Below are 121,896 nucleotides of genomic sequence, written 5' to 3'. Positions count from 1 at the left end.
CACTTGGATGTCACAGCGCCCTGAGTAAAACGTCCCCAGCTCCTACATGAGGACAGGGATGACCCTGGGAGGCTGCTGGGCATTTTCACGTGCCCTCATTTCTGGTGTGAGCTCGGTGCTGAGCTCAGTGCGTGGATGGCTGGTCTCCCACGCTGCCTGGTGGGACCAGGCTGGGAGAACCACTCCGGGTCTGGCCCTCAATGGGAAGAGGCTCAACCCCCTCTTTCCAGAGCCACCGTGTCACCTTGGACAGCTGGCCACCTGCCTGGAGCCGCAGCAATGTGGGAAACCCATTTGCTCCTCAGCGGAGCCGCAGGCGACGGCCCCAGAGCAGGGGGGGTGTCACTTGTGGCCCATTTGTCTGTGCAATAAAGATCTGAGATTTCTGACCTCCGAGATGTTTTGGGATTCATAAATTACCGGTGACGCCGAGGGCAGGGTCAGGGGTCTGACCCCTCGGCAGTTTGCAGGACCTTTTGCCTGTATTTTTCTCCCTGGAAGTGTTTTGCTGCCTCATTTCCCCTCCTCCTCCAGCTTTCCATCCTGTGGGTGCCACCAGCCCTGGCCTGGGCTCGGGGGCAGCAGCAGCACTGGCCCCAGTGATGCCCCATGGGCGATGGGTGGTGCAGCTGATGCAGAGGATGGGCAGGAAGGGACAGTGCTGGGGAGCAGCCTGTGCTTCTGGGACAGAAATAGGTGTGGAGTGGGGTTGGCAGCTCCTCTGAGCCCAGACTCTGGCTCTGTCCTGTCCCCTCACCTGTGCCCCAACTCTCTGTGGGGTCCCACAGGTTTTGGCAGGCCCTGGCTCTGTCCCTCTGCAGGGATCAGTCTCCTCTGGCAGCAGAGGTGCTGGGAGGGGCCCCCCATCCCACCACCCCCTCCCCATGGTGACCCCACTGTCCCCAAGGGTGGGGAGCAGTGCCAGGGAGATATTTGGGGGACGTGTGGCTGGGACTGACAGAAATAGCTGTGCCACCTCAACCCTGCCAAGGGGACATTGGCAGACCTAGGGAGGCAGAGGGGACACCGTCACTTCCCTGTCCCTTGCCAGCCTGAGGGGTGGGAGGAAGCAGAGATGCACGGAGATTTTTACAGTTTACAAGAGTTTATTCAACTGGTTTCTGACTTTAGTTCTACCGAGTGGGTGCTGAACAGTTACAAGCTCCTTCAGGTAAATTACAGCCAATCTAACGAACAAACAAACAAAGAGGGAGGGAAAAATAAAAACAAAAGAAAAAAAAATAAAAGGAAACAACTGGGAAAAACAATAAGAAAATCCACAACTTTTCCACGTGTCATTAAATATATTCATATATAATAACCATAATATATTAGTATGCATTGTAAAGAAACATCGCCCAAAGCAGTCTGCCATGGTCATAACTAAACAACATTTACAGTTCAAGATATTAACAGAAATAACAACAAAAAAAAAAATCAACAGAAACAATTGAACCCCAAAACAACACAGGTTTTGTGAGGGGACGAGGGGGGTGTGCGGGGAGAGGGCACGGACACGACGAGACGAACAGAAACGAGACGAAGCGACTTGTGTCGGGTGCTACCGTCAGTGATGATTGTTTTGGCATTTCAGCTGCTCTCCAAAGCCCTGCTGGAGGCACCACAGCCCCTTCCCTGGTCGCCCCCCCTGCCCCCCGGGACCCCCGTGCTGTCCCCAGGGCCATGGGGGGTGTCTGGGTTCTTTGCTGGTTCCCCACAGAGCTGCACCCCCGGCCATCCAGGGGCTGTTTAGGGGGGCATCTTGTCCCTCTCTGGGTGACTGGACAGAGGTGTCCCCCTAGGAGATGTCCTGGAGCAGGGGATGGCTGCAGGGAAGCGCTGCACCCCTGGACACCCCAAAAATGGGTGTGGGGGAGGCTGTGCACCAGTTCCACCAGCAGCTCCTGCAGGTCAAGGTTACTGGGAGCACAGGAAGGGCACTGGGGGGCCGTGCATGGAGGGAAGGGGTTTCCCTGCTCTGCTTGGAAATGCAAAACTCCAACAGGGATGATGGGACCGGGTCCTGGTGGGACAGGGATGGGAACTTCACTCCTGTGTGAGCTGAGCTGTTTCATGCCTTGTGCAAACTCCTTTCCTTCAGATTTCCCAGGTTGTGTTGGTGCCTGGAGGGGTCTGGCCATGGCATGGAGTGGGTGGTGGTTCTTCTGCAGCCTCTGAGAGCAGTGGGACCAGGGAAGGGGCTGGGGCGTGTCCCTGGGTGGGTTTGGGGTGCCAAGGCTGCACTGGGGAGGGCGGCTGTGCTTGACAAGGTTGGAAAACAGGAGAGAGCGCTGGGTGTGCTCAGGGGGCAGTTCCCAAGCCCTCATGTCCCCTGGCCTTGCCTTCCTGCACTCCAAGTGAACTGGCTCTGGGTTGGATCCCGTTGGTTTTAGGCCATTTGAAGGTCTCCTGTGGCTCAGGGCATCCCAACTAACCAAGGACATGCTGTCTCCCGCTGGTGGGGTGTCCCTGGCATCAGCTGACATTGGCTGCAGGAGAGCATCCAACCCCCATCTGGGGGTTTTAAGTCTCCATTTAGACACTTGAGGTCAGATTGTAGCCCTCAAAACTTGGTGGCTTGGGTTCCCTGCGTTGCAAAACCGTCACCCCTCCTTGAGCTCTGAGATGAGAAAAACCAAGTCCACTCTGGGAAAGGGGGGAAAACACAGACTTGAGGGGGATTTGCTTGATGTCCAGGGTGGGATTTTTGTCCTAATACCCAGACTAATTTTGGAGGGCCTTGTGGTGGCGGGGGGAGGCTGAGCAGAGCTTGCTTCCTCCGGGTGGTGTCTCCAGCAGCCCGGTGCTGGCTGGAGCTTCCCTGGGAGCCTCCACTTTGCACCTATTTACATGGCTGCCTCGCTTTATGGTGGTTTATGTCATTATATAAATATTGTCAATTGCTATAAAACAAGGCAAAACCACTGGAAAATGTCATAAAATAGATGTTTCCAAGTTTCCTAAAAGGAAAAATATCAGGGAGGTTTTGCTTTTCATAGCGACTAATGTTTACTTCTCCTCCAGGTACCCGTCCTGCTCTCCCTGCCTTTCCTGTCTCCCTGGATGAGGTGAACTCGGATATCCCCGTTCCTCATGGGCTGCTGTGGCAGGGGAGCAGCCTGGCATGGGGGTGCAGTGCCTGGGTGACAGCTCAGCAGCCAGTCCTGCCCTCGGGATGCAGGTTGGAGGTGAGGCAGCCCCTGCCTCGCTTAGTGTGTTTGTGATTTGGAATGGGGAAATTTGAATTTGGGGTTTTCACCCCCAAGCAGAAGGAGAACAGTCTGGGGAGCTCCAGGTGGGTCACACCTTGTTCATCCAGTCCCTTCCCATCCGGTCCCTGCCCTGCACGGGCTCTGCCTCAGCCAAGCCTTAGAGCTCTACACTGGCCCCACGGGGACAGTCCCTGGCACTCGCTGGGTCCAGGGAGGTGGCCACCTTATGCAGGGATGCCAGGGAGCTCCAGCTCCAGAGGGAGTGAGGGCAGAGCTGGTGTGGATTTGGGAGAGCTGCCTGAGTTTGGGAGTGAAACCAGCGGCCAGCCAGGAGCTGGGTGTCACCTGCACAGATTTTCTGTCATCTGAGGGTTCACGATCTGCTGACAGCACCAGAGAGGACAAAACCTGTGAAGGAGACATTGGGGGTGGCCGCAGTGGAGACTCGGGGATCTTCTGGAGCACTTCTGGGGAGTGGATGCCAGCTTTTAGCCAAGTCTGGGTGTTTCCTTGGGGAACCTGGTTATCAACTCCTTGACTGTGAATCGGTGGCTGGGAGGGCTCATGCTCCTTCGGCATGGTGGGGACAGCACTCCTCAGGGCGTGGGGGCTGCAGCGAGGAGTCACTCCCCGAGTTATGCCCACCAACAAGGTCCCCTCTTGGCTGTGCCTAAATGGGCTCAGAGCATCATCACGGCTGGAGACCTCGGCCTCCCCAGGGGCCACACGTGGGTGGTGGTTACAGCTCTGGGGTACCAAAGTCTTCAGACAACCCGTCAGTCGATCTCGGATCTGTCCTCAGTGAAAAGTCTCTGTTTAGTTTCCTCTACAATAACTGTCTCGGTCAACCTAAGCTGCGAATACGTATTTTGGGGGTGGGGAGTTAATTTCCAGCGTTGCTGTTGATTAGTTTCTTACAGGTTTGATGTTCCCGTGCCGTGCTTTGGACGCAGCAGATGTTGGCAGCTGGAAGGCAGTTTGGTGTCTCTGAGTTCTTCGGCAATGGGGGGGCAGGAAGAAGCCTTAGGGGGGGTGGGGCCCTGGGTGCCGCACCCACACTCCTCTTGGTTTGTGTCCATGTGCACGACTGTTTTCGTTGGGTTTAGTTTTGTTTTCCCCCCGGAATACGAGGTGCAATCCTGACAGCCCCACCCACGGCCGTGATCCCCCTCCCGTCCCCCCAGCCTGCCCCGGCGCCGGTCCCTGCCCGCCCCAGCTCTACACAAAGCAGCATGCACAGTCAGTCTCTCCCTCCCGCGTCCTCCGTGGCCTTCTCCTCCTTTTAGGCTTTCTTACACTTCCCCTTCTTCTCCCGCTGCTGGAACTTCCTGAGCCGCCGGGCCCACGTATCCCGCCACTGGATCACCAGGCTGGTTTTGTCCGCAATGATGCCGCTCTGGTCGGGAGAGTCCTCGTTGTTGCCCAGCAGCAAATACTTCTTCATGGGCTTGATTTTGGGGCACTTGCACGCTATGTCCTTGGAGTGGATCCACAGGGTCTGGTCTCCGCGCCGTATCCGGTTGCTGCCTTGTTTGTAGACGGAGATGATGTTGACCGTGAACTTCCACCAGTCGGCATTTTTTTCCGCTTTCAGGATGTGGATCTGGACAGCTGGAAAAAAAACAAGACACCAGGCAAGAGGGGAAAAGATGTTACTGTTTGAGCTGGCGAGAAGAAAATGAATTTCAAGTCTTGCCCAATGGGCTGTGTGAGGAAGAAGAGTTTTGTCTCCCATCTGCTGTGGGTGGCAGCAGATAGGGGTGGTGGGTGTCCCAAAACTGACCCTGTCCCCAGGCCACCCACCATGAGCAATAGCAGCCAGTTCTGGTGTCTGAGGGTCTCAGCAAAGGTTCTAAGACCACCACAGACTAGGGAGATGCTCTCCAGCTCTGCTGCCACACACAGCCCTGGCTCCCCAGGGAGCATGGACGTGATGACCCAAGGCCCACGGGGGCTGCAGGAGTGGCTGTAACAGCAAGAACCACGGCTCTCCCTGTGCTGGGAGCCCTGGGAATGACACAGGGCTACCCCGAGCAGTGGCAGGGAGCAGGTTGCTCATCTTCCTCTTTGTGTCCTAGGGAGGACCAGCATCTCCCAGGACGTGGTTGGAAAACAAGCACAGACAGAGCAGTTCCCAGGGCTGTTGGTGCAGCAACATCTGTCCTGTGAACTCTTAAAGTGATCAGAGGAACCAGGTGGATTCGTGTACACTGGACCTGTCTTCTCCCTTGAAGCCACAAGCACAGAGAGAATTACCAAACCCTGGGACAGCTGGTGCCTCCAGGCTTGGGGGTCCCCTGAGCACAGGACACAGCCCCATGCACGAGGTGTTGTAGGGGAACTGCCTGTTCCCAAACAGTGCCAAAGCCCCAGGCTGTGTCCTAGGACCTGGGATGAATATTCTTTCCAATCCACATGTCCAGAGAGCAGCTCACACTTCAGCCAGAGGATGTGTTTCTACGGGAACCCTCCAGCCCCTCTGCTCTCCCTTCCTCACTGGGTGGGCAACTTGGTGCTTCTGCACCAGGACCCTCAGGCAGCCCCAGGTTTTAAGAGAAGATGAACCCAAATCTGAAGCAAAACACTGGGACTGGTCCTTATCTCCAAGCACTTGAAATGTGGAGGTAGGAAAGACCTGTGTGGGGCTCCATCTGCTCAGGGGCAGTGCAAGGAGGGAGCTCCTCATGAGACCTTGGCCTTGGAGCAGGACACTGAGCAGGTTCAGACCTATGGGGACTTGTGTCAGATGTCTCCAGGTGTTCCTCAGTCAGAGTTGTCCATGTCTTGCTGTGGAAGAAGCCATTGCTGGTAAAAGCATGGATGAAGGGCTGAGGGTGGGGCTCAGTGATCATAAGGAGAGGTCAGTGGCAGTGTCCAACTTTACTCCTGGCAGTCACTGGAGCATCTCTGCAGGTGCTGAATAGCAGCACTGGGCTTCGAGGGGATCCCTTGGTGTGCAGCAGCCTGGCAGAGAACCGGGAGATCACAAACTCCCCAAGCAAGACTGACATGGGAGCACAGCTGTGATCCATAAGCAAGATGATGATGTTTTCCAAGCCTGTGGCTGATGCTGTGTAAAGCACTGCACCTCTTGCCAGGCTTCTGCCAGCTTTCCTTCTTGTCTTCCTCCTCCTTCTTGGACACCCCACCCCTGCTGAATCACATCCATGTCCCCTGCCATCCCTACAGGCGCTGCTGTGCCCTCCTCAGGTGACATCCTTGGGTTTAAACCTGACTTGGGTTTAAACCAAAGGGAAGGAAAGGGAGCGTTTGGCCCCACAGCACGGTGAGGAAGAGGAGATACAAGCCTGGAGGCAGCTCCTGCTGCCCCAGTGGGCTTCCTCCTGACAGCAGTTCCTCACAGTGCAGGGGTGGCAGAGAAGAATGGGAGCTGCCGTCAGCTGGGATTGCATCCTCCAGGGAGTCTGAACACATTCCTGCTCATGGAAACTCACCTTCCAGGAAAGTATCCTCACCAGGCAGTGACTACCCAGCCCTCCTAGGGTTGCTGACTGTTGCTGACTGTCCCCACCAGCAGAGACAGAGGGAAAATCCCGGGTGGTGACGACAGCCCTGGCTGGGAGAGCAGGCAGGGGCTCCGTGCAGGCTGGTGCAGCCCAACTGTAAAGTGCTTTTTGACTAAATCTTTGAGCTTTTCCCTTTTTCCCCCACTCTTCCCTCATGCCCTGGGAGCTATAACCCCCTGCCCATCCACCTGCCTGTCTCAGCTGTCTGGCCAGGCCCAAGCAGGGCCAATCCTGCTTCTATAAATTAACAGCAGGAGAAGAATCTCCCCCCACAAAAAAAAAAAAAAAAAAAAAAAACCAGGCAAAACTCTCTCATTTACCTTTTAACAACCCAGTTTCCCCCCACTGGGTTAGAGATGGAGGAGAATCACCCCCTCTATAAAAGCACACCGTGCCAACTGATCCCAGGCTCTGGGAGGAAGCAGAGCCCTGCAGCCCCAGCATGGCTTTTTAACACGTTGCAAAATATATGGGGTATTTTCTTTTTCAGAGCATGTCATGGAGGCCAGATGCTTTCATTAAAAAAAAAAAAAAAAAAAAAAAAAAAAAAGGAAAAAAGGAAAAAAAACAACCCTAAGCTCTGACCGTGTATTTCCCCGTCTGGTGTGAAGGTAACAAAATGTGAAGATTAGCCAATTTTTATTTTTTGGAAACAAATCTTTCCAAAAAAGCTTAAACCTTTGACCTGCCTTGGGTCCACACTGACAAAATGGAGAAAATGAATGAAAAGGAACCGGAGAGAGGTGGTTACAGGAAACTCCGCTCTAAAACACACAGTCTGTATTTTTTTTGATGTCAGGGCCCCCGTCTCTTATTTTTTTCCCCTTTTATTAATGAAGTGGAAGGAGTGAAAGCTTTGAGGAAGGCTTGGCTGGCGTGGCTGCAGCTGCCTCCCCCGACAGCCCGTTTTCTGCCCATAACTTCACATCCAGGACAGGCAGTTCCCCCCCAGCCTGGTTTTGGAGTTCAGGTTCAGCAGTGCCTTGCCTGGTATTTCAGTGTGGAGTGGGATCAGCTTCTCCAGCGTCTCCCAAAGGACTCAAGACATGCAGAGATCCAGGAAGGTGCCAGGAGGATGTTTTGAAGCACCTAAGCTGGCTCCCCTGAGTGAATCCCCAGGGATTTAGACTCTCACTTCTCATGCAAGGGAAGGTTTCAGCCCCTTCATGATTTGGAGGGGGCTCAGCTGTGTCCCCCACCCTCCAAAGCTTGTTTTGGTGCTTGGTGCTGTCCTTCAGCTGCCATTTCCCAGGGCAAAGCTTGGCTTTGTTTGTGCCCTGGTGAACTGCTCTCACTTTGCTCTCCTACTGAACCCCTACACCAAAACTGTCCCTGTCACCACATCCCTGGAAAAACATCCCTGAAAGCATCCATGGGGCAGCCAGATGAAAGGATGTAGTAGGGGATGATGGTTATTCACCAGTGGGGAGATGGTGCTCCCCTGTCCATGATCCCCCTGGACTGGGTGGTGACCTGGAGCAGGAGCACAAAACCAAACTGCAGCTTCCACAGGGCTGCTGCTGCTCCAGCTGGGGCTGGGGACACTGGTTTCCAGTGAGGATGGGCCCCAGTCCAGGCTGGTGACACTGGTTTCCAGTGAGGATTGGCCCCAGTCCAGGCTGGTGACACTGGTTTCCAGTGAGGATTGGCCCCAGTCCAGGCTGGTGACACTGGTTTCCAGTGAGGATGGGCCCCAGTCCAGGTCTCAAGCCTGGCAGAGCCTCAGGGTTGCCTGTGGCTTGTCCCTGAGCTTTGCAAACAGGGGGTACCTGAGCCCTGCAGGCAATCTGGGGCTGCTGCACCCCAGACACCCCCACAGCTCCAGGGATTTTTCTCCAGGCTCACCCTTCTGCTCCCTGTCAGCCCCAAAGGAGCCCCCAGTCATCAACGGGCACAGAGTCCCATTGACCACATCCCACCCTACACTGATGCTCCTGCACCACAAATCCTGCCTGGATGGAGCCTCACAAGTCTCACCACCTTACGCTGCTTTGGAAGGAAAAGGTGGCCGAGTGCTCCCTGTGGGAGGGGATGGAGTGTCCCTGGTCCCCCCCTGCATTCCCTGGAGCTCAGCTCAGGGGCTCGGGATGCTGCCTGGCTCCTGGAGGGCTGGCAGGGAGCCTCCAGCCACAAGGAAGACCCAAAGGCTGGATGTTGGAGCTGAAAGCAGAAGGGTGGATGGCTCGATGTTAATAAAAACAAAACCCAACCCAAACCCTCCAAACAACACGTCTGAGGGCAGCTGAACAAGGCTTAAAGCAAAGCAGCTCCTCACAGCATCCAGAGACCATGAGTCAGGGGCCCAAAAATCCTGGGATTGCCACGAAAAGAGCGAGGCTGGGAAAAAAATTAATTATTTAATTTTTTAGGTTCACTTTTGGGGTTTGCGATTAGTGTCCTGCTTTCCAAGTTTCCCCTGCCAAGGCTGACCTAGGGCAGGGCTGCAGGGCCAAACCTGTGCATCCTATTGTGGATACACAGAATATCCTGTTCATCCTGTGCACTGACCTGTCCATAGGAGCTGGAGCTTCCAGAAACTGGGAACATCGCTGTGCTGGGCCCTGACAAAGATTCCATGGGCCCAGAGGGTGGCAGTGGGAGCAGAGCAGTTTGTTGGGACAACAAGAGGGTCTTTCATATGGACTGATGGAAGTAGGTGTTTAATACGGGCTGATGGAAGTGGGTGCTTGGGGTTCAGGTGTCCCAGCCTGAGAGGGGGCTTTCCAAAAGCTTGGCTCCCATCTCACTGCACAAGCAGAGTGGAGCCCATGTGGATTTTATTCCAACCCAGCAGCTAAAGGTGACCCCGACACCACCTGAGTTTGGGAACGTAAAGGGCTGGCTCCTCGCTGGAGCAAAGAGTTAAAAAGGGGATTTTTCTCCCCTTGTTTTTTAATTTTTAATTTATTTGGCTGTGGCTTTGCCTCGCTCCAGTTGCCAATTTCCTACTGGTTTAATATTGGAGATTTATGACCCCTAATCTCTGCTGGCCTGGGTGTGCCCTGGCCAGGCACGGTCCCTCCCCGTGCTGCTGGGGGACCCCTCACTGCCCCGGCTCACTCCCTCAGCACGTGCTTACAGGAGGGATTCCTGCAGCTTCCCCGCTTCAGGAATGGGATTTCTCCACCTTCCTGGGCAGTGGAAGGGTCTGTGAGCACCGGGAATGGTGCTTCCCCTCCCCGTGCCTTGTGTTTTTCCTGTGGATTCAGGGTTTTTTTCTCCCCCCTCCCTCTTTTCAAGCTGCCTTTTGAAAACACGTTTTGCTTTTTTCCAGCAGCCCCTGCCAAGCTCCTCTCGACAAAGGGGGTGACTAAGTGAAAGCTCCACGAAAAGAAGGTGGTTTTTTTCACCTCTTTTTTTTTTTTTTTTTTTTCCAAGAAAGGGCCAAGTGAGCAGATGATCTCACCTTTCAGATGAGGAGCCTGTTCCTCACCCCCATCCTCTCCCCGACACCAGGGCAATGTCTGAGACCAGAGTGCTGGTACCCAGCACAACCCTTCAGGGATCATCTGTGCAGGATCAGGCCCTGGTACAGCACAGGGGACTCAGAATCAGCGGGGGAAATGAGGTTTAAAAGCTCCAGGTTTCCTTTACCACAGCCACAATCACCCAAGTGAGTAAAGGATGCTTCCACATCACCTGGATCAGCATCACCTGCTCTAATCAAATAATCCCTTCTCCTTTTGGGCCACGGGGGAATCTCCACCCTCAGTGGTTTCAGCAGGGATCCCCTCTGCTCCCCCAGGCTAATTTAAGTGACCCCAACGCAGTGAAACCCCTCCTCTACCCCTGGATTTCTGGGAGCTGGGTGACCCTGCGCTCCCCCACGCAACCAAAATAAACCCAGAAGAAGCTTTTCTGCTTCTCTTCTTGCCTTTCCCCCTCTCCGAATCTCCCAGCCCGCCCTCCCCGCGTCCTGTTTCACTCTAAATATTTGCACCAAAACCCATCTCGCAGGGAAAAAGCCCAATTTAAAATAAAAAGAAAAAAAAAAAAAAACCAAACCACCACAAACCCAACAAAAACAAACAGATAAGAAAAATAAATAAGGGAAAATATCCCCTTTGAATGGCTGAATGAAGCGGGGAGCTAAAAAGCCCCATTGAGGAGCGCGGGCGGATGATAGCTGCCGATTGAGCCCGCGGGAGAAGTAACTCTGTTCAAGCTAATTAGGGCCTTTTAGGACATTCAGCACAGCGATGGCAGCAGAACGGTGAGGAAAAGAACCTCCTAATTGGCTTCCTGCTGGGGTGTCAGTCCCAAAGTCTTTATTATCCCTCCCTGCACCTTTTCATCCCTTTCTTCCCTCCCTCGCCCTGGTGAAAGCCTGGGCTGCCCCGGCACGGCACCGCTCACCCTGCGGCCTCGCCAGGCTGTTTTGCCCCTGGAAAAGCAAATTTTCCGTGGCTGTGGGGCTGGTTGGGGCTGTTGGGGACCCCTCCAGATTCAGGAGGGCTCGGGTGGGAGCACCCCAGCTCACCATCCTGCACTCGCTCACCCAAACCAGCAAATGGTTTTGGCTCAGTGGTGAAGCTGCAGAAGTGCTGCTGTGGGATAAAAGAGAAGAGAAAAGCTCCTTCCAGAGCTCTTTCACTGTTCTGGGGGTATCTCTAGCCTCTTCACGGCTCCAGGGGTATCTCCTGCCCAAAAAAGCTCTTGAGCCACTCTCATCTCCCCAGGGTCTGTTGGAGCCCATGAGCCCACGTTACAGCCTCAAACAAAACCAAGTGTGAGCTTTCAGCTGAACCCCCAACACCTCCCTGGTGACACTGGACAAGCCAAGGAGCAAAACCACCCCAGGGCTACCCCTCGAGCAAAGCCCAAGTGCTGCCACCACCAAAACCCCCCAACCCTCGCTCCAAGAGCGCAGGGAAAGGTGACACTGCTTGGCTGCAAGCCTGCCCTGAGGGGGATGCTCTTGCCTTTTTGTCCTCCCTTCCATTCTCCCAAACCCCGGGGCTGACTTGGATCATGACAGGTCCAAGTTTCCTGCAATCAAGCAACTGCTTTCTCCCCTCTTCAGGGAGATGCCCCAGTGTGAGCTCAGCTCTCAAGATACTCTGGAGAAGCCAGGTGGGAAAATGGAGGGATGCACATCCACATGTGGGAAATGTGTTGGTAGCTTGTTAGCCTGCAGAGAATTCACCCACAAGGAAACCCCATGGCTTTAGTGGCCTGGGGCTCAGCCCTGCTCCCCTCCTTAATAATCCCACATAATAACCTTCCAGCCGTGACTTTCCCATGTGCCATTAAACCTTTTTATCCAAGGGAAAAGGCATTCCTTGGACCTTTCCTATGTGTGATGAACCTCTAGCAGCTCCTATGAGAGATCCCAGCACAGCCTTGCTGGTTGGGGACCACAACTGCACCCCAGCCCTGGCAGCTCTCCTTGCCCAGGGATACTCTGTGCTCCACAACCATTTTGCCATGTGGATAAAGGAAGGATAAATGGGAATGCAAATACCCCAAGCCCTTTTTCCCTCCCCTGAGCTCATGGGGAAGTGTCAGAGCACAAAGCCAGTGTGGAGCATCCCTCAGCCAGCCCTGCTGGGAAGCTCCTTGTCCAGGGATGGGCTGTTAAATGGGAATTCGTTCTGCTCTTGCAAACACTTCCCAGACATGCTGAGCTGCTGCTGTGTGTTCAAAGGAGGGAGGAGGTATCTCCACTCCTGGGTGTGTTCATGTGGATGGAATGGGATGCTTTCTCTTGATAGTTTGGTGGAAATATATATACACAGAGAGAGATACATATATACACATGGATATATTTATATATATTAAATGGATATATTTTATGTATTCCTCTACTGTGAGGGGAAGGGCTGATGCTAAACCCTGTCCTGCAGCTCCTCAGAATTCCCTGACTGTTCTCACATGTGAAGGCTCAACTTTGAGCCAGGCTCACCTCTAGAGTTCATGGAGGGGGAAAGATAAATTCTAGCCCCTCCACAAGTTTAGGTGCATTTCTAAGCGTCCCCTGGCACACAGCATCTGTATTTAACCAGATTTTTTTGGGTGAGTCCCATTCCTGACACTCAGCTCATCCCATGGCTGGCAAAGGAGGGGGATCCTCTGGGCAGGTGGGGCAGAGCAGAGCCATCCCTCCCCACCTGCCACTGGGTGATGTCTGAGCCAAGGAGGAGAGAAGCTCCTCCCGGGGTCACCCTGGACATGTCCTGCATGGACCCACATTGGGAATGGACCCAGGAGCAGAGATCCAGGGATGTGCCTGCTCCAAGGCACTGCTCCAGGGCAGAGCTGTGGAAGGACTCTCAGGACCCTGGGTACCAGCAAGGATTCCACAGCATCCCTGGCTTGTCCCAGGGCTGCACCACCTTCTGAACTTGCCTGGGAATTAAAGGGGGGATGGATCTGGGTGACAGGGAACTGCTTTCTGCTCATCCCCATGGCAAAGCACATTTTTTTGAAAGCTGCTGCACCTTATAGCACAGTGAGAAGAGAGGGGACATGGTGTCATTGTCACCAAGAGGACACTGAGAACACCTGGAAAACATGAGTCTCCCTGCAGATAACCCCCAAATTATGGGATTGGTGTCCTCATCCCAATTTCCCAAGAAACACACTGTGTCACTTCCTCCACCAAGCATCGCTGCCCAGGGCTCCCTCTCCAAACCTGGCAAAAATCACTCCCAAAATTGCACACACCCTGGAATCGGCAGAGCTGGGCTGCCCACGGCTGTGGCTGGGACACAGCCAGCAGCCTTTCCCTGGGCTGGGAGGGCCTGGGGACGGCGCGGAGGGGGATGCTCCTCCTCTGCATCCCTTCGCCACCTCTCATCCCTGGGAAGCAGCGCTGAGAGGGAGGACTCACCATAGTCTTTCTTACAGTACTTCTTCATGTTGATCTTCAGTTTCCCCTTGGAGGCTTTGCAGTATGAGTCACAATCTGCACGGAGAGAGGGGGAGGGCAAGAAAACATTAACAAAACAAATTAGCCTTAAAATGAATAAAGGGCTGGGGGAAGGGGGACGGCTCAAAGCTGCAGCCTGCCATGAATAAGCAGCGTGCCTGTGATATCCATCTGCCAGGCCCCGATTGGGTCGTCTAAGGGGGCATTCAGAAAACCCTTCCTTTCTAAAGAAAGCTGCTCACAAAGGAAACCATCCTCCCGCCCGCCTCCCCCAGCCCGGCTTCCCTGGGCCGCCTCTGTCTTCCTGGGAGACCCCGGGGGCCTCCCTTATTGTGCCACCCAGAGCTTTTGAGAGCCACACAAATTCCCCCTGTTCTCCAGCTCCCAACTGGAGCCTGCCCGGAGCCCACAGAGGCCCCATTGTCACCCCTAACCCGGACCAGTGTCAGCCTTTGGCATTCATTGCCGAGAGATTCGGGCTGGGGTCACCCTCCGACAATGCGGGTCAGAGAGGAAATTAGCAGCCCATGAAGCATTAGCAAAGCCTTTTGGTGTCCACTCTACTGAAGTGTGCAAATAAAATGCCCCAGTAGGAACATTTCAGTTCTAATGGGCCCCCACTGCTGGGACACGCCGGCCGTGCCCGGGCGGCGCGGGGGCCGGAGCGGCGGCAGGCGGGAGCGCTGGCACGGCCTCCTGGCAGTGCCACCAGGGCTGGAGCTTGGCCACGGGCACGGGTGGCTGCAGGGATGCTGAGCCCCGCCCCGGGAGCTGCTGCTCCCCAGGGACCTGCTCCAGGTGAGGGATGTGGGATGGGGCTGAAAGGCGTCACGCTTTGGTGCCCTCCAGCCTCTGCTGGGAACATCCCAGTGGCACCACAGCTGGAGGGAGATGTGCCAGCCCATGCCAGCTCCCAGAATGGGGGTGAGCTCATGGATGGGCACATCTCAATGTCTCCTCAGCACCCACAGGTGCTGGAGAGAGGCTCCCAACACACAGAATCCCCTTATTCGGGAAAAAAAATGGGACACTTCTGGTACAGTGACAGTTCTCAGACACCTCCACTGTCCCAGCTGTCCACCATCCCTCCACAGCCACCGATGGTGCCCGGGTGTGAAAACCCACTGAAGTGCCCCAGCAGGGCCCCAGGGCTCTGTGGGCAGTGGGGGATGCAGGGAAGGATGGGAATGCTGCTGGTATCCCATGGCCAGTGCGTGCCAGGTGCCCACATCCTGCCCCAGCCCACGTGAGCAGTGCCAGACCAGAACACACTTGCCCAGGCAACACCCCCCACTCTCTAGCACCACGACAGGAAGAAGCTGTGCAGCATCTGGGGGAGAAGCTGTGCAGCATCTTCCCTGTCCCCTGTTAGCACAGCTGTGCCCCGCTCCAGGGTGGCACATGCCACAGCCTCAGCAGGGCTTGAGGCCCCATTCCTTGTGTGCTGCAAAAGCCCTTGCAAGAAGCAGTTCCTTCCAAGGGACACTGGCACTGAGCAGGCTGGGAGGGGAAACGGAGGCACAGTGCTTGGAAGTGGCTGCACAGCCATAGCAGTGGCAGCGTTTCCTGGCCATAACTCTGTTTGCAGCTCTGCTGTGCACACAGGGGCCGTGGTGTGAAGCCAGCTTTGGGACAGGGCCATGCTGGAGGAGGTGATCTCCAGTGGTGGATGCTCAGAGCCAGCCCAGGCAAGGAGGGCAGACGTGGTACACGGGGTGCTCTGCTCCTTCCCAGCTCACCAGCCCCAGCACAGGAGGTGTCCCTGGAGTGGGAGGTGAGTTCAGAACCATGGTAGCTTCATCAGGTGGAGAGGAGATGCTCCAGGAGGTCTCATGGACCCCAGATCCAACTCTGCCAGCTCCCTCTGGCAACAGAGCCAAACCCAGCCTGAGCCAAGCAGCAGCTGATGAGTTTGAGAGGAGCAACTAACAAGAGAAGGAAACTCGAGGAGCTGGACACTCACACTTGCCATAATCATCAGGTACCAATACCTCAGTACCAACACCTCTGATCCACGTGTGCCCAAGCCCCTCTGAACGTGGCTATGAAGAGTCCCCCACCTCAGCACCATCCTCCTGCCCCATCTCTGCCTGCTGCTCCCGCTCCTCAGGAGAGCATCCACAGGAATACACGGCTTCATCTTTCAGCATAACCCAGTCAGGGCCACAAACAAAAGCCATGATTTGCAGCAAGGCCCCTTCCTCCTCCCAGAGTCCCAGCTGAGGTCTCTGCGCAGCTACAGCCCAGCCAAAGCCCCTCAAAACCCGGGAGCTGAGCTGATGACTGAGGGTTTCCAGCCTCCGACTCTGTTTGCTTTTCTCATCTAACATGACTCTGAACACTGAGTAAAACTTGAAATGCACTGAGAAAGGAGTGGATATTCCATAAAAACTGTAGTTCAGATGATGGAGATTCGCTAGCAAAGTCCCAGCCATGCCTACGTGGCAGGATGCCACCACGCAGCAGGGCGTGACTGCCCCGTGTCCCTGAGCTCAGGGAACAGAATATTCCTGATGCAACACACTGGTAAGATGTTCCTGGCCATAAACATTGCAGGAGAAGTCTATAAGGGAACTAAATGTGCATGCAGTGACCCAACAGCCCAGAGAGGCTTCCCCTCAGCCGCTCAGTGGAGCAGGGGATGGCAAGAGCCATCGCAGGTCCTACAGGTTTCTGGCACCATTCTGCTCAACTGTTGATGGTCTCAGGCCACCAATGTGGTTATGATAAACATGGTGATGGTTCTTCCCTGGCACAGAAATCCTGGAGCTCTGTGGATATTCACTGCTGCTGTTACCCCTCAGCCCCTGGGCAGCAGCTGTTCTGCCACAAGGGGACACAAGGGCAGGTGGAGGGGGAGCAGCTGAGCAGGGACAAGCCTGGGAGCTCTGGCTGCACATCCCTCCTGTCCTGGCCAAGTCAGACAGATGCTGGCAGGCAGCTGGCTCTGAGCACTAGTGGGGTGGACAGCAGCTCCCACCTCCACGGCTCAGCCCCTGGATCTGCAGGGGGGTCTCCACCATCCAGGCTGACAGAGCCCACCTGGAGCAGATCCTCCTCCAGCCCAACTGCACTGCTTTGGGATCCACCCCAAGAAACAGCAATCAGATAGAAACCACTACTGCTCTGCACTTCAGTCCAGACCACTGACAAGAACAGCCCCAAGTCACCTTAGCAACCTCTCCCCACATCCCTAACCACACCTGAGCTTCCCAGTCCTTGCACCACTGCCATAATAATTCCACACTGCCTGAGATTACAGACCTGCTGGAAACCCATCCTGGTGCTGTTTCCCAGACAGGGAGCCTGTGGGGTGATTGGGCTTCACCCAGCTACCCCACACAGGCCATAGGACAGTATCCCATCCCCACACCTCTGCTTACTCCTGGGGTGAAAACCTGGAGCTCAGGACACCCACCTACAGCCAGGTCTGACACAACCCCATCCTGCCTTCTCTTTTCTCTTTCCCCAGCCCCACGGGCTGTGCCAGAGCCTCAGCTGGTTTGAATTGAACTTGCTGTGGCCAGAGCCAGCTGGTGTAAATCACAGTGAATCAGCAGATGCCAGGGCTGGTTTCCGTGGGTGGGGGATTTGCCCCGGTTCATTTCCTTTGTCTCCGATGTGGAGAGCTCTCCTGCCTCCTGGGTGACTTGGAGGTCCTGTGGGGCCTCTTTGGGAGGGCAAATGAGATTTCCCAGAGCCAAGCATTGAGCCAGTTTGGCTGGGAAGCACTGCTGTGTGCACAGGGTAACGCTGAGAGATCACTCTTGCTTGGGGAAAGCGCGTGGAAGAGGTGCTGCAGGATGCTATTTCAGTGCTGCCCAACGCCTGGGACAGACCCTGCTCTCATCCACCAAGGGACACTTCAGCATTTGGGCTCTGGGGAAGGTTTGCTGAGCTGCTGCTCCCTGATGGAAAGTGACAGTGGAGCTGGGGAAGGGATGGGAGGAAGGATCAGCCAGCTGAAAGGGAGGAGAGGATGGATGTGGAGCCCAGGGTGCTCCGACAGCTGTTCCAGCGACTCGTGGGTGTGCACAGGAGGTACAAACCATGTGAGGCTCTTGCAACATTTGTTCCCAAATGTTTCTGTTGCAAACCTCTGGAGTCCCAAGACCTGTTGCTTGGCTATTCCAGAGGCCTGCTATCCTGCAGATCCCTCTTGTCCCTCCCTCTCCAGGAGGCTGCAGAGGATCAGCCTGGGGTAACCTGCCCACAGAAGGTGATGCCAGAGTCTGGCCAAAAGGTCAGGCTGAAGATTAAAGGAGCTACCTGAAGAGGTGAAGCCTCTTTGAGCTGGAACCTGAAGCATGGGGTGGTTGGTGTCCAGGTCCTACAGGTGGGCTGTGGGGGGCACCAGGAGGGCTGGATGGGGTCAGGCCCAGCTCTCTGCCCACCATGCAGTACAAACATCCCCTGCACACGGGGGTGCAGAACAAGGGTTGGTGCTCACCCTGCTGCTGTCCTGCCCTGCTCCTCCTCCAGGCAGACCTGTCCTCTCAGCCTGCCCGGCCCTGGCAGGGTCTGAGACCTCTCTGAGCCCCTCCTAGCCTTAATCTGACCCAGCCACCCCCCGGCTACAGCACCGCGGTGCAGGAGAAACCAAGTGCTGCTATCCCAGCACCCTCCTCCCCTGCTCCCGGCACTCCCCTGCCCGAGTTTGCTCAGCTGCACAAATATTTCAGAGCAAATCCCCGTTTCAGAGACTCAAACCCAAAGCACAGCCAGACCTTCGTGGTTTTTTTTTTTGTTTTTTTTTTCCCCTTCATCACCGTGGTGACATCCCGCTCCTCCCCGCCGGGTCCCCGGGGCCGGGATTGCCGGCCGCTTCCCTGCGGAAAGCACAAACTTTCTGCTTTTCCCGGATAAACAGAGCGGGAGGGGATCTGGGAAGAGGCGTTTGGCGCTACTTGTTCGCAGAGGGAGCAGGTGGCGGGCGGCTGTTTCGTGTCCGTCGCAGCTTAGTAAAAAGTGTCAGTGCAGCCTTCAGCAGCTTTGCAGCTCAGCCCATCCCCTTGATATAACTAATTCTCTGGCTGAGCAAAGGGTTTTCACAGCTAAACACCTTCTTTGTTTCGCTTAATTTTTTTCTTTTTTCTTTTTTTTTTTTTTTTAAACGCCTTCGTTTTGGGGTCGGTTTGAGCAGGGCTGGAGTTGCTCCCACAGGCCTGGGAGCTGTGGGATGCTGAGCCCCCCGGTCACCCCGGGCTGTGCTAACGCACCACGTTCCTCCCAGAGACCATTCGTGTAAGAGTTGGACTCTCTGATCCTTGTGGGTCCCTTCCAACCCAGAATATTGTGTGACTCTGAGTGCTGATGCTCCCAGGGTTGGGCAGGATGGAGGTGCTGGCAGCAGAGCTGGGGGTGCTGAGTGTTGTTCCTGAGAAGACGCTGCACGAGGCGCCTCTTGCTGTGCTTGCAGTTCCAAAATGAGCTTTAAGCCGCTGCGAAAGCCACATGTCGGTAACGGAAATTAAAGGCCCCTTGATTCTGACATGATAGAACGATTAAAGCCACATTTCTTGGCCTGGGTACCTAACTCGAAATGCAGATATAAGGCTTGGATCCCCAAGGGGATTCGGATTTCTAATCCCAATTTATGCAGCTAAATTCCTATTGATTTCCCCCAGGTAGGGCTCTAAATGCCTCTGCGGGCTGCGATCCAAGGGGGAGGTGCTGTGGCTTAGAGGGGGAGCCCCAGCCTTGATGGTCTGACCTCAGCATTTCGGGGTGAAGGGCATTTTCCTGCCTTCTCTCCCAGGGGGCTGTGCTTCCCCCTGGGGCTCTGGAGGGGAGCCTGGGTGTCCCCCTCTCCTGGTGTCACTGGGTGGGACGTGCAACCAGACTGAGCCACTAAATGAAGCTACAAGGCCAGTTATCAAATCCTACATCCACGTTTCTATAACCAGAGAGAGCAGGACTGAGGAAATGCAGGAGGGCCTGCCTGGGGTCCCAGATACCCCCAGAGTGGGCCAGTGCAGATCAGTGGGGCTGTTTTGGCTTGCTGTAATGCAAGGGGAGTGTGGTGGTGAGCAGCTTTCTCTCTGCCCTTTTCTCTTCGTACCCAGCATTACTGGTCAGAAATCCCCATGCAGGGCTGGTGCATGAGCTGCCCCTTGTGACAGGGGAAACATGGTAGCATCCAGGTCCCCACCAGCTCTGGGCAAATCTGTGCTTGGAAATGCCAGTGCAGAACACCTAGACCTCCCTGCAGGCACCTCCAAACCTGTGCTCCAGCTGTGCTGCTGCTTCTGGTGTTCTAACAGTTGGAGGGGGGGGGTTCTGCCCCCACCTAGGGGATGTGATTTATGTTTCTGTGCTGCAGAATCTGCCCAAGAAGGGGAGGAAGGTGTATTTTTCTGAGCTCTGGTATCACAGCAATGCTGAAGATGGACCTAAGATGGGCTGTATCCATGCCCACATCCTGCAGCTGAACCAGCAGTGCTCTCAACCAAAGCCCTGGTGTGGTTCCATGAGTCTATCCAACAACCACAGAACTATTCCAGGTGCTCCAAAGAACTGCTGCAGCCTTAGTCCTGTGGGACATACAGGACACTGTGTACAGCAGCCTACGGCTCCAGTGTTCTGCAGAGCTTCCTGCTGCCCCTTCCCCATGGAACTGAGGGCTCCTCCAGGCTGTTCAGACTCTGGGAATAAATTTCTAGCCCTTCTTACAGGCAGCAATCCCACATCTTCAGCCTATGGCTGGGGGATGGAGGAACAGCACAAGGAGCAGAAGGGGGGTGTGTGGGGGGAGCCAGTGTTTGTTTGGGAAGGGCAGGGGCAGCAACATCGTGTCTCTGCCCTGTGGTTGAGCTGGGGCTCAGCTGGGTGCTCCAAGTGCTCAAACTGGGCATGAAAACATTTCTGTGAGCTATCTCAAGGCATCCCAAAGGCAGTTTAACTCCCAGGCAACACGGGATAAAATGCAATCCACAACTGCCCAGCACTGGGACAGGAGAGGATGACCCTGTGCCAAGGTTTGGCCTGTAGCAGTTATGGCAGGGATACCTTTGGCTCTCAGGCCTCTGGAGATTTCCCCAGATGACCATGAAATCCTGTTTTGCTTCCCACAGCCCTGAGGCTGTCCCTTGCTTCCATCCCAAAGAATTATTTTAACATCTCCTCCCTCAGTCTCAGTGAACGACTGTTAGAGTCATTTTGGAGAGTGCCAGCTCCGCTTGCTCCAAGCTTCTAGCTCTTGGCCTTTGCTGCCCACACATCCTGAGGGAGGGGATGCTCTGGAGTGGCCCTGTCCTTGTCCAGGGAACGTGGAGGGGATCATCCCTGTGGGATGTGCAGCAGGAACTGCAATGTGTCTGGCTCGCAGAGCACACATTGCCTTCAAGGGATCGATGCTGTGACCTCATTTGGGCCGGACTCCACTGGGAGTCTTTGTCTCAGAGTTGGCTGCTTTAACATAAAGAAGCTTTAATAAAAAAGCAAACTTAGGGCAGAGAATCCTTCCCAGGTTATTCACTTTAGCAGTGGGATCACTTCTCCTGCACCCTTGTCCAGCCATTGGATGGAGCAGGAGGTCTGTTATGACTAAATTGGCTCCTCTCCCCTACCTGGTGATAACCCAGCTGTTGAGCACAATGCCCTTTGCAAATATGATGTGCAAATCAGTGCCCTTCATCCTGGGCCTGCTGCAGGACAGCCAGTGCCTCTGGCTGGTGGCCTTGGCCATCTCTCCAGCACAGCCAGGAGCTGGAATGGGGAGACACATCTTTTCCAAGCCTTGGACCTGGGATGAGCTGGGACTGGGCTGCTCAAGTCACACACTCTGTGTTATCTACAGAATGGTCCCCAGGTGTGAAGCAGTCCCTACCTCAACCTGTGGACAGGGATTCCAAGGGTCTGGATCTGCCCACAGAGGGTCTGTGTAAATCCCTGGTGCACAGCAAGCCTTTGGTACAGCCTTGCATTTAACCACACAGCTGTGAGACTTTGTTGTCTGTCCCTGGTCACCCCCTGAGCTGGCCCAGGGCAGCCTTGGAGCAGCAGTCCCCAGGAGCTGTCCCACCAGCTGAGACCCAGCCTTGGAGAGGGTCTGTGACCAGTCTGCAAAGGCAGAGGCACCTGCTTGGGCACCAGAGCATCTTCTGGCCTCCAAAGCAGGCTGAGGAGCACCTCTGCACCAGCACACGAGTATGGGGGCACTGAGGCCAACCCTGCCCTGTACTGATCACACCCTGGCACTGAGCTGCACCAGCCCCAGCGGGGCAGGAGGAATGGCAGGAATTATTTCCACTATTTTTTTAAATTTGTTTGTTTTGGTGCACTGCAGACCTAACCTTTCCCTGGGACCCTACTGAAACCTCCAGGAACAGATACACAAAACCATTCCTGCAGGACAGATCCAGGACTCCCTGGGACCACCTGGCAGAAGCATCCTGAGCCCTGCCTGCAGTGGATCCTCACAAGACAGCCTCTTCCAAAGATCCCCAGGCATCATCCAGGCTTCCCCGTGCCCAAACTGGGGACTTGCCGCCTGGTGCTGAGGGAGAAGCTGCCTGAACCCCGGGCCGGGCAGCCCCGCAGAGGGAGAGCCAGGACCACAGCATCCCAGTGGATAACTGCCATTAACCTCTCCCTTGGAACAAGAAGGTGCAAATGAGCCCACAGTAGCCTCCTTTCTTCTGGCTGAGCAAGATTGATTGAAAAACAAATTGGCGCAAATAAAGCATGTAATTAGATTAAAGCCTCTCGCCTGGAGCGGGCGGGGAGCAGCAGCGAGGGCTTCGCAGAGCCCGCAGCCCCTTCTCACCTCCCCAGCACCCAGCGCGGCTTGGGAGACACTGGACGCTCCAGCAGGACCCCCAGCACCCGCAGGATGAGGCCAGGGCTGCCCATGACCTCAGGGGAACTGCCCTTGTCGGGCCCCCCATGCTCAGCCGCTCCGATTCCAGCTGTGCTCCAGGTGTGGTTTGGGTGCCTTTGGTGCATCCCCGGGAGCTCTGGTCACGGTGTCCAGAGGGAGAATCACCCCCAGACACCCCCCGAGCCCCACTGGGCCTCGGGGTGAGTTTGCTCCCTGCCCCGAGTTGCCTGCTGCCAGTTTGGGAACAGGAGAGAACGGTCTGAGTGATATCTGGTGTTTTGGGACACGGGTGCCCACGGCAGCCATGGCCTCATCAGCATCCCAATTTTCCCAGATGTAAAGGGAGCGAGTAGGAAGGCTATGGCTGCTGGTGACACAGTGGGGACAGTCCCACTGTAACCCACTGTAAAATAGTGCAATGGAAAACACCACACCAGCACCACATCAGCACCACACCCCCTCCTCTCCACCCTCCTCACTCTCTCCCAGGAGCACACGGGGCTGGCAGCATATTTTCCACCCCCTTCCTGCAGAATCAAACCCAGAACTGAGCCCCAGGACACGTGGGGGTGCCAGCCCTGACAGTGCTTCGTCCACACCCGGCACTTCCCCACTCCCAACATTTCCCGAACCGCTGGTGAGCCCCAGGGGTGCCCTGGGATGCAGAACTGCCAAGAGCCACTGACACCACGATTAAATACATTCATAGGGAACCATCCGTCCTCAGGAGCATCAGCCACCCCCTAAATTCCTGTCCAACAGCAGCTCCCGGCCAAGTGGAACCAGGACAGGGAAAATCAACCTTCCCACTTTGAAACAGAGAGCTGGTGCTGGGGACAAGAGCTTCGTTTCTCCAAGGGGGATCAGCATCTGGAAATGTCCCGGGATGGGGAGAGAATCAGTTCGTTTCACTTCCGAATCATCATTATCGTTTTGCAAATGGCTCTGACGGTGATGCCGAGCTGGGCAGTCCTTGCTCGTGGCTTGGTACAGTGCCCAGGGCTTGTGGGCACCCAGGTACCCCCAGGGTCAGAAGGGCAGTCCCTTAGGCAGTGTCCAGAGCTGGGGATGTGGGGGTGGAGGGAGATGGGGATGAAGAGATGTGGGATGGAGAGATGAGGGATGGAAGGATGTGGGGATGAAGGTTTGCAGGGATGGAAGGATATGGGGATGAAAGAATATGGGGATGGAAGGACAGAGAGATTTGGGGGTGGAGGAATGAAGGGATAAGGAGATGAAGGGATGTGTGGCTGGAGGAATGGAGGGATGTGGGGAGAAAGGATTGCAGGGATGAAGGGATATGGGGATGAAGGAACAAGGGGATGGAGGATTGGAGGGATTTGGTGGTGGAGGGAATCAGATGCAGGGATGTGGGGATGGAGGAATGGAGGCATTTGGAAGTGGAGGGATGCAGGGATGGAGGAATGAATGGATGTGGGGATGCAGGAAGCCCTGCACTGGGGTGATAAGAGCACAGTGCAGTTGTGTGTGAAGCTTATCTGCATTTCAGCAGTTTCAAGGGATTTGTTTTGGTTTCTTTCCCCCAGACTTTCTGAGATATTTTGAAGTGACCAGAAGTTTCCTCTCTGGAAGCCCCTCACCCCTATTGTGCTGGCAGCCATTCACTGCAGATCACCATGAGAAACCTCTTTTCAGGAGGGAGCTGGACGCTGCGGCCGATCAATCAGTCAATCAATCATGCAGTCAATCCATCACCTCGCTTACAGCCCGAGACAGGCCAGAGAATACCCATGCAGGGCTGAATTCATTCCTCATTTGGATGGGTACAAAGCTGGAGACCCCTGGGCTGGGCCCAGATTTACACCAGGGTGACTGAGATGACATTTTCTCCCCCCGACTGTGCCGCAGGCAGCTGGGCAGACCTTTATTCCCAGGCTGTGGGATGTGCCTGGCTCTCCACAGGCAGAGCTGACACTCGCTGTTAGAGCTTCCTCGGAGTGAAGTGCTGTGGCTTTTCTCTCCACAAGGTCCCTCTGGCCATGCCCCATCCCCAGACGAGCAGGCAGCTCCCCCTGGCCCTTCGGGAGCCCTTTGGGAAGGAGGTGAGCAGTGCCGGGCCCTGTGCTGGGATCCGGTGCTGCCGATCCCCTGCAGGACCTGTGGGTGCTGACACGAGTGGCAGCACACATTCATGTGCTCACTGAACACCAGTGCTGGGCGATGGCCCAGGTCACTGCTTCCAATCCGAAGCAAAGCTAAGCCTGGCTGCGCTCCTGTCCCTGCTCATTTTCCGAGCAAGCCTCGCGCCCCTCACAGATGTTGTGGAGGCAGCTGGCGGCTCACATGGTGTTGACTCCTTGTTTCCAGCTGCTGCAGCTCGTTAAAAGGAGCTGTGGTACATTTAATCCTTTCCTACTGTCACTCTTGCCTTGAAGCTGTTGCTGCAGTGATGATCACGGTGTTTACGGGGCGGTGAGCAGGGGGACAGTGATGCATGGGCTCTGCTTGGAGTGGAGCTGTGGAGCCGAAAGGGACATTCCCATGGGGATGCAGGGGTACAAGCTAGCTAGGAGGCTGGGAATAAGGAGATTTCTCCCAGCTGCCCGAGCCATGAAATTCAATCACATCTCCTGTACATGTGGTGAGAGCGAGGGATTTATTTAACTCATCTTCTGCCTGTGCCTGGTGAGGGGTTTTGCTGGGGTGATGCAGGTGCTGGTGGCAGCAGATGCCAGGAACCCTTTTTTCTTCTGTGCCTACCTATGGAGATGGGCTGTGAGCCTCTGACCACCCTCTGAAATCTGCATTTTGCCCTTGTGCTGAGGGATGCAGGAGCCCATTCCTGCTGCTCACCCTGCGATTGTCCCTGGAGTGATGGTGTGTACCTGGGAGCAGGGGACTCTCAGAGGGTGGCCTTGTGTCACCTCAGTTCATCTAGGCATGGGAAGGCAAAGATTAAAGCTTCTGACATTCAGACAAAAGAAACACAACCCTTTTTTAGAGTTTTAATACTCTAGCTACCTGCAAATGCTGCTGAAACAGAGGCATTCCAGGTGATCAGGGAGGCCAATTTTCCCCATTCCTGGTTCTTAGGGGGAAGATTCTGGCTAAATTTGGATATCAAAGCATGTACCCACCTCTGCAGCCTGGGAAAGCTGCAACTTGCAGCCAAGCTGTGCACATTGGGGGAGCCCCAGGAATCACCAAGACTGGGGCTTTCCCCCTTTTCTGCACTTGCTTCCAGCCTCTTCCTCACCAGCCGGGAACAAAAGGGCCCAAATGACATTTGGAAAGTCCAGATCTGGTTTTGAAGCTGCAGAGGCTGGTTTCCAGGGGGAAACCACGTGAAGCTGCATCAATCCCATCACCTGGTTTTATTTAAGCCCACTAGCCGAAATCATCCGCCTCAGATAATCATTCCCAAGCCAATCTGGATTTGATTCAGATAAGACAATGGCTGAGTGGCAGGTTTGTAAACCTTTACTCCCCACTGTGATTTTTGTTTGCCCTTCCACTGTGGGCCCTTCTGCATCTCTGAATGGGACCAGGGAAGGACGGGGTGGTAGCACGAGCTCTTCTTGCCTCAAAAAGGCTGAAAAAGTGAGGAGCAGCCCCTCCTCATCCTCCAGTCTCCCAGAATGGGAGAGCATGAATGCATTTCATCTAAACAATTCAGTTTTGGACTGTTTTCCCAAATTGATTGGGACCTCTGAGAGCTAAGCAGAGCCAGGCAGGACCCCCCACGCCAAAGCTGATGTTGTCCCACCCCTTGTACCGTGGCCAGGTTTGGCCCATGGTGTTCTGCAATGTGCCCCTCGTTGGCTGGGAGGGCAGTGATGCTCACTCAGCTCTTGGCCAGGGTGGTGCTTTGTGTCCTGTGTAGCTTCGAGCAAAGGAAATAAAGCAGCATCTCTCCCAGAACTGGCTGCATCCAAAACCTCCCACTAATTGCTTTCTCCATCTCTGTAACCCCTTTGCTCCCACAGCCTGGGAGCTCTGGCTTGAAGACACATTGATTTAAGGATTTGTTAAAACCCCCCACGAAGTTCAGCAGAATTCTGCAGGGTGGTGTAGGGGGGTGAGGATTGCCAAGACACAGCACTGTCAGATGCTCCCCCTCGAGGGGAAGGGATGAAATATGGAGGGTTCAAGCTCCTTGGACAAAACAGGGCTTAAAAAGTCCAATAAAGTCACTGTGAGTAGAATTAGGATGGGATGCTGGGCCCATCAGATTGCTCAGCTTGGCTCAGCTTTCATGAGGAGGCAGGACAAGTGGCTCCTGGTGAGATGGATTGGTCTTTGGTCATTCCTCTGGGCAGGGAGTGGGGAGATCCAGCCCTCCAGTGGCACAGGGATCCAAGAGGTGCTGTCAAGTCATTGCTCATGGCTCGCAGGCTGTCAGGATGCCCCCATGGATAACCTTTTCCCAGCCTCCAGCAAGGGTTCCTCTGCTGAAGGGAGGTGTCTGTAACCCTGCTGAGATGTTCTCAGTTACTGGCTTTATGGTAACTCCGTTGGGCTTGGGCCACTAAATAACCCCTCTCCCCACAACAAGGATGCAGCTGTGGGACTCAGTCCTTCCCCAGTGGAGCTGTTTGCTCCCAGGGGCTGTGGGGGCTCAGGCCCAGGGGGTGCAGCCCTGACAGCTCAGGGTGGGCATTGACAAGGGCTGTGGCCAATCAGGGTGGCACGTGGGGATTTGGGATGGCCAAATGCAGCTGCCCCAGCTGGCATTTGCTCAGGGCAGTGGGGGAGTTCACGGAAGGAGTTGTTTCCCTGCTGTGTTGGTATCTGCATGGAGCCCACAGGTGGCCAAGGTGGGGACATCCCCATACCAAGTCCCCTTACAGCCAGGACAAGGCAGAGGGGCGAACAGGAGCTTGGGGAGGGACCCTGTGTGGCTGAAAGAAGATGGTGAGCTGCACTATAACATGTGATCAAGCTCCTGAGGATCTGGGGAAGACGATTTCTCCTGATGGAGTTGGGTAACAGAGGCTGGTAATGCCAGGAAACAGTGCTCTAAGAGAAGACTGGCTCCTGCTTGGCTTCAGGTTAAGTGAGATGGTCCCTGTTCCTAATAACCCAACACCTTGCTTTGTATGGACTCCCCAAAGAACACACCTCATGTTGGCACCCAATGCCTAAGGCAGAGCAGCCAGAGGGCTGCTCAGCAGGGCTGGGCTGGAGGGAGGCTGCCTGGGGCAGCCCTTGCTGTATTTTCAGGCTCCTTCCAGCCCTGCAGCTCAGAGGGAACACTTTCAGAAGCACACAGGAGACAACAGGCACAACCCAAGGCTGGGAGATCATTCTTGCCCAGAACAACCTGATACTGAAACACAGAGTTGCTGCTTCTGCATTTACGTGTAGCAGGAGTTGCCCTTTAAATCAGTCCCACAGAACACCCTGGGATTTACCTTGTCGTGACACTGGGGACCTAAGACCTTGTCCCTTTGCTCCCTGGGTTCCCCACCCTGGGAGAGCTCCTGAGCACACAGCAACACACACAGCCTGTGTAACAATCCTTGCCACGGGACGAGCCTCGGCTCAGAGTTCAATCCAAGGTGACGTCCATCACTTTTAGTACAAACTCCTTAATTTATGAACCCTCCTACACTGCTGAGGCAAAAGTAAACAGCCTTTACACCTCGTGTCCTTCACAGCTATGGCACTGTAAAAATGCCCCAGGAACCTGCAGGCAGTGGGACAAGTCACCCTTTCCCGGGACTCTCTGGCTCCTGCCATCATCCCCTGCTCATACCCGGACATGAGACACTGTTGTAACACCCACAGGTCACATCAGCACCTCAGAGTGCTTGGCACAAGGGATGCACAGATCTAGGAATATAAGAGGAATGCTCCTATGCAGCAGTAAGCAGTGTTTAGGTATTTTTTTCCTTTTTGGAGCATTTTTGGTTCTCCAGTCCTTCTCCACCAGAAAAACTCCTTGGAACTGTTCTCAACCTTTTGAGAAGGTAACCACGAAGCTTTATAATCAACCAGTGGTGGTATCGAATCCTTACCTCTTTTCCATCAAGTGTTGGTTCCACATTGAGTGGAGCCACACATTGGGTTCCACCCTGTGTGCTTATGGATTTAGAACGTCCAGAAAAACCTCTCTCCACCTTCCTACACTCCCACATGCTCCGAGGAACACCCGTCTCTCAGGATGCTGCACAGCTGTTTCCAACACTTGGGCGTAAAAGGAACCCACTTGTCCCAGTACAAACACCAGAATTTATGTATTTGATGCAATTTCATTTGAGGGAGGGGGCTGCTTAGAAGACTTTTAGCATTAAAGTGCTTCAAAAGAAGAGAGAACGTACCTGCAGGCTCCTCCGTGCTGCTGGCGGCCGTGGTGGGGGGCGCGGCGGGGATCTCTGTGCAGGACAGCGAGGAGACACGGATAGAAGGGAGATAAAAGAAGGAGGAATTATTCCAAATCCCAAAGAGCCTGGCCCCTGCACACACTGCATGTTCCCTCCCCAGCTGTGTCTACCAGCACGGAGGGTTTCCCAACTGTGTCCTCCAGCAAGGAGCGTTGCAAGAGCCCCAGAGAGCAGCGCACCAGGACCATACCTACTGGGGAGTCAGGCCTCCCTAGAGGGTGTGGGAAAGGGGTTTTGGAACAAAATATCTTGGCTTGTGGCTGCAGGCTGCACTGTGCCCAGGCCCTGCAGGCAGTGGGAGTGCTGCTGCCGCTCCCTGTCCCAGGGTTGTCCCTTCCAGCTGCTGTCTCCACCCGTGTCTGAGGCAGTGTGAGCACTCCTCTCCTGTGAGATAGGCTGCAGGTAAAGCATTGCCTCTCCCTGCAGGGATGCAAGTGTTACCTCACACATTTAATGGAAACACAAACATTTCTGGTCCCTGGTTTTGATTCGGGACCAGCCTTGCAGAGCAAAAACCACATAATGTTTGGGATGTTCATGCCCCAGCCTGGCTGTGTTTGTTGAAGTTAAAATGATGGGCTGTGGATGGAGGGGCGGCCCCAGCTCTGCAGGATGCTCTCCTTTCCCAGAGCACACACATAGCTCTCATCACAGACATCCTTCACACATTCAGGGCATGGTGATGCAATTTCTGTGCATTCCTGGTAATCCTGGTGGGGGAACTCCCTACCAGCCCAGTTTGAAAGTGGAACTTAGGCACGAGCTGGGGGTCAGCATTTGCCTCCTTCTGCTTGTGCTCTTGGGAACACATCTGGCCACGAAGGCAGGGTTTGCTGGGGCCAGTCTGCATTGTGGTGACAGCAGCTCATAGGGGTGCAGCCCAATTAGCATTAGGTGATTTTTTGAAGTCGTTCACCCTCATGCAATTAAACACAGGCATAGTCCATGTGAAAGACATGGTTCATAATCAGGCAGCAAATGGACAGCCATCCCAGCCATCCCAAAAGACTGGATGGGTGCTCCTGCTTGCAGTACAGACAGACAAGGAAAATATAAGCAGTGGTAAATCAGAGAGTAACTGTGCCCTTGCAGGCAAGGTGGCAGCCCCTTGCTAGTGGCAGTGAGCCCGTGCCAGTGGGAGAGCAGTGTGGGCAGGGATGGAGCCCTCTACTACACACGATCCAAATATGTGTGAACTCCATCTCCTCCCACGTGTAGGATATGCTGACTGACATTTTTCAAGGATGAAAATGTGCTGGTTTGGGTTTTTCTGGGATGAGGGAACTGTGAGTTGCTCATATCCTCACTTTAATTGCTTTAGTGTCCTGTGTGCAGACCCAGCTCCAAACGAGGAGCCTGACAGCCAGGCCAGAGCCTGGCTTGGAAAGCATTTTTAGCAGAAGCTTTGGCCCCTGGGCAAGGATGTTGTGCAGTGGCACAGAAGTAAGGGGCTCCCATGGGTGCTGGGTGGTGTCAGGTGGCAGGGCCAGGCAGGGCAGCCCTGCCAGGCTCACACCAGCCTTGAGCACGCCGGGTCGGGAGCTGCGTGAGCACAGCCCGGCTCCAAACCCCTGGATGGGTCATGTTGAAATCCTGTGTCTGTCTTTATTTAGTGCAGCAAATCCCAAGGGAGCTGATGCAAGGAGCAATTTACTCTCTGATTTGCCATGGCCCTGGGGAATGACTAATGATAAACCTTTGTGCATACTTGCTGCAGAGCAGACTGGAGCCACGACTGGAGATCTTGGGGAAACAAGCATCTGGTTTGAGCTCTTGCTGTCCCATTGCAACATGGGGAAAAATGAATCTTAAGTGACCAAAACCCACCCCAGAATGCATGTTTTCTTCAGAAGGAGAAGGTGAAGAAAGGGTTTCTGCCCCATAATTTGGCAATGGCCATGCTGAGAGGGAGATGCTGTGAGGGGACAGTGCAGGAGCAGACTGTGGGTTCCCAGCAAAGACTTGATTCATTCAACCTTCACTTTGCTTGTTGGGCCTTTTCCCCCTTTTAGAAGCAGGGAATGACCCTTGAGGGGAGCAGTACCTTCTTCCCATCCCATTCCATCCCAGGCACCCCAATTTTGATGCTTCCTTTCACCAGGGTGGGGGGGAGATGTCTCACAAAGTGCATGAGCCACTGAATGATCCAACAGCAGCAAACCCAACAGGCAGCAGAGAGGGGCACTGGGCTAAAGCCCACCTTGCCTGGGCAGTGAGAGCTCAGCAGGGGCTTAGTGGGGATCTGGGTGTTTGCAGAGCAAATGCTGCAGTGGAGACACTTTGGGAGCTGTACCTGGTGCTCCCTGCTGTTGTTTTAAGAGCAGAGGAGGAGAGCAGCTTTGGGAAGGCAAATTGAAAAGCAAGCCCAAGGAAGCAAATGGTAAAATAGCCCCTCTTTCTAGGAGGGTTGTGTGAGTGCAAGATCCCCTTTAGCAATCCAGGTGCTATCACTGCCTTACTGTGATGGCAACTCCACCAAACCAGCAGCTCCTCTGATTTGAGCTCTGTGTCAGTGCAGCACAACCTGGTTTGGGAGAGAAAATCCTGTTTGTAGCGATCTGCTGTAGCATCCAGACCTGATGTGGAACCCAAAAATAAATGTGCTCTTGAGGCACCTTTGCTCCATGAAGCAAAATCAAATTACCACCAGACTGGTCTGTAACTGCACTCACATAACCCACCCAATGAGGCAGATGAGCTGTTTGGAAGCTAGTGCTGGATTTTGGACTACTTTCCCTCCTGTAGGCAGTGGGGATGGCAGGGGTATCCAGGCAGCTCCATCCCCCGAGCACTGCCCGCTGGCACGGTCGTGAGAGGGTTAAGCAGCCTCCCAGCATGGGCAGTGGCTCCTGCGGGTTTTTAAGGGTTAATATCTCTAATCTACAGACACCGAAAGAATGATCCACCTACTTATGCAGGGCGCGATGGGGGACCGGCTTTGCTGGTAGCCTTTGGCGCATCGGTTGCAGGTGATGCCGGTGACACCGTCCTTGCAGGGACACTGGCCCGTGGTTTGGTTACAGGTTTGGCCGGCGGCACCCACGGGATGGCAATCGCACTCTGTGGGGGGAACACACAACGAGAGGGTCAGGGGAGAGCAGAGCGGCGTTGTGGAGCGATCCCGGCACGGCTCCACCTTTCCTGCCGCCGGCAAACATCCCACCCAGCCGGCGACCGCACTGCCCTGGAACAGAGGGGCATGAACATGAGTGCTGTGATCAGGAGTTTGCAGGACTGGAAGAGGAGGGGAGCAGGCAAAGCAGCATCCACTGCCCTCACTCCAGCAGCTTCAGACGCCCTCAGGTCCCAGGAGCAGTGGCAGGACTGTAAGGAAGAGGGACAAAACCCAGGAGTGTTTCATTGCCCCTTCAGCACGTGAGATCTCAGGCAGGGAGCGAGTGCTCCCAGAGATGTTGGGAATTCACTTCACGTGCGCTACAAGAAAAACCAAGCCAGCCACCCTCCTCCTTTCAGTGCTTTCGATCGAGCCCTTCCCTGCTGGGCAGCATCCCTGGCAGCTGGCACTGAGGGAGCAGGAAGGAAATGCCCTTGTGGGATGCAGGCAGGCTGGAGGACCTGCTGTTCCCGGCCAGATGGATGGAGGCTTGACGGCAGAGCTGGGCAGATGTGAAGGGTTTGGCAGGGGATGTAAATACTGCACTTGAAAACATTCACCATCTCATTTCCCACAGTGGGACTTACCGGCGCAGCTGTTTGGTTAAAAAAAAAAAAAAAAGAAAAAAAGAAAAAAAAAGAAAAAAGAAAAAAGCCAAAAAGGGGAAAAAAAAGAGGGAAAAAAAAAAGCATCAGGGCTTGTTATCATCACTGCTCCAAAAGGATTACGGCCTCGCACATTTGTTAACAGCCCTGATTTCTAAGAGCTGCAAGCACCGTGCCAGACTGTGGTCTGCCCCTGCTGAGCGGTGGCAGGGAGAGGCAGGAAAGCAGGAAAGCTTTCCTTTTCTTCTGCACCATCCTCGGGAAGGAGCCAGCCAAATCCCTCCCAGGGGAGCACTGATCCTGCTCTCCTTCTACCCCTCAGGGGAGCTGCCTGCTAGAAGGGGGGTTTGGGGGAAAATGTGCCCCACTGCCCAAAACCTGGAGGGGGCTGGTCTGTGGGTCAGGACCAGATGAGTGTCTCCTTGGGCTCCAGTGGCTTAAAACACCCCAAATGCCCAAAACTGGGCTTATCACTCCCATGAGGGTTTGTTCTGGACCCTGCAATGATTCTTGGTTTGTCTGGCAACCCCCTGACTCTGAGACACCCTAAATCTGCCTCATTTGGGGACAACAAATCACATCCCACATTCATTTGTGTTGGGTGTCCAAGCTTTGGTGTTTGGCTGGAGCTTCCCTCCAACCCACCCCAGCATGATCCTGCTCCAGCTTCCCTGTACCAGCAGCTCCCAGTTTGACCCCCCTCCCAGCAGGGTTTGGATAGTGCCTCTGGCCTCCTTGCACTAGGATTTCCCCTTCTCCCTATGTGGGACATCCCATCCCTGGACAGCCCTTCCTGCTGCCATCCCTGACTCCACCAGTCTTGGATGGGAAGAGATGAAGCCTTGCCAAAACCCAATGGTTTTTCACATGGGAGGGAAAAAAAAAAAAACCTTCAAGAAGCCAACAAAGCTTTTGCTTCTTTCCTCTACTTATCCTAACACTTCTGATTTGGTTTTTTTGGTTAAGAGTCCTGCTCTCTCCCCTGCTGTGAGCTGTTCCCTGGGAAATAGCTGCTTGCAAACCTGGCCACAGCAGAAAATTTGCTTTTCTAAACTTAATTTTGATTGAAAAAATTTCAACATGAAATGAGTGTGGCTGGTGATGAGTTCAGAGAGCAGAGGGATGTTTAGGTGGTAAAACCTGCACTCTGCAGCCCCAAGGGAAGGCTTTGACAATGCTGGGGGAGAGGAAATAAAAACACATTAAGTGAAAGAGTGAAGAAGAGCCAGGGCAGAAAAGAGTTAAAGAAGAGCAGAGAGCAGGAGTTAATACAAAAATAAGCAAATCAGGGAAGGGTTACACAAGAAGAGGCAAAGGGCAGGAGGATGGGGAGGAACATGCCTCATGTTTCAGGCGTCCCCTCTGGGGCTGAGCGCTGGTTTCAGGCATGGCCTGCAAACCCCCATCCTGTGAGTAATCCTCCCCCACGTGAATGGATTGCACCGATTTCAGTGGGACTGCTTGGATGAGAGAGGGAAAAGCAGGAAAAAAAGCCTTGGTGATGAGTAAGATTTACAGAATCAAGCTCTTGGAGGCCGGGCTGCAGAGCACAGAGCGCTCTTCTGGACACCACATAAATAAATAGCGATGCTGCTGCTTCCTTCCCTCATGAGGTAATGCCTCGGTGCAGCTTGTCCAGAGCTGCTGGGTTATTTTTACAGCCGTGTCTGTCTGAGGTTGTCTCCTCTCTCCCCAGTCTGGGCTCCTGGGAGGGCTCTGCAGCACAAGTGTCACCTGTGTCCCCACAGGCACATGTGGTGTGCCCAAGGTTGCAGAGTAGACAAGTTGTGGAGGAGCTGGGACTCACCAGCTCGTGGTCCAGGACCTCACCAGGACAAAACCCTGGCTGATCTCTGACAACTCATGCTGTCACAGGGTGGGGTAAAACCCCTCTGGGTGTAGGGATGTGCTTTGTGTCACCAGTGCCCAACTTTTGGTTGGGGCACAGGACCCTGCGTGTCCGTGACCACTGCCCTGGGCAGAGCACTCTGGCTCCTCCAGAGCCTGACCCCAGTCTGACTTGTCTGTCTTCCAGAAAACTCTGATTCAGCAGCAACTCAGCCCTCGTGGTGCAGGGAGGCAGGAGGAGGTCTAGGCAGTGTCTGTAGATGTGTATCTGCTGTCCCTGTCCTAGGGAAACTGAACCAGCGCCAGCAATTAGGAGCAATTAAAGGTAATTTGCAGTTCCCTGGCCATTGCAAACACTTGCAGCCAGCAATTACAGGCTCTTCTCCTTCCCCAGCCATGGAGTGGCTGGGCTGCTGGTGCTTGATGCTGATTTTTCGAGTACAGTTCAAATTCCTTTGGGCTGTAACCCCAAATTGAAAAAGGATGGCAGGAGAGTCGCAGTGGGGGTGTGATTGGTGCAAACACCCCTTGGCCATCCCCTTCCTGGTGGGCACCTTGGGACTCACAAAACAGCTTCTCAGGCCTGAACTTCCCTGAGTGCAAGGATCTATCTGTCCATCACCCACAACCATGCAGAGGGTCAGAGTGCCCTGCACTTGGGGCCCCAGGGCTGAGGGAACCTCACTGATCAGGAAAGGAGGGTGTCTGGGACATGGCTGGGGATAATAAGGGGGATAACAGGTGATTTTTCTACTTATCCTCATGCCTTGCTTGAAAGGATCACCCCACAGAGAAGGGTGCAAGGCTGCAGTGAGATGGGAGAGGAGCAAAGAGGAATTATGTTGGTGCAAGGAAACAGGAGGTCTGCAGTCTGTTGGTCCACAGAGCACTGGGGGAAGGAAATAACCATCAGCATTTAGTTCTTTCAGAAAATCTTAAAGAAATACCTTTTTTTTCCTGGCAGAAATGATCAGGAATTTCTAGGGGAAAATGAAATTATTTGCTACTTGAGGACAAGGCTGTGGAGGAGGAAACAAGGAGCAGGAATCTATGGTGAGGTTTTAATGGGCACTGATGGTGGCAGTGGGGGGTGCCTCTACCCATAAAAGCCAATTTTTCTTATAACTTAATCATGGAGTGGAAAGCAGGGAGCTAAAAGCATTTCTAAGTGACTCCCTGCAACTTGGCTAGTCCAGATGTGTTGGTCTTCTGCGAGACAGACCCAAACTGGCCGAATGGATGAGGGGCTAGCAGCCAAAATCCGGTGCACACAGAAGGCTGCATAATTGGAAGGAGGGAACAGGATGGCTCATACACACTGAAGGGTCCCAATTAACTGCAACCACTCCAGGGAAAGATCTGGGAGTCAATGAAACATCTGGCTGATTGCAACGGAGCTCAGAAGAGCCACAAGATGGGAGGCTGTGTTATGAAAGGGGTAGAGAGTGACAGTGAATGTAATATCATGGCACTATAGAAATCAATAGCACGTCCTCAGCTGGGGAACTGCAGTGAAAGGCAGGGAGAGGCACCCATCTGAGGACGGAAAAGATTAGGAATGCCTTGCCAAGAGACGGTGGAGGGGTGCCAAGGAACGCAGAGCGCCGAGAAGGTCAGACAGGTGCTCCTCTTCACTGCTCCTTAAAACACGGGGACAAAGGGACATTCAAGGCGTTTTAAAAGGCAACCTTTTTCAGTGATAAAAGGAAATGCTTCTTTGCACTGCACGTAATTAACTCGTAGAACTCAAGCTACGAGACACCATGGCAAGGGCCCAACAGGATTAGATAGGGCTGTGAATGAGAACATCTGTAGTTACATTAGCTGGGATTAATATATATACGGATATAAGCACTCCAAGCCAGCTACTAACTGCCTGCAGTTAGGAGGAGATTTCCCCTGGGGCCAAGCTCTTGCAGAACTGGCTGTCTTGGAGTTTTATATCTCTGTCTGGAGCTTCCAAGACAAGCCACTATTATATGTACAAACCTGCTGAGGCAGAGCATCACCCACCCCAGCACGGGCAGGGACACATTTCTGTGCCTCACCTGAGGTTTGGGACTAAAAAAAAAATACCTGCAAGCAAATCTTCAGGGCCTTTCATGGAAGGATGCAAAACGCCCTGGGAAAGTGGTTGAGCTTGCCGGGGTGTCTCTGCCTCGCTGAAGGCTGACAAATAGCATGACAAAAGTGCAAATATTTTTCCTGCCCTGAATTTTGGTCGGAGGTATTCCCAGCTGCTAATCTTCCCACACACACATGTGTTGAAAGGTAAACAGAGGGATAAATCTCCAGGCTTAGCTCTCCTCAAGTGTGACCTTTATTGAGAAGGTACCTGAAAAGACCTGCATTTTTGGAGAATTAACATCTTCCTGTTTTCAGGGAAGCTGTGTCTTTGGGAGGCTTTCAAAATGATGAAAAATCTTTTTGACTGAGAAAAAGGCTGGATTTTACAAGGTGTGCAGATTTCCTCTTGTCACACTGGATCTGCCATGATCACACACCTCGCAGGGCTCCCAGATCCAACCTCCCAAAGTGTGACCTCTGCACTGACCAGTGACCCAAAAATGCATCAGAGTGGAAAAAAACACCTTAATTTGCAATAGTCACTGATGAAGGTCCCTGTATTGAGAAATCACATTCAGTTTTAAGTATGAATTCAAGTCTCATATAGCCCAGATGCCTTAGGTGCACATTTATGTTTACCCATGCTTTTCCAGAATCACGGCCAAAAATTGCTTCCCTTTGGTTGCTTTCCTTCTCTCCTCTGAAGGCTTCAATGGGAGTGAAAAATGTGGCTACAGAAAATTTCTGCTTGGAAAAAAAAATAGCACCAAACCCAGATTTCTTTCAAACTCCTTCTCTTTGATTCCAGCAGTATTTAAAACATCAAAATGTCAAAACGACTCAACTTTAATTTTCCTGTTGCCTCAATAACACAACCTGATGCAGTAACCATATCTCAGCCTTATGCTTTAGTATTTAGAGGTGTGGTTTCAATATTATTACTTAAATGAGCTCTTTTTTTGTTGTTGTAGAGTCATTTTTTTCCTGCTCCACTGTCTTTAGTAACTCGGATGCTGAGATCCTGGTTCCTCTGGTCGTATCTGCCCAGGGAATGCAAGATGTGAGAACTCCTTGGGTGGGTCCAGCACTCCCATCATATCCATAATCCATCCCAGAGATGACCCCTTGAAGCTGTCACAAAGTCCTGACCTGGGCAGGCTGTTTCAGGATATTTGCTTTGGCTCCTGTCTTTGGGGAATCGATTCAAAACAAGCAGCTCTCCTTCCTCTGGAGACTATCCCAGTTATTTGTCCGTGGATGAGGAAAGCCTGGTCTGATCTCCGTGCACCTGAGTGCTGCTGGCTGTGAGGACAGCACCCTGTGGGGGTGGGTGAGACCACAGCCACTGGCACAGCATCTCCACCACGGGCAGCACGTCCTGCAAATCTCACAGATTTATGTCATGGGGAAGAGAAACTGTGGTATTTACTGTGCACCCACCCAGTCTGGCCCCAGCTCGTTTGCTTAACCAGAAGCAGAGGTTGAAATGCCTCTGTGTTAACCCTGAATACTAATAATGACTTTAAATATTAACTATTAACAGCTTTGCAAGGAGATCGTCGGCTTGTCTGCGATACTGTGGACTGGATTTAGCTCTCCAAAGGATCATGTTCATGCACAATGTCCCTCAGCACATTCTCTTGGAGATTTAAAGGTTTCTTGCCAGCAGAACATGAATTCCTTCTTTTATCGGGCAAAGCCAAACAATCTCTTGGTGTTTCCCAGTGTCCCCCCCCTCCCGCACCGCTTCTCAGGGCTCTCCCATTTCTTCCTCCTGAGCTGGCACTCGGGCAAGCCAAGGGCTCTGGCGCCCTGCAGTTTGGGCCAAATTTCACAGATTAGACCTTGTCTTTGTCTTCTCCATAACAAGGAACAGACGGGCCCACAAAGCCTCCACTGAGCAGGAGTCGCCGCTAATCCGGAGGGGGCTTTGAACCACGGCAATAAATCCACTTTTTGGGCAGGCGGGCTATGGGCAGGCATTCGAGATACAGACAATAAGACAATTATGGCAGCACTTCCCAAAATGCTCAAAAATTCCCTTGTTAAAGAAGTTGCTGGAAATTCCCCCGTCGCCTGGGAGCTCCATCTTGTGGGTGATTCTCAGCCAGGGATGCTGGGACACCCCGGGATGAAGCATCGGGGTTTGCTTCTCCCTGCTTTGCTGGCAGGACTTGGGTTTTGTGAAGGAGGATGTTATCCCTTTTGTTTCTCCCACCAAAAGATGTCAAGTCTGGTCTAAGACCTGCAGGGCAAGCTCTGGCCAGGCAAAGAGCAGCTTAGTGGGGCACATGACTCTAAAGCAAAATACGGCTCATCCTGCTTTCGTGGGAGACAATCCAGGAGAAAGAGTGTGTTGGAAAATACTAATTTTGAAGGGGGGAAAAAAAAGGCAAACCTTTTCTCTTCCTGATGCGTGTTTGGGCTGGCTCCTGAGGAAATTATGTTCCTACAAGTGCATTCTCCCACTAACAATATTTCGATCAAACCTGGCAGTGGAGCAAAAGTTTCAGAGATAACGAGGTTGCCACAAGCCTCAGGAAAAAAAGGCAGTGGAGAAGATGAGAAAAAAACTCCAGGAAAAGCTCTGCAGGGAGGGATCCCTTCAGTGTGCACAGCCCTTATGGGACACTAAAGTATCCACAGTGGGGAGAGCCCCCAACACCCCACGTGCAGGGGAAAATTGCAGTGAGAGCTCTCAGGGCACAAATCCCAGTCACTAATTCATAATGCTCCAAGAAGCCTGTGTTTAAGTGGAAAATAAATCCTTTTCTACCAGGAAAAAAAGATTTTTGGTTTAAGTATGCTGAAAAGCAGAGTGTGTGTGTGTGGATGAGCAGGACAGAGCTTTGGTTTACTTCTCAGGATCTGAGAACCTGGAGGACTTTCCACTCCGGAGAACTGGTCTGAAACAGGAAATTATCTCAACAGTTTGAAAACACTTATGGGGAAGGCAAATTATTCCTTGTCTTTCCTCTGTCTTGGAGATATGCAGAGGTCAGGCTATGCAAGTGAATTTAGCAACTTTTGTTCATAGTCTGAGACTTATCAGGGAGAACTGGGGTTTAGTCTGGTTTTATTTCTTAATTAGAGTGCAAATTCCCTTCTATTGTGTCACAAGCCACCACTTCTGAAAAACCACAGTCCAAACCTGCCCTCCAGGATTGCTTCTGGATGTATCTCTGCTGGAAAACCAAACCCAAGCCACAGTTTTGAAGGTGGTTGGCCCCCAGTTCAGCCAATAAAACTCCTCTTGGGCACCAGCACTGCCAGGATCTGATTTTTCAGGAATGCAGAGCTATCTCTTGTCAGGGAATCAACTATCTACATTTTCTGATTAAGCTGGATCATCCCAATGCCTAACATGGATTTGGGACTCAGCTGTCAGCTATATCCCCCCTCTGAAGGTGCTGGGGCTTGGTTTCCAGGTTGCAAAAGAGACTCAAGGTCCTTCTGGGGGTCTCTGGAGGAGCCTCCTCCATCCTCCATCCTCCTCATCGCATCTTTTAGTTCCCTGGAGTCAGCAGAGTATCTTTCCCTGAACTCTGCAAGCCCCACACAGTGCTGGCAGGTTCTGCCACTGCTTTTAGCCTTTCCTCTTTCCCTTTTTTCAACTCATCCCTTCCCTGGGCTGTTCCTCGCTCCTGTACTAAAAGTTGCACAGGTCTCTGGTGGAGATGGATGTCTAACCCAGCTCACCTGGGGGTGTCCCTCTCCTAGGGGTGGTGTTTGGGTCCTGGTTTTATGGAGCATTCCCTGGGCTGTGACACAGAACCTGCTGGGGCCCTGAGTGCATCTCCCACAGGAGCAGCTGCTCCTGGCTGGGCTGGGAATGGAGACACCAGGGCCCCACTCCGGTGTCTTGGTTATGTCCTGGTGTCTTCCCAGCCCACCTGAAGATGCCAAAAGTCCCTTCCTCACCTCCCCTTCCCCAAACCAGGTTTGTTTCAAATTTACCTTTAAATGCAAGGGAGTTGTACCAACTCAGCCAAGTCCAAAAGACTCCTGGGAGAGAGGGGAGCTCTGCTGAAAAGGGCTCTGCAAGTACCACTGTGGTTCTTTGGAGGAGAACCAGGGCCCAGATAAGCAGCAGTCCCCTCCTCCAAGGTGCACAGTGCCTGGCCAGAGCAGTCCCAGGAGTCCTGGCTGGCTGAGGGGCCAAATCCCACAGCAAAAGTGCCTGAGAGGGACCAACATGTGGAATTATTCCCTGGAACCAGAAGGCAGCTGCAGCTTAGGGAAATTTTTGGCATCATGAAAATTATGGATTTTTAAAAGATAGAATGGTCAAGTAGATGCCTTGTGTTGAGTTTGAGTATTCATTTGAAAAAGAAAAATAAAAAAATCACTCCTTCTCCATATTTTCACACTACAAATGCAAAACAGTTCAGGAGTTTCTGTAATACTCATGTCCCTTTTTTGCTCTGGGACCCTTCCAGCCCAAGTTGGTGAATGGTGCAGCTCTGCCCTGGGTCCTGGGGGTGCCACAGAGGAGGTGGCACTCGCTGGTGGTGGCACTTGAGCTCCTGAGCTGCCCCTGGACACCCCCCATAGCGACCCGTGAGCACTTCCATAAACTTTCTCCAGCTGATTTGTGTCTGCCTGGGGGTTGCTGATGACAAGTTTTAGATGTAGAAACCATAAATCAGCTCTTGGCACTTGGAATAATATCGATATAAAGACTTATGGGGCCTTGGGGAAGGGGGTGACTAAGGCACAGCCACTAACAGATGCAGTATGGAAATGCAGCTAGAAAACTGTTCTGGTGGCAGTGGAAAGGCATGTCCTGTGGAGAAATGAAAGTCTGTGCTTGGCAGATGGATGCCTTGGAATTTGGAACTCCTCCAGTGATGTGATTTCTCAGAGATGACCAAGCCCTGACACAAGAACTCGACCCAAGCCCTACCAGCACTACGAGTTGGCTCATCTCTCATCTGAACAGTAGCTCCAGCTGGTCTCCAAAGAGGAAGAAAAAAGAGAAAAGGAAGGGAAGGAAGTTTGATAATTAAGGACAATTAGCTGGTGTGAATTCCTAGAAAGTATTGCCTTGGACTTTGCCTTGAAACAACAACTGAGCTGGACTAGAGAAGGGCATCAAAATGAGGCTGCTCTGGAGAGAGGAGCATCTCTCTTAGGTTGCACGTCACCCTTGCCTGAGCTGGACACCAAGGGCAGATTTGTGTGGATAGGCTCCCTGCAGTGATGGGAGGGTTCCTGGGGAGCAGGCACTCACTGCAGACAAGGAAAGGCTGGGGACAGAGCCCTGTCAGGAGCCACCACTGGTGGCCCTGCTGTCCCTGGAGCCCTGGTGTAGGGGGATCCAGCCAGGCCATCCCTACATCTGGGATGTGTCAGCTGTGAGCTGGCCTACCCTCCACCTGCATGTGGACTGGGGACCATGACAGCAGGGGACATCCCTGAGGATGGAGAGGTGCTGACCACAACTGAAACCATGGGCAGACTGATCTCGCTGTCCTGCACTGGGACATGGCCCATGGGACACTGGTGGGGCACCAGCACAGGGATGGCAGCAAGCCTGTTCTCACACTTTGCTGTCTGAGGGGGGGTTTATCCCCACGGCCCTCTGCACCCCAACTGCCCAGCGGGGCTCCGGGCAGCAAGGACAGGTCCCATCTCCCCTGGCTTCAGCCTCGTGGGAATGAGCTGTCAGCTCTAAGCTGGTCACGCAGCTCCCTCTATAGTCAGTGGAGAGAGGCAGGGACTCTTCCCACTGTCCCTGTCACCAGAGGCTCTGCTCTCCTCTCCAGGCAGCACCGGGAGCCAAAGGGGTTAGGCTGTGTTATCCCCCCCACCCAGGGCCTGCAGCTGAGTGGGAAAAAAACCTGAATCTGCATCCATGAAATCAAGGATCAGAGGCTGAGCCCATGGGATGGCACTCCCCCTCCCTCTGCTTCAACCCCACTGCCTCCAAAATGAAAATGTCGAAGGCTTGACCCGTTGTGGGTACAAGCCAGGATGGGCAGGTAGGCTGGGAGTGCTTTTTGGGTTTTGAACAAGCCATTGAACACTTCAATGCAGATGGAAAACCTGCCAGGCTCTGCACAGGCGTGGAGCTGTGGCAGCACCAGGGAATCAGACAATCCCATTTGTTACCAAAACATGGAGTCCTAATGAACGTGACCTCTCCAGGTGCCAAATCCTGCCCCTCCACAAGGGGTTTACGCTGGCAGCCTCAGCACAAGTGCGTTCATAACGTGTATCATTTGTCATCTTTTCATCAAAAAGTGTGCAAAGCCTCTCCCCCAAGCGCAGGGCTGTTTTACAGCCGGGCTATAAAATCCTGCAGACTCTCTGCTCCAATAGAATTACATTAGTGCCAATAATCTGGCAAATATCAGGAGGGAATTTAATCAAAAGAAATAACACCAGGGCCCTGATTTACAGCGGCTCACGACAGAGCAGGGAGGAGGAAGGTTTGCAGGACCCAGATGTGGAATTTCACTTGCAACATCATTCGGAGCCGAGGGAAAGCAGAAGGAACTGGAAGCAGGGCTTTGGTGTGTTGGGAACTCTTTGTGCTTTCTCAAACACTAGTGAGAAAAGGAACAATTCACCCTTGTCTGTCTTAAAAGATGAACGTGCAGAATTTCTTATATTGGAGTTTTGTTGCTTCTCTGGACAGCCCCACACCTAAAGGGTGTGTGCAACACCAGGGGTTTGATGTGTCCAGGGCAAAGGGCATCCTTGCTCCCTCACCCTCTGGGATGAGCCCATCCATCCCCCCAGCGGAGGAGCAGCAGGACCACGGGACTCCTCCAGCCCCAGAGTCCCCAGCTGGGGCCACGCACAGATCAGCTGTGGGGTCTGACCTCAAAACACCGGGGGAACCCAAGCCCTGGCTTGAGTAACTGCTGACCCTGGGTTTGCCTGACCACCCACCCACAGCAACCACACTCCTCCAGCCCCAGCCCCAGCCCAGCCCCAGCTCCAGCTCCAGCCCCAGCCTGGCAGGCTCTGGCGCACGCCCAGCGTTGCCACTTCATGCAATATCCCTGCTCCATCTGTCATCAATTCCTTTGCATGTGGTTTGCAGGCTCCGTGCCATGCCCTGCCTTTGTGGCTCTGTGACAAGGGCATCTCTGGGCACTGACAAATTCTTTGCTTTTATCATTTTTGCAAGAAAACCACTGGGAGCAAACGCAGAGGGGAATTACATGGCACAGCTGCATCCCATTGGGGAAAAGTCAGCCTTAAAGCCCAGCTTCTTTTGCCTTCATCTGTGCTGCTCAGACACCTTCAGATCATTTAAAAAAATCTATAATTTAACAGCTATTATAGGTTTGGCTATTAGGAAGCCAAACAGCCCTGTGATGGGCAGGAGGATGTTACCCAGCTCTGCTTTCTACTCGCCTTTTGCTGCCTGAGCCTCACACTGCACCCTACAAACATGTGCAAAAGTTTGTGGGTTTCTCTTTTTCCCCAAGTTAAAATTAAGTAGACTTTGTGCAAACATTTCTGCAACAGTGTATTTTTGCAGAAATAGCCACCCAACCACTGAAAAGAATGCATCTCTAATTTTCTAAGGTTAGGTGTGTTACCAGTTGAGGTACATAACCTCTTGTATAGGATGGAGTGGAAGATGAATGTGAGTGAAGGAGTGGAATTAATACAAAACTCTCCTTGGCAGCTCTTTCGTGGGGTGTTTGCTGTGAGCTCACACACTTGCCAGTGTAGGTGAGTGTGCCATGGGCAGCTCCCAAGGCACCAGGGCTCTGTTATATGAATTTATTTGAATTTGTTACACTGTGGAACACAATTAGAGCAATGTGATGGCTGAAAGATTCCAGTCTTATGGAGAAAACAGTCTGCTGGGTGAGAGCAGACAGCAGGTAGTGCTGAGGGAGATGGCAGATGCTTCAGAATGGTTAATTCCTCAATTTGAAACACATTTGGTCGAGGTGAGGCTCTGGGAGAGGGTTGCCCATTGTCAGCTGGTTTGGTGAGATGACAAATGTCATCAATGGTGAGATGGCTGAAGCTGGTAGATGATAGGGTTGGTTTTTAAATATGTCTGTTCTCAACAATTATTTCAGAAAAAGCCCTGAATTGGGAAAGAAAAATAGAGGGAATACAAACCTCCACTGTGTCATGAACAGAGCTCAGGAAATCAAGTTTTCAAAGGAATGCCTGTGCTGTGGGAAACTTCATTTTGCTGCTTTTGTACAGGACAATGGATTACACCAACAATAACCCAACAAGCACTGTAAAATCCTGCTCATAGGCTGCAAGGTGGGAGCTGGTCAGCACAGTTATCACATACCTTTGTATCTGTTACAAACCATGGGTGGTTGGAGAAGTATTTAAATTTGGTCACCTCCAATTTCAAGTGCAGGAGCGGTTCGAGAAGGCAGAGGGTGAGAAAAGGACAATTGCAAAGAGCATTTAATAGAGTGAATGACCCAGCAACTGGGAAATTCAGCCTAAAATGCTTGTGGAGGGCCTCATGGAGGCCAGTGCCTGAATTCTTGGTGCTCTCCTGGGGAAACTGAGGCAGCTCTGAGGTTTCCCACCTGCAGGTACCACCCATCTGTGTTTTTGGGTAGGAGCACTGTGCTGTCAGCCACGGAGGGGTGAGCAGAGGGAAGGGCCAGGGAACAACAAGGAGGGATGGGCAGGACAGGGGGAACAGGCTGCCTGGCCAGGGAGGAGAGCTGGGAAAAGCAGGAATGAGGACAGTCCTGGGAAGTGCCAGGATCAGTCAAGAGAGGGTTAAGCATGAACATCACTGCCAACGCAGACTGCCTTTTCCCAGGATGGAAAAGGAGGGGATAGAATCCATCCTACCATCCAGCCAAGCATTCCCTCCCTGCTCCATGCTCCCTGTGCTGATCCCAGAGGACTGGAATCCCTGTGGATGCACAGTGAGCCCATGGCTGACAAAGAACCCTCCTCTCCTCCAAATCACACCACATGCCCAGAAGTCCCCATACTGGGGAGGCAGAAACCACAGCCCTGGGAGGGAGTTTACTGTGCTTGGGGAGGGCAAGAATTCTTCCCAGCAGGGCAGCCCAAAACCCTTTCTGGGGAGAAGGAAGGTAAACAGGAATCAAGCTCTGGACAGCAGCAGTGCTGATGATGGAGGGTGATGGATGCCCACATGCACCCCTCAAGGAGTGCCCATACCTTCACCTTTACCTTTGACTGGCCCAATCTAACATTATTTCTCTGCTATTTCACTGTTATTTCATCAGTGACCTGGGTGGGAAGGAAGAAATGTTGACTTTATTCTGACACGGATCCCCTCAGGATGGGAGGACAAGGCATTTCCATTCGTAACATGCAGCTCCCTGCCAGAGCTGGGGTCCCTCTGGGATCCTGAGTGTTGGGACTGGCATGGAAGTGGCTCAGCCCCTCAACACCCCTCCCTTCTGGCTCCTTGCAATCTGAAATGGCAGCTCCTTTCCCCCCCAGGCCCACGGATGGGGTTCCCAGCAGCCCACACATCAGCTGGAGCTGGTTAGGAGCTCAGTGCAGGGTGGGTCGAAAATATCTTGTTGGAATAGTTTTTACAAGGTGAAAAGGCAGGAACAGGACTGTCTGAAGAAGTGGTTTCTTTTTCTGTTTTGGCAAAAAGTGTCTGTTTTCAGTGGGGGAAAAAAAAAAAAAAAGCAGCAGCATTTTCATTAAAAATTAAAATGCTGAAGACTCAAAACTTTCCAGCCAAAAATACCCAGCTGAGGCCAAAAAGCTTTTCGTTTCTTATTGAAATGAGTCTTCAGAGAGAGAAGAGCTGAAGATTTCTGTGGGAAACCCCAGCATTTTCTAGTCTGGCTTTTGAACGTTTGCTTGATCCCTTTCACTGCACCTCAGGTCCAGGATTTACATCTCCCCCAGCTGAGAGCGGAAAAGGTTCGTTTGCAGGATTTGCTCCTCTTGCTGCTCCCGCCCCAGCTGAAGCCCAGCTCGCCTCCACGTCCACACGAGGAAGCCTCAAAAAACTCTGAGCCCAAAATAAACCCGTTTCCCTTTTGACTGCTCCCTCCTCGTCCGGAGGAGTGACATGTTCTGTGCGTGGGTTGAGTGCTGCCTGTGCCCCAGCAGTGCCGGGGCGAGGGTGGAGTGGGGGAGCTGGAGATGGGTATTCAGGGGAGGCTGATCTACAGATGCTGCATCTGACCCCGTACCTGGGATTTTGTGCACTTTACATGTGTGATGAGCAGGTCAGCAGACGAAGCACGTGATAATTGATGAGCACTGGAATCATTTCAAGTCATCCTCAGCAGTGAGGAGTTGTTGTATTTCAGTGGCCTCATCCTCACGAGGAGGAGACCAGGGAGGGGTGATGTCAGGGAACGTGGGGGCAAGAAAAGCAATTTGAAACAGCAAGAAAAGCCATTTCAAGTTGGTTTGGGAGAGGGAGGAGCAGCGGGAGTTTGGCTCCTGCAGAACAGGAGCTGCAGGAAGGGGCTGGAGGGGAATGAGTTGCGGGGCCCCGGCCATCCCCCGCCCGAGCCCGGTACCTTTGCAGGCCTTGCGGTGGGAGATGGGCTTGCTGAGGTCTCGGTAGAAGCCCTCCTTGCAGTAGTGGCAGTGCCTCCCCGCCGTGTTGTGCCGGCAGTTGAGGCAGACGCCGCCGCTCTTGCGCCCCGACAGCTTGTACAGCTCCATGTTGAAGCGGCAGCGCCGGGCGTGCAGGTTGCAGTTGCAGGCTGAGAGAGGCAAAGAGTGGAGATCGTCACCGTTTGTGCCCGGCCACAGAGGTGCCAAACCCGGGGGGAGCCCCTGTGAGCAGGGCTGGGCACCCAGTGTGCCCTTTCAGAGCGGGGGGGTCACAGGGTGGGATGCTTTGGTGGCAGCTGCTAACCCACATCCCTTCCTGACCGAGCCTATATGGTAAGTCCAGCTTTCTGGAGGGGAAGCTGAGGTCACCAAGACCTTGTTTCACTACCCCGACTTGCAGCAAATGTGCCTTTGCCTCTCCCTGCTCTTAACGTGGATTAGAATCTGGGTGCAGGTAGGGCTGTGAGGACAGGGGGCCCATCCATGCAGGGAACAGAGCACCCCTCCACCACTGCTTCTCCAGCTTTGTCACAAGCACTTTGTCCCATGCAAGCACTGCTCTCTCCTTTCTCATCCACTCTCACTTTATATTGTGCTACTGCTCAGTACAAAGGCCCCCAAACCACTGTGAACCCCCCACTTCTCAGTACCTGAGGAACCCCCTCTGCCCACCCCTGCAGGAAAGGGTTTCCATCATCACCTGCCCAACCCCAACCTTCCCAGTGTTCCCACTCTCACCAGTTCTGACACACATGCATGTTTGAGTTCCAAATACCATTTCAAGACCTTCCTAGCTAGTTTCTTCCTCGTCTTTCCATACCACAGGCTCTGTGACTCATCAGCAGCCTTGAGTGTGCTGATAAACCTCACCTCTGCCTCCCCCATCCTGCCCGGGGCAGGGGCAGCCTGACACCCCGTTAGCCAAATACCAAGAAGTCCCCCCAGTGCTTTGATTGCATGTGCTGTGACTGAGATGTCCAATTCCTCCACCATATGCAGCCTAATGTCAACACAGGCACTATTTTAACAGGGGGCCTTCGCAAAGGACAACTTTAGGACTTCAAAAGCCCGACCCCTCGCCTGCCTCTCCCCTGAGCTGTCACGGGGACATCAAGAGGCGGTTGCTGGGGCTCTGTGCTTTGCTGAGAATTTTATAGCTTGTTTTCTTTTCCCGTTGCTTTTATTTGCTCTTCACCCCTGAACAATGCAGCTGTGCCATGCCAGCCCACAGCTGGGCCTCTCGGCTCGGCACGAAGGTGTCACGGCTCTGGGCTTGTCACCTTCCTTTAGAGCAGAGACATCTTAATCCCTCATTCCTTCCTGTTTACCTTATGGTGCTTGCCCAACACAAAGGCATGCTGTATTTGCTTAATTATCAAATTTCAACCCAGAAAATTGCAGCGCAGTTCCGCATTATTCATCAGGAACAATCCCCAGCTGACACACGAAGTGAAAGGAAAGGGGACAGCGAAATCCTCCATCCCCATCCAACCAGCGGGACAGAGCCTGCTCTCTCCATGCCTTGCAATCGGAATTCCTGCAGCTGACGTGCTGAGGCCAAACCTCAGGTCCCCACCAAACGCTGGCAGAGCAGGAGCAGCAGCCACCAACGTGCTAATGGTGACAGGAGCGGCCCCGGAGCGGTTTGCCGGCCGTGAGGGAGTGAGATTCCTGACACTGAGCGGGGCCACGACTTTGAACCGCGGTTTGCCTCTCCTTCAGATGAGCCCAGCACCCCGTGGGTGCATTTGTCAGCTCCTGAAACAGGAGACGACCATCAGGGAGGCTGGAGACACCGCTCCTGCATCCCGAGGGAATCGCTGCTGTTGGGATCTGGCTGGTCCCACAGGCACATGTGCTGATACTGCGCTTTAGCAGCCTGTTTGCAGCTGAAAGAAGCCCAGGAGCACGCACCAGTCACTGTCTGTGCCCTCTTTGGAGGCTTTTCCCCTCCCATCTAAACCTCAGGAAGAGCAGCATGCTGTGCCTTGCTGGAGCAGCTGCTCAGCTCTGGTTCCTCCTCGTCTCACACGTGCTGAGCAGCCCCAGCCACCATGATGGCTCCACCACACGCAGCAAAAATAAGGGGGTTAGAGATGATTCTTACCCTGCAGAACACACGAGCTGAGCTTTTGGGAAGGAGGTGAGGTTTTTAAAGTCCCAACCCTTGTTTTACAGAAGGTAAAATCCTTGTTTTACAGTGGTGAACCAAGATGCTGAGATTAAACCCTTTTTCTGGGCATTCAGAAAGGTGCAGGGCCAAGGGCTGGTTCCTTCACTCAAGGCAGAACCTCTTCCCAGGCATGAATGAGGGTTGTGACATGAAGGGTGATCTCTGGGCTGTACTTAAATCCCAAGGCAACACCTGTATCAATGGCACAGCCTCAGGACTCAGCTCAAGCAGAGGAAAAAAGAGATTTAAATCCCTTAGTCTGAGAGTTGGTCATCCCTGCTGTAGCCTGTGACTACACAGGCACATCTCCATCCTTCAAAGCCTTGAGGTTCATGAGCAGCTCTGCCTTTGGTGCTACAAACCACGGGATTTAGTCCCTGTTGATTAACAAGAGGAGCCATTTCTCCAGGGGGTGGCATGGCCTCACAAAAGACTTAGCTCTTCCTTGACTCTGTCAGAAATGCAATTTTTCCCCAGAGAGTGAAAGCTCACCTCCTCCTAAAACTTGTATTTTAGGAGAGCTGGACTTGGCACTCAAGTATTTTGCAAGATTGCATTGGCAAATCCCTTTTTAAAATTCAAAGCTGAGCCCACACGAAGAGTGTCTGAAAATCTTCGCATTTCTTTGGGTTGCTTGATAAGCAGAAATGTTTTTGCAAAGCCAGGAAAACAGGACTCTTGGGATTTTCTCAAGTTCTTTGCTAATATTTCTGCTGGTCCCACCAGAGCAGAGCTGCACAGGAATGTGGAGGAATACATGGAGTGTGCAGAACAGCTCACAGCTCTGCTCCTGGGATCAATTTTACATTGATCTTCCAGGGATGGGAAAATCAGTGTCTGAAGAAGAGAAGAAGCTGAACCTCACAACACACTGCAAGGAGCTCCCCAAAACAGCCATCCCTGTCCTCACCCAGACTCAACAACCTAAGTATTGTGGGTGCCTTGGGATATAAACCCTCCAAGGAGGAAGTGAATGAGCTGGGAGAAGGTGTGGACTGGTCCAGCCCATGTCCATGAGCAACATGACCTCCCTGTGAGCTTCCCACAGGCACCACAAGCAGCCAGGGAGTGACAGCCACCCCTCCACTGTGACTTCTCAGCTTTTTTTGGCTCCATCAGCTCAGCCTTGGTCCTGTCTCCTCCTTCCACCTGCGCTCCCAAGGCAGAGAGGACACCCCTGGACACTGATTGCCTCTTAATCCCATGAGCATAGCTGCACTGCCATCATCCAGCCCCTCCTGATCCACCTGTTTCTGCCAACAGAAGTGGCCAAACTGACATGGGGAGAGTGCTTTTAATTGAAATTACTGTCTCTTGTGTTCACCCTGAGTGCCTGGGTCCTGAGTCGCCAGCACTGTGAACCCCTGGCCCCCAGCCAGGGCTGCAGCCTGATATATTTGCAGATGCCCAGTGGGAGGGATTTGGTCTGACTGAAGGAAAATAGCCATCCTATTTTCTTCTGACAATAACAGAGGGACTCAGGAACTAGGGCAATGCAGTAAATGACCCATCCAGGCATCAGAAAGTCCTTGCTGGGACACGCCGGGATGGGATCCATCACGCGGAGGCGCTGAGTGCTGTGGACCCCGTAGTGGGTCGTGATGCTCTTGGATCCCATCTCCCAGCCTGTGCACAGTCCCTGGGTGCTCCCCATGCTGCCCATGGTGGGCAGGGCCTGTGGCTCACCTGGCCACACTTCCCTGGACAGAGGCACTCAGGACAGGCAGCTCCCACCCTCCCTCACCCGAGGTTAATCCCCCACTGCGCTAAAGAGTTTTGCCTCGTCCCTAACACGGCTTGGCCTGGCTTTAATTTTCAGCCACTGCTTCTTGGTTAGAATTTCCCTGCCACACTAAGTGGCTCTTTAGCAACCCAGCTTTTCTTTCTATGAATGCCTTTGCCAGCTGTAGTAAAAATCACCTCCCGGTCTTGGCATCACCTACGCTCCCCACGCTCTGCTTTTCACCTGGGGGAGAAGACACCCCTGTGTGGGCTGCAGACCCAGCTATGAGCAAAACATGGGCCAGGTGCTGAGACCTCTCTGATGAAGGGGTTTTGCTGCAGTTGCTCAGCTAAGCTCAGTGCTGCTGTCTCCTGCTCTCCTCTTTCTCTCCTCTTGCCAAGGACCTCACAAGCCTTTCGTTCGCTTGCTTTATGGCACGCAGATGTACAGCGCTTCATCAAACTGCCTCTACCTGAGCAGCCAGGCTCTGATATGAGTAACCAGATTTCATTTAAACACAGATGTTCAGAAACTTGGAGAAGGCTGGAGTGGGAAAGGGGAAAGCTGCGGTTTGGACCCGGCTGAAGAAAGTACCGCAGAATCTCCTCCGCATTGAAAACAGCAACTGGGGCAAATTAATCACCCAGAGAAGGTCAAGGTGGGCAAGATTTTCCATTTGGGAGAGTGAAAGGAGATACATGAATGGAAGCACAGGCTGGAGCTGTGTGGTGGGAGCTGTGGTTGTGGTCTTTGTGCTGCTGCTCTGTCCCCCAGGCCCCATGTCCCCATGCCCTGCCTCTCCCAGGACGCATTCCTTCTCCTTAGTTTTCATTCAGCAATGACAATGCTGCCCTTTCAAAAGGACCCACCCTCCCAAAGCTTATATTTTGGCAATTTTCAAAATGCAAATTGCTTTTTAAACAAACGAAAGCCCCAAAACATTTTGTTTTAATTTTTGCAAACAATAATTCGGGGGAAGGGGGGAAGGGAAAGGGGAGGATAGAAGAATCCAGAGGCTGAAAGTAATCTCTAAATTTGACTTGAATTTATGAACAGGCTCAGTCTCTTTAAAATTGTCCCTTTCCCAAATAAGTTTCTTTTTTCTAGAAAATTGCTGGTTCAGCCTGATCCATTATTTCTCTTCTGCAGGAACAATCCTTGCATGCACTGTCCTGGCTGCTGAGAGGTCACTCTGTCCTTACCCATCCTGGGGGAACTTTGCTCCTAGGGCACCCCTGGAGATATCTTCAGGGATCTTATTTTTGAGGACCACACTGGTGAAGGAAACAGCCACCTTTAAATCAAAGGGAGGGGACAAGAGAGGTGAGGCAGCCAGAGACCTGCCTACTTGTTGGACTGGGAGGCAAAGAGAAATCCCCTCTGGAGACAGCAGGAGGGTGTCCCTGGTCCCTTACAGTGTCTCCTCAAGCTTGCTGGCAACTGGTTTGAGGTTTTGGAGCAGCTGAGCACGAACCTGGAGCTGCTGGATGAGCTCCCACACCACAACATGGCACAGGACCCCACCAGTCCAGCACAGGCTGTTGTTCATTGGGTTGCCTGGTGAGTGATCCAAGCTGGTGTGGCCTGCAGGGATCTCTCCTGAGGGCTATGGATGTGGGGGAGAGGGTTTCTGTCTGTGCCTGCTGCAGCAGAACGGCCAAACATGTGTGAACACGGCCGTGGTGGTGACAAAGTCCTGCAGAGTGGAACCACCACGTGTGACCCCCCAAGCTTGGAGCCATCAGGACTGAGTGTCCAGACCCACTGTTTGCCCTCCCTGTGGCCCAGTGCCACTCACCACAGACCCAGCCGGCCGACACTAAATAGAAATGTTTGCTCAGGAAAATTCATTTGCGTGAGCTGTTGGGTCTGAGTAAGGAGGAGGCTCAGAAGTTGGCTTGGTTTGCTCAGGCAAGGGGAAATCCATCAGGGTGTTGTGGCTTCGAGGGGGAGACACGAGGTCTGTGCCAGGCCCCAGGTTTTCCTGACAGTCAGAGCAAAAGGATGGGGGGAAGTGTGTGGACACACCACAAAATATGCAGCTATGGCTGGCATCGCCCACGGCCCGGAGCCACAATCCTGGCCTGCAGCAAAAGCAAGTGTGCACTGTGGTGGGGGAAAGAAAGCCCCATCCTTGCTGGGACCGCCCCACTGCTGGGGCTGAAGGCTTTTTGAGCAGCCCCTCACAGTCTGAGCTACTGCCCACGAGGCCTCTCCCCACTCTTCACCCGTGAGAAACACCCTGAGAGCAAGGACTGGCCAAACTGTAGGTGAAGCAAGAAAGAAGGGTCCTGGGGAGAAACACACTGAGAGCATCTTCCCCTCAGCACAAAAATGGGTTTGGGAACACAAGACTTTTCCATGCCTGAAGAACCTGAGGAATGGCCATTCTGTGGCAAAGTTCTAGACAAAATGTCATCAGGGTGACTCAGAACCTCCCTGGGGATGATGCACACCCCAAGTGCCCTTCACTTCCCACTTTGCCCAGTTCCCAAACCTCTACATGCCTGAGGGACCGGGAGGCCCTGCAGATGTCCCCCTGTCAACACTGGTTCTGCAAAGTAGAACAACTCTCTGCTCAGCACTGAAGCCCAAGTTGGTAACAGCAACATTTGCACCCACCTGGGATTTCCAATGATAAGACACTCATTCTCTTCTATGTAAAAAAAGCAAAACCACCCAGACTCTGTTTGGGCTGAAATGTTTGAGATCAGGCATCTGACTCAGGCTGAATATTTCTAGAAAAGTCCCTGCTAAAATGATTCAGCTGGTAATGAGAAACAAGGCTAGTGAAAAATACTGTGCTGTGCCAATGCTAACAAATTTGGGGATTTATTTCCTTAAAGAAAATCTGTTGCCCTTATATTAGAAGCCAAGGCTTAAACAGAAAAACATTGCTCCCTGGTAGGGATGTGTCTTTTGCTGTCTCTAAGAAGAACTGCTCAAGCTTGGCCGAGTTTCTAAAGGCACTAAAAAATAGGGGATGTGTCTGGTCAAAGCTGATGGAGTTTTGTAGCTGAATTCCCTGAAAATGTAATTTTCACTGGCCAAACCAAGCCTGTAGAAACAGGGCAATGGATGCTTGTCCTGCTGGTGAACTATGGTGCTGAGTGTGGTGGTGTCAACCCTCCCTGATCCCTCCTGCCTTCAATGCAAAGTCCATCAGGCCTCCCCAGTGGACCCCTGCCCTGCCACGTTCATCATCAACTCCATCAGCAGGAAGGGTGGACTTTCAGCAGATGCTGGAGAGTGGGTGGGAGAAGCAGATGTTAAACAGCAGAGCTTGACAGCTTCAACCCATGAATGTGCTTTGGGAATTGCCCTCAACCCGGGTGACAGCAGGGGTAAACCAGGCATGTCCGTGGCAAACCAGATGTCCATCAACACCCGTAGCCAGCTCAGACACTGGCCATCAAAACTGGGCAGCCGACAGCTTGGCAAGGCCAACTCCCACTATGTGGTCTCTGGTATGTGGTTTTGAGAGCGGATATGGGGAGAAAGTCCAGAGCTGTTCACAGATCAAACCCCAAAGAGGGAAGAACAAGTCCCATCAGGTCAGCTACTGAGGGTGACATTGTCATCACTCCCAATTATCAAGTTCTCTGTAGCGCAGTGTGACCAAAGCTCTTCCCAATAGCACCAGATCCCTTTGGAGAGCACCCAGCAGCTGCTGCAAACCAGGCACTGTGGCTGCCTGGCCATCCCTCCAGCCCCCCAAGCTGTGGGAGCTGCTCCCAACAGGGACAGACACCATTCACAACCTCCAACGTGGACCTGTCTGGCTGGGGTCTGATATATGTTTTTATTAATTTCATGGAGGGACATATTTTCATAACTGCTTCCACATTTATTAGTTCCAGACCAGACTGGAACACCAAAATCTCAGCAGGTATTTCCTGGCTGTTCACGTGGTATTTCTGGCCCCACAGGAAGCATCAGATGCACAAGAGCAAGACTTATCTCCTGGGAGATTTACAGCTCTGAGATATTCAGATTCTGAGCCAGATTTTAACAATCTCTGGGCAGTGAAGATCCCCCCATGGCCAGCCAGCACACGTGGCAAACAGCTGCTGTCAGCCAACAAGGTCCTACTGACTGTCATGTTCCTGCCTGGAACCCTTGGAGACACGTCCAGTGACCTGCAATGACTCCATCCAAGCCACCAGGCAGCTGATTGTCTATCAACAGGCAATTGGGGTGCATGAGAAACCTGTGAGCCTGTTGTGTTGCATTGAAATGCTGGGATTTGTGGCAGCCTCTCACCCAGGGCATTTTAGCCCAAGACAAAAGGAGGTCTTACTCAATACAGGATGGAAATCACAAAGCAAGCCTTGCCCTGGTGCAGCACACACGGTTGTACTCAAAGTGCCTGGAAATGGGTTGCAAATTGCCCTCACTTCCTCCAGTGTGCTGAAGTCACTGCTCTTCAAGAGAGACTGGAGAAGACTCTTTTTCCACCTAGGGAACCTCTGAGAGATGTCTGAAGATGAGGCCTTCAGCCTCGTAGCCTGCCTCAACAAGGGCTGGAGGAACCAGCTCTGAGGAGTGGGATGAGAGCTGCAGGTGGACCTCACCTGAGGGCTGATCTGTGACTCAGAAGGACAGGGGCAGTGTGTGCCAGGCTTGTCCCCTACACTGACTGACAGCACTTTGTACCCAACATCTGGGTCCCAGCACAGCCAGTGAAGTGATGGCACTTGCAGGCACATTCTGAGGGGTCCAACAAGAGCTCCCCCTTGCAAATCAGGTGTTGTGCAGGAAGTTTGCAGATAACTTTCTGACTGGAAGGTCTTTTTTAGTTTTTTTTTTGAGAAGGGAAAAGTCAGGAAGTGAACTCTTTATTTCAGTGTGGAAGATGATACCAGGCTGTCATCAGCTTTCTTTATTTAATTGCACCATCCAAACCCAGTCTCCTGAGATTGTAAATCCTTTGAAATGAATTGTTTGCATCCCATAATTCATCCAGATGCCATCCAAAGGCAGGAGCTGATGGAGAGCTCACCCCACAACCCACAGGTTATCAGAGATAGCAGGCAGCCACCACCCCCCCTTTACCCACCCCAGCTCAGCTCTGAGGTGCTCCTTAAGTGTCAGTGTTTGTTTAGAGTCCGAGGGAAATCCACTTGGGAACAATTTACCCACTTAGACTCTGGCCTTGTGGTTTCCCTCTTATCTGGTACAGATCTCAGCAGCAGCTTCCCTCGACTGCTCCCTGCTCTGGGGGTTGTGGTGCCTTGCAGGACCTTTCTCCCCTCTCTACCCCACACCTTGGTGTTTCCCTCCTACCTGTCCATCCTGACAACCCCCAGGGCAGTTCTGAACCACTGCAGGTTGAGTGGATGCTTTTCAAATTACCAAAATCATCATCCCAGCCCTAAGTTCTTGGTTTCATCAAGACTTTTGTGTTTCTGTGAAACCCTGCAGCTCAAGAGGAGGGCACCTGGTGGGTCTGAGCACTGCAAACCTCCAGGTGATGCTGCAGCCCAGACCGAGGGGCAGGAGCCAGCACACCCAGTGCACAGGCCATCACTGCCCCACTCCAAGACATTTTCCTGTAAGCACTCCTACATTTCTGATCAAGGAGGAATCAGCCATTTGACTGTTAAAGCCACAGCACAGACGGATATTGAAAGAATTTGTTCACTCAGAGCAAAGTTTACCCAAAATGCAAAAGGCTGACAAAGCAACCGGCCCAACACAGAGTCAAAGCATTTTCAAACCTGTATTAAAACTCTTCAGCCCAGAAGGACCAGAGATACAAACAGCTTTAGCTCTGCTTCCATCAGTGCCCCGGGGAGCCAGCAAATTTGGCCATGGTTCCCCATCAGCCCGGGGTGAAAGCAACGCAAAGCTGTTTTAAACTGGCTCAGGCTGTGCTTGCTCCAGGGCAGACCCAGCTCAGAGTGCTGCTGCTCCTGTGCCCAGTCACTGCCGCTCCCGCGGTGCTAATTCAGCCTCCTGTGAGGTCGGGCTGTGCCGGGCTCCACTTTATAAACAAACAAAGAGTGTTCAGGAACGTGCTGTGTTTTTTTAACCCTAGATCATTTCCCAATCTTCTCTGGAGCAGGGCCAGGGGAATTGTTAAACCAGCCCCAGCCAGACCCGCTTCCGAAGGGACTCTGTAGCTGGGAACCACGGGCTGCTACCGGAGCCCGGCATGGAGATCAGCACATCCCGTGGCATCTCTCCCCAACCTGAGCAGCATCCCCACCAGCAGACACAGAGTCCAGTGCCCTGTGCCACTGTACCAGAAACACCTCTCTGAAGTCTGACTCTTCACAGATTTCCCTCTGGAGCCTGAGTCAGCACCATCTTCTCCTGTAACATCCTTTTGTCCTTTCCCCACCATTGGTTGGATGCTGCCTCCCCTCCCCTCTGCCAGGATCCCATCACCTCCTGTCCCTGGGCAGTACCAGTATCTGTGTATTTACACCCTTCTAAACCCCATATCCCTGTAGCAGCAAGGACAGGGGACCCCTGCCCATAAGAGACCACCCTTCTTGGGGCTGGGAAAGGATGTTACCCTGCATCCAGATCCCATGAGCAACTCACAGAACTGCCGGGTTACAGCATGGACAAAAGCCCCAGGTAGGGGGATTCTCCAAGGGGATGGTCCCCTCTGTTTTGTCCCACATAATGGGACCATTTGGGAGATGGTCCTGCCTGTGCCTGCAGATGCTGCTCCAGCCTTTGCCTTACTCTGGGAGACGGAGCACAGGGTGGCTTTGGGAGCACTCACTGCGGCCTCCTCCCCTTCCCCATGAATCACAGACCTCAGCTTGGCCACTTGACACACCAGACAGTAACACAGGCTTGACAGATGACGGCTCTCGGGAAGGGATTTGGTTTCTCTCCGAGGCCGAGCCGGCTCAGGGGAGCTGTTGGCAGCTCAGCACGTTCGCTTCCAGCCGGCAGAGCGGGACCCAGCATCTGGAGAGGCTGCCCATGGGGCTGTCCCTCTGCCACTCAGCCTGGGCTCAGCCACTTCTGCTCAGCAGCTCAGTGAGGAGATGTTCTCCAGTACAACACCCCTTCCCAGCACAGCACCCCTGCCCAGGCTGGAGGCCACGCCAGGAGAGCCAGAAACACTCATCTCTGCCTGTGCCATCCCCAGCTGCAAAGCCCTGGTCATGTCCAGAAGGACACTCATGACCTGATATGACACCAAAGCCCCCCTGAGCTGCCATTTCCCATTTTTGGAAAATATTTTCTACCCCTATTATATTAATTAATGCATTTAAAAGTAGATGAGTGCTTTGTAGGATTGGTTTCTTGCATCAGCTATTGTGCAGGGGGGAACTAGTGTCTTCCAAAGCACCACTGGTCCAAAATAAGTCTTAATCTTCCCTGCATGGTGAGTGTCTCTGTTTTTCTGGCAATGACGATCCCTATCACTCTGGGTCAGTTCAGCTGGAAGCTCATCACTGGCCCATGTGTTTTTTCTCTCTGCTCTGCCCTTCTTTCTGTTCTACAAACACCCCAAAATTCAGTAGCTGTTGATGCCCAGGCAATGAACAGAGTCAGCACTTCCTTCTTCCCAGCCCACTCCTGCCCACCACTGCCTCACCCCAGGCATGGGCACAAACTTCCCTGGCCATCCCAGGTGGTGAGGAACCACTGCCCCAAACAAACAGCTGCACTATCCCATTCCCTGCACTCTGGCACACAAACAAATTCCACTAAAAGCAGAGAAGGTCCTGCCATGGCTTGGCCAATCCTGGTCAAGCCACCTAACACACTGCTCTGCCTCAGTTTCCCTTCCTGGAAGTGAGCAGGTGCCCCAGGGGGACCCAGGGAGGGTTTTGTTGTGGGTCACAGGAGCCCAAATTGTCTGTGGATCTCTCTGTTAGATGACTTATAAAAATTCAGCACTATCTGGGAAACCTCAGCAAAGATGGATTTGAATTCCACTTCCAAGTCTTCCAGAACCTAAGGTAACCTGCAACCACACAGTCCTGAGAACAAATCCCAGCAGCTGATGGGATGAGCATCCACCTCCCATCCCACAGTGCCTTGGACTCTGTGTGGGTTGGCTTTCCAGACACTGTGCAGGTGTGAGGAGCCGTGTTTGCTCAGGGATGTTCACACCTTGGGGGCTGTGGACACAGCTCTCCCCTGTGCCCCGGGCAAACACAGCTATCTTATCACCGGGACACTCTCGGGGCATCTGACAGGGAAGGAAAGCTCAGGCTGCTGGGCCTGACCTCCCAATCAGCGTTATCATCAACAGGGACATGACAGTATTTCACAGAGGAGTTGGGACAAGCTGTCTGCCCTGCTGCCCCCGCACTGTGGGATGGTGACTCTGCTCAGTGCTCCCAGCCAGGCTGGGCAGTCCCGGGACTCCCCAGCAAGGCACTGGTGTATTTTGTTTTCCTGGAGATTGGGGCTTTATCAAAAGCTGACAGGCTTATCCTGCCTTATCAGGGGAGTGCTGCTACTGTTAATGGCTTTCTGTAACAGGCTCTGGGCAAAAATGTTGATTGTGCCTAGGCTTGAGTAATTCATGGAGGATGGGAGGCCACCACAGCTGAGCTCAGCATCCTCAGCCCGCTGCAGGGGTGTCCATGGAAAGCAGCACCACAATCCCATGGGTGAATGGGACTGTCCTGCACTGTCCTGTCATGTTTGACATCAGAAAAACAGAACCTGTCAACATTCAGAGGTTCCTCTGCAAGAAGGCAGCTGCCAGCCCGGGTGTCCCACACACACATCCATCTGGAACACAGCATCTCACCTTCTCATTTTCTCTTGGATTGCCATGGGATACTTTTCTGTTCTCCTGCTTCCCAGATGACAAGTGACAGCTTGAGCTGGCTGAAAGCTCACCCCAGAAAAGGGTCTGGGCTGCTGTAGGTGATGGGCTGTTACCTGAGGGTTCAGCAGCCATGGTGCCCCTTAGATGCCAACATCTCAAGGAGCTTCATGGTCTGTGTGTGCTCATCTTCCCAAGAAGCTGTTAGCCCCTTTTATAAATGGCAAAACTGAGGTTGTAGTGAGGGATCACAGAGATGTGAGGATCCTTATAGAACTGATGAGCTGGAAATACAAGTCTTTCAGGGGTCAGTGGGACCTATTGGACAATGTAGAGCGGGAAGTTCAAGACAAATCTCTACCCTAAGCCAGTGTTTGAGCATAGTCATGAGGGCATGGATGGAAAAATGCTTGGTGGTGCAGGACAAAAGGAATGGGTGGGTATGGGCACCTCCAGCACCATAGGAAGTGATCTTCACTTCCTGAAGGATGTTCAGCTCCTGGCTCTGCACAGCTCAGCCCAGCCCCGAGACAGTGTGGGCCTGGGACTGATCCCACTGACCCAGAATCACCAAGGATGAGGAAAGCAGACATCTACTCAGTCCTGAAGCAAAGCCACCATATCTGAGCCCACAGCCTCCCTCAGGCAAGGACAATGCACCTGGAAATGCAGCAGCACTTCACTGCCCAGCCCAGAGCCCAGGGCTGCCTGCACGCTTTGAGGGGTCACTTAGGGCAAACTTTGATGGCATCAAGTCAAAACACACAGCCCCAGGAAGGCTGTTCTTCTGTTTCTCTCAGAGGGATTTAATCCAGATCAAAGCTAGTCAAACACAGGGATTTCCCAGCTTTTCTGCTGGGATCAACCTCCAGTGCATGCCACAGCCCTGGGACACTGCCTTGGTCAGCCTGGCCCTCGCTGCTGTTATCACCCCAGGCTGGGGGGAAAGACCAGAACTGTTTGAAGAGGATGATTAATCCCTGGATGTGACAGCTTTCATAGCAACGGGGCAGTCTTTCTAGAAGAGCTTGACACGAACACCCAGACACATAAAGCTGCACGTTCTTCAGGGCACAAAGGCTGTTTCTGGCTGTGGAAACTCTTTTCTTTTCATTTTGGCCAAGACTTGATGAATGGAAGTGCCTAGTAGAGGGTTCCTTGGGGGTGAGAGAAGGATATTGGGATCCCCCCTTTTTCTAAAGCCATATCACCCACATTTTCCAAGCCCCCTGTTCTCCACTGGGCTGTGGCCATGCAGCCACTGCCAGCATGCTGTGGTCACATCTGTAACACCAGGGTCACTGCCAAAACCCACCCTGGGGCACAGCAATCACCCCGAGACAGCCCAGACCCAGGCAAAGGTGTTGACAACCTCTTTGAGGACAGAGGAGGAGGAGGGGGTGTAATGAAACCCTGGGTGTCCCAGCAGCTGCCTTCTCCCTTGCCCTGGGGGGGACCAGAGACACCACACACTCCTGTGCCTGTGGGGTAGATTTATCAGAACCCTTTAATTACTTTATCACAGGCAATTAGCTCCCACTGCCCCTGGCACAGTCTGCAGATCTGGATCCTTTCAAAGGAGGGCTGGCAGATGTGCAGACATTCCTGGGAACCCACAGAGGGAGTGGCAGCGCTGGTGATGGTGATGAGGATGCTCAGAGATGGGCTGGAGTCACTCAAGCCAAGGGATGGGCCACTTTGGCCCTAAAATTGCCTGTCCCACCACTTCATTCTGTCCTGGATCAGAGTCTGGTCCATGAGCACTCCTGCAGTCACAGCAAGAAGGAGCATGACTGGGTGCTTACATGGACATGGGGCAGCCTGGGCATGGGCAGGAATTGAGCCATGTTCCCACAAATTCTGCAGCCAGGCCTGAACACGTTCCCATACAAAAAATCCCTGGAGTTGTACCTATAGCTTAAGTCTGACCTGCCAGAGACACTGTTCAGCTCATGTCCAGACTGTTCTCCCCCCTCTCCATCCCATGGGAAGCGTCTCTGGATGTACAACCCTACACTGTGTCTGGAAACTGGGAAAGGTGGTCCAGGCCAGCCCTGTGCCAGGGAGCATGAGGTGCTAAAGGTGTGGAGAGGCTGGCTTGGCTCCCATGGGACAGGGTGGCCACAGCCTGACAGTGCCACATGGTGTGCCTGCTTCCCAGGTCCTGCTGTGGGACAGGGCTGGAAAAGCTGCTTGCCCTGGGCTGAGAGATCAGGGCTGTGCAGGCAGGGTGTCAGGCCTAATCCCCTCATCTAAGGGGTTTTTCTCCCTTTTTTGACGTGATCCCCACTCCCCTGCAGCCCAGCTGCTGTGCTGGACTCAGACTGAGCCTGTCTCTGTGGGAGACCTGCTCCAGGCTGCAGCTGAAGTTCATGAATTTTGCCCCAGTGTTGCAGAGAGGAGATTGCATTTCTTCCAAGGAAACTGCATTTCCTCCGGTTACAGCAACCGGCTGGGAGCGAGGAGTCCTGGATTTTAGTCTGGCCTCTGCTTTTGAGTCTTGGATGCTGCTCTGAGCCAAACCTCTGATCCTGCTGTGGTTCATTTTCAGGCGCGTGTGCCCCAGAAACCTTTCTTCTTTTTTTTTTTTTTTAAAATAATTTTTCATACAGAATTCTTTCGCTTGATGGATGCAGTGAGAAACTATTTCCCAAACAGGAAAGAGGACCTCCCTCCCCCTCCTCTCTCCTGTGGATGTTTTTAATAACAACATCAATTGTCTACAAACAGCTTATTCCTTTCTGACCTCAAAACAACTCCTGGTTAGTGCATTCCAGCGTGGCCACAAAATGAGTCTGAGTGACTTCACAGGGCCCAGCAAGAGGGTTTCCATCACAGTGCCCAGTCAGTGAAGGGCATGATCCCTGCAGATGGGAAGTGCCTTGGCTTTGCTGAGGAACAAGGATGCTGAGCAGCTTGGAAATACACCCCGAGCACAGGGGCTGGGGTGCTGCTGTGCCAGTGATTTTCCTGGTGTTTATAACTTCAGCTGCTCCCTTTTCCCCCAGGTTTCCGTCTATGAGGACACTCCTGCTTGTCCTTTGCCCTGAAGCCCCTGTGAGTGGCATGGGCCAAGAAGCATTTCTGCTGTGGGCAGGGGGCTCCTCGTGGCCCAAGCCAGCTGTACATGGCTCGAGCAGGAGCTGAGACCTCCCACATGTCTTACTGATGCACTGTGCAGATCAGGGAGGGGTTATGGTGGGCTGACAAAAGAAAGGGGAGTCTGAAGCTCCCCAGTGTCACCCCTGAGCCCCCACCACACTGCAAACTATACCACCCACAGCTCAAGGCTAAACAATGACAGAGCTTTAATGTATTAGTGCAGACAGAGACCAGCATTTAAAACCAGGTTTTACCTAGGAAGTGGAAATTTTGGGGTCATCTTCCATTTCCATCCCTGACCTCACCATGAAACCGTGGCTGTGGATGGGGGAGATGATGCTCTCACAGCTGCCTCCCGTGGTGGCACATCTGGTCCTGCCCTTGGATAGGTCAAAAATCTGCTGTGCTCCTGGAGCAGCCAGACTTGCTCAGCCCCAGCAGCCTCACGAGTGCTCCTGGTTAACAGGCTCCTCTCTCTGGGCATCTCACACTCACAGCTATTACAGCCCAATTCCCAAATTTGTAGTGCCTGCAGTCCAGCTGGACCACAGCGATCACCACAGGACCCAGACCCACTGGCCCCGAGACTGCAGGATCCCAGCCTGGCTGGGGGCATTTTCCAGCCAAAATTATTGATTTAAAGCAGCTTGGGACCAGCTGGAGCTGTTCACGAAGTCATGGTGATCAAGCTGCAAAGAAACGCTGATTTTCCTGTTAGGTCACTGGAAATACCCATCTGGGCAATTTTGAAATGCAATATTTCAGTTTTCCGGTGTGAAAGGGCACTGCAAAGCCAAGGGCACCTCGAGGCAACCAGAGGAGGGGTATCAAGACACAGAGAATCAAACCAAAGGGAGGTTTGGTGTGGGGGGGATCAGATGAAACATTTCTATGGCCTGAAATCCTGGAGGGAAGGGGGGAGGGAAGTGTGCAGGACAGCAGATGCTTTGGCAAGGAAAAGGAAACAGGCTTGAGCTCAAGCCCACCTCCGGACAGAAAAGCTTTTGCAGTTCCCAGCTTGGCCAGAGCCGCAGGCACTCGCCCACTCCCGACTCCCCTCTGCAGGCGTGAGGGGCCACAGAGCTGTGCCCTGGGATGGGAGACCCTTCTGGACTGGAGGCAACCACCCAACACCCACCCTTTCCATCCCAGACCCTGAGCTGCCTAAAGCAAACCCCTGCCTCTGCCCCTGCTCACCCCAGCACAAACCCGGAGGTCTCGGAGAGACCCAGACAGACATTAACTCCAAAAAGCCTGACTGCAGTGGGGGCTGATGCAAAATCTCTCCCACAGAAGCTTTTCTGGCTGGGTTTCCAGCCCAGTTGCTGTGCAGACCACCACCATCTCCATGGGGCAGCCCAGCTGTGTCCCCAGGGGTGCCCCAGCTGGGCCAGGTACCACCCCACCAGCCACAACTTCACAGTCGAGTGAGACAACCCTCCCTCCCCTCACCCACACCCAGAGCACCCCAGGGTGCTCCTGTGCACACCAGTTTTCTTGCCTTGCCTTCCTTGGGGCGACCAGTTTCTCAAAGCCAACCCTGTGAAGCGCCTGTGGTTTTGCCCAGGGCTGAACACAAAACTTTTAATTGCTTGTTTGCCATGGTTTGCATCTCTGGCCCAAGGCTCGCTGCAGCCCTGGAAATAACGCTGAGCCCGATCCCCATGACAGGAAATAACCATCATTTTATAAGCATTAACAAACAGCAGAGCACCGGCAGGAGCACCAGGCATTTCCCAGGAACCCAGATGTTTGTAAACCAGCAGGCTGGGCCTCGCTCACGCTGATGTCAGGGAATGCTCAGGGCCTTAAGGGATGTTCCTGCATTAGGAAACAATGTCCTCAAAAACCACTAAAACAGGGACTCCGGGGTTGAGATGAGGAAAATGAACCCGTGACACCCAGCAAAGTGTCACCTCAGGGTCAGACCCAGAGGAGCAGGAGACAGCAGGAGCAAAGGCCAGCCCAGCCCAGGGTGGTACAGCAAGGAGAGACTGAGAGGCCAAGGGGACATGGCTCTTAGCCCTCCCTTAGTAGCTGACACTCTTTTAACTTCTTACAGGCTTGAATTTGGCCCTCAGCATTTTCTGGCTGCCATGCAGGGTGTTGGATTAAGGTCCTGGAACTCAGCAGTGGGATGGTTGCTGACTCCACTTGGAAAACAAACATGTTTTCACCTGAAAGACCCGGGAACTTCCAATCACAAGCAGAGAAGCAAACTCATCTTCACGAGGACAAACATTGCTTCTTTTGAAACCAGGCTTGGACCATCAGCCTAAAGCTCCCTCTGATGTCCCTTCCCCCAGGAGCTCAAGTCTTCACCTGTGGCCAAGCACGTTCCCTACAAGGGAGAAAAGCTTTCTTCTCCCTTTGGACAGCCCAGCAGATTCATTCCAGCTGCACCATCTCGGGGAGCGCAAGTGAGAGGGATTTATTTATTGCTCCTGTTGACAAGATAAACAAAATGGGCACTTGCAATCTGAAATCAGAGTATCTGCTGCAGCCTGGCACTGAGGCAGCTGTGGGTGAGAGCTGAACTAGTGCCACCAGCTGGGATTTGGGCACAGCTCTGTCACGTGGCACATCCAGCCCTTCCTGGGGTGCTTCCCTGCTCCCTCCAACCGGCACGCTGGGGCTGGCAGTGAGGCCCCTTGGGCTGTGTTTGCCAGTGAAGGGGAGATATAATTCAAATGGTGTTTCAAATGCAACTCCTGAGTGCTTCCCCAGGATGGGACGGGGATGTTTGTGCCCAGGGATGAGCGGTGGGAGAGCTGCAGCACAGCTACTCACTGCTGGTTGGGCAGGCATCCAAGTTGCTGGTCTCTGGGCTACAGTTGTGCCTGGATTTAAGTTGGTGGCACACAGCAGACCTCTCCAGCCACCCAGCTCATCCCAGGAGCTGTTCCTGACCAGACTGCTGAGGGGGGCAGTTCAGAGCTGTAGTCAGAGGGGCTGGAGTACCCTGAGTGTCCTGGGGATGGGACACTGGAGACCAGGCAGAAATCCTACCCATGCTTTTGATGCCTTCCAGGGTGATAGAGGGTATTTCTGCAGCAGCAGCACAGACACAGGCAGGTTCTTTCCCCTCTGTTTGGACAGCTACACAGAGAGCATCCCGGCTGAGAAACAAGACTTTGGTGTCATTTTTTGAAACTTCTGCTGGGTTATTTATCACTGGTTCCAGTCCTGGATCCATTCACTGTGTGGCTGTGGCCAGCAGTGCGTGGGCAGCAGAAATGCCCCAGGGGCCATGAAACCACAGCCTGGGCAGCTCTGGCTGAGGAGGGGAGCAGGAGCAGGAGCTTCCCCCTGTGCTGAGCAGGCGGCTGCTCTCCGTCATCATCTGCTCAGCAGGAGAGTCCAGACATGGACATTGCCCCAAACAGGCCATTTTCTTTGGGGAGCCCTTTAAAGGATTGAGGACTAGGGAGCATCAGCCCCAGGGATGGGTGGTGTTGCTTTCCCACTGTCCTGGCTCGGAAGATGCTGCAGAGCTGCAAGGACTTTGCACGTGTATCACCCAAAGGACATGGGATGTGTGATGTAGTGAGGCTTCATCAGCAGTAAACTCTTGAAAACAACCTTTGTAGTTGCTGACACTCAGCTCACACTTCCAATAAACTGTAAAACTATTACTTCAGGCAAACCACCCCCAGATAAACATTATTCAAACTGAAGCTCAGGGACTCTGCCTGGATGCAAAAGAACATTGCTTTCAGAATGGCTGGAGGTGAGAAGGATGGCCGTGGGTCTGGGATGCTCAGCTGGTCTGCGAGAGAGGGGGCTTCAAGTTTCCATCCTGTGATGGCCCTTTGGGATGCTCTGCATCGGCTCCAGCAACCCAAGGAGTGGAGAACTGCCTGCATTCCCCACCCCAAGGTCCTCAGGGTGTCTCCACTGCACCTTGTAGGACAAAGAGACACTGCATCTAGAGGCACATCAGCACGGAGAGAGACAGAGTCCATAAGACCTGGCCCTATACCTTGATGCTCTCCAGCATTTATCCCTTCATCCATAACAATGCCCACACCAGGAAACGGGGAAGGAGCAATTTTTGCCCCAACCACACAGATTCCTTAACTCAGCCCCACCAACCTTCAACCTCACTCTTTACACAATCCTCTTTCCCTTAAAAAAGTACAAGAGATAGTTTCATTTAGAGGGGTCTTGGGCTCACTTTCATGTCTGCATCCCACTCTGGGCCTCACCACACTGAGCTGCTCTTGACTGCCTGCAGCCACGACTCCAAACCCTGTGCTGACAAACACGGGCAGCGCCGGCCCCGTGCGCCCAACATGTCCCTCTGCTCCGGGCGATTGTTCGGCCCAGATCCTGCCTGGATCGTTTTTAACCTTCTACAACTCTGGCTCTGGCAAGAACTAAGGCTGCTCGGTGGGTAGCCTATTCCAGCCAGCGCTCCCTTGTGTTTGCCTCTCCAGGTGGTAACAGGCTGAAAAGCGCCTGTAATCCCCCTGAATGAACCGCACAGCACAGAAACAAAGTCGAGCTGCATTGTGCTGTGTTCATCCCCTTTTAGCACGGGCTGGTTCAGCCACCCAAGATAAAGTAGGCAAGGATCTCACAGCTCACTGTGCCAGCCCTCCAAAGGAAAACATAGGAAAGGTCCACCAGATTCCCCCATGGCCCTGAGGGGTTTGTCTGCCGAACTCATGGTGCTCTTGCCACCCTTTTTCAACTAGATCGAGGGAAAAAGTCTCCTGTCCCATATCCTGGCACAACCGGTGCCTTTCACCACATTTTTGGCAAAGTTCAATTCGATTTTTTTCTCCAGCCTTAGTTGGGTTCCACATTGAAGTAGAAAAGCTCTCTTTAGGACAGCAGTGCATCTCCATAGCTATAAATGGGAGGCACATTTCTACACGAGACACTTGTGCCTCAGGCTTCCTCTGAAAGACATCAGCTCATGGCCATGAACTCAACCGACCCGCCGAGACAGCGTCTCCAGTCTCAAGGTCAGTGATGAGCTGTGTGAAACAGTTCACTCAGCAGGCAGTGCAATACATTCTCCATGCCAAGCATCACATGTCTTATGTCTTATTTCTTCAGTTCAGGTTTTCTACAAAGATTCCAGCCAGGAAACTCTTGATAATCCTTGGCTTGGTTGATTTAGTCTGTGGATCTGCTGCTCCGCACCCTCCCAAGACCCCTGACACGACTCAAGATCTCTTGGCAGACCCAACTGCTGCCCCGAGGCTGAGAGGCTGCACTGACACTGCTCCCAGCGTGGGCTGAGGATGCAGAGGCAAAAAGGCAGAGCTGAGTCCCAGACCTAGAGCTGTACATCTGGCTGCCTCGTGGAAAGGTGATGCTGAGCATGGGGGTGGCCACACACTGAATCCAGCTCCTACTGCATTCACCTGCCCTTCTTGTATAGAAACTCCTCAGCCTGACAGCCAGAAGAGAGCTCTGTGCCCCCTCCTAGTGTGTCTCTGTTAGGGGTGACCCCTTCTTGCTGCCCACAGCAGCAGCCCTCATGCCTCTCCATCCAGCCATGCTCACAAGCACTCATGGTGCTGAGCAGCCAAGCCAGGGATGCTCCACACCTCCATGCCCAGCTCCTACTCATTTCCAACAGCTTTAAGTGGTGAAAGCCCCAGTGGAGTAAAATTGGCTCCAGAGCATCCTCTGTGCCAGAGCCCAAATTCTGCTCAAACTCCTACCAGGACAGTGCTGGGAATGCTCCCACTTGGCTTGTCTGCAGGGGATCCTCTGAGCTACCAATCTGGGAGTGACTGGGATTGGGAGGGAAAAGATCAGAGCAGTTGTTGGACTCAAGGCCAGCTGGGACTGTCCTTGCCTGCAGGTCAGTTGGTCCCTGCACTGGCAGCTCAGGAGCAGGGATGGGCTGTGCCTGCTGACACCAGATGAGCTCCCAGTTCCAGCAACACGGACTGCTCTGTCCTGCCCTTTGCATGTCTCCCTTCCCCTGCCCCCCCGTGGATGAGCCACAGCTTTGCCTCCCTGACCCAGAGCTACTCAGGCCAAAATGAACAAGACCTCACCGAGGAAGCAGCCATGAGCTGTGTCCTGTGCACAGCTCTGTTTAACTGAAAACAACTGCCCTCTGCCAGTTCAAATACAACTCCCCTTTCCTTACTTATATAACATGGTAACCTTCTTTCAACAGATTCCCTTTAGTCCTGGCCCAACAAAGCATTATAAACCCTTATGTTTCTTGGCCACAATGGCCAAGACCCTCAGAGAAAAGCAAAGTGCTGGGTGCTCCTCACTGGTTCATGTCCAGGCTTAGGTGAAACACTCCATGCATGAAGGACTGGATGTTTGCTAAGGGCAGGGGAAGCTGGCAGGATGTGGGAACTTTCTTCTGACGGTTGTCTGCAGAGCTGGATCCAAGAGGAGAAATGTCAGCACAGCTCAGGCTGCTCAGCACCTCCTGAGCAAGGTCTGCCCTCCATCCAGCACACCTTAATGACCCCAGGCATGTCCATGACCCAAACTGGGAACATCCCTGGTTCTTCCTTTCTCCAGCTGGGCAGGGGTTTCCAATGGATGAGGCAGAATAAAGATTTCTGCTTTGGGTTCTCACAACCCTTAAACTGGACCTGCATCCAGGCTCCTCACCAGAAGTCAGGTTTGTCTTGTCGGGAAACTAGTGGAGAAGGGTTTGGGGTAAAGGCAGAGTTCCATTGCTAAACCCAGGCAGTGCTGGGGAGAGTGAATGATGTGAGATCCAAGGAGATCCACCTTGGTCCCGTTTGCTGGGGATCAGTGCCTGCTGAGCCAATGGCTGGTTGGTTAAGTCAGCTGTTGTTTGAAAAGGCGTCTCATTAGCCCCGCGTTTTCCAAGAACATCAGAGCTTTGGCAGGGGCCAAGCAGCAGTCTGAGGTTAACAAAACAACCTGGTGTAGACAGGCGCTCTGGTGCCTTGGAGAAGTCCTCTGTCAGCAGCTCAGTTCATGCCACGGGATCTGTGCGGACGCCAGGGACGTCCACTCCTCATCTTCCCGAGCCCTTTCCGGAGGCTGGGAACAGCCCATGCCCGCAGGAGGACAGTCTGTGAGATGCACACGGAGAACAAAACCTCCTAGTCCTGCTGGAGAGGCAGCAGCTCCCTGGCTCCCTCAGGCATTTCTCCACTACAAATGAGCTCTGGAGCCAAGAGCAACCTGCGCGACGTCCAACGCGCCGTCTCCTCCGGCCGCGCTCGGCCTGCAACGGCAGCTGGAGTCTCGGGGGACGGGGCCGGCTGGAAATGTCATTAGCATGTGTCACCTCTGCCTGCTTGGAAGGATTAATCAGAACGAGGAGCTCACTTTTAACGAGCCTTTTCATGGTGCGTTACCGAGGGAGAAAAAAAAACCACTCTGCCACCACCTTCCTCCCCCCAAGCGAAACAGATTTTCCAATAAAATTTATAGAGCATGAAAAGGGCTTCTGGCTCTGGGGTTCAGAGGTGGCTGGCCCTGTGCGTGTGGAGGCACCGCCCTCCTCCTCCTCCTCCTCAGATCAAAACAAAACAAACAGGCAGAATAATTCCCGGAGCAGATAAGTGAAGTCACGTCCTTCACTGGAACGAGTGAGGTGGACAAACTCTGATGGACAAACTGAGCCCTCTGAGGTTTCTGGGGTCTTCAGGGCAGGCACTCATCCACCACCGTGGCCACAGGGCTCAGCTCCTCCAGGACATCCCTGGATGCCAGGAGCAAACTTCCAGACTTTTCTTGCACTGAAATGGAACTTCAACCTCAACCCAAGCTGTGCCACGCTGTGTGTGCAGAAGATGCTCATCATGGAGAGTTTGCACAGGCTGTGCTAAGTGGATAAACAAACTGTGGACAAGGTGGAAGCCCACATGCCTTACAGTCTGTGCTCAGTAGCCAAGTTACATTTGAGCTAGCCACCCCAAGTCACCTTTCAGAACCACAGGGGAGAAGCAGCCACCTCCAAGGGTGCTGCACCTCACCCTTGGGCAGGTGTCTGAGGGGTACAATGAGCCATTCTCACTGCTCTGGGTGAGAAACTCAGACTCAACATCCCCCCTTTCAGTCCTGGGCAAGGGGCAGGAGCATCCCCAGGCTGTCATTCACCGGGGCTGGAAGTGTGAGGAGACAGGGATCACCCTGTGACAGGCATTTCCCAGCTGGCTCTGTCCAGCCTCAGGACCTTGGGAGCCAGCATCCCCTTGTGGGTGAGGGATGGGGAACAGGGGGATGGAGACTGGGGAAGGGGGAGCGGGATTTCCATGCCCAGCCAAGAGAACAAATTATTCTTGCACAGTCCACCCTTCCCTCCAGTCGAGAGTAATCCTTGCAACCATGACAGCCACTTCTCTTTGCCCCAGAGAACTGTATAAATCAGAGCAGAACAAAAGTCCTTTGCTGGGAGCTGGGCATGTGCACTGCCTTTCAAAGGGGAGGCACATTTCTCTATAGATCTGCGTTCTCCAGGGACTGCAACTCTGACAGCAGAGAGATTAAGCAAAACAACCCACTCAACCTTCCCTTCTCCAGCGTCTCTCCATGGGTGGAACAAACCCATCACAGTCAAACCACAGGGCAGGGCCATAATTCACACTTGTTCCTCTGCCTCTTAGTTGTTTAATGCCCTATTTTTCCTACTTAATGTTTTCAAAGTTTTGAGTAATAATTACATAGAATACAGCCTCCTTTGGCGTTAGAGCTGGAAAACTTGGAAATAATGAGGAAAAGCAAACCAAATGTACCAATTATTAGAGTCCTCAGGGAACCTGCAGAGCTCTAGTGAGCTGTATCCAAACCTTCAGCAGAGCCATTCAAGCTGCATTCCTCGCTGGAGTGGTAAACACGCACACACGAACCCTCGCCCACACACCCCGAGCAGGCAGCTTTAAATCAGCCCAACGGTGCCAGGTAAACTTTTCAGGTTAAAGCAACCACGGATTCTTTTGTTACTGGCAGTACCTCAGGCTGCAGGGCCCCAAGGGGACGGTGCTGCTGATGGTGTGTCCATCACTCACAGCCCCACAAGGCAGGTAACGGCAGGGAGCGGGCGCTGAATCCCTCCCGTGCTCTCACAGACCACGATGTGTTTTCTTGGAACTCCTCTAAGCAATCAGGGCAGCAAAAACATTTCTTTTCTCCTTCTATTTGCACCAGTGGAGACCTGGCTCAGCCCCACACCGGCTGAAGGAGGGACTGAAAATCAGAGTCCTGGGGAGTTTAAGCCCCTTGTGCTCCTCAGGGGTTTTGGGGAATGGGCTATTTTTTCTGTGAGCTCCTAATTATACAGCTATTTGCGTGGACAAATTTTGGCTTCTGGGCTGTGCCCTGCGTGCCTGCTTCAAGGGTTGGATATTGATGGGGTGTGGGACTGTGACCTCTGTCAGCTGCTGTGTCTCTTCACCTGCTCCAAAGCCAGCAGGAGAAGCTCTTGGTGCACTCTGTGCCTGTTACCCCCATCCCTAACCTCCCTCACATCTCCTGCAGAAGACTGTTCTGGAGCTGGGGAGCAGTCCTCCCCTTTCTGAGACTGGAGAGCTCTTATGTGGCAGCTCTCTGCAGAGGGAACATGGCACTGTGGGCAAGGGACACTCAAAAGGTCCCCTGAGCCACCTTGGGGCCACCTTGGAGCCACCCAGGCACAGCAGGACCAGGCACAGACTCTTCCTCCATCTCAGATGAGCCAAACTGAAAACCTTTCTTTGAAGGAAAAGGAAGTATTAAAGAGTAAAGAATGAACAACAACCACATGTGTTTATCATTAGTCATACAAAGAAGTGCCATCCCCAAAATCTGTGCCAAGAAACCTACTGCTATGGTGTTCCTCTGCATAGGAAACAACAAGGAATTGTGCAACTGCAGTTGTTGTCAGAGCATATAACCCGAGCTGGGAAGTGGACTTGTGGCTTTTGCCAACGTGCCTGGGTGTCAAACCCAACACTGATTACCCAGTGTGTGTGCTTGAGACAGCAATCACACACTGACCCTTCTTGGAGGCTCTTGGAGGAAGCATTTTCATTTTTTCCAATGAAAAACATCTAAATGTAGTAGAAACATTTTTGGGCTTATTTCAGATTTGAACGGTTTCATTTGGGGTTTTGAAAGCCAAGCCAAGCCAAAAGTTTGGGTTTAAAACAAAAAAAGGGAAATATTTCTCTCCTGTTTTGAATTGCCTTCCATCAGATAATAATAAAAAAAACTTCATGGAAAGGGAAGAGTTTCTTTCAAACATTCACATCCAGTCTGAGACAGTAAACTCAGAGTTGGATGTTTTTAAACAGCTCCCTATTAGCAGCAATGTGACTTCTTTCCCAACAGCCTCAAGACTCAACCTCTCCTGTTTTTCCTGCTGTCATTCCACTAACACATGGGATAGTTTTAGGGTGCCTGATTTGAATCTGAATTGTCTCCAGAAGGTTTCTAGGGGGGTTGAGCACCCCCTTTTCCTGCCCATCCTGCCCATGGTCTAGGTTGGGAACCTGGCAGTGCTTTGCTTCCCTTCTCCTGGCTGCATCCAATAACCTCTTCCACGATTTTCTCCACAGGCAGAGGAGCCTGACTGAGGGTCTGGATCCTCCTAGAATTGGGGTACACACAAAGAGTAAAAAACCACCCTGCTCCACCTTGTCTCCAGCCTGCAAAATGAGGATAAATACTATTTACTCTCTGCAAGCTGTGCATGAAAAATGATAAAATGAGGATAAATCTCTGCTTTCTCTTCTTTTCCCATCTTTTTAATGCAAGGAAGGTAAGACTCCTAAGCCCTGGGGATTGCCTTTATTTTCCCTTTTATGATATTTACTAAAGACTTAAAGATGGGAAGAGGCAGAAGCCTATGGAGTGTATGGGCTGAGATGAAAAGGTCCCGGATCCCCAGCGGGATAGGAAGGCTTCCAACAGGAGGCACAAGCTGCTTGGCTTTGTTTCTCAATTCAAACATGGTACCAGGCACAAAAGAAGGTGAATAATATCGCTCTCCCAGGCGGTGAGCCCACGCCTCACTGCTGGCCATAATCATCATAATTCTAAACAAGAAAAGGATGCCAGCAAGAAAAATGATTTGGGATTAAGGGTTCCCGTGTCCCACCTGCTGGCTTGGGGTATTCTTCTGCTGAATAGACCTTCAGCTCTCCCAGACCTAGGGCACCCTGGGGCAGGGTCCATCCGTTTCCGGGCCACCATTGACATACTGTGGGATCAAAATGCCTGAGGAAAGATTCCTGGGGAGCTGATCATGTGAATAAAAGGGCAACCTGTCAATGACTCCATGACAGCACAAACACTGGGGTTGTGGGGAAGGCACAGCTCAGGTTTTCCTGCGAGGGGAACGGGCAGCACAATGCATGTTAATGCCTGAGCTGACCAGGGCTGGGCAGCTCAATGCCACCCCAGGAACTCCCTGTAATCTGTCATTATATCCCTCCTTTGACATGGCTTTCCTCTGCTTAACGGTCCTCTGAGGGCTTGGCTCCCAAGGAACAAGGCTGAGCTGGCCGGCCCCTTCCCCAGTCCCAAGGTGTGAGGATAATGCTCAATTTTCTCCTAACAGCACAAACACAATGAGAGAGTCAAGCTGCCCTTACGTGTCAATAGAGCATCTAAACCCAACCTTTTTCCCTCACAGTCACCCCTTGAACCACAGAAACCTCTATTGTCCACTGCATCCAAGGGTGAGGAGCCCCATAGCTTGCCCACAGAGCTGGAGGAAAGGAGGAATGATATCCTTACATTTGACTGGGATCAAGATCCTATTGGCTTCATTCATCCCCACCTGCACAAAGTCCCACATGTTCTCACAGAGCATCCTGCCCCATCAGCACCCACCCGTCCCTGTGTCCCACTCCCAGTGCTGGACATGGCTCACGGGCTCAGAAATGAGCTCTACAGCCACACACTTTTCCTGCCCCATTCCCTGCACAGGTCAGGCTTTGTGAGTGGGTTCAGGGGCTGTGAAACCCTCCCAGCCACAGCCAAGTTCAAACCCTGCTGCAGGGGCAGGACAAGCAGCTACTCCCAGGCCTCCACCACAGCCACAGCATCACCACCTGTGTTGGCCAGGCTGGAGAAGAGACATCACCTGCCTTATTTGGCTGGAGGAACATCACCACCTGTGCTGGTTTGGGCTGGAGGAGCATCACCACCCACCTGGGTCAGGCTGGAGAGCATCACTGGCCTTCCTGGACGGGCAGCAGGAGCACCACCACCCACCCTGGCTGTGCTGGAGATGCATCACTGCCCTCCTTGGCTGGCCCCAGAGCACCTTGGCAGGCTCTGAGTGAAGGTCCTTGCTGGCCTTGCCAAGCCAGAAGGTCGGTGGTGCTCACAAGGCACCAAGGCAATAACAGCTGAAATGAAGGGAACTGAGCTCTGGTCACAGCTCCCCAACAGGACAAACCCACTCTATTAAGTCTTTAAGCTGGCTTAGAAACCTCCATGGGCCACCTGGAGAGCTGTGCCCTTTGCAGTTTGTGCAGCAGGTGCTTCTCAGACATGACACTCCCTTTATCCTTGGCGTGGTGGGAGCAGCTCAGGGAACCCAGGGCTGGCATTTCCCCTTCGGAGCTCTGCCCTGCTCCCACTGTGATCAGTGGGATGCTTCAATTAACTCCAGAGAAGCGACTGCCACCAGCTCGTCCATCAGCTTTATCCAGCATGGAACAAGCCCTTGGAATCACATAAATAAATAAACAGCATTTCCATCTGGTTTTGGATCAAAGCTGGTAGGATTTTTAACTCATTAAGAACTGAAGTGCCGTGCCCTTCACTTGCCCAGCTTGTAACGTGGGTACAAACTCTTAATGGCAAACAACTGACCTGATCCCTCCACAGCACAGAATGTGCTGATTTGGAAGGGACCCCATCGAGTCCAACTCCTGGCCCTGCACAGGACCATCCCAAGAGTCACACCATGTGCCTAAGTGTATTGCCCAAACACTTCCTGACCTCTGTCAGGCTTGGTGCTGTGACCAATTCACTCTGAGGCAGCTTTGATGCCCAGCTTGGCCCCTGTAAAACCCTCAGGGCACATGACCCCAAGCAGGTCTTGGATCCAAGGCTGGCCGGGAGATCCAAGGCTGGCATAGGGAGGAGTCAGGAAGGCCAAGATATAGGGGTAAAACTCTATCTATAGGATTACATGTGTATCTGTAGGAGCCATAGAGTCCTGCTGGGGCAAGGCCACACAAGAGATATGGAGCAGGAAAGACGAGGGCTGAGGAAACACCCTGTGAGAGGAAGGGTGTGGGGACAGGGGAGCCTCAAAAGAAAGGGAGGCAGGGAGGGAGACAGGGAGGGAGGAGAGTTGCTCTGGGCCTCTGATTGTGACTGGGACATGGGCAGAGCTGACAGATGCACTGACAGACCCTGCACTGAGAGGTGCTTTCACCTGGGCTGGGGTTTGCTTCCCTTGGAAGGATGTGGCCATGGGGCTCATCTGTGCAGGCAGGGGTGGGAAACACCACAGCCATGTCACCCTGTGACAGACTGACATGCAAAGGTGCCGATGAAATTGCCTCCTCCTGCCCTCATCACCACAAATTATGTCAACCACACCAAGCTCACCAAATAAAAATCAAGACTGAACACAGCCAGCAGAGGGGAGATACCCAGGAAACAGATACACAGGTACCCAAGCAGGGGCTGCAGGAAGCAGAAGTCACTGGGATCTGTCAAACGCCACTGGCAGCTCCCTGACCACACTACCCTGGAGTACACGAGTGTCCATGCTCTGGCTGTTGACACTTTGGGTGCTTTCAGCTTTCTGTGGAAACCTCACATATCCTGTGCTTTGTACAGGTACTCAGCATGCAGAAGTTTTCCAGTTTCAGAGATATTTGTTTCTTTCACAGCTGTTTCAGGGTGGATGCATGAGCTCTAGCACTGTCTGTAGCACCAAGATGCTGCTCTTCTGGCAGAAACTTCTGAACCAGCTACTGAAATGCAGAATCAGAGTGTGTGACACACTGGCCTAACCCTGCTAAGCCTCATCCTTTCTGTCTGCTGAGACCTTTTGCATAGATTCACAGACTGCAAACACCAAAGTGGGCTCTAGGGCTAAATCAAAAGGCAGAGTCTCCACAACACCTACAGCAATCCCACGAGGTCTAACAGAGCCACAGCAAAAGTATCAGTCAAAGAAACATCACCTGCTGCAGTTTAAGGACTTCAGATGAAGGAGGATCAGCCTCAACACTACAGGCACTTCAATCATATTTGCAAAGACTTTCCTGGCCATGTCTTCGTATGGGAAAGAGCAGGATCTGCCACACTTCTTTGAAGAGGTACATCAAAAGACATTGCCAAAGAAGACAATTTGGGGGCATTACAGTCACAATACCCCATTGCATCATTCATCAATTACACGGCAAAGCCCAGCTGAAACCCAGCTTTCAGTACGAGACTGTGATGAAGTGACAATCTCCGCCACATCTGTGAGAAAGGTCTGTGCCACATTTATCTCAGTGAGAACTGGGAGCCTCCAGTAATTTTGCTTAATCTTTTATATGAGGTTCTGAGTTTACAAGAGATTCAGACTGGGTGTCTGGCCAGAAAGGGAAATCCTGGCATCCTCTGGGTCCTTATGTCCTGCGGTGCTGTGACAATCTCTAGAGCATCTCCTTGGACGGACAATTCCGATGCCCAACGGGGTGTTGAATTTGGAGTTGTCTAAGAGGTTTCAGTTCTCTGTCTAGCATTACTCCCTCCTGCAGGGTTGGGAATTGCTGTGAATTTTATTTTGTTTTGAAAGAGGGGAGTTCTTGACTCCTGTTTCCCTCAGCCTCCAGCTGCTTCGCCAGCGGCTCACAGCGCATGACTTCCACGGGCTTGTGGGACCAGACCCAGGATCTGCTGGGGGCTGGTGGTGCTTGGTCACTGCAACCCTCAACTGGCCCAAATCCAGCCTTGAAAGGAAAGACCCAGAGCAGAGCAGGGAGAGGGGCAGGATGGCCTCTTGCAGAGCACTCCCTGTTCCTGCTCTCCAGTGTTTCTCCTCTAGTAAGGGCGCTTGCACTTGAGGTTCTGCACTTCATCTTGTTCATAAAAGTGATGCTAGGCAGGAGGCTTGGCTCAGCTTGAGCGTGACCCACAGCTATAAATCTGCTCTGCTCCCCCTGCTTACGCCCCCACGGAGCTGCTGTCACTGCCCATTTTGAGTTGAAAAACCAAACGTGACATCTCCCAGGTGCAGATGTGTCTCCCCTCCCTTCCAGACTTCCTTGGTTTCTCTTTCTGAGGAGAGAGAGATTTAGCAGGCTCTCCTCCTGGATGGAAACGTTGAGGCAATGGCTGAGCTGGGGCAGGGGGACTGTTCTGAGACCCGAGGGAGACAGCAGCCACCCCATCAGCCATGCAGGCTGCAGCAGGGCTGGAGGTCTTGCCTTGCCCCAGGAGAAATCCAGAGGAAACAAGTTTTCCATATCCCAGCACCGAGGCGGTTGAGAGGATAGGAAATTTTCATGGAGTTTGCTGCAAGAAGAGCTCCACGTAGCAAAGAAACAGGTTGTGAGAGGAGGATGGTGGGGAGAAGATCGGACAAGGAGGAAAGCTGGTGTTGTGGAAGAAACTAAACTGAGCTCCAGTGCTCCTGCCCTTCCTACCATCCCCCATTACACCCAGTAACCCAGTGAGTGCTGCACAGCCCTGTGGGCTCTTAAGGGATAGGACATGCTGGGGACACAGCACAGACAGTCTGAGGGCCCTGAGAGCCTTCTGACCTTTACAAATACTCAGACAAAATGCAGAACAAGTGAGAATCAAGTTTCTAGACTGCAAATGGTCCCAACCACTTCTAATCCCTTATGCCATACCAGTTAATCCATATAAATAACCAGAAAATGCGTGTGATCCATAGAGGTAAAAGCCACTAAACTACTATTACTACTAATGTGCTACTAAAATAAATCACAAGGATCCTACCTTTGGTTCAGAAACCCCTAAATTTCAGAGAAACACCGGCCAGATATTGCCACAGGGCTGCCCCATACTCAAGCACCTCCCAGGGAGTCTGGTGCTACTCAGGTTGGAACAGGATCCTGCACCAAAAGGTCCTTTCTTCTGACCAGTATGGCCAGTCTAAGGGCCAGTTACAGAGGCTGAGGTTGAGATTCATCCCCACTTATCACTGGTGTTTTAACTGATGCCCATTTTAGCACATGGCTACTCTCACCTTCATTAACAGGCATGAAGGGAGGAAGGACTTCCAAGAAGAAAATTCTGAGTGTGGAGGGAAACACCTCCCCACTTCCCAATCAATATCTCCATGTTTCTGCAATAACATCACCATAAGCACAGACCAAGGGTGGCATCAGCCATTTACATGAGTGTTACCTGGAGTTGGTAAGCCCTGACCACACCTCCATGGGCTTTCTAGAAGAGCCCAAGCTGGGACCTCCTAAATGCAACCTGGGGCCAGCAAGGTTTGGGGTGAAGGCAGCAGGACTAAGCAGTCATGTCACACTTGCTGTGACTGGCCATGTGACCCCCTGCTCAACTCATGGGGACAGAAATATTCCCAAACCCTGCTCCTGTGGCAGCCCCGTGTGACTTTTACAGCTCATTGTCTGCTCAAGCACCAGATTTCCTTCTATCTCTGGGCTGTGTGGAGGTGGGTCTGAGTTCTGCAGCTGGTGCAAGAAGCCTCCTCTTCAGATCACACAGTGATAAGAGGTGACTGGGGCTCTTTACGACATTGCTTAATGAGCTGATGACATTTTTACGAATGAAGAAAGTCCCAAGACGATTAGACTTGTTGATCCTTCAGAGATGCCAAGACCCTCCCCTGACTAACAAACCCCATTCACATTCTTCTCCGCAGATGAAATCTTTGCCGCACTTTTTCTCTCCCTGCCCTCCACCAAAACTGTCCTCTCCTTCTGGCCAGCCTGAAATCAGATGTGGGAAGAACCTGCCTTTCCTTTTGGTAGGAAACACTGACTTCCCCCGTTTAGGATGTGAGGCTCCCAAATCAGAGATGTCCGTGGCACCGAGGATGGGAGCTGGGACGGGAGAGCGAGCCTGGATATCGGCTGATCTTTCATTAAGGTCAGGAGGGGGACGTGGGATGAGGTGTGCACAAAGGCACTACTAATGTATGGCCTCACAAGAGCCATTCCTGCCTCCTTAACAGATAAGGTGGCTTTGAAAGAGCGAGTTAAGTGTGCCCGGCTATATGAAGACTTTGTGGAGGGGCTTTTCTAAAATCCCCCACGAGAGGCTGTTAAGGAAACCCGGTAACCAGAGGATAAGAGGCAAATTCCCATCTTAAACCCAGCCTCGGGTAGCAGAGACAAAGAGCCCGAACCCTGCAAGGCTTGGCGTGCAGGGGGGTGAACGGCGCCCGGGGGCGCAGTCATAATTAAAAATAATAACAGTGAGCACTTTCAAAGCGCTCGGTAAACACGATTAACTAATTAGTCAACTCTTTACTAATTAACCAGTCACAGGACTGGCGTTGCTCAATATGTTTAATGATCCGGAGAGCTGTTGAATAGCTGGGGGCAGCGTCTGCGGAGGACGCGGGAACCGCGCAGGGGAGGCTGAGATGAGCTCACACAGGGCTCGGACGGGACGGGACAGGCGTGGACACGGGATGGACCCTCTAACCCTGCTGAAGGCAAAGCTGTCCTCTTCTCCTCTTCCCTGGCAACCCACTCCCCACCTCTCAGGGTGGGGTACTCCTCGTGCTCCTCTCACAGCTGCCTGTAGTTCGTGTTTGTCGCTGTTCAGGCACAGCAGGACGCAGATGGAAAGTTTCAGGTATACCTGAAGCCAGCCCAGTCTGAGATCACGAGGAGCTAGATGTGAATCCCCCAAATGCCCTGCACTGCAAGCTTCAGGTTAATGCTCCCCAGCTCAGCAAGGATGAGACTCCTCTCTCTTTCCTTCCAGTAAACCAAGAACTGGAGTAACAGTAGTGCAGGATTGGGGGAAAGAAGGGAGAATTAGGACCAGGGAGCCTCTCTGGTTGCCACTGTATTGCTCATTGATTAGTTCCCCCACCTGTGCCTCAGTTTCCCCAGGACAGGTACTGTGTGTCACACCAGACCCTTTCACATCAATTTGTTTTTTAATCAGGGCTGCACACGCTTCCCCACAAACTGAGTGAAAAACATCTTCCCAAAAGGCAGATACTCTACTGCTCACTGTCCTGCACCTTTCTGCCTATGCATGAGTCCCTGCCTTCTTCTGAGGCCGTTCTCAAACTGCTCCTACTGGCACCAGCCTGTCTCTGCTGCTGTGACAGGTGCCACACCAAAGGAAAACTGCTCTTGGCTGCTGGGTCCAGCACATCTCAGAGCCCTGCAGGGCACCTGCATGCCCCTGCCATGATTCTCACAGTGAAAGCTGCCTTTGGGTAGTGGTTTCAAGTATTTCTTAGTTGTAATTTAGGCATTTACTGTCCAACAGTCCAGGGATTCCAAGTCTTTCTGTAATTAAGCGTTGGATTTCACAGCATCACAGATGCATCTAGAACAAATCTGAATGGCTGTGGCCATGGCTCTTATTAAAGCTCCCCATCATACAGGTCCTTATTCCCCAGCATCAGGAGTTTATTCCTTGCAGGAGGGATCTGCCAGGACAGAGGGAGCACCAGGCAGTCCCACAGGGTGCTGAGCAGGGCTGAGCCATCACTCTCCCAGCACTGCTTTTCCTGGAACAGCTGGGAAGTGCTGAGCTTTCCTTGGGACCTGCAAACCTGCAGCACCTGCACACACCACCCAGTGCTGATGGGCTCACAGGGCCAGGCAGCACCTCAGTCACTGCTGCGGCCTCTCACAGGACACCTGCAAGAGAAACCAAGCTATGGAGAAGGTCTGACCTTCCAGCTCTGGTGGCTGGATGGTTTTCCATCAGGCATCCCTAGAGAGCTGAGGAAGGGCACCCAGAGCTTTGCAGGGAAGACAGAGGACTAGGGCAGGACCTGCTAGCTCTGCACAGCGTGATGATTACTGGGTGCTCTGCTCGTGGTGATGGAGCATCCCACCTTGCTGGAGTCATCACAGAGTGCCTGAAAAGACCATCTTCTCCATTTTCTCCCAGCTGGCTCCTGCACCTTGAGAATGAAGACCCACTGGGCAAGCGGCTCCTGGCTGAGTTACCGGCTTGCTGTGGTGGTAGTGAAAGTTTCCAACTGCAAACACTTGATTCTGCAGTTACCAAGAGAGAAAGAAAGAAAATTCTCCCATGCAGAACAGTGTTTCGAGGTCAATAGAGAAAACCCTGTGGCCTGAATACCCAATCTGGGGAGACTGGGGAGCCTGGCAGGGAGGCTCGGGGTCTGGGTGTCTGCGTTGTCACACTTGCAGCCAGGTTACCATGGCTCATCCACAGTGCATCCACACCCGGGGGCTGCTGCCTGCCTGCAGTCAATGGGCTCTGCTCTTCCAGCTTTGAGAGGGACAGTTGATTTGCAGGAGAAAAGCTCATCCTTAGTGGTCCTGTCATGTCATCACCCCGGGGGTTCACAAAAGACTGTGGGTGTAGCCCAGAAGGGGGATGTCTGTGCTACCCTGCAGCCCCTGGCATGGTTCAGGGACTGGCTACCCACGGGCACAGTGCCCACACCCCTCCCCAAGGAAGGGTGCTGTAGTGAGGGGCCATTGAGGACCCACCTCACCCTGCCCAGCTGGGCTCAGACACAGCTTGGTCCTCTGGGTGTCCCACAGTGGGGACCTGCAGCACAGTGGGAAGTGGTGAGCACACAGAAATGGCCATGTTGCCTTAAACTCCTGGGTTCTGTTAGTCTCACCCCCTGCACAGGAGTATTTGGGTGCCCAGGGTGCTGGGACATCAGTGCCTTCATAGTCCTGGATCAAGAGCCACCCAAGCAGCCAAGAAGGACATGGGAACCCTGGGTTTTTTTGTTTTCTTTTCCTAAATGCTTGAGCTGAGACCCAGAGCAGGGTATCCAGTGGGAATGAAAAGGCCATGGATGCTGTCCAGTGTCCAAAAAACACCCTGGCTGCCCCAGCTGTCCACCCCATGGACAGGGACCCTCACTCAGCTCTCTTTCGGGGCTGCCCCCCAGCAAGCCCTGCTGCTGTGGGAGGAGAGTTGGGTGCTTTGGCCATGTCTGCCCACCCCCCTCCCCTCCTCCCCGGGGGATGAGAACTGAAATAAAAGGTCCATTTCTTTAGAAAGCCAGGCCTGACTATGGGAAGGGTCCCTGTATCCATGCAGCTCTCCCGGCCTCCCGCTCCCCTGTTTAGTAATCTCACTTCTAGGCCTGAATTCATTCAGACGCTGTGAAGGATTAGCTGACCTTTCTTTCAGAGCTTGGTAAGCTGGGGATGTTAAAGCTTCCCAAAAATTAAACTCTCAGGAGGCTGTCTCAGAGGCTGGGAGCCTGGAGAGTTGCTCAGAGGCTGTGGCTGCTTCCCCAGCATCTGCTCTGGGGCAGGGACAGACCTTAGACAGTCCCTTCATGTCCCCCAAAAAGTGCTCAAATCCCTGCACAGCCTTAGCACCCCACTGCACGGTGCTGGTGGGGGGTGAAACCAGCTGGTTTTCTCTCCTCTTAGACAATTTGGTTGTTTTTTCTGTTTGTCATATGAGGGTCTCAGCTCCTGCTTTCCCAGTTTCTCTTTGCCACCATGAGAGGAAGGAGTAAGAGAAAACCTGAGCCTGTGAACTCAGGAGCTGAGGTTTGGGGAAGTGGAGAAAGCTGTCTGATGGTGCTGTCACAGCTCAAGGGGCACCAGCTTGTGAGGACAAGCTGCTGTCACCATTACAAGGGAGTGTTCACTCTGAAACCTCATGACAACTTGTGGCTTGAGTAGCATTTTGCTGCCTGGGATCTCAAACTGGGTCTGAGTACGAGGAGCTTATTTTAAGCTCCCAAGTGCAGATGGGATGAAGTGACATGCAAAATGCTTCCTGCACAGTGGGGAATGTCCACACAATAAGGCTGCACTCCCCTGACTAGCTGGGTCTGATTTTCAGAGCTGCTGTTTGCTGGATGCATGGGAGATGCAGAAAAATTTCCCTCTTTTCCCACATTTTTCTATGAATTTTCCCCTGATAGTGAAATCTCAGAGCAAGATATGATATACCTGGGTATGAGCAGAAAGGAAACCGCTAACAAAGATCCAGGCACCAGCAAGGGAGGTGACATCACTGCTTCTCCCATTTGAGGAGTAGCTGGAGCTGAGGGGTAAGTTGGAGGCTGCACGACTTGTGCCCCACTGCTCTGAAAAATGCTGGGGGCTGCCTTTGGGGGAGCCCCCTCTGCAAAGAACAGGCTGCAAGAACAACCCCATACCCTGGCAGGCAGGGCAACTGAAGTCCTGGAGGCAGCACTGTGCCTCTTTGGTTTCAGACTCTCCCGTTTGGGGTTGTGTTGTTGCCTCTGGCAGAACAGGAGCGAATTCATCAGCGCGAGCAAAGCCCACGCGCGGCCAAGTCCGACCGTCTGCCCAAACCCAGAGCAAACTGCACAGAGGGAGAGCAGGGCTTCATCCAAAGCCCAGGGAAACCAGTGGTGAGACTAGAAATGACTTCTCCCCCTCCCACTTGCTTTCTCTCTCCATCCCGTTGGAACTGAAGCCGTTTCCACGCAGAAAGAATCCGCAACAGAGCGGCGCAGAAGCCTGACCTGAGCAAACCCACTGCTGCTCTCCTTCCCATCTAGTTAAACTCAGATTTTGTACAGGAGCTGCGAGGGGGGCGAGGGGATGCCTTTGTTGAGCATTTAAATTGCTTGTTTAAATGGGCAGGCAGCTTCTATCGGGGCTAATTTTATAGGCACCATAACATGACGAGAGGAGTTTCTTTTACGACCCCACACTCCCCCTGTCTCAGGCACGGGGGGACTCGCACGGAGCCACCAGTTCTCTGGCAGGAAAAGGCACCAGTAATCCCAAAAAATAAAACTGTCTTATGAGATATAAATTAGATTATTGCTCTGGGGAGATGAGCTGCTCTGCTCACCCACGGGACCGCCGCCGTTGGAGAGCATCTGTTGCAATTACAGGTTCCCCCAGCCCGCTCGGCAGAAATGACCTCCCAAATATTTCAGCAGCAGCTGGAGCTCACACAAACACTCCACGTTCTTTTTGCAGCTGAACAGCAAGTGCTTGATCTGTGCTAAATTGCTGGTTGGTGGTCTCATCTTCTCCAAGGACTCTGGGGAGGAGGGAGGGGTGTCCAGAGTCCTCTTGAGAAGGTAACAGGGTCCAGATTGTCACCTTGCAGCGGGCACTGGAGGCTGAGCTTGTCTCTCTTCATGGGCTTGTACAGCACAAAGTGCACCCTTGGCACTAGATCAGCAATATTAATTGCCCATGAGAGGAAGCATATAATCAGCCTTCAATGCTGTATAATTACACAGAAATTACCAGAAGAAATTAATTCCAAAAGGTGAACATATGGGCCGCAACACTGAAGCCAAAGCTGGATTTTGCCTCTGGTTACTGCCACTCATAACTGAGGGCAGAATCTAGGCCAAAAGTGTTTTCTAGTTCGTGATTTATTGTACCAAAATGGAACTGGTAATGAAAACCGCGTTCCACTTAATACACAGCCGACTTCCAACAAAAATGCCAGCAGGAACTCTTTCTTCTCCTTCTTGTCTTACAGCTGCCCATCAGCAGAGGATCTACGAGCTCAGCCCTCCTGCCGTGGCCACAGGGAGAGGCAGCACCACGCCACCAAACCCAAAAGCTGGCTGGCACCAGGCTCAGTGCCAGGCACTCAGCCATGCCCCAGCCACCCACGGACCCTCCTCCGCCTCTCCCTCATCTCCCTCATCCTGTCACACCTTCCCCACCTGAGCAGGGCAGAGCCTGAACTGTAGATTGTTTCAGCAAGCAGACAAAAAGCCATCTCTGGTTTCCAGAATACCCCCACGGGCTGACTCTATCACGCTGAACCTGCCCCGCTCTGCTGCAGCATTGACCCATCCCACCCAAACCGTGTGGGTGCTGAGCACCCTCTGTGGCATCCAGAGCTGATGGAGCCGTGTGGGGCAAGAGCTTTCCTCCTTCCTGGGCCAACCTGCTGCTTCTTAGCTTTAAAAAACGTCATTTTTTTTCCTGCATGCACGAAACAGCAGGACACCCCCTCTCTCCTCAACGACAGCACCAGGTGGAGAACGCTCCAAGGAAGCCCAAAAGGGACCCGATGGCCCCTCCAACCCCCTCCTTGCAAACACGGGGCGACCTGTGGGAAACGGTCGGGAGATGGCCGAGTGCCACGGCTGAGCCCCTTCGCTGCGAACGGGAATTCATTTGCATGCCAAAGTGGTAGTCGGGCGCTTTACAACGACACGGTGCAAGCATTTAAATGCATTTGAATCTTCAGTATCGCCCGGCCACCGCCCAGCAGCGCCTTCCCCTCGGAGAAAATCCCTCCGGGGGAGTGGGTGGGGGCTGGCGGAAGAGGGTTCCAAGTAAAAGATGCCCGAAGGAAACCTCAGGTCCCAAGGGCAGCAAAATGATGGAGAGCTGAAACGCACCGAATTCAGGCACAAGGCGTATCTGCGGCGGGGTTTTCCCAGCCAAAAACATGCGTGCCAGCGACAACAGGAAACTCGCGGGCTGTGTGACAAGTGTTGTGGCCTCTCCTTAGCTCTCTTACTGCTCAATGGGTCCCGGGTGACTCTGCAATCAAGGTCCCATTCAAGCCAGGAAGAGCCGAATCCCGGGGATATGTGTCAGGCCAGCACTTTCCACTTCTCTTTCAGCCCGTGGACACCTATAAATTTTCCAGGGACAGTGGTACAGTACATGCCTCTGCTGCAGCCACTTCCAGACTCCTTAAAAGTAGCCCAGGACCCTGAGAAATCCATTATATTAAGCAATTAACAGTGATGCGTGTGAGTTCAGGGACCTTCTCTCTGCCAAAGAACAGAGTACAAAGTACATCACCCCCAGTCAAGGCAAGTGAGTCAAACTATTGGCAATAAATATATTTATTCCAAATGTCGACCCACTTTACATCCCTTTATTTAACACAGCTGATCTAAGGGGGAGCTGGAATAAAGGGAAAATAAAGTCTGTGAGGCTTCATGCCTCCCTGGTTCTCTTGGCAGAGCTGGCTGAATTCTGGTTGCTATTATTAGTGTTACGATTGTTGTTGTTGTTATTATTATTGTTATGATTATATGCATTTCATTCTCTTTTGGGTAATGCATAATTTATGACTCTGTCTCGATCCCCTTTCAATGGATTCACTATCCAGGGAGACTTGCTGAATAATTTGGATCATTCGTTTTCAAGTGCATGGGCTGCCGACAAATTGTTCGCTTTTCATTCCTGGGGACGTTCATTGGTCACCCAAACCAGGGGATTTCTTTGGTCGCTCCGGGCACGTGATGTGCTGTCTGGGGTTTTGTTGGGAATTTTTTTTTTTTTTTTTACTGGGTGAAACTTTGTGAAGTGGAGACTAACAAACAGCTCGTTTGGGGGGCTGGATTTCTGGAGAAGTCAGTTTGCCAAATTTTTGTGACCATTTGGGGGTTTCTCAGAGGCTTGCGAAAAGCAAATGTTACAAAGCACGTTAAATGTTATTTAAATGTTTTAAAGGCAACGTTATTCTTGCTGTTTGCTATTCAAAATTATCATGCAGCTGATTATTAAGTTTTGCTCACTCAGCTCCACCTGGAGAAATATTGAGGCATTAGACCTGCTTTGCCTAAAATCCTGAGGGAAAGGGAATTTCCAAGAGGCTTGCGTTTGGGGATCTTTTTGCCTTAAAATCGAATAAGTGCCTGTATCAATTTGGCTGTGTCCACCAGCGGGATTCTGAAATGCCCTGATCCTGCATGAACCGTCCATCCCACGGGAGCAGTGTCTCGTCAGCCCTGGGAAGGCCCTCAGCTCACTAGGGATACACTCCCAGGCACACACACAGCTCAGTGAGGATGAGCACTGCTCCTCACTGTGCTGACCATGGGGTGGAGACAGCTGACACATCACCTATGGTACCCATTTGTCTGGGAGGGCCCCACTGGGGCAAATCTGGGCAGATTTGCTGCCGACCCCATGAAAATCATTAGGACATGCCATGCTCAGCTGTGGAATGAGCTGATAGCAAAGCTGTGTTGGTCCACAGACCCCCTTGATCCTCTCTCTCCTAGGCCAGACGTTGCACCGTGCCCAAAAATGCCACTGGATAAATCCAGGACCATCTGGGAATTAACAGGGCTGTGCATCCCTGCTCCGGCTCAGACCTTTCCGTCACAGCACAGTGAGACTGCGACCCACAGTCCCAGAGCTTCCAACTCTCTGCATCACAAAAGCAGCAGAGGACAAGCCCCGGTCCTGAGGGCCCGGTGAAGGAGCAGCTCATTCCCTCCCTGCCTGGCACTGCCTGCTCAGCCCCGATTTAGGAGCACTCGGCCCCGATTTAGGAGCAGCTCATCCCCTCCCTGCCCCGCACCGCCCGCTGCCCGCACTGCCTGCTCAGCCCCGATTTACGAGCAGCGTGTGAAGGACAGACACTGGGCCACTGGGCTGAACAATGCGGGGAATATTAGCCGAGTTACAAAAACAAACAAACCAAACCCTGCCGGGAGCTCGTTTCATTTATCTTCTTTTGTCCAGTTTTGCTTCAGCGTGAAAGTCGCCCTTTCAAGTCCAGCAGTTGTGTTCCAGCCCCGGCGGGTAGCTGATCCAAAGCGTTACACTCAGAGCTTCCCAATGGCGTGTTTGCACAGTTCAATTCATTTCTAAATATTCAGCGGAGTTTCCCTCCCTCCAACCCTCCCAGGACTTTTTGCCCGCGAGCCGAGGGTGTAAAGCACAGGGCCGGGGATATTGGTGCACGGAGCCTTTGTGTGCAAACACAGGCTGCTGTTTGTATTTGCCTTCACACTGTCAGAGCTCAATTGTGCGCGGTGCAGCGCGGGCTACCAGTCTGCTTTCAATATCCGCTCGGCCATCCCCGCTGCCAGAGGGACGCTCCCCCTCCCCGGCCGCTTTGAAGCAAAGGGATTTAATTTCATGAGGCTTTCGGTAATCACGTTACCATCTCCCAACATTAACCAGAACTGACTCCCTATTGCAAAAGGGCGGGCGGACGACCCGGTAAACAGCCCGGCCCGGGACAGGCTGCAGTGACAGAGGAAGGCAAAATGCCTGGCTGGTTCTGTGCCGCTTATCAGATAAGATGGAAAACGACAGCCTCCTGCCAGCACCGAGAGGGAGCAGCCGGCTTTGCCCAACCCGAGGATGCTCCACAGGCTGCTCAGCTCATCTCGTGCACCACGGCAGCTGATTTTTAAAAACAGACCTTTTTCTTCTGTCTGTACTTCTACCCATCATTTGCCTTCCTTCTTCCCTGTTCCATTTACAGTGTCCTGATGCCTCTGCCACATTCCCCAGGACTTGGTTTGCTGCTGGAACAAGTCTCCTTCTGGTTATGCATCACTACCTGCTGCAGTGGCCAGTGGTCCAGGAAGGGCCAGGGCCACTCTGCACAGGGAGTGCGATCTGGGGAAGGTCTTGAACGAAGAAGAGACAGAACAGGGAGATTTAGATCCCCCCTGCCTGCACTGTCCCTTCCTCCCCTCTCCTCACCTCTCTGCACACATAACTCAGCTCTTCCCAGAGCACCTCCTGACCAAGCAGAGATGACGCTCTAGACCCTGAAGGAAAGTACTTTTGGGGCTGTGAGAGCAAAGCAAGGTGCTGCACAGGCTGCCAGGCAGTGGGCAGTCCCCAATGGGTATAAACCAATCCCTTTTTGCAATCAGAGGGACTGTCCTTTCTCTCTTCATCCACTATGGTCTGACTGCCTGAGACTGGAGCCTAAATACCCACACAGCTGACATTAAGGGACATTAATTCTCCCCAAAAAGCTGCCATGAAAATAGTTGCAACTTGGTCAAAATAAAGCACAGATCACAGTGATCCATGCGGCGCCACAAAGCGCAGCCTGGCAGGGATCGGGGTGATGGATGGCTCTGAAATACCACAGGGAAGACGGCGTGGACTCCTCATCCATCTTTCCATCCAAAGCTCTGAACTTGGAGTACACAGGCATGTGCAAAGATGGTGATCGGGGATGGAACAGCTGGGCTTCGCCTCGCACAAGCTGGGAGCTCGCAGACCCAGCACGGATATGGCACACAGCCCGGAGAGCGAGCGCTGGGGCGGGGACTGCTGAGCCAGCAGCATTCCTGCTGCGCTCCCCCTCTAATTCCCACCTGGGACAGGGGGGAGGGAAATCTCACCCCCCTCCCTAATGCCTTGAGAAATTGGGGAGTGCTCTTCCCGCTCCATCGTGCACCGTTGGTGAAACTGTGTCTAATCCTCCTCTGACAGAAAGCGTTTCCCATCCCAGTCGATCAAAAAGAATAAATCTGCTGTAAAACAAACTTGCAGAGCCCGGCTGCTCACAGCCTGCATCAGTGCCCTGGCCGCTCCTGCCCCTCGTGTCATTTTTGCCCTTTCCTAGGTGAAACTGGGAATGCTGGGTGTAGGCTCTGGGCTCCCTGCTCTCCTCTCCCCAGACAGCAGAGATGCAGCAGCTTTGACCCTCAGGCAGGGAGCCCCAAGGTTGTTCACCCCACCTGCACCAGCATTCCCACTTGCCTGCCCACACAATCTCTTTTTTGCTGCTCACTTTTGGTAGAATATGGCAAAGGTATCCTGGGCTCATCCTTTAGCATTACCAGCTCCTCCATCCCCAGGGACACATCACAGGGACAGGGATGAGGGCTGTGGCTCCTCATACAGCACCCTGGGGCACCCTGTTCCTGGACCAGTCTCAGCACGAGAGAAGATTCCTTTCCATGTAAAACCACAACCTGGGTGACAATGGCTGTTGGGCAAAACCAAAGGTCCCTTCCTGTGAAATAATTTAGAAAAACCCTGTGATTGCAGGAGAGAGTGAAATAGAGGTTTGTTCCTTTCCCCAGCCTCCAACCCTCTATCCAGGCAGGGGCTGCAGATATGATTTTCAACCCTGCCATCACTCACAGGACACTTTGAAAAGCTTTGAAAGGAAAACTCTTGTCTGCATCCTCAGTGCTCTCACAGCTGCGTGTGGGACAGGAATCTTTCCCTGCCTATAGCTTTCTTTGCCGGCTCCAGTGATGGAGCAGGCACTTTGCACTTTGTACACGCTGTGGGCAGCAGTTCTGTGCCTGATTTGTGCCGTCGACACAGCAGTGCCCCCAGTGCCAGCTGAGACCTTGCGGTGCCCAGCACCATCCCTGTTGATCCCTCGAATGTCTCTCCGACCATATCACTCCATAAGTTTTTAAACTCCAGCCTCCACTAAAACCAGCGCTGTTCAAAATAAATCCATAAATCAAGCTCTCAGCTGAGCTGTGCGCTTCATCCATTTCCACTGCTGACATGGGTGCCCGTGATTTCCCGAATCAGAATCTGTTTCTTTAGTATCTACCAAAAAAAAAAAAAAAAAAAAAAAAAAAAAAAAAGGCAGGATTTCTTCCTCCCCACCAATTAATTCCCTGCCTTCTTCTGAGCCTAAAGCAGACTCCCAGCCAGTGTGTGGCTGAGCCCTCCATACCACTGCTCTCTGCTGCTCTTTGCTCCCTCCAACAGCCTCCACGGCCACACTGACTCAGGCAGGAAAAGCCTCCCTCTCTCCTTATCAGTCCCCAGGGCATCCTAATCCCCTTATAAATGAAAGCTATTAAACAGATATCTTTCTAAAAGCCTGCCCGTCACTTCAGCCAGAGCAACCCCATCCCAGCTATCAGGACTTTTTGGAGTGTGGTTAATGCAGAGCCGGGGCTGCACCGGGTGAGGATCTGGCCTGTTCCTGTAGGAGCCGTGCTTTGATCCCCCGGAACGCCGGGCTGCAGAGCCAGGCTGAGCCCCACGCCGTGCCAGGCCCGGGCTCTGCCACGCTGCCGTGCGGGAAGCAGCGGGGATCTGGCAGGGATGCTCGGGAGGGAAGCTCGGGTTACTGCAAAGAAAATGCTCCCCGCTGATTGCAGCGGCAGAGGCCAAACGGCGGCCACTGCTCCAGAGACGCCCTGGGGACGAAGCAGATGTGACTGCTGGGCTCTGCCACTGCTGAACCCTCTCCCCGGGTCTGAGCTGTCTGCACGGGCTGAGCCCGGCAGCAAATCCTCTCCCTCCTCTCCTGCTGCCTGAAAAACGGGAAGGATCTCTCTGGTGCAATAATGAACACGCTGGAAATAAATGGTCTGGGTGAGGTTGAGTCTGGGGGCTGTGGAGCCCCCCATGTCCCCCCATGTGTCGGGGGCTCAGCCCTGCCAAGGGGTTGATGTGTCCTGTGCCCCAGGAAGCTGTGCCGGTGCTATCTAGGAAAGGCTGAATGCTGTAATCAGTGGGTTCTGGGGCTTGTTTGGGTTTATTTCCGCTGTTTGACAGTAACCAGGGGTGAAATTAAGTACAATCTCTACCATGCTAGTCTGGTTCCAGTCATCCTAGCATAGACCCAAGATCTCATTTGCCCTGGATATCCCCCAAGACAAAACTAGTTGGGGATAAAACTCAACACAGCACCCCAAAACCTTCCAGAAATCCCTCAATAAAATGATGCTTGCACAGCCCAACCTCAGCACACAGTAAGCCATAATAAGCACAGGAGCCTCCAAAAGCGCTGTACCAAAAAGCAGGACATCACAACAAAGAAGACAGGAACCAAAAGGCAGCAGCCCTCTGTGGTCACAAAGTCCATCCCCCATCCCTGAGGATGAAGGGGAGATACATTAAGAACATAAAAACACACTCGTGTACCCCAGCTGTTCCCACTTCACACACCAGGTAGGAAAACCAGAACCCCGGGAGTGCTTTTCCAGGCAGGATCCCTGCAGGCAGCGGAGATTAAAGAGCCCTCGTGGGCTTCTTGCTCCATCCTTGGAGAGGCAGCACGTCCCCCCAGGCAGCCACGGGGAGTTTGCCCAAGCGAGGACAGCGTAGGCTGAATAAGGATGACATGCTTTGGCCCAGAAAGAGGAGGGCAGAGATTAGCCGTGGACAAACTCAAGGGAAGGCAAGTGTCCAACCCAGAGTGCCAAGCCTGGTTTTGTTTTAGCCTTAACTGCGCTTTTTTTGTTTGTTTGTTTGTTGGTGTAAAAACCTTTCTGTTGGAAATCAGTTTAACTTTAAGCTTCCTGAGAATAAAAGCCTGTGAGAAAGCTCTGCCCATGCGAGGCTCCCTTGGGAGGCTACAATGGGAGTCTCAGCAGCTTATGGGCCCATATTTCTATGGCTACAGCACCCATCTGCTCAGCAATACAGTGTTACCCACTGCTCCTGCAATTCCCCATGCAGCACAACCCACTGGGAGCTGCACCAGGCTGGGCTGAAAGGGCCCTGTGGCTCCACGTGGTGCCACAAGAGTTGCAACCCTCACAGGGTCTGGCCCAGTTGCTGACTGGGGCCTTGTTACTGGTGTAGCTGTCCCAGTGCAGAGTTTCCCCAGGTATGATAACGTTTCATGCCTTTCTTAACCCAAGTCCAAAGCATTTTACACAGCCCTCTTTCACTCCCTATAAATGGGGAAACCGAGGCACGGAGCAAGTCTGGATTTCAGAAATGCTGAGTATCCCTTATACCATCAGCAGGTAACAGGCAGTGTCACCACCCAGCAGCTCCAAAGTCCCCCTGTGAGCCTTGCTTGGCTCGACTGAGCTACAGGCATTGTCGTGCTGTGCTGTCAGCATCTGTCTCAGATAAGCAAAGGATATTACACCATGGGAAGCCTGAAAAGGCACCCTGGGGATCCTATATGGGCATCGTGCGGGGACACCATGGAAAATGTGCTCAGAGCCTCTTTGCTCAGATTGGGATTGTCGCCGCTTTTCAGGGCAAGGTTTGCACCTTTCCCATCCCTCTGGAAGAGATGTGGCCATAAGCAGGGTGACACTCAGACTCCTCAAAATCTCCTCATGGAAGGATTTACAAAGCCACTTAAGTCCTCTGTCTGACTCCCATCCCACCACGGTGCCCGGACCTGAAGGGGAAGTGGGTGCAATGGATGTGCCTCTGTGTGATCAGGTCCCTGCCACCTCTGCCAGTCCTACCCACACTACACTTCCCACTGCTGCAGCCAGAGCCTCTTCCCCTCTGTTCCCCTCCCAGACAGACCATTTCCAAAGCCCTGAATCACCCCAGGAGAGGAGAACCCAGAAAAGACATCTCCCACCCGCCCAGTCCTTCCTGGTCAGATGAGTTTTGTCCACTGTGAACTATTGTCACCCATCGGAGGCTCAGGACTTGCCCTGACTCCCTGTTCTGCCATGTGCTCCCAGGGTGCCTGCAGGCAGGCACTGGGGGCTGCTTGCCCAGCCAAACAAGGCTTGTAGACACTCTCTGGTGTGCCTGCAGCCATCAGTCACCACCAGCTTGACTCCTCATCCCTTTTGGAGGCCAAGGGGAACGGGAAAGAATCACCCAATGGGGAAAACAGTTGAAAAGACACGATGAGAACCATGAAGGCTTTTCAGGTAGAGGTGATTAATGCAGGGTAAAGAAAAGGGATCAACTAGAGTTAATAAGGGAGAGAGGGAACTCCCTGGAATGAAATCCTGCAGTCCTTACATCCCTCTGTGGGAGCAGAGTGAGAGGAGCTCGTTGCTGTGGGAGGATGTGATTTCCCTGGCCGTGATGAGGGAACCTGTTAGCTATTTTAGTAAGCACTGCCCTGCGAATACATCCCTGGACCACCACGGAGGTGATAAAGCCCCAGGTTTGTCTGGAAGGAAGTTTTTCACTGGGAGTGTTTGGCAGGCCGTTCTCATAGTTTCTGGTCAACTCCTCGTCCAGGATGAAGTTTCCTTTAAGCTGAATGAGAAACTTGCTCGGGAATTGCTCTGACATGAGACACATCCCAGCCTGGGAACCCTGCGGCAGCGCACACCACGGAGCAGAGCCTGTCTGACACCAGGCTCCCTGTGCTTTCTGTGCCAAATCCCCTATCTGAAAACACAATGTGTTTCCCTCCTCTCTCTGCACTCGCACTTGGTTTTGTTAAACACTCTCTAGGCATCACAGAGGGCCAAAATCCGAGAGGAGCCCAGCACCTGCAGACACTGCTGACGTCAGGCACACGTGCAGGTGGCGGGTGCATCTCCCGGCCCCACGGGGGAAAGGGCTGTGAAGAACCAGAGCCAGCACTGGGAACGGAGTCTGGAGGCCGTTCTCCAAGTGCCTGTCAGCGGGCTGCAGCCCTGGGCTTGTCCAGCAGTGCTTTATCAGCCAAATGCAAAGGTATTTTACGGTAACTAAAGGGAAGGTGCTTGTCCGGGTTAATGTCCAGCACTTGGAATGACACCGCTGTTCCCGAGAAATTGTGGAATGGTGTCATTTTAGTGATGTCATTAAATCTCATCGAAGCCCCTGCCTGCATTTTCCTGTGTCCACACCAGCTCACACCAGCAGTTGAGCTCTGAGAAGGTTTTAGTTCAAGCTTTTTCCAGCTGCAATCTCATCTCACAGGGGAGCTGGAAGCTTCATCAGGACAAACCGGGTTGGAGACGTGAGGCTTGGGCTGGACCAACGCTGAGCAAACAGAGCCAGCCCAACGACACTGGAGAGAGGCAGGATGGAGAACAGACCTCCAAGCTTGTCTCCAAGCTGTGTCCTCCCTGGAGCACGCTCTCTCCCAGGCACTCAGCCAAAGCTGGACTGCAAAGCCAAGCTCTACGTGGATGAATTATTTGCCAGGTAAAGTTGATGGGAACCTGAATCTGTGAAAAGCTCTGCTGGCCGGGTTCCTTTTGCAGGAGCAGATCCCTGGAGAACATCTCCTTGGGACAAGACCTGTCCTCTCCTCGGGCAGTGCTGGGATCTTGCAGGCAGCAAGAAGCAATAAAGAAAAAATTAGATCTGGCTGGCAAAAAACGTTCCCGTGGGAAATTTTGACTTTCTGTCAGAAACTGCAGTGCATTTCTTTTTCAGCACCAAATAAGCATGAATAGGAACAAAGATTCAGTTTTGGCAGGGGGAATGGGCTTACCAAAGAAAACACCCAAATTTTTAAGCGAAGCAGACGCATTTTATAATTTTTCTCTCTGGATGAAAATAAAAATAAAAACTCCAACGATTTTCCAGAAAGGAAAAAAAATTAATTTGATGGAAAAAATTGTAACTAGTTCTCACACCACTACCTGAGGCAAAATCGGCTAATTTGGCCAATTGACCTACCCCTTCAGCAGGGCTGTTCAGCAGGGTTTGGCCGCCTCTGCCTTCCCTCTCAAGCGGTGGGAGATGCCTCCAGCGTGCAACCGGCGGCATCACCACCAACACCCCGCTCATCCCCTGCCCCTGCCCGGTGAGTCCACAGCCCCCCTGACCGCAGGGCCTGACTTTCTCTCGGGATTTAGGAGAGAAATCAGGGTGGGCTGATGGTCATGAGCAAGTGGGTGGGAGCTGAATAGGGTTATTGTGATCTTTATCTGGGGGGATTATTCCAGACAGTGTGGGCTTGGCAGGGCAACACGGTTGTTTGGCCGTGGCTGGTTTTGCAGAGCGATAGGTACGGCCCTAGGGAATGGCGCGCAGGGATCGGGCTGTGGAAAATTATTTTATGGTACCTTCATCCTTGCAAAACATTCACTTCCCAGCAAAGTCGGTGGAAAAGGAAAAAACAGAGCGATTTTCGTTTGCAGAAGTCTGACGCGGCTGGGACTGCTCATGGTCTGAAATGCAAAGCCTGGCATAAAAGTGACACATTTTACTGGAAACTGGGAACTTGTTTCCCTTTTATTGGAAATAAATTGAAAGGCAGAAGGATGGTAAGAGCACGGGGCCAGCACAATAACTGAAGGATTTTTCAGGAGCATTTGGGGACCCTGTAGAGTAGACCGAGGGTCCGAGAACACCCCGAGATCGCACCAAAATTTATGGCATCGCTGATAGCGGTAACTGCAGGCAGGGAACTCGTCCCAGCCCGTGAGCGGGGGTTGAGGCTGGGGTAGCTGAATGCCTCCTGCCCCCAGCCCAGAGAGTAATATAAGAAATAACCGAGACGCGGATCCCCGTCCCCGAGCGCTGTCGGGCAGAGGGATCCACGGGACTAAAGAAAAGCAAACACGCAGATAACCCCGGCATCCCTCGGGACGCGGCATCTCCGCGCCGCTTCCCCCTGGTTCGACGGGAGCTGCAGCCCGGGGGAGCCAGGGCTCCGGAGCGGGGCCGAGCATCGCTGCCAGGACCCCCGCGCCTCCCCCGGAGCCACCACCGCGTGTGTCCCGGTGCCCCCGAGCCGCAGGAGAGGGCCCCTCTCCCCGCCGGACACTCCGGGCTCGGCCGTGCCTCGGTGTTGAAGGCGCCGGCAAAGAAATTGCGCTCTCTGCAAGGGACACATCTGATTGTGATTTGGGAGAATAAAATAAAAATTTAAAAAAAAATGAAAAAAAAAATGAAAGGAAGGGAAAGAAAACAAAACCAAAAAAATAAGGCGCCCAACCCCGGCCGCTCGGCGAGAGTTTTTTCCTATCGTCGGAGCTGCAAATATTTTGGAAGACGGGGCCGTGTTTTCCGTGTAAACAAGCCGGCGGCGGGGGCCGGAGCCGCGCTCCGCGGGGCCGGGGAGTCCCGGCGCGGAGAGCCGAGCCCAGTCCGGGGCATCTCGGACCCCGGGGCTGGGTCCCCACCCCACCCTCAGCACACGGCTGAGCCAGACGCTGGCACCGGCCCCCTAAACCGCGGCGAGGAGGGGACCGGCAGCGCACAGGGTTTCCGCTGGGAAACGGGGATGGAAAATCGCGGGGAATCGTTAGCAGGATATGTGGAGACTCATGGGGAAGAGCAACCCAGACCTTTCACCCTTATTCCCCCCTGGCAGAGGTGAAGGACTCCCCACCTCCGTCCAGGGAACGACGCGAGTTTCTCGTCCGAGATGGAACGAACCGGCTGCTGCCCGGTTCTCATTTGGCCTCGGGGCTCATTCAAATCGCCGCCGCCCCGCCACCTCCTCCCGGGGCCGCCCGCACCCCCCGGGGAGGCAGCGGTGGGAGCCGTAGGCATTGCCGGTTTCCCTCCCTTGCTCCCAGCCACTTTCCTCCTCCGCGGGGGCCGGAGCCCGTCCTCGTCCTGTCCGGGCACGGAGCCTCTCGGGCTCTGCGGCGAACCTCTGAGCCGGGGAAGAGAGCGGGGCTACCGGCGAGCTCCGGGATGCCCGGACCGAACCCCTCGCCGCGCCCTGCGGGACCCCCGGCCGGAACCTGCCTGTGACGGGAGAGCCTCCTCAGCCAGCCAGGCCCCCTCCGCGCTTCTCCGAACACGAACGGCCTTTTCTCGGGTTCCTGAGTGTCTCTTCTCCCCCTTCCTGAGCTTCTTGGTGTCCCCTGCCTCGCGTTTCCGAGGTTCCCTGCTGTCCCCTGCTCTACCCTCTGGAGTACCCCGGTACTCCCGATCTTGCGCCGCCAGGTGCCTCGGTGTGCCCCAGTCTTGTTGTCCCGGCTGCCTCCGGTCTCCCCCGTCCCACACCTCCGGAGCTCTCGGTATCCCCTCCCCAAATTCCTGTGCCTCACCGTGCCCTGCCCGGTGGTCCCCGGTTCCCCGTGCCCCCTGCTTTGCACTCAGAGGTCCCTCGGTGTTGTCACCCACCACCGCGCTCCCGGGTGCCTCAGTGTTCCCTGCCTGGAGCTGCCGGGCGCCTCGGTGTCCCATCCCCTGCGCTTCCGAGAGCCTTCACATCCCCGTTCCGCGCTTCGGGGCCCCTCAGCGTCCCGTCCTGTGCCCTAGGCTCCCCGGTACCTCAGTGTCCTCGCCCTGTCCTGTTCTCCATCTCCCCGCGTGTCCCTGTCTTGTTCCCCGTGTCCCTGGTTGTCCCCGCGCTGCTCGCCGTGTCCCTGGTTGTCCCTGCGCTGCTCGCCGTGTCCCTGGATGTCCCCGTGCCTTTCGCTCCAGTCCCCCGCGGGTTCTTCTCTCTGCCCTCCCTCTCCCTGCCCCTCCGGGGACCTCCGCGCCCTCTCGCCGTCCTTCTCCCCGCCTCTGTCCGTGCCCGCGGCGCTGGACTCACCCACACACTCGTTGGCCTCCCGGGCCGTCGCTCGCTGCCAGGGCCGGTCGTAGTGGAAGGGCTTGCAGCGGTCGCACTCGGGGCCGGCCGTGTTGTGCTTGCAGTCGCACACCAAGCTGTCGTCGCGGTCACGGACACAGCGCGACGCGTGGCCGTTGCACTTGCATCGCCCGCCGACCTGCAAGTCGGAGACGGCGTAGAAGTAGGAGTCGCGGGCCAGCTCAGAGTCATCCTCGCTCTCGTCGCCGAAGGTGTGGAGGCGGCTGAAGGTCACCCTGATGTCGGTGGCCGTCACCCAGTCCTGCAGCACGGGCGAGTTGTCGAAGTCGTGGGCGGTGGGGCGGCCGTCCAGGGTGCTGAAGGCGATGAGGCCGCCGGAGAGGGGCCGCACGTCGGTGTGCGAGTCGGTGCACACCGCCTCCTGCTCGTTCTGCTTCGTGATGGCGGCGCGGTTTGGCTTGTTGTACATTTTGCGGCACTGCGTGGAGTAGAACTGGAAGGGCACCCAGGTCTTGCCGTAGTCCATGGACTTGTGGATGGCCATGGACTCGGGGCGCGGCGAGCAGAACTGCAGGCTGACGTAGGTCACCTCGAATTTCTTTCCGAGGGAGAGGGTGAGGGTGACGTTGTGGGGATACTGGACGTAGCTGTCGGACTGCCAGCAGGTCAGGTTGTGCGGGTTGTTGAGGTCGGTGAGGAAGGAGGGCGGGTGGGCGCGCTTGGGGTCGGAGGCGTTGCAGAGGTGGCAGGTGCGGACCTGCTCCTCGCCCTTCTCCGTCACCACGCAGTACCGCGACGGCGGCTTCCCGCAGGTGCTGGACACCTTCACCTCCTTCCCGAAGGCCGAGTTGACGAAGTCGGGGATGCAGCGGCGGGGCAGCCCGTGCTCGTCGTAGCAGGGGTCGGGCTGGGCTGTCTGCACGGCGAACATGCTCACGCCGTGGTAGCCCCCGCGCAGGGGCTGCGCCAGCCACGCCGCCGCCAGCAGCAGGGCCAGCGGCGCCTCCGCGCCCCTCTGCGGCATCCTGCGCGACCTCCGCGCGGCGTGGGGACAGCGGGGAGGGGGCACCGGGGACACGGGGGAGCCGCCGCTCGGGCGCGCAGCTCCGCGGGGCGCCTCGGCCGAGGGACGCGGTGCGGCGGCTCAGGGAGCGCGGAGCATCGCCCGCCCCGCGGCCAGCCCCGCGGAGAAAGGGGAGACCGCGGCGGCGGCGGCACCACAAAAGTGGGGCTGGCGGCGGGGCTGGGTCCCGCCTGCCTCCCGCCCCGGCCCTCGCACGGAGAATGACTGGCGGTCCCAGCCCCCGCCGCGTTTGAGGTCATGCTAAAGGAGTGACATCGCGCTCAAGGAACAGAACAACGACATCCACTGGCGGCTCAGCCAGAGACGCGCACAGGCCTCGGGGAGGGCGGGGGATGGGAGTGGGACGGAGCCCGCCCCGACACCGCGGCGATGGGCGCCAGCGCCGCCGCGGGGCTCCCGAGCCGCCCCGAGCACCGCGCAGGGACCTTCGTGCTCCCCCCTGCCCCTCTGTGCCCACGACGGGGCCGGGGGACCCCAGGGCCGCCCGCGCCCCTGCAGCTGGGGGTGTGGAGAGGTGAGGGGGGAGAGCGGCCGGGAGGAGCCCCCCGCCCACCTGTGGGGACACCGAGAGGGACGGGATGGGGAAGTTTCCCACCTGGTGGCTTCTGACCTTCCCCCTCTACCAGGCCAGACAGGGACTGGTCCCCTCAGCTGGAGCGGGAGGGGGAGCCGGGGCAGAGCCCGCAGCACCCACGGACACCGGCCCGTTCCGAGGCTGCTTCCGGAGGGTCTCGGCCCGCAGCCTTCACCCCCGGGACAGAATCCGCGATGCCAGGGAAGTTTAACGGGGAGAAATCTCGAGTCTTTGGGCACTACATGGGAACTAACGGGCTTGGCGACCGTCGGCAGGTTGTTTTAGGGAGCTGATCTCGTCTCCTAGTACATCCCCAGGACAACCCAGGCACAGGGTCCGCCCCCGCCTCGGTTTGCAGTTTGTAGGGGCTCCCGTTAAAGCGAGGAAGGGGTTAAAGGGCGGCACTTGTCCCGCACTGGGCCATGGCCCATCCCTGGTCTCCCCTTCCCGCCCGTCCTGCAGCTCCACGGTGCCAGGGGGCCGCCCCCGATGGCCGCCTCCCTCTTGATCAGCTCTATCCCAGCTCTTCCCCCCGGTGATCCCGGCCGGGGGCACAGCCCCAGAGGACAGTACCGAGATCTCGGAGAGACGGTCCCGGGAAGGAGCGGAGAGTTTCCCTCCCGCGGCTCCTGGCTGCCCTGCTCGCCCCCCTTCCCTCCCTCTTTGATTAAAAGGGCACTTTTATTTTTCCAACGGAGGTGCCCTCTCTCGGAGCGCTGCCCACGCCGTGTCACTCAAGCGGCCTGGCCCTGGCACGGCGGCGCGGTCCCCTCCCCGGCGGGGCGGCCCGAGGGGACGGGGGCTGCCCGAGCAGCCGTGAGCCCCAGGCCGGCCTCCGCCCCCTCCCCTCCGCCCGCCCCTCTCCCCGCTTTGAATTCCTTGCCACCGAGCTGAATAAAAGTGGTTGTTGTAAATTGAATTAGTGCCTGATTAATCTGCTCCCGGGCCTGCTAGCCCAGCGGGGCGTCTTTGGCAATGCAACCGCCTTCCCTGCAGGGCAGCGGGGCTCCGCAGCCTCCCTGCCCCCACTGCTCCCCCGGATCTCCCCCACCCGCCCCCAGCCCCGCCACTCCCGGGATTTGTTAACTCTTCCCCGGGAAACAGCCCCTCCGTCCCACTCCGGGGCTCTTCGCCGGAGTTAGAGAGGTGTTTGTGTGTGTATTGGGGATGCGGTCGGTCCAGTCCCTCTGGTCTCACCCTAGCTGCCTTTGGACTCAGTCGCAGCCCGGCACACCCGGGACACACACGGACAGTCCTGGGATACTCCAGCCCCGAAGAAAGATTTTTCCCCGCTCTTGAATTGCGGCCCTACTTGCGTAATTGGGATAGGGTGGTACCTCACGGAGGAAGGGGGACAATTTAGACCAAACTGTCCCGGGCCGTGGGGGCCGGGCCGCGAGAGAGCTGTGGGAAGCCCCGGGACATCGTTGGCCGGTGCGGGCTCTCCTCAACGCCCCGTGGGCTCGGCCGCGGCTGGGAGGAGAACTCGCGATGGGAATCCCCAGCCGGAAGCCCCGAATTCGGGCCCGCAGACTCTTCCACGTGCCTGCCATGAGCATCCCCGCTCGTGGTTTCTGAGCCCCGCTCTGTCCTCCCGGCGCTTGTCCTCCGGCCACGCGTGTCCGGGACCAGCCCTTCCTTGCGGGACTCCCCGTCCACCAGTCCGGGCCGTGCCGGGGCGGCGAAGCGATGGGGCCACCGGCTCCTGTGCCCGAGGGGCACACGAAGCCACAAGGCCACTGGCTCCTGTGCCCGAGGGGGACACGCGGGGCCGGCTCGAGGTGCAGCAGGTGCTGTTGCGAGGACCCGCATTTATCCAGGGAAAGGATGCAGGTTTAGCTCCGGTTTCTCTCGACGCCCCTCGACCCTGTTGCCAGCCCGGCCACGGCACCAGGAACGCTGCTGGGCGCAGGACAGGGCTGAAATTTCAGCGTTTCTTTAAACTCCGGGAAGGTTTTTAAAGGTTACCCCCACACACATCCCCAGTCCCTCAAAGCCCACACGGTTCTTTAACATCGCACAGCAAAAAATTAGGTGAATCTAAGAAATCCTGACCCCCTCTAAACTCCCCCGCAAACCCGAGGTGCTGCCTAATCCCATTAGCAGGGTGTTAATTTAACAACCACCCGGCGCTGCCGAGCGCGGGGCCCCGCACTGCCCGGCGGCGTTCCCGGGGCTGCGGCTCTCGCCTCCCTCCTGCCCTTCTCGCTGAGTTTATTCGGTGTTTCACAACCCCCGGGGTTTGTAATGGCTCTTGCGGTCATTAACGTGATTTACTGAGGCTTTCTCCTCTAATTACCTCGCCCTCGAGCTATTAAATGCATGTAAGCAGCTCCGCGGGGACCGAGGCGCAACTCTCCGAGGCTCGGGCCTGAGTCTGTCCTTCCGCTCGGGGCAGGGGCCCGGGGCCGTCCCGGGAGGATGGAGATGAGGGGTGCTCGGGGCACAGGGCCACAGGTCACCCCCCTACCTTGGGGTTTGGTTTTCCTGTCATTAAGCACCAGCTAACCCCGGCACTCTCCTGGCTCGGAAGGGGACAGATCCTTGCCGAATCCACCCCGGTGCGACCCCGATGCACGCTCGCCCTCTCTCTCTCCGGGACTGGAGCATCTCTGGTCCCCCCACCGGGAACGGAGCATCTCCGGTACCTGCACCAGGGACGGAGCATCGCTGGTACGAGCACCAGAGCATCTCCGGTACTTCCACCGGGACCAGAGCATCTCCGTTACCTCCGGTACCTGTCCCGGGAGCGCGGCCGACCCCCGTGAGGGCCCAGGGGCCGAGCGGCGGCGGGGCACGGCCGGTCCAGGGCAGACCGGAGCCACCCCGTTCCCCCACGTTGGGCCCGGGAGAAGCCCCGGTGACGGAGAGCAGAGAAGGGCTTTATTTCAGCCCCACCGGGGCCAGCGGGAAAGGCGGCCCCGGCGCTCGGAACCTGTTTTAAAAGTCAAATGGCTTCGGGTGCCGCAGCTCGTCCTCCTCGCCGGGAACAATGCGCTGCTCCTCGCCCACCTCCCCCTGCACGGCCCGGGTTTGGAGAAGGGAGGGGGAAAAACCCGGGCGGCTCTTCCCCTCCTCGGCTCTCGGGGGGCCGTTCCCCGGCGGGATCGGGAGCGGCTGGAAAAGCAGAGAAGACCCGGGTTGAAATAATCAGGAGCGATTTATTCCCCTGGAGTGACAGTTCTTTTGAGCAGTTGCCGAATGGCAGTTTCTGTCTTTCTGAAAGCTTTTCTTCCAGATTCTGTTCAGATTAGGCTGGGGAGATGAATGAGGCCATTATCCAGCCCAGTAGCTATTCTGAAATGCCAAATTAATTACCAAGGGCTAAATCAAGGCGATGGGGGCTGAAGGGGGGCCTTGGGGGGGTGAAGGCGGCGGCGGTTTGAGGTGTGAAAATATCTCCGCGATCTTTTAAACACTGACACGGCGGGCGGCCTGGGGTACTCCCCTCAAACCCCCCAAACCTCGTTCCGCAGGTCCGGGGGGCAGAGGTTGTTGGAGCGGCCCCGACAGGGTGGAGCGGGCGAGGAGACCCCGCGGGGTCCCGCTCCGGTTGCCCCTGCCCCGGCTCCGGCACGGGGCATCTCTTACCTGTGGTGGGGCACCGCGGGGCTCCGGGCAGGGCTGAACCGGGACCGAGGCCGCTCGCCGCTCTCGATGCTCACGGGTCCGGCCGGACCCTCCGGGCACTCCCGTCGGGGCTCTCTGCCACCTGCCCGCCGGCCCCGCGGCGGAGTGAGGAGCAGCCGCGCTCTCCCCAGTCCTGCTGCAGCGCTTTGTCATCGACTGAGCCGCCGCGGAGGGAGCCTGGGGGATTCCCTGAGTTCCCGAGGGTCGGCTGGGGGATGCAAAAAGTGATCAAACTGTCGCTTCTTTCACCAGGGATTGTGATGAGTGCGAGAACGCGGAGGGAAGGGAGCGTGTATGTGCAGAAATGCTGACCCATAACTCGGTTCGCCTGGCTTGGAGGGTTACAGAAACACCGCGGGGAAAGGGGAGAAAGACTGGTCCCAAGGGAATTAGGCAAGAAGGCACCGCTGGCTCTTCCCGCACTGATGTCTCTCTGCCAGCACAGATCACAACATTTGCACATGACATTTAATCCTCCACCCTAAAGCTCTTTGGCTCTCGGCAGGCAGTTATTGTTATTATTGTTGCTCTAATATTTACGCTTTGTTCCCAAACAAGTGTAATTTCCCCGGTCGCTTTGTAGATCCCTGACCCTTAATCCATTTTTCTCTTCAGTTCCCGGGAGACCACACCTCTGTCTCCTCTCATTCATGAAAAACAATTGCACGAATTTTACGCAAAAAATTTGAAGGTTTAGAGAACGGTGGGTCAGACCTGACTATCAGTTTTGGGTGGGGGGAAAGGTGGGCACGTGGCTGATGCTGAATCTTCTGCAGCAAACGCACACGGCCAGTGGTATCCCAGCTCAGCCGGGGCAGAACCGCTGGCAACAGCGAGAGCAGAGTTAGGCAAGACTTTTCCCTGCACTAGACAGTCCTTGCAAACGAGGAACAAGCAACGAGGAGATTTCCCAGGGGCTGAGAAGTGGGCTGTAGAAGGAACCAAGCCTTTAATGTAAATTGGCCGTGGCTGGCAGAGACCACTGAACACTGGGCTATTCAGCATCGCTGTGAACCTCTAATGATCAACTCGGTTTTCAATTATACACCCACAATTGCCACCAAGTGAGATAAGCCTCTGGAATACTATATTTTCTCTTGCAAAATGTTTTCTGTAGGGCAGGCAGGCTGGAAAGCTCAGTGAGTAATATTTGATTTATTTTCAGCAGAGCAGCGGGACACCCAGCAGCCAGGAGAGCTCCCGGCCGGACCAAACAGGTGCCCAAACGGCTCTCGCACTCCTGGGGACTCGCAGGTGGATTCGGCCACTGCAGGGAGCTGCAGCATTGCGGGGACCAGATATTCCCAGGAAAACAGAGGCACTCCTTGATGTTAAACCCCGTGATTTATTTGTGTGCGCCTCTGCAGAAACAATGGGTCCATTTGGATGGGTGCAGATGTAGCACAACAAAAAAGAATGCAGCTTGGCCTGGAAAATGCTGCCATACACTGGACGTGCTGCCGAGGTCTCATCCAGGGGAAAAAGGGGATGTTGCCTGGCATAGCCCAGGAACATGCACAGACCCTCCAGACTTCAGTTCCTCATATATCCCAAAGAAGGCCACCTTACATTTTCAAGCTCTTTCCAAATTAAATTACTTTTCTGAGCAATGTATTACAGGGAGTGGGACAAGAAGAACACAGTGACCTTGCAACAATGTTTTGAGCTCCACGGGGAAAAAATACCAGAAGTGAACCGGGAGCTCGGTCCACCGGGAGAGCCCTGGCACAGCTGAAGAAACCTCGCTGCAATGAATTGATGGAGGCCTGGCAGAATCCCCTGCACTGGTGGAGGGAATAACCCCGTGCGTTTCTGGGCACTGACAGTGTAACCCCGAGTTCACAGATCTGGGGGGCTCTGCTGCCAGGCTGAGGTGTGGGAGATGTGGGGTGAAGAAAACAGTTTTTGGCTTGTAGGTGAAAGATTCCTGTGCAAAGTTTGCTGGCGATCTGTGTGGGGAGGAGGGGATGGGGACATGCAATTTATTCAGTAAAATGTTTAACCCAGAGAGACTTCCACTGAATTTATTGGAACCACGGTGCAGTGCAGAAGAAGGGACTCTGCAGATACTATTTTTAGATGATTAAAGCACCCACCTGGATCTCAGGGGACCCCCGAGCAAGTCCACCCACTGCAGAGGATTTTCCTCTAGTTTTAGGACTACTCTCTTTCTATCAAGGATTTGTGGGTCTGACTGGTAGAGGGACACCACAGCAATCCACGAATCTCTGCTGAGCCTGGTCTCTGGAGACACATCTCCCTGAGGCCCCGAGGCTCTGCACCCACCTGAGAGACCACCCAGCCCGCCTCCCATGCCCTGTCCTCTGGCTGTTCGGGACTCAGAGCCAGCATCCCTGCCCCAAGTGCCCAGTTCTCACCCCACACCACAGTTTACACAGGAGTTTTTGGTGTCTCCCCTCCAGTTCACTCCCCGTGGATGGATTTGGGGCTTGCTGAATTTCCCGTCTCTGCTGGTTGGAGACAACCCAGGCTTGGAGGACTCAAATGCCTTCACAGCAGCTGCTGGCCCGGGCTGTCCCTTGGGCAGAGGGATGTCACCAGCCCCACGGTGACCATTGCCTAGCAGGGATCCCCGCTGTCATTGAACGGGTAATCGGCAGCAAATGGAGCAGAAGGGAAGACACTGGGGGTGGGCTCCTTGGGTACAATCTGACCTCCGCAGTCATCCATCGTCCTCGACATCTCTTTTTTTTTTATTTCTAATTTTTCCTGCAAGTGCTGTGGCTCTGCAGGGAGCAAAGAAAAGTTTCTTTGCTTCCTGCAGAGAAGCAGTAAAGACAAGCTGAGAGCCGAGCAGGACTTCCCTGTCTGCCTGGCGCTGCCTGACAGCAGCTCAGTGGAGTCCTGGGCACTGTTAGCTGCTCCTCTGGGAGGAAACCAGCCTTGATTCAGAGTCATCTGCCCCCGGGCCCCGTTAGGGAAGGATAGCAACAAAGTTTTTTTCCTTTTGATTTGAGACCAGTGTTACTCAAAGGAAATTCATCCCTTTACTCTCTGCTTTGACTCCCTTTAGCAAATTCTGAGCAGCAATTCAAACACAAGAGTTCGGGTGCCAAGGGAATCCAGATGGAGAAGGTCAGACCTTGTCCAGAGCAAAGAGAGAGCAGCCAGGATAAGGGCAGGGATATTGCAGTGAGCACTGCACCACGTTCCTTTAAAACAAATAACATTACTTTAAAATAATTAATTTGAGCAGAGACAATTCTTCACCTACATTACAGAATTGTTTGCTAGACACAGTGAACACTACTGATATCAGTCCAGTGTAGCAGTTTCTTTTTCTCTGGCATAAGAAACTGGCCCTTGCAGAGTAGAGTCTCTGCCTTGGCAGAGACTATTTAGGAGAACCCAAGATCATAGTTTTATACAGGACCCATGTAAGACTGTGGAGTTGAAATGCTGATCTTCTTGCTGTGAATTTTCCTCCCCACTGATTCAGAATAGAGCTTTGGAAAGTAATTCGATCTTCTTAAGCCGATGTAAGGTAAAGATAGAACCTGGGCTGAGCTTAAAGGGCAGAGGCTGGAGCCAGGGCAGGCAGGGCTGGGTGTATTTCAGCTACCTAAGGAGCAGGATTATTAAAACATGGGTCCCCACAGCTTCTGAATTCCCATCACCAAGTAACTCCTTTAGCGAGATAATTAACTCTTCTCCAACACTGCTTTGCAGGGACGAGTGGGCTCGTGGGGCTCAGCTCCAATTGAAAATGTGGCAATCCTGGGGCAGGCTCTATTTCACCATTGCAGATGAAGGGGGTGTTTTGTTGCTTTCTTTGTTTAAAAGTAATAAAAAAAAAATTAATATATTCCAGAAAGCATCCTGTTCCCTGAGGGAAGAAGTGGGGGATCTGTAGGGACTGAGCCAGCAGAGCCGGGGCAGAGCAAAGAGGGTCATGCGAGCAGCCATCCAGGTTTTGGGTTTATATCTTCCTTAAGGAAAGTGTCCTCTTGGTGCGAGACAGGGAGTGTTGGGGGGGCTTCCTGGAACCCTCAAATCAGCTCTACAAAACGAGGCTGCCCAGCCCTGGCCTGGCCCTTTGTGGAGGCATGTCATCCACAAGGACAGCAGGAAACATGTTTTTCAGGAGCCTTACCCAGAAGTTCGCAGCATTCGGTCTCTTTTTGGCAGCCATCCTAACCTAATTATAATTAAGTAAGTATTAAGCTGGGATGAAGTGGCCTTCGAGTGGCTATAACCTTCTAACAGGGGACCTTGGGGTAAAGCAGCGGGAGCAGGGCTCAGGTTGGGCACTGAGGTATCCTGTGAGCCCGGACACGGCGCGCTGGGGACGGGGCCAACAGCTCCATGGAGGAACCTTCCTGTGCCTCCCGCACAGGACACAGAGCCCTCACTCTGCTCCATCCCAGAGCTGGGTTTATGCAGAGAGAGGGTTGCCCAGCCCGTTGCTGAGCTCAGGAGCCTTATCCTGGGGCTGTCTCCACGCTCGCAGCCATTACCAGCGTCGTCAATCAGCGCTGTGCCCGTGCGAGGGTGGGCGAGGGGGTGTCGGACACATCTGAGCGAGCACAGCCGAGAAGCGCCGCTCCTGCCCCGGCACGGCACTCCCCGCACATCATCCCCGAGTGCTGGGGGGTCCACACCGTCCCAAGCCCAGCCGGGGGACCCCCTTGCCCCAGCGCGGAGGGTGCCAGTGCCCGGCGGCGGGCACCGCCCTGTCTCATCCGGCTCCCTCGCAGGGGTGAAGCAGCTGGGGAGCGCTTGCTTGCCGAGCTGAATTCCTCGCTGTCGACTGCTGCTCAGCGGCACCGTCGCCTGCCTGCTGCAAGCTGAGCCCCGCTGCTCACACCCTGGCGTGCCCGAGCACCGGCACTGCCGGCGGGACAGGGGAGGAGGAGCAGCAGCAAGGGGGAATGAGGCAATGGCAGGAGAAGGCAAGTGGACAACTCTGTGCCGTCCTCAGATATCCAGCAGAGAAATGACGCTCGCACCCTTTGTAAAGATCTTTGCTGCCCGTGGTAGAAAAAACTTCTATGAACCCTATGAGCAGCGTTCTCATCCCTGCTCCTGATGCCTTGGAAACAAGGGCTAGGGAGAAGGTAAAACTTCTCTTGTCCTGGCACTCTAAGGCCCCATCCCTACCCGCTATGGCTTCAGTAATGCCCTGTCGTTTTTCAGTGTTAATCATGTGCTAGAGAAAAGCAAACCCATTCTTCTCCCATGACACTGCCTGGTTTTGATTCTGCTGGAAAGCAGCCTTATCTCCAGGATACTGCCTGTCCCTGTCACCCCAACTGATGCACACACATGCTGCAGGGAAGTCAATAATTCCACATATTGCTCCCACACAGACACTTTTGCTGTGGGATTGGAAGACAAATTCCAGCTGCAAACACCTCACACCCATCAGATGCTGCACCAGGACCTCACTGCCCATATCACTCTTCCCTCCTTCCAGCCCTGCCACAGGCCTCCTGGACACCTGGTGGCATCAGTAAGTGTGAGGTGACAGATGCAGTAAAATGTTACTGCTGTGAGAGTTAATGTGTGGTGTGAGTTGTTCCTGAGCCACCCCAAAACACAACTCTGCACCGCCTGAGACCTGGGGATCATGGAGATATCTGTAACGTATCCACCCCTGCTGGCCTCTGATAAAACAGAGGGTTTGGGTTCATAACTGTCTCATTTAAATACTAATTTGCAAATCTGAGCCTAGACACACACTGATGGCAACTAGGAGGAATTTCCGAGCATGGAGTGGCTTTATTATAAATGTGAATTAAAGCATCAGGATGAAACTGGCCACTGGGAATGATGCCAAATCAATTAGGTTTAAGAATTTAAGGACAGCAGAGAGCCTGTGGGTGCCTCCTGCCCACAGCACTTGCTGTGGTGCTCACTCAGAACTACCTGCTACCTGTGAACCCTGCCTTGTTCTGTCCACTCTGCTGCCCCCAAAGGAGGATTGCTGAGGGGCTGCTCCAGAGGTCTGCTGCCTCACCTGGCATAGCCAGCATCCTGGTGTCTTTAGAAAAAAGACCCCAAAAGCTGTGTGTTCCTTGGTGAATGTGATGCTGTTTGGCAGCCCAAGGGAAACGTTAAATGTGTTTCCACCAGGGCTTGGTAAAACTCCATGGTCAGGCTGATCACTCCAGGCCATGAGGGCTCCCTGAAAAAGCCTTGCTGTGCTCACTAGCAGCTTGCAGGCAGCTCCCCAGTCTGGTGACTGGCTTGCTGGATCCAGACTGGCTGTGGCAACTCTCAAGCATCCTCCTCTGCCGGTTTCCTGGTCAGCACATCCATCCTTTCCCAGCCTGGGACCTGGAAATCACTGCATACAGGGGATGTGGCTGCCTGCCCCATCCCCTTCCCCTGCCCTTTACTCCCTCCCCAAGAGTTATCCCAGCCTGGGGTCTGCAGGAGAGCAGGCTGATGGGGATCTCAAAAGGTTTGTGAGGTGCTGTTACTGTCAGAGCTTGCTTTCCCAAAGCTCCCAGCATCCTTTAACCTGCCTCCCTCTGGAAAAGCCCTTAAAACACACATCCAACATCAAATACATGACTGAAGTCAGTGTGACTCCTGCAGTGACCCATGTGCTCCAGTGGGAGCTGAATTCCTGGCAGAGGGAGGGCTCAGTGCCCATGGGAGGGTACTGTGTTTTACCTAAATGTGCAGCCACTTCATCCCTGAAGGGAGCCAGAGCCATCCCTGGGCAGCAGCAGAGACCTCCTCTGGTTGCCTAGCCCAGATCTGTCCTGCTTCCAGCCTCTTTTGGTTGGGCTGGATGGGACTGTGTGTCCAGAGGTGGGATCTCTGTCCCATTTTTACCATGTCCCCGAGGGTGAGATAAACCCTGCCCACAAATACCATTTTCTCCTCATGGTTGATCTGGGCACAGGATTGAGATGCCTGAAAGGACTTTGAATTTGTCACCTGGATAAGGTGACTGACCCAGCTGGTCAGGGCAAATCTCCCTCTCCCAGGTCAGCTTATCCCAAGATATGCCTGCAGTGGATTTGCATGGGGTGACTATTTTTATTTAAAACAAGCAGGGAGAAAAAAAAAAAAAAAAAAAAAAAAAAAAAAAAATTCACGGGAAAAGAATGATGCGTTGCAGCTCACCCTGAGGCCCTGCTGCCACCTACTGGGGTCCCAACGCCGAGCCCTCTCCGCCAGCCCGGGCTGGGGATGGGTCCTGCCGGGATGTGGGGGCCCCTACAGGGTGCTGGAAAGGGAGGGAGCACCTATCCTTATTGTCCTGGATCTGTCCCTCTCCTCCTGCAGGCTCATTTGGGAGCAAAACCGCTGGAAAGCCTTCAAACCCCAGGCGTTCCAGCTGAGGAGCTTGGCTGTCCCTTGCTCCTCTGGGCTGGCACTCGCAGAACTATTTTGGCACCTGCATTTGGGGAGGCAGAGCCCAGCTCCCGAGGGATACAGGAACCTGTGCTTTCTACTTGTTGATCCGATTTTCAGATTTGCACCAGGTGCTTTGCTTGTCCATCCTAAAACGCGCATCCGAAACGCGCCTCTCCCTTTGGGCGACAGGGATGACAGGGATGAGGGCACGGCTGGGTGGGTGGTGCCCTGAGCCCCTCGTGGCTCCCCTGGGTGGCAGCGCTGTGAGCTGGGGAAGAAGCACAAGCTGCAGATGCTCTGGATTCACAGCACCCTTTGAATGTTGCCACCTCCACCTCCAGCTGGATGGGCTGCCCAGCAGCGTGGCCAGCTGTCCCCAGGCCCACATGGCCAAGGTGCAACCAGCTCCAGGGGTTTTCCAGAAGGTTTATTTAGTCCTGTCATGATCTGGAGCAAGGTTGACTGTTTACAGACACACCTTTAACCGGCAGTGCCCAGAGCAGGATCCCACATCCAGGTGTTGGTTGTTGTGGGGTTCACCAGGAGCTGTGATGCCCTGGGAAGTGGAAGGTGCTGGTGGCTCTGGAGGCTCAGAGGTGGCTGGGACAGAGGATTCTGGGTTGAGGGGCACCATGGTCACGGATATCACGGTATCCACCAAATTTCACCACCCTCACATCGTCCCTCCTCCGGGCTGACCCCAGGAATTCCACCAGAGGCAGAGTTCTCCCTGGGAGAGTCTTTCCAGGGGTGCACGGCGTAGCTGGGCTCACGGGGGCGGCTGAGCTGCACCCCCCGAGGGATGCTCAGCCCCCTCCATCACTGCAATTCTCCGGCAGAACACAGGGTGGAAACCTCAGCCCATACGAAAGCCGCTCCCAGACCGGCTCTTCCTCAGGGCTCTGCCCCTTCCAGGGGCCGCCTGGGCTTCTTAGAGCCCAGGGAGCGATCCGGACCAGGAACCGCCCTGCTGTCAGGGGAAGAAGTTGTGAAAAGTGAGGAACGGGGCGTTCCACCTTCGGGAGACAGACTTTTGTTCAGATAAGGCTGGGACAAGGCCACCTCTGCATCCAAGGGAATTCTCTGCAGTAGCATCTTGCCTCAAGGAGTCAGGTAAAAAGCTTGGATGCAGCTCCCGCAGCAGGTGAAAAGGCAGGGTGGGACTGAGCCCAGGCAGGTGTTTTGGCACAAAGGTGGCCATGGAGCACAGTGAAGTGCTCTCCTCCACAAGCCACTGGCAGTAAGAGAAGTCACGGGACTGGTTTGAATTGGGGAGGTTAGGATTGGCACTTTGAAAGGCTTTCTAGCAGTAAGGGCAGAGCCATGCTGGCATTGCCAGGGATGCTGGAGATTCCTGGTTCTCAGTGGACTCAGAAACAAGACAGACAATTGTCTGACAGGGACAAGTGTTTGTAGCAGCTCTGCCTTGGTACAGGGGATGATCCCTTCCATCCAGCTGGCTTTCCTCGGTTTCCATCCCAGTCCTGATTTCTGCACCCCTTTCTTGTCCTCCCCTGTTTCTCCTGTAGGAAAAGGGCACCCCATCCTCTTCCACAGCTCTGCCTTACACATTTGCAGCTACACAGAGTCCTGAGAAGAACATCAGCCACTGGCATAGCAATGGACAGCTTGGAAACCCAAACCACAGTATGCTGTGACCCTGAGGGCAGGAGGGGTGTCTGGCTCCTTCTCCTAAAATTCCCACTCCAATTGTTAATGTTACAGCGGGGAGTATGTTTGATTTTACTGCATCCAAGTTTTACTCAGACTTTTACTCATGTTGCTTCTCCCTCTGACCAGTGTGGATGGTTTCCAGCAAGAACCCATGAGGCTTGGAGCATGCACAGGTCAGAGGACAAAACAGAAATGGTCCCAAGGCTGCAGGATGGATCAGCCAGAGCAGGACCTGCTGCACGGCAGGTGGGAAACTGGCTGAGTGACCTGCTCATGTCCCCAGGGTGGCAGTGGCAGTGTGGGGAGCTGAGCCATGATCTCCCAAACCAGGATCAGGACTCTGTGGAAGAAGAGACCTGAGAAAGGAGGTGGGAGACACCCAGAAGTTAGTGTGGTTTTGCTCCAGGCACTCCAAGCCCTTGCACAGGAGAATAGAAAAGTTCAGATCAGACAAGTGTTCATCTACCAAAAGTGTGACAGCTCTGGAGCCCTTCGACCCCAGAGCTGGACAGAAAACCTTCAGCACTTTGACAAATTGGGTCATTTGAGGTTATGTTTTCATCTCTTACGTGGGAGGTAGGAGGGGAACATCTGAGGTCAGATCTGCCACCACCAGTCTATGGCCCAGTTTTGTTTCTCAGGGGTCAGCCTCAGGTGGTGTGGAGCAATCTTTCAGGATCCTTTGAGTTTGCACCGAGAAATGAAAAACACAAGTCGTGGGGAAAACCAGTGAGAATAAGCAGGTTCCCTTTTCAGTGGACCCTGCTTCCCCTTCCCTCTGAAGCTGGGCAGGCAGTGGGGAGAGGCTGCAGAGCTGCTTCACTGGGGCTGTGATGCTCTGTTATTATGTGAACTCAGCGAGAAGGAAGCAGTGAGCTCACCTGGAGCTGTGGCAGCTGAGCCTGGGCAGCCACAGCAGCACACAACAGCCTGTGTAAGGACAGTCATTCACCCAAATCTGGTGGAAACCCAGAGACTGGACACCAGTGAAAGCATCCTAGGGAGATGGCCTGTGCCTAGAGTCAGTGACTTCATGGAATTTTGGGGGGCTGAGTTACTGGATTTCCAGTGAGTGGCTTGGTCTGAGTTGCTGTTTCAGGGAGAGTGTCTATGTGTGGAGTAGAGAGGAAAGGGAACAAGACTGTGATGAACTTATGTGAACCTAAGGGTAAGATGAACTTAAGGGTTCAAGGCCAGGCTGGACAGGGCTCTGAGCAACCTGGTCTAGTGGAAGGTGTCCCTGCCCATAGCAAGGGCTGGAACAAGATGATCTTTAAGGTCATTTCCAACCCAAACCATTCTGTGATTCTATGATTCCACAAACTTCTGAGAATCTCTGTGAGTTCAGGGTAAGTATCATCTTCAGCAGCCATCCAAGAGGTGTCTTTGTGATGATTTGGAGGAAAAAGAGTCCAAGTAGAAGCCAGGTAAAGGTGATTTGGGTTTGTGAGTTCCCATTCCTGGAGATGAAAAAGAATTTGAAGCAGAGTGACTGCTCTCATGGGACACGTTCACAGCCCGTGGGCCCTCCTGCACCCTGGCCCTTTGCATACATGGGAACCCTGATTTGCTTAGCAATGTTCTCTGTGGAAATCACTTTCTATCACCAAAAGGGCTTAATTACTTTGCTCTTCTCCCAGACTAGTGTTTTTATTATTTGCTTTGGTGTCAGTTTTGGAAAAATTACTTCTATATTTAACTACTTTGTTTCTATCCCTGTATTGTCTGTTGAGCATCTCTGCAGGAAAGGTGGTGTCCCTTGAGCATCTGGAAGCACTGACATGGCCAGATCTCTGCCCTTTAATTTGCACTGATGCGAGCTTTTAACTTTAAAGTGGAGTTAGCAGGAACTCACAGTCTGATATTTGGGTCTTTTTACCTTGCCACCTCAGCTGTGGAGGGACAAAGCAGACCAGGTGAGCACAAAGGCAGAGCGGTGCTGACAACCCGTGCATCTCTGGTGTGGAGCTTGTCCCTCAGAGCTGGCCGATCCCACGTTTTCCCTGGCGGAGGGAGCTGACCGCGGGGCAGCGTTTCACATCACGTGCCCTGGCGTGTTTACTCCGATATCGAGAACCCAAAGATACAAAATAAGTGTGTTGTCAGCGCAGCCTCAGCTTCCTCCTCCCGGGGTGGAGGGGCTGCTCGGCAGCTCGAGGGGAGGAGCTGAGCTGCGGGGCCGTGCGGTGAGATGAGATCAGATGATATTAGATGGGATGTGCCGGCAGCTGCCGTGTGCTCCGCGGCATCGCGCCGGCTGCAGCTCCCTGGGCTTTGGCATCGCCGTGGGTGCCACCGCAGCCACCCTGAATGCAGCCCTGCCCCGTGGGTGGTTGGGCGATTGGGGATGCCACTCCTCCTCTCCGTGCAGCCTCTAAAAGCCGCCACATGGGACCACCTCCCGCTGCTCTGCTGTCATCCTGGAGCGTGGCACCAGCATCTCGAGGATCCCCTGAACTCAACTCAGGACAACTGAGTAATAAGGAGGAGCGCAGCGCTGTGCTCCCAGGAGATCCCATGAGCGCGCTGGTGTCGACATCCCTGGGAGGTGCCTCTGCTCCAGAGCCCTTTCCCCGAGTGGCTGCTCCAGCCTGGTGGCTGCCACGCTGCTGTTTGTCGCTCTTGCCCCTGCAAGCCGGAGCCTCCTGGGTGGTGGCTGGGGCACCTCCCTGTGCTCCTCCGCTTCCTTCCGCCGGCACGAGCCCCCCCAGCCCCGTGTTTGGTAACTTCCTGAGCCGCACCGTGTCCCCAGGAGCAAAACAAGCAGCTCCCAGGGCGGCAGGTGGGGAGGGCACGGGATGGGAGGGGACGTGCTGCAGCCCCGCCACCCAGAGGAGTTTTGGCCTCTGCAGCTTTAGCTCTTCGGACGTGTCCTGATTCCTCCAGTTCAGGGATAGGGCCTGACAAGCTGGGTCTGAAATGAGGAGGTGGGAATGGGGCCCAAGGGATAGAAACGATCAGACTGGCATCCTACATGTTGAACGAAACCCTTAAAGCTTACACGAGGAGCCCAAGGCCAGAGGAGCTGCGGCACAAAGCCCGGCTCCAGCGGAGTATTCGGCTGTTTTCCGGGGTAGTGCCTGGGGGCAGGTGGCACCGTAACTTAAGACACCAGACTTTCCCCATCCTGCTATTTTTGCCACCAGAGAATTTCTTGTGAATTGCTGGTCCCGCTCAGCTGGGGAAGGCCAAGCCCGTGTCCCGGCCGCAGGGGTGTCACCTGGCGCAGGGTGGAGGGGCACCCATGTCCCATGCGGTTTGCACGGCGGGTGGTTGTGTCAATGGGCCACCAATTAAAGGGGATTTTGGCTCTGACTGGGTTTGCTTTTTTTAAAATTCACTGGAATCTCACTGCGAAACCCCACGTCTATTTTGGCCCCTGAACAGCTTTCGAGTCTCGGAGCCTCGGTGGCAGCGGTCACTCTCTTCTGAAACACCGAAACCCGCAGAGGAACCCACAGGCAGGTTCTCACCCTTCCTGCGGCACCATCCGGGCCGGATCCGGCCGCAAGGCCCGTGCACAGATGGGCCAGCAGGGAGGCATGGAGGGCCAGTACTGCCAGCGGTGGAGGTGGAACAGGCCCTTTCTCAGGGGCAGGCTTGAAGGCAGCAGGAAAAGGCCATTCCCAGGTGCCACCAGAGCAGATATGACCCCAGCCTGATGTCACTCAGCCTGAGCTTTGCACTGTCAGGGACATGCTGATGGTTTTCCCAGAAAAGATGGGGTAAAGGGCTGAGTAGGGAGGGAAGGAAAACAAACTCATATAATGCATAGGATGGAGGCATGAGGGGAAGGAGAGAGGGATGGAGGAATGGAGAGGTGGTTTGGCAGGAGGGAAGGACAGATTGACGAATGGAGGGAAGGGTGGAGGGTTGGAAAGGTGCACGGATGAAGGGAAAGAAGGAGAGATTGATGGAGGGAAGGGTAGATGGATGAATGGCAGGATGGATGGATGGATGGATGGATGGGTGGCAGAATGGCAGGAGGGATAGATGGAGGGGTGGACAATGGAAGAATGAAGGGTGTAAAGCAACGTGGTGGGGGGACAGATGGGTGTCACGGTGGATAGATGGATTGATAGATGAGGGGATGACTAACTGGATGAACGGCAGGATAGTGGTAGGCAGGCAGGAACGGGGGATGGGTGGGTGAAGGGAGGGAGGGAGCGCTGGAGGGCTGGGTGGGCGGAGGAAGGGGTGGGCGGAGGGCAGGTGGAGGGGGCACGGCCGGGGCGGGGCGGGCGGTGCACATGTGCGGGGCGGACCCGCCGCCAGCCCCGCCTGCCCGTCCCGGTGCTGCGGGTGCCGCCCGGCGCGGAGCGGAGCCCAGCGGGGCAGCCGAGCCGAGCTAAACCGAGGATGGGCAGGGAGCCCCGGCCGCAGCCGCCCCCCAGGTGGGAGAGCCGCGGGTGTCCGTGTGACCGGGGCGGGGGGGGCCGCGCACGCACCGAGCGCGGTGTGACCGGGGTGTCCCTGTGACCGGGGCGGGGGGCTCTGCAGAGCTGGGGCACGTGGAGGGCGAGCGGGGGCGTTCCTTGTATTACCGGGGTGTCCGTGTAACCGGGGGCACCCAGTGGGTTTGAGGGCTTGGTGTACTTGGGAGAGCCGCGGCCACCTGGCTGTATAATTTGAAGGGGAAGCCACTTATAATTTGAGTGTCCCAGTAACGAGAGGGCGACTGAAGGCATGTAATGGGGAGGTCCCGTGTGAGTGGGGGCTTCACTTAAACCCACCAGTGGGGTGTCATCACCCTGCACCCTTGGAAGGGGCACCCTGAATCACCTCGGGGTCCCCTTGCAGCCCGGGGTGGTCTGCAAGGGAGATGTCCTGGCCGGGAGGAGCCGGTGTCACCCCGCGGCTGGGGACGGGCCCCGCTGCCGTGACTCATTTCGGGACTGTGTGTTTGTTTTCCTCCGCGCCGCCCCACGGAGCTGCTGCTCGGAGCCCAGGTGTGGGGCCCTGCCCGCCCCAGGGGACCACCCTGCCGGGGCTGGGTCCCCGGGAAATCCCGGGGGCTCTCCGCTCCCTGCCTGGAGTTTTGGCCGGGTCGCTGGCAGGGTGGGGTGGCAGTGAGTCACCCCGGGTCGCTGCAGCAGGAGCTCTTCCCCAGGCTGCAGGGACCAGAGGGTCACGAGTCTCCTGTTGCTCCCATCACCCTCAGCTAGGTCTCCACAGCCCAAGGGGGCTGAGATGCAACCCCGGGGAGAGCTCTGCTTTGGCAACAGGATGTGGTTTGGGATGTGACAAGCTCAGCAGAGTGTCATCCCTCCAGCGTCGGAGCCTGAACATGCGCCGGCCCTAAGATGTTCCTGAGCTGCTTCGTGTACCAGCCTGTGCTGATGGGTGTGCCTGCAAAGGAGCATCTCCATCAGGTGCCTCTGTGGCCTTACGGTGTCACCAGTGCCTCCCATTTAGTGCCCAGACCCAGCCTGGCCTCGTGCCACGCTCGTTTCTGCACCGGCCTCCCCGAGAGGATGTTTAGCTGCTTTGGACGGTGTAAACCCTGCGGGAGGAAAAGGCTTGGCTGATTCAAATCACTAACGAAAGCGGGAGAAAAGAGATTTCAGACCTTTGTTTTCGTGTTTATTGCGATCTGGCTGCTGTCACCCCAGCACTCCTTAACTTTGCACAGGGCTGGTTTCGGGGCTGCTGCTGCTCTCAGTGCAGTGAAACCGTGCTCAGGCAGCTGCAGGCTGGTGCTGCTCACGCTGCTCCTGCTGGAGAGGCTGGTGCTGTTTGCCCTGATGCTCAAGGGGGTGATGCTGAACAGCTGCAATTTGTTTAGTTTTTTCATTTAGATTACTTTTCTAAATCTTGGTTTGATGCAAACTCTGGGGATATGCAGGATGTCACTGCTTTAATTTTCCCGTGTGTCAGGAAAGGCTTGTTGATTCTGTGGTTTTTTTCCTTTTCTTGTTCAAAGCAAAACTTGGATAGAGTTGCAAAGTGTTTCCGAAACATGATTGCAAAGTGGTTTGGAGCTCTGAGTGTTGCTCTGATTAGAGGTTAAATGTAGAAAGGTGAGAAGATAAGGAGCCAGAGCATGGCAGTGGTGGCTGCAGTGGTTGCATCCCTCAGTTACAGTGACTACGTAAGGTTGGAGGGTTCAGGTGGTGCTGGGTGTGTCAGCTGGGGCTGGGGATGCTCTGCAGGGAGGCAGCTGAGTAGGGCCAGGTCTGCTGCACTGGGAGCCTGGGATGTGGCCAGCTCCAGCCTTCTGATGTTGGGCTGCCGAAATAAAGTGTGGGGAGCTCATTGCTGTGCCTTGCCTAGCACCCTGTGGGCATCACTGCAGTTCTGAAGCCTGGTCAGGGCAGGGAAAGGGGATGAGAAGTACTGGAGATGCTTATATGGAGGGAAAACCTGGAATGGTGATGTGCATTGATTTGGGGAGGGGGTTGGGGCTCCTCACTGGCAGCCCCACATCTCTGGTGCTGTAGGATGGTGAAGCTGGCTCATCCCTCCTCCCTCATGGAGATCAGGGCATCCCAGCTGGGAGAGAAACAAAGCAAAACTGGCACCGTGTGCTTTTCGCTGAGTGTGAAAATGAAGACGTAAATTTTGCACTGAGAAAGAAGGACTGAGTGCCGTGGAAAGCACTGGCAGAGGAACTATCTGCTGCTCCATCAGGTCGAGCTGCTCCAGTGGGATGAGCTCCTCGTGCTGCAGCATCCCTTGGGGCTGGGGGATGCCAAATGTGGTGCTCTGGCTGTGCTGGGGACCAGGGACACCCACTCAGTGGCATGGGGACCTTGCCATGCTGCAGCTCACCCTGGGGTAGTTTCGACTTCTCTTTTCTGGGTGCCTGCTGAGCAGGATGGGGCTGCCCATTTTTGTGTTGTTATTTTGCAAGTGGAAAGTGGTGTTGTGAGTGTGCCGGGGAAGGCCACTCAGGTGAGTGCCCCGAGGTTGGCTTTGAGCAATGGGAGGCTCCTGCTGTGTCTGAACTCTGCTCCCATCAGTGCTTTGAACTTCCAGGGGGCAGTAGGTGAGAGGATGGGTATGGGCAACGAGGTTCCTAAGGAAGCTGTGCCCCCACTCCCACTGTTGCCCGGTGGGTCTGTTCTTGCTGCAGTTCTGTGCCTTGCTGTTTTGGGCTGGAAATGTCACTCCTGACTGCAGAGGAGGAAAACATGTGGATGCATTCCAGGCTCCATAGCTGCAGTTCAGGCTCCTTCCCTCCTCCCTGCAAGGCTTCCCTAAGAGGCTCCATATTCCAGGACCCCCCATCCTTGCCCTATCCCTCATGTCCAGTGGCGGCATGAGGACATTTTTGTAACCAAACCTTTGCAAGGGTCCCACCCATCCAAAGCCACCACTGGGGTCTCCAGGTGACCTCTGCAACCCACCTAAGGTTGTGTTCACCTTGTGTTGTTTGGTGACATGGGTGTGATACACCCAAGGATCCCCTGACCGTCCCCCTGAGCCGCAGCCTGGAGGGTGGACAGGACCTGTCACCAGTGCTGGCACCCAGCCCCCATCACCGGCCTCCTGGCTGGGAACCTGGGGGGCGGCTGCATCTCCCGAGCGCCTTTCCCAGCACCCAGAGACCAAAAACCCACGTCCCCATTTTCCTGATCTCGTCTCTGGCCGCCAATTAGCACGACGTGAGAACTTGTCTCCCCGATGACGCGCCCGTGTGACTCCTCGGGTGCTTTAATTGCAGGGTTTTCAGCGGCCCGGCTGCGATGAAATGGTGATTGTTGTGATTGTGTGCCATGCAGTAACTAAAAGATGCAGCTCTTTGGCGAAGCCTAATTAGGAAATAGGGACACTGTTGGGAATGGCTCTGCGATGCGATTTTCCTAATGAAAGCTACTGAATAGGCAGCCTTGTAATGAAGAACAGACTCGCAAGGGCACTGCCAATTGCTCTTCTCTAGTGTTAATTTTGTATTTCCTCCCCATTGTTTCTAATACCCTCTTGGAAAAGCTCGAAGATAAAATGCTTTATTTTCTTACGCCTCGTATCCTGTTTGGCAAGCAGCGATTATAGCATGTGCATCTGGAATACATGAGTGGCCAGGCATGAGCTCCTTCAGACTTGTTAATCTCTGATTTCAAGGTCTGCCACTGGAAAAAAAAAAACAACCCACTACGAAAATAAAGCAGCTTCAGCTTGCAGATGATCGGCTCCCTCGTGGTGTGGCACAGCGGGAGATGCTCGGCTGAGGTGGCAGATGTGAGGCTGGGGAGAGCTGGCTCTGAGTGGTGCCTCTGGGGGGGCACAGTTTGCGTGGAAGCAGCGTGGTGGGGTTTCGTGGTTTCATCTCAGCTGTCCCCTCCTCGCACGTGCTGTGTTTAACCTGCTGCATCTGAGAGTTCACCCAGGTCTGAGGCTTCTGCAGAGCCTGCAGGTTGGATCCTGCCCGGGGCAGCTGTGGCTCAGCGCTCCCACCTGCGCCGCACCGTTCCCGGAATGGGGCTGGAGAGCCCTCCGGCGTGCCTGGGGAGGAGCAGGCTCTGCTGTTCCCTCCCCAGCTGGGCCGAGCTGGCCAGGCAGTGAAAAGGCCTGCAGGTGTTTTTAGCCAACAGATGTGAGCATAAGCCTCTTGCTGAGCTAAAAGGGGAATAGGAAAACCCTACCTGGCTGGCTGGTGTGGTGCTGTGACAGTTGTCAATGACCGTGGATGTCACAGGGGCTCCATCTGTGTTTGTAAAGACAGAAGGGGATAGGGCTTGGCTTTCCCTCAATTTGTTTATTTGCCCAAAATTCTCACAGGGTGAGAGCAGCTTGGGTGCTCCTAAAATTCTGCTGGTCCTTATTTTGGGGTGGGTTTAAGCAGAAGTGAGCAGAGCCTGGCATGAGCAGCTCATGTGATGAGGGTGGCTGGAAATGGAAGGACATGCCGGAGCGTTGTCCCAGTCACGCCGCTCACTGCCCCACGCTGCTCTGTCTGGGCAGGAAGAGCTCAGCTTCAACCTCATCTTGTGACTGTCCTTAGCAGCTGCTGGGGTAGGGAATCTGTCATCTTTTTTTACCCTGTGTTGGAGGGTTTTGTGCGGTCCCATCGGGGCATTTTCACTCTTGTGTCGATGCCT

At 54.1% G+C, this 121,896-nt stretch overlaps 1 protein-coding gene across 1 annotated transcript; it reads right to left on the bottom strand.

Annotated features, from left to right (window-relative positions):
* Positions 1-1,086: 1,086 nt before the first annotated feature.
* Positions 1,087-99,853, bottom strand: NTN1 (netrin 1). Its single transcript, XM_050319540.1, has 6 exons — positions 98,559-99,853; positions 46,895-47,083; positions 31,689-31,838; positions 28,716-28,769; positions 13,572-13,646; positions 1,087-4,823 (listed from the first exon to the last, which is right to left on the bottom strand). Exons 1-6 carry the CDS (start codon positions 99,580-99,582, stop codon positions 4,495-4,497), a joined length of 1,821 nt encoding a protein of 606 aa, XP_050175497.1. The 5' UTR covers positions 99,583-99,853; the 3' UTR covers positions 1,087-4,494.
* Positions 99,854-121,896: the final 22,043 nt, after the last annotated feature.

This window comes from Myiozetetes cayanensis, unplaced genomic scaffold, assembly GCF_022539395.1.
Source record: "Myiozetetes cayanensis isolate MyiCay16 unplaced genomic scaffold, myiCay2020 scf22, whole genome shotgun sequence".
Classification (NCBI taxonomy): Eukaryota; Metazoa; Chordata; class Aves; order Passeriformes; family Tyrannidae; genus Myiozetetes; species Myiozetetes cayanensis.
Note: the sequence above shows the minus strand (reverse complement) of the source record. Positions and strands in the feature narration are given on the sequence as shown.

Excerpts from the sequence above, each read along its gene's own strand:
- NTN1 (XM_050319540.1), bottom strand. The coding sequence starts at position 99,582 with ATGCCGCAGAGGGGCGCGGAGGCGCCGCTGGCCCTGCTGCTGGCGGCG. Across the intron at positions 47,084-98,558 it reads GGAGGCCAACGAGTGTGTGG|CCTGCAACTGCAACCTGCAC; the intron begins GTGAGTCCAGCG and ends TGCCTCTCTCAG. Across the intron at positions 28,770-31,688 it reads CCCCATCGCGCCCTGCATAA|AGATCCCCGCCGCGCCCCCC; the intron begins GTAGGTGGATCA and ends TGTCCTGCACAG.